The 144,179-nt window shown below is 47.2% G+C and overlaps 1 protein-coding gene and 20 non-coding genes across 27 annotated transcripts in view; 13 read left to right on the plus strand and 8 right to left on the minus strand.

Annotated features, from left to right (window-relative positions):
• Nucleotides 1-15,052: 15,052 nt before the first annotated feature.
• Nucleotides 15,053-15,125, plus strand: trnat-ugu (transfer RNA threonine (anticodon UGU)). Its single transcript has one exon. It is a non-coding gene; the product is annotated as a tRNA-Thr (tRNA).
• An 8,502-nt stretch (nucleotides 15,126-23,627) lies between these two features.
• Nucleotides 23,628-23,700, plus strand: trnat-ugu (transfer RNA threonine (anticodon UGU)). The gene has a single exon. It is a non-coding gene; the product is annotated as a tRNA-Thr (tRNA).
• Nucleotides 23,701-28,957: 5,257 nt separating this feature from the next.
• On the plus strand, nucleotides 28,958-29,030 carry trnat-ugu (transfer RNA threonine (anticodon UGU)). The gene has a single exon. It is a non-coding gene; the product is annotated as a tRNA-Thr (tRNA).
• A 412-nt stretch (nucleotides 29,031-29,442) lies between these two features.
• Nucleotides 29,443-29,515, plus strand: trnat-ugu (transfer RNA threonine (anticodon UGU)). Its single transcript has one exon. It is a non-coding gene; the product is annotated as a tRNA-Thr (tRNA).
• A 5,909-nt stretch (nucleotides 29,516-35,424) lies between these two features.
• Nucleotides 35,425-35,496, plus strand: trnat-ugu (transfer RNA threonine (anticodon UGU)). The gene has a single exon. It is a non-coding gene; the product is annotated as a tRNA-Thr (tRNA).
• Nucleotides 35,497-37,021: 1,525 nt separating this feature from the next.
• On the plus strand, nucleotides 37,022-37,094 carry trnat-ugu (transfer RNA threonine (anticodon UGU)). Its single transcript has one exon. It is a non-coding gene; the product is annotated as a tRNA-Thr (tRNA).
• Nucleotides 37,095-40,978: 3,884 nt separating this feature from the next.
• Nucleotides 40,979-41,051, plus strand: trnat-ugu (transfer RNA threonine (anticodon UGU)). Its single transcript has one exon. It is a non-coding gene; the product is annotated as a tRNA-Thr (tRNA).
• Nucleotides 41,052-46,329: 5,278 nt separating this feature from the next.
• On the plus strand, nucleotides 46,330-46,402 carry trnat-ugu (transfer RNA threonine (anticodon UGU)). Its single transcript has one exon. It is a non-coding gene; the product is annotated as a tRNA-Thr (tRNA).
• Nucleotides 46,403-50,876: 4,474 nt separating this feature from the next.
• On the plus strand, nucleotides 50,877-50,949 carry trnat-ugu (transfer RNA threonine (anticodon UGU)). The gene has a single exon. It is a non-coding gene; the product is annotated as a tRNA-Thr (tRNA).
• A 907-nt stretch (nucleotides 50,950-51,856) lies between these two features.
• On the plus strand, nucleotides 51,857-51,929 carry trnat-ugu (transfer RNA threonine (anticodon UGU)). The gene has a single exon. It is a non-coding gene; the product is annotated as a tRNA-Thr (tRNA).
• Nucleotides 51,930-56,076: 4,147 nt separating this feature from the next.
• Nucleotides 56,077-56,149, minus strand: trnat-ugu (transfer RNA threonine (anticodon UGU)). Its single transcript has one exon. It is a non-coding gene; the product is annotated as a tRNA-Thr (tRNA).
• Nucleotides 56,150-56,476: 327 nt separating this feature from the next.
• trnat-ugu (transfer RNA threonine (anticodon UGU)) lies at nucleotides 56,477-56,549 on the minus strand. The gene has a single exon. It is a non-coding gene; the product is annotated as a tRNA-Thr (tRNA).
• A 5,041-nt stretch (nucleotides 56,550-61,590) lies between these two features.
• On the minus strand, nucleotides 61,591-61,663 carry trnat-ugu (transfer RNA threonine (anticodon UGU)). Its single transcript has one exon. It is a non-coding gene; the product is annotated as a tRNA-Thr (tRNA).
• Nucleotides 61,664-66,223: 4,560 nt separating this feature from the next.
• trnat-ugu (transfer RNA threonine (anticodon UGU)) lies at nucleotides 66,224-66,296 on the minus strand. The gene has a single exon. It is a non-coding gene; the product is annotated as a tRNA-Thr (tRNA).
• An 11,428-nt stretch (nucleotides 66,297-77,724) lies between these two features.
• On the plus strand, nucleotides 77,725-77,797 carry trnat-ugu (transfer RNA threonine (anticodon UGU)). The gene has a single exon. It is a non-coding gene; the product is annotated as a tRNA-Thr (tRNA).
• Nucleotides 77,798-80,204: 2,407 nt separating this feature from the next.
• Nucleotides 80,205-80,277, minus strand: trnat-ugu (transfer RNA threonine (anticodon UGU)). Its single transcript has one exon. It is a non-coding gene; the product is annotated as a tRNA-Thr (tRNA).
• A 4,958-nt stretch (nucleotides 80,278-85,235) lies between these two features.
• trnat-ugu (transfer RNA threonine (anticodon UGU)) lies at nucleotides 85,236-85,308 on the plus strand. The gene has a single exon. It is a non-coding gene; the product is annotated as a tRNA-Thr (tRNA).
• An 8,177-nt stretch (nucleotides 85,309-93,485) lies between these two features.
• trnat-ugu (transfer RNA threonine (anticodon UGU)) lies at nucleotides 93,486-93,558 on the minus strand. The gene has a single exon. It is a non-coding gene; the product is annotated as a tRNA-Thr (tRNA).
• A 5,742-nt stretch (nucleotides 93,559-99,300) lies between these two features.
• Nucleotides 99,301-99,373, plus strand: trnat-ugu (transfer RNA threonine (anticodon UGU)). Its single transcript has one exon. It is a non-coding gene; the product is annotated as a tRNA-Thr (tRNA).
• A 2,406-nt stretch (nucleotides 99,374-101,779) lies between these two features.
• trnat-ugu (transfer RNA threonine (anticodon UGU)) lies at nucleotides 101,780-101,852 on the minus strand. The gene has a single exon. It is a non-coding gene; the product is annotated as a tRNA-Thr (tRNA).
• Nucleotides 101,853-113,874: 12,022 nt separating this feature from the next.
• LOC140207191 (ecto-ADP-ribosyltransferase 5-like) overlaps nucleotides 113,875-144,179 on the minus strand; it is a 38,304-nt gene continuing 7,999 nt past the window's right edge. For 2 of the 7 annotated variants that reach the window (XM_072275547.1, XM_072275543.1), the window contains exons 2-3: nucleotides 118,463-118,600; nucleotides 113,875-114,882 (exon numbers count right to left, since the gene is read on the minus strand). In XM_072275547.1, the coding sequence (XP_072131648.1) occupies nucleotides 114,059-114,882; nucleotides 118,463-118,523 (885 nt within the window). In that variant the 5' untranslated portion in view covers nucleotides 118,524-118,600 and the 3' untranslated portion in view covers nucleotides 113,875-114,058. Of the gene's footprint in view, nucleotides 114,883-118,462; nucleotides 118,601-124,119; nucleotides 124,326-134,677; nucleotides 134,703-135,055; nucleotides 135,196-144,179 lie in introns of those variants that run through there. The other 5 variants (XM_072275544.1, XM_072275545.1, XM_072275546.1 and 2 more) reach the window with 5 other exon arrangements.

Here is a 144,179-nt window from a genome sequence, read left to right on the forward strand (position 1 = left end):
TGGAGAAACTCACGGGTTTTATTACTGGTGGAGTGACTCAATAATGTAGTACTGGTGGAGTGACACCGATTTTGTAGTACTGATGGAGTGACACGGTGTGTGTAGTACCGGTGGACTGACAGCATGTGTGTAGTACTGGTAGAGTGACAGAGTGTGAATAGTACCGGTGCAGTGACAGAGTGGGTGTAGTACTCGCGGAAAAACAGAGTAGGTGTCGTATTGGTGAAGTGATACAATGGGTGTAGTCCTGGTTGTGTGATACAGTGGGTGTAGTACAGGTGGAATGACACATTGGGTGTAGTACTGGTAGAGAGACAAGGTTGTTGTAGTGCTGATGTAGGGACGCTGTGGGTGTAGTATTGTTCGAGTGGTAGAGTGGGGGTAGTACCCGTGCCTGTTGTTCTGGTGTACTAGTGTAGCAACGCAGTGGGTGTAGTACTAGTGTAGTGAATCCGTGTGTGTAGTACTTATGTAGCGACACAGTGTGTGTAGTACTGGAGGAATGACCCGGTGGGTGCAGTACCGGTGGAGTTACACAGTGCGTCTCGTGATGGTGAAGTGATACTCTGGGTCTAGTACTGGTGGAGCGACACGGTGGGTGTCCAAGGACGTACTCGTTGGTAGGTTATTTGGATATTGTAAATTGAACTGTGCTTAGGCTCGAAGTAAGTGGGTAGTGCGCTGGACGGTGCAGCGCATTGGACAGGTAAGGTAGTGCCGACGTAATCATACACTACGTGGTTTAAATAAATTAGCGATGACCTGTGTGATCATCCAGGTGGAATGATCATCGCAGGGTTATACTAACCCAGTGACATACGGAGGAAGACTGAGGCCGCGTGGAAGCAAAGATAGAGTGATACTATGAGGTGCAGCGCTGATGGAGAAAGGTCTTATTGAAAGAAAGACTCGCTGTGAGAGACGGCAGTGGAGTGAAACTCTGAAGGCAGTGCTAATCTCCATCTGGGAACACAGTGGTGCACTTCTGAAGAAATGAATCACGGAACTGCAGCACCTTTGCAATGGCACACTTCAGTGTAGTACTGATGTAGTGAGTTAGAGAGGGGGGCTCTGATGTGGAGCCAGACCGAACTGTTCAGTGTTACATGGCAGGGTACTACTGATGGAGGGATACAGTCGTGCTGTCGATCTGGAGAGAAACTCTGAGTCGTGGTACTGATATAACCACACAGGGTGAAATTGCATTGGTAGGGTTATTCACTGTAGCGATGGGGAGAAAGGTATATAAAAATATTTTTTTAAAAAAACATACCACGTAGAGTATGATTCCGTTGGCACTACCTGACCTGTCCAATGAGCTGCACCATTCAGCGACCTACCCACTTAATTCGAGCCTAAGCACAGTTTAAAGTAGAGTATCCAAATGACCTACCAACAAGTACGTCCTTGGAAAGTTCAATGAATTCAGAGCGCACCCAAGCAATACGCTACTTTCAGGAGCAGAACGCAGGAACCTCTTGCACGGCCACGGAACTATACCGTGGGCTCCGACGCCTATAGCTATAATAGCGTCGCGCTACAACTATGCTCCCATTATTATTACCATCAAGTGTGTCATTTCATCAATACTACCGGGCGTTGATACCGCGATCATTACTACCCACCGGTTTGACACTCTACAGTGATTGGATAACAGCGGAAGGGTGTCAGAGGGTTAGCTTTGATAGAACGAATCTCTGAGGAGCTGCAGTGACGGAGAAAGGCGCTGAAGGATATTGGTGAACTGCAGAAGTAACAGGCAGTAGAAACGGAGTGTAAATTGCACCAGTATACTGATCCAATGGTACGCGTAAGAACAGAGCTGTTGGTGATAGACGGCGGATAGACGGAATGATACTCAGCGGCCTGTCTAAGGCAGAGGCATAGTCCGGGGCACGTCTAATGAAATAATGTGTATGATAGACACAGGCACAGATGGTGGTATTCGTATGTTGACGCTGTGTTGTGCTAATGAACGAGTAAGGCAGAAAGCGTCAATAATCTTACACTGAACATCGGCGGACTAGTAATGATGCAGAAACACAGTAAAGGCTGGTACTGATTGAGTTAGACGGGGCAGTAATGATGGAGAGACTAGGTGAGGATACTACTGATGTAAGTGAACACTAGGGATTAGTACTGAGTGACAGACACGGTGAAGTGCTGCACTGCAAGGCAGTAACGATAGAATATACACTTGCAAGCATAACCGACGGAGTGATACACGGTGGGTTCGTCCAGACGGGGCGACACATAGAGAGGTATAACATGGAGGAACCCATCCAGTAACGTATCGAAGGGAGAGATACCCAGCGGGGAAGAACGGCGGGAGTGTTACAGTGGGACATAGTACCAATGAAGTGAGACAAAATTGGTTTTACTGATGGAGTGACACGCTCCACGGGAGCTGCACTGATAGAGTGGCAAACGTTCGGGACGGGAAGGATGGAGAGAGACACTGAGTGAGAGCTCTGATGCGTGAATCACTGAGGGGCCGTAAGGTTGCATAATACAGTGGGGCGTAGTCCCATGGAGTAACAGTCGGGGTCTGTAATGATGGCGAGAGACCGTGAGGGGTAGCAATAATAGAGTGACCGGCGGATGGTGACACCGATGGACGTCCCGCTGCAGTGACACGCTGGAAGGGAACACCGATGGAGTCACTTAGTGATGGGGAGCGCTGTCGCGTGTCAAACGGCTGGGTAGCAATGATAGGGGAGATTAGTGCTGTGCAGTACTGATGAAATTACACTGTGACTGGACGCCACAGGAGCGTAGCTGTAGCGCCATGATTATTGCAGCTTGGGGGTCTACAGCTCCCAGGTCAGTTCCTAGGTCGTCTGTATGGGGTTTATGCGATCTCCTCGTGAAAAGGGAGAGCATCTTCCGGGTGCTCTGGTTTCCTCCAACAGTTCGAAGACCAGGCAGTTAGTAGATTAATCGGAGTTTGTAAATTGAGCTATGCTGAGACTCGGATTAAATAGGTGGTTTGCTGGACGGTGTGGCTTTTTGGGTAAGACGGGTAAGTGCCAATGGAATTGTACACTCCGGGGTTTCAAATAACAGAGTGATCGTCAGTCTGTTCGTCCAAGTGGATTGATCAACGTAGAGGGTTCGAGTAACCCAGGGTGACGCCTTCAGGGTCAGTAATAATGGAGGGAAGTAGTGAGGGGTAGTAATAATGGTGCTTGAAAGTAGGTGCAGAGGGGATGTCAGGTGTAGGATTTAACCACAGAGAGTGGTGGGTGCGTGGAATGCACTGCCGGCGACGGTAATTAGAACGGATACAATAGGGTCTTTTAAAAGATTCTTAGATAGGTACATGGAGCTCAGAAAAATAGAGGGCTCTGCGCTGGTGAAATTTTAGGCAGTTTCTAGATAGGTTACATGATCGGCACAACATTGTGGGCCGAAGGGTCTATAATGACTGTAGATTTCTATGTTATGTGTTCTATACAATGGTATGATACACCGATGGAACGCAGTAATGCAATTTTACACTTAGAAACCATAGAAACCATAGAAACTGCAGCACAGAAACAGGCCTTCTTAGCTGTGCCGAACCATTTTCTGCCTAGTTCCACTGACCTGCACACGGACCATATCCCTCCATACACCTCCCATCCATGTATCTGTCCAATTTATTCTTAAATGTTAAAAAAGAACCCGCATTTACCACCTCGTCTGGCAGCTCATTCCATACTCCCACCACTCTCTGTGTGAAGAAGCCCCTTCTAATGTTCCCTTTAAACTTTTCCCCCCTCACCCTTAACCCATGTCCTCTGGTTTTTTTTCTCCACTTGCCTCAGTGGAAAAAGCCTGCTTGCATTCACTCTATCTATACCCATCATAATTTTATATACCTCTATCAAATCTCCCCTCATTCTTCTACGCTCCAGGGATTAAAGTCCTAACCTATTCAACCTTTCTCTTTAACTGAGTTTCTCAAGTCCTGGCAACATCCTTGTAAACCTTCTCTGCACTCTTTCAACCTTATTTATATCCTTCCTGTAATTTGGTGACCAAAACTGAACACAATACTCCAGATTCGGCCTCACCAATGCCTTATACAACCTCATCATAACATTCCAGCTCTTCTACTCAATACTTTGATTAATAAAGGCCAATGCCCCAAAAGCTCTCTTTACGACCCTACCTACTTGTGACGCCACGTTTAGGGAATTTTGTATCTGTATTCCCAGATCCCTCTGTTCTACTGCACTCCTCAGTGCCTTACCATTAACCCTGTATGTTCTACCTTGGTTTGTCCTTCCAACGTGCAATACCTCACACTTGTCTGTATTAAACTACATCTGCCATTTTCAGCCCATTTTTCCAGCTGGTCCAAGTCCCTCTGCAGGCTCTGAAAACCTTCCTCACTGTCTACTACACCTCCAATCTTTGAATCATCAGCAAATTTGCTGATCCAATTTACCACATTATCATCCAGATCATTGATATAGATGACAAATAACAATGGACCCAGCACTGATCCCTGTGGCACACCACTAGTCACAGGCCTCCACTCAGAGAAGCAATTCTCTACTACCACTCTCTGGCTTCTTCCATTGAGCCAATGTCTAATCCAATTTACCACCTCTCCATGTATACCTAGCGACTGAATCTTCCTAACTAACCTCCCATGCGGGACCTTGTCAAAGGCCTTACTGAAATCCATGTAGACAATATCCACTGCCTTCCCTTCATCCACTTTCCTGGTAACCTCCTCGAAAAACTCCAAAAGATTGGTCAAACATGACCTACCACGCACAAAGCCATGTTGACTCTCCCTAATAAGTCCCTGTCTATCCAAATGCTTGTAGATTCTATCTCTTAGTGCTCCCTCCAATAACTTACCTACTACCGACGTTAAACTCACGGGCCTATAATTTCCCGGATTACTTTTCGATCCTTTTTTAAACAACGGACCAACATAAGCCACTCTCCAATCCTCCGGCACCTCACTTGTAGACAGCGACATTTTAAATATTTATGCCAGGGCCCCCGCAATTTCAACACTAGTCTCCTTCAAGATCCGAGGGAACACTCTGTCAGGTCCCGGGAATTTATCCACTTTAATTTTCCTCAAGACAGCAAGCACCTCCACCTTTTCAATCTGTACAGTTTCCATGATCTCACTACTTGATTCCTTCAATTCCATAAACTTCATTTCAGTTTCCTTAGTAAATACAGACTCCAAAAACCTATTTAAGATCTCCCCCATTTCCTTTGGTTCCGCACATAGCCGACCACTCTGATCTTCAAGAGGACCAATTTTATCCCTTACACTTCTTTTGCTCTTAATATACTTGTAAAAGCTCTTTGGATTATCCTTCACTTTGACTGTCAAGCAAACTTCATGTCTTCTTTTAGCCCTCCTGATTACTTTCTTAAGTATTTTCTTGCACTTCTTATACTCCTCAAGCACCTGATTTACTCCCTGTTTCCTATACATTTCATACAACTCCCTCTTCTTCTTTATCAGAGTTGCAATATCCCTTGAGAACCAAAGTTCCTTATTCCTATTCAATTTGCCTTTAATCCTGACAGGAACATACAAACTCTGCACTCTCAAAATTTCCCCTTTGAAGGCTTCCCATCTACCAAACACCTCTTTGCCAGAGAACATCCTGTCCCAATCCACGCTTTTTAGATCCTTTCTCATTTCTTCAAATTTGGCCTTCTTCCAGTTCAGAACCTCAACCCTAGAACCAGATCTATCCTTGTCCATGATCAAATTGAAAGTAATGGTGTTATGATCATTGGAACCAAAGTGCTCCCCTACACAGACTTCCATCACTTGTCCTAACTGGTTTCCTAACAGGAGATCCAATATTGCATCACCTCTAGTTGCTCCCTCTATATATTGATTTAGAAAACATTCCTGAACACATTTTACAAACTCTAAACCATCTAGACCCCTAACAATATGGCAGTCCCAATCAATGTATGGAAAATTAAAATTTCCTACCACCACAACTTTATGTTTCCTGCAGTTGCCTGCTATCTCTCTGCAGATTTGCTCTTCCAAGTCTCGTTGACTATTGGGTGGTCTGTAATATAATCCCACTAATGTGGTCATACCTTTCCTGTTTCTCAGCTCCACCCATAAGGACTCAGTAGACAAGCCCTCTAATCTGTCCTGCCTGAGCACTGCTGTAATATTTTCCCCAACAAGCAATGCTACTCCCCCACCTTTCACTCCTCTGCCTCGATCACATCTGAAACATCGGAACCCTAGAATATTAAGCTGCCAGTCCTGCCCCTCCTGTAGCCAAGTTCCACTAATTGCTCTAACGTCATAATTCCATGTGTCAATCCACGCCCTCAACTCATCCGCCTTCCCCGCAATACTCCTAGCATTAAAATATATACACCTCAGAAGATTTTTACCACCACTCACAAACTTTCTATCAGCGGATTTGCTTGAACTTTTAACATCATTTATTTTCACCCCAGCCACATTGTCAGCTCTGGCACTCTGGTTCCCATCCCCCTGCAAATCTAGTTTAAAGCCTCCCTAATAGCACTAACAAACCTCCCTGAAAAGGTATTCGTCTCCCTGTAGTTCAAGTGTAACCCGTCTCTCTTGTACAGGTCCCACCTGCCCCAGAAGAGGTCCCAATGATCCTGAAATCTGAAACCCTGCCCCCTACACCAGTTCCTCACCCACTTGTTCATCCTCCAGAGCATCCTATTCTTACCCTCACTGGCACCTAGCACAGGTAGCAATCCTGAGATTACCACCCTTGAGGTCCTGCTTTTCAACTTCCTACCAAGCTCTCTATACTCACTCTCCAGGACCTCCTCACTCTTCCTTGCTATGTCATTGGTACCGATGTGCACCACGACATCTGGCTGGTCACCCTCCTACTTCAGAATGTCATGCAATCGATCAGAGACATCCTTGACCCTGGCACCCGGGAGGCAACAAACCATCCTGGATTCTCTGTCACGACCACAGAACCTCCTATCTGCACCTCTAACTATCGAGTCCCCTATCACTACCGCTCTCTTCTTTTTCCACCCTCCCTTCTGCACTGCAGAGCCAGACCCAGTGCCAGAGATCCGGCTACTGCAGCTTGTCCCAGGTAAGTCATCCCCCCCAACAGTATCCAATGCGGTATAGTTGTTGTTGCGTGGAATGGCCACAGGGGAACCCTGTCCTGCCTGCCCTTTCCTCTTCCCTCGCCTGACAGTAACCCAATTTCCTGTCCTCTGCTCCTTTGGCGCAACTACCTCCCTGTAGCTACGATCTATAATATCCTCATTCTCCCGAATGATCCGCATGTCATCCAGCTCCTGCTCCAGTTCCCTAACGCGGTTTGTCAGGAGCTGCAGCTGGATGCACTTCTTGCAGGTGTCGTTGTCAGGGACAGCAGAGCGCTCCCTGACTTCCCACATCCTGAAAGAGGAGCATTCCAACATCCTGCCTGGCATTCTCACTGCACTAAACATTCTGAACAAAAAGCTTACCGGAACCTACCCTGGCCTGTGCCTGTTCTCGCCGAAGCCTGTTTGAGCCAAAGCCGTCTCACTCTGACTCAGTCCACTCCGACGATGGCCGCTGTATATGATGGTCTGCTTTTTAAACCTTGGCGCGCTACGTCACGCGCCTGCGCAGTGCAGACCCTTCTCCCCGAGCAGTGTTTAAAAAAAAAATGACTTTTTCCACCCGATTTCTTCACTCCCTTCTTCTCTGCTGCTTACTTCGGGGTAGAATTTACGGAGTGATGACGGCTGGGATTATTTAGGCGGAATAATGCACGGAGGGGGAAATACTAACGGAGGAATTTATTTAGGTGACCCTCTTAAGGGATACAGAGCGGGGAGCACTGACATTGCGAGAGGGAGTGCAAAAATGTGAGACGCAAAGGAGTTAATTTAGTGATTAACTGTGAGGGAATTTTGATCGTGTGGATAGTCATTGGATTTTTTTTCCCCAGGGCTGAAATGGCTAGCACGAGTGGCCACAGTTTTAAGGTAACACACATCAAAGTTGCTGGTGAACGCAGCAGGCCAGGCAGCATCTGTAGGAAGAGGTGCAGTCGACGTTTCAGGCCGAGGCCCTTCGTCAGGACTAACTGAAGGAAGAGTGAGTAAGGGATTTGAAAGTTGGAGGGGGAGGGGGAGATCCAAAATGATAGGAGAAGACAGGAGGGGGAGGGATGGAGCCAAGAGCTGGACAGGTGATTGGCAAAAGGGGATACGAGAGGATCATGGGACAGGAGGTCCGGGAAGAAAGACAAGGGGGGGGGGGGATCCCAGAGGATGGGCAAGAGGTATATTCAGAGGGACAGAGGGAGAAAAAGGAGAGTGAGAGAAAGAATGTGTGCATAAAAATAAGTAACAGATGGAGTACGAGGGGGAGGTGGGGCCTAGCGGAAGTTAGAGAAGTCGATGTTCCTGCCATCAGGTTGGAGGCTACCCAGACAGAATATAAGGTGTTGTTCCTCCAACCTGAGTGTGGCTTCATCTTTACAGTAGAGGAGGCCGTGGATGGACATGTCAGAATGGGAATGGGATGTGGAATTAAAATGTGTGGCCACTGGGAGATCCTGCTTTCTCTGGCGGACAGAGCGTAGATGTTCAGCAAAGCGGTCTCCCAGTCTGCATCGGGTCTCGCGAATATATAAAAGGCCACATCGGGAGCACCGGATGTAGTATATCACCCCAGTCGACTCACACGTGAAGTGTTGCCTCACCTGGAAGGACGGTTTGGGGCCCTGAATGGTGGTAAGGGAGGAAGTGTAAGGGCATGTGTAGCACTTGTTCCGCTTACACGGATAAGTGCCAGGAGGGAGATCAGTGGGGAGGGATGGGGGGGGGGGACGAATGGACAAGGGAGTTGTGTAGGGAGCGATCCCTGCGGAATGCAGAGAGAGGTGGGGAGGGAAAGATGTGCTTCGTGGTGGGATCCCGTTGGAGGTGGCGGAAGTTACGGAGAATAATATGTTGGACCCGGAGGCTGGTGGGGTGGTAGGTGAGGACCAGGGGAACCCTATTCCTAGTGGGGTGGCGGGAGGATGGAGTGAGAGCAGATGTACGTGAAATGGGGGAGATGCGTTTAAGAGCAGAGTTGATAGTGGAGGAAGGGAAGCCCCTTTCTTTGAAAAATGAAGACATCTCCCTCGTCCTAGAATGAAAAGCCTCATCCTGAGAGCAGATGCGGCGGAGACGGAGGAATTGCGCGAAGGGACTGGCGTTTTTGCAAGAGACAGGGTGAGAAGAGGAATAGTCCAGATAGCTGTGAGAGTCAGTAGGCTTATAGTAGACATCAGTGGATAAGCTGTCTCCAGAGACAGAGACAGAAAGATCTAGAAAGGGGAAGGTGCTTGGAGGAAGGTACAGAGAAGATGTCAGGGGTAAGTGCTTTTACACGGAGAGTGATGAGCGTGTGGACTGGGCTGCTGGCAACGATGGTGGAAGCGGAAACGATAGGGTCTTTTAAGAGACTCCGGGATAGGTACATGCTTAGAAAAATAGAAGGCTATGGATAACCCGAGGTAATTTCTAAAGTAAGTACGTGTTCCGCACATCACTGTGGGCCGAAGGGTCTGTATTGTGCTGTAAGGTTTCTATGTTCTAACATTCGGCAGTGAAACACGGAGGGCAGAGCTAATAGAACAACCATCTTTGCTCTAGTACTGATGAGGTTAATCACAGATGGAGAACACCGTTGTATTGACACACTCTGGTGTGGTGCTGACGTAGAAAAACACTGAGGGGCCTGAATGATCTAATGGCACTTTGGAAGTGCAACGCTGATCGGGGGATACTCTGTGTTGTAGTATTGGTATGGGTATGGACTGTCACTTTAATACTGATGAGGCATGCGTTATAACACAACACTGATAGAGTGAGAGAAAGTGTTTGAACCGATAGAGTAACAGACTGAGACGTTGCAGTGAAGGAGAGTCATGTTGAGCGGTATGAGGGCTGGTAACGATGGACTGACACTGTAGGTGATTGGTGGTGCTGATGGTGCGACACACTGAGAGAGAGAGAGAGAGAGAGAGAGAGAGAGAGAGAGAGAGAGAGAGAGAGAGAGAGAGAGAGAGAGAGGGAGGGAGAGAGAGAGCGCGCGTAATGATGAGGTGACAAAGTGAAGGGTGGTTGAGATGGCGTGACAAGCTGCGCGATTTCTATAACTGAATGATGAACTTCAGGATCAAAATATTAGAAGATATACAACGGCTCCGTCCGGAATGAATGCTGCATCTAGAGGCAGTCCTAATGCAGAGGGTAGACTCAGGAGAAGGACTAATACGATAGAGTCACTAATTGCAGGGCATTAATGCTGGAGTGGAATAGTACTGGTCTAGTTTCACACTGATGGGGTAGTAATAGTAGGAAAAACGATGAGGGGTATCACCGATGGCGCGACTCAGGGTAAATAATGACGGAGAGAAACAACGAGTGGGAATACTGACAGAGCCGCACATTGGATGGAACTAAGCAATCATGTATAGTGTAGCTGCGTAAGACACTGAGTGCTGGATTTTAACATCTTGGGGTATAACTTGCAGAGTTATAGACGGTGGATTCATCCAGCCGGAGCCAGACGTAGAGCAGTAGTATAAATGTAGGGGCATACTTAGGAGAACGATTTATGCAGTGAGATGTTTTGCTGATGGACACCGAGACACTGCACGGTTGTACTGATTGAGTCAGGCAGTGAGTGATAGCACTGATAGAGAGGCAAGCTGCAGGGTATTAATATTGAGAGTCACAGCGTTAGGGTAGTATTAAAGGAGTTATGCAAAACGGGGTAGTAATGATGGAATTTGACGCTGATGGCTAGTAATAATTGAGTGACATGCTCAGGGTCAGCAATGCTGGAAAGGAAATCCGTGAGGAATAGGTTTGGTTGTGCTGATGAAATTTTCTGCTTGGTGGCACACGGACTTGTACACCAACTAATCTAGACTGAGAGATGCATAGAGGGGCATTACTAATGCAGGAACATAAATCGCAGAAGGAAGAATGGGTTGGGGCACAGTGGGCAAGAACGGATGGAGTAATAGACTGAGAATTATGACTGGTGGTTTGAGGCACAGATGGTAGTACAGACGGAATGGGGGAATACTGATGGAGTCGCACAATGAGAGGCTAGCACCGTCGGACTGACAAACTGTAGGGTAGTAATGATGGACAGTCAACGTGAGTGGTCGTACTGATAGAGGAACACACTGGGTTGACTTGTGAGTGGCAGGCACCGTGAGGTGTGGTACTGCTGGAGCGACTCGCCGCGGGTAGTAACGATCGAATTGGACACTTAAGGGAATAACTGATTGAGAGATACACGGTGGATTCGTCCAGGAGGAGTGATATGCTGAGGGGTAGAATTAATGCAGGGACATAATCTGGAGAAGGAGTAAGGGATGATACACAGTGGGGAAGAAAAGACCGAGTGATAGAGTGTAACGGGGTGACACAAGAATGATGGCACCGATGGTACTGATGTAGTGAAACGCTACATTTGACACTGCTTGAGTTACTCAGTCAGCTGCATCATTGATAGCAGCAAACGTCGGGTAAGGAATGACGAAGAGGCTCAGTGAAATTTAGTATGAACGAGTGAAACGCTGACCTGTAGCACTGATGGGAACAGATGAAGTAACATACTGAGTTACGGTAAAGGTGGCACCACACAGGAGAGTACCGACGGAGTGAGGCCGTGAATAGTGGCGTGCTTGGAGTGACGAACTACAGGGTGTTGGCGAAGAGGCAGAGGGTGGGGTAGTACTCATGGAACTACATATTTAAGGGTAGTAATGACAGAGTTTCACACCGTGTGTGAGTAACGATGGGAAACAGCAATGAGGAGAGCATTGACAGCGTGCAACGCTCGGACTTACAGACGATGGAAAGCAATCTATGAGGTCTCGTAACATTGCAGTGGCACTGGGGAGATAGAGTGAGGGTTAGTACTGATGGAATAATACTCATAGCTGTACGGACTGTTGCACGGTGGATTTATCCGGACAGAGTGACAGATGGAGGGGTAGTAATAATGCAGGGACATAAGCAACAGGCGGGCTAATGGATTGATGCACAAGAATTGATGGAGTAATATAATGAGCATTACGTCTGCTGGAATAAGATATATATGGTATTACTGATGAAGGGCCACAGTAATCATTGAGAGATTGCACTTAAGGAGTGACAGAGTCGTAATGATGGAGACACACAGTGAGGGGTGGTACTGATGAAGATATGCACTGAGCGGTAGTATTGATGGATTTACAGATGGGTTGCGATGATGGGGAAAAGCAGTGAGGAGAGTGCTGATAGAGTGCACGTTCAGCGTTAGTAATGATAGGGAGGGATAGTACTGATATAGTTGCACGCATCTGTGTGCTATGGTGTAAAACAAATTGAGTGGTATGTGGTAGCTTCCTCAGGACCGAATGACCTACGGAGGGATGGTACTGACGGAGTGACATAATTGGAGGAGATGGAACACTGATGGAATGAGACACGGAGGGTAGTGCCTTGGTTATGGCACTATGTAGGGCACACTGATTGAGTCACGCAGTGAGTGGTAGCGCTGATAGAGTGACACGATGCAGGTTATTAATATTGGGAGACACAGCGTGGGGTGGTGCTGATGAAGTTATACCCTGCAGGGCAGTAATATTGGAGTAACAGGCCGACGGCTAGCAATAATGGTGAAATCTGATATGGGGAGTCCAGATGGAGTGACATGCTCAGGGTAGGTAGCGATGGAGTAAAACCATCATGGATGGTATTGATGGAGTGCACGTTCCCGATCAATAATGGTGGTATGAGGCAGCGAGGGTACCGATGGAATCACGCCGTGAATGTTGGCACGGTTAGAGAGACGAGCATCAGGGTATTGATGCTGGAGTGGCACATTGTATGGTAGTAATGGTGGAGTAACACCCTTAAGGGTAGTAATGATGGAGAAAAGCAAGATGAACAGTACTGATGGCGTGCAGCGCTCTGTGTTAAAAACGATGAAAGGCGACAGTGAGTATTAATACTGTAAGAAGTAGAACGAGTGCAGTTCTTTTGTTCAGGAGCCTGATGGTTGAGTGATAGCAATTGTTCTTGAACCTGGCTGTGCAGGAACTGAGGCATCTGTACCCTAAACCAGATGGGAGCAGCGAGAAAAGAGCCCGGCGTGGGTGGTGAGGATTTCTGATGATGGATGCTGCTTATCTACGGCAACGTTTCATGTAAATGTGCGCGATGGTTCTGAGGGCTTTACCTGCAATGTACTGGGCCAGATCTATTACATTTTGTAGGATTTTCCGCTCAAAGGCATTGGTGCTCCCATTCCTGTCCGTAATGCAACCAGTCAGCGCACTTTGCACCACGCATCTTCCGACGTTTGCTATGGATTTTAACGAGAGTGAGTATATTACTGATGGAGTTACAGCTTTCGGGTTGAAGCATGAAAGAGAGCCACAATGAAGTTCAATACTGATAGAGTGACATAGCGAGTGGTCGTTCCGACGAAGAGACACACTGTAGGGTAGCAACGATGGAATGATACTCTTCAGTGTATAACTGATGTAGTGATACACGGTGGATTCGTCCAGACGGAGTGACACGCTGAGGAGTAGTATTCATACAGGGGCATATTCAAGTGAAGGACTATGGGAATGATGTAATGTGGGGACGAATGGATCATGTGGTACGGTGAGATCTAGTACGGATGGAGTGAGAGACAGAAGCAAGTACCGATGTGTCAATTCACTGCGCGGGAGATTTATCTGGAGTTAGATAGGACTGCGGGATAGGTAGGAGTGATGGAGAGACACAGTGAGGGGTGGTACTTATTGAGTGATACACTGATGGGTAGTACTGATGGAATGATACACTTAGGGGGGAATCTGACGGAATGATGACATGCCGTATACACCCACATACATATACATATGTATACATTTATATAGAAGCCATATCACTTAAACACGATAATCATAAGGAAGCCCTACTCACATAACGAAGGTCACGAAAAACATTGTAATAAACTCAAATGATTGACTTTCAAGTACGTCAAGGCCTCCCACCACCCGGCGACCCTCACTGGTCGAATAGGTTCGTGACGAATAGAGATATAATCAAGCGTAACAATACTGGTCAATGATAGTTAGTGCTCGATCACTGACGAGCTCCAGGTTGGTAAGGACGGACAGAAACGGCGAGTGGTGGTCTGTTGGATCAACCCAGAAAGGAGTAGAAATGATGGAGACACACAGTGAGGAGGAGCGGTGGCGGAGACGCGGAGTGAGATGTATTACTGAATGAGTGATCCATTGAGGGATAGGAATTATATAGAGACACAGAGAAGGGAGTAATGGTGCTCGAGACACTACTGGCAGTACTAACAGTGTGACACTGTGCGGTGGTACTGGTGGAGTCGTGCAGCGAGGGTGGTGCCAATAGTCTGTCAAATTGCGGCGCTGTAACGACGTAGAGACACAGTGACGGGCAGTACCTGTCGAAAGACAGGCTGAGGGGTAGTAATGAAGGGAAAAACAGTGGGTGGAGGTACTGATGAAGTGACGCACTGAGGCTTAATGCTAATGGAAATTATGTATTTCGGAGTGAAGTAGATGCAGTGAGTCTGGCGGAGGTGGGGCAGGGCGGTGGTGCTCGTCAGCTCATAATAATCCAAGGTGGGGTGGTACGAGCGAACGGACATATTTAGGAGGACACACGCAGCGATGCACAGTGTGCAAACACTGGTGGGGTGAGACTGTGAGATTTTTCACGCATTGAATGAGACACTGGAAAGTTGTCCAGCCGGCGTGACTCACTGTGGGAGAGTACTCCAGGTAGTACGAATGGAAGAACAGACTGTTGTGTAGAATTGAGGAGGTGAACCAGAATCGGAATCAGAAAGTCAGTGGCAAATGTTATGACCTTTGTTTTGCGCATCCGTACAATGCAATAAATAATAATAAGCTACAAAATGAAATGCGAAATATGAAACAGGTGGTGAAAACAGCAGAGGAAAATGGCAAGTGAATCTCCATGGGCTCATCATCTGTTCAGGCGGCTGAGAGGAAAAGGAGGCTCCATAGCTCAGGGGTTAGAGCACTGGTCTTGTAAACCAGGAGTCGTGAGTTCGAATCTCACTGGGGCCTTAACGTTTTCGAGGACCTCTTGTTTGCGCAACCGTTTTACAGCTCAGGGATTCGGAGTTCGGAGCACATTTCCGGCGCCGTTTGAACGGTCTCCTCCTGAGCGTGTGGACACCCACGGTCCAAAGACTTGTTTGGCTAGTAGGCTAATTGACATTGTAATTTGTCCTTTAATTAGGCTGGTGTTAGCTCCTTATTGTTGTCAGAGCCAGCGGTGCTAGCGGGGATCAGATCCCACTATTTACTTAATACTCCCAATTTCAATTATGCTCTGACAACCGAGTCCGGCTACTGGCCTTCACGTGCGTCCTAGCAACTAAGCCTAGCGAGACCGTTCCTACTGACGGGAGGACGGGCAAAGACCGATCACTGGCGCCTTATAACAAATTGCTTAGGGCAGATAGGGCCCGTTCTCCGTGGCGGAGTGCTCATCTAAGAGATGGAAAATTGATCACAAGTCTCTGCTGGCCAATCACGGTGACGACTGCGGAGCTGGAACCCCTAACGTGGTTCTGCGTTGAGTTGAAACGCTGAACGGCAAATCCTGCGGCGCCGCTAGAACCAAACCGTACCGATCTCTGCCGTTCCTTTGGATCCATCAGCCATGTGCGTGTAGGCCCCCGCAGCAGATTATGTTGTTGTGTCAGAACCACCACCACCACTCATCAATCCCCGCCGCCAAACCATTGGCTCAGGGTATGTGCCAGCTGGAGTCCAGGATGGGAGGCTTTTTTTTTCCAGGATGCCATCCGCCGGGATCTAAAAGGGCCATAACATTCCCAATCGTCTAGGCAGAGGACATAGAAACATAGAAAACCTACAACACAATACAAGCCCTAAGGCCCACAAAGCTGCGCCGAACATGTCCTTACCTTAGAAATTACCTAGGATTACCCATAGCCCTCTACTTTTCTAAGCTCCATGCAGCCATCCAGGACTCGGTCCAAGTAGAAAAGGCCGAGTTAACTCAACCTATTCTCATAAGGCATGCTCCCCAATCCAGGCAACATCCTTGTAAAATCTCCTCTGCACCCTTTTTATGGTTTCCACGTCCTTCCTTTCGTGAGGCGACCAGAACTGAGCACAGTACTCTAAGTTGGGTCTGACCAGGGTCGTATATAGCGGCAACATTACCTCTCGGCTCTTAAACTCAATCCCACGATTGATGAAGGCCAATGCACCGTATGCCTTCTTAACCGCAGAGTCAACCTGCGCAGCAGCTTTGACTGCCCTGTGGACGCGGACCCCAAGATCCCTCTGATCCTCCCTCTGTTGTGAATCGAAGGAGTTGTCGGCTCACGGCGTCCGAATTCGAAAGCAGCAAAGGGCGCCGGGCGCAAAGGGAGTGCCCGTCTAGTGAAAGCGGAATGGCTTGTTAAAGCCCAGAAACAGCTTCGGGTTTACTTCTGCTTAAAAGTTCAGTGCTCGCGGTTGATGCACCGTACGCCTTCTTAACCACAGAGTCAGCCTGCGTAGCAGCTTTGAGTGTCCTATGGACTCGGACCCCAAGATCCCTCTGATTATCCACACTGCTAAGAGTCTCACCACTAATGCTATATTCTGCCATCATATTTGACCTACCAAAATGAACCACCTCACACCTATCTGGGACAATGCCCTGCACTCGGCGACAAGCCAGGCGGGCGCCGCAGAGTGTAGACCAGCGAACCATCTGCCAAGTGGGGAGGAGGGGAGGTGCAGTGACTGGAGCCATGGCGCTGTAGTAACCGGCTTGTGCTGGGAAGTACGGAGCACTTTGGGTGCACCTGCATTGGTGATGGTCGGTACAACCAAAGCGAGACCTTGTTGATAGCTTATCCTACCTGTTCCCACGTAGCGTGGGGCCGGTTTGCGGCTCTCAAATTGCAGAGGCAGATCCCCTGATGCCAGTCAAGCCCTCTCCCCTTGGTGAGAGGCCTCAGCTATCGGCCTTAACTCTTCTACATGTGCGCTTCTAGCGGTGGATCAGCTGTTCAGTAGCGGAATCTCTCACATCGTCCGGTGAGGTAAAACCGGTGGATGGAATGCAGTACTGGATTCAGCGGGAGGGCGGTGTAGTCGGGAATGACTGAAGGTCAGTGTGGACAATCTCTGCCCGAACCGTATGGGAGCTCCCAGACGTGGGCATGGAAGACGACGACGACGACGACGACGACGACGAAAACAACAACAACAACAACAAATAGTGCTCAGTTGTTTCCAACTCCAAGCTCATTCCCTCAGTCTAACACTTAGACTCGGGGTTGAAACCAGGCGGTAGCCTGGCAGTGGCCCTTACAAGGGAACAAAACGGCCTTCCAATAAGCTCGGTCAGACAGTATGGCCTGAGGGAGGCCGTGCATGTTGTTCAGTGAGGATGGCAGTCAGAAGATCCGACTGGAGCTGAGGGAGGAGGCCGAATCCCAAAATGCTTTTCATCTACCGTTTTTTTTTCCACTGACCAGGAGACACCGGAGTACCTGCTAATGAACAATTGATCCAATGCTGCAAGAGCACATGCAGAGGAGCTGGGACAAGAAGGGAAGTTTTTTTTTTCATTAGACCGCAGCAGACCAGCGATGAATTCCGCCGCGGGGTTGAACCCTGGGCGGAGGGGCACAGGCAGCTGAAACTGCAGACCCGCCGGGCGATGGCGCGAAGTCCTGTTCTGAGCATAGGTGGGACAGGCAGAGACGCAGCCCTGGACACCCTGCGACATAGATGGACACCAAAACCATCTCTTAATCAACTCCCTGTTCAGTTGTGTTCTGTCCCATGTGTTGTGTCTTTGAGCAAGGCACTTAATCACACATTGCTCTGCGACGACACTGGTGCCAAGCTGTATGGGTCCTAATGCCCTTCCCTTGGAGAACATTGGCACCGTGGAGAGGGGAGACTTGCAACATGGGCAACGGTCGGTCTTCCATACAACCTTGCCCAGGCCTGCGCCCTGGAGAGTGAAGACTTTCCAGGCGCGGATCCATGGCCTCGCAAGACTAACGGATGCCTTTAAAGGTCAGTTGAATTCCCGGATGGTCAACCAGACAGGAGGAGTGACATCATTCCTACGCCTTGGAGTGCACCGTAGCAGCGATAAACAGCCGGGTGGGAGATCACCCACCCAGACCTGGATCCGACTGTTGGTTTCAGCCCTCCGCCTCTATTTCTCCGATCACAGGAGCAGCAATGCACGGGCGAGGGGTGATGAGATTTGCATTGACCCGTTCGATTGCCGAGAGTGGGAGTGTCACCCTTCGAGATCTTGCTGCCGGGCGGCAGGCGAGGATGACATTAAACCGACTGAACACGAGAGCGCCAAGGGGCTTGACGGTAGTTGAGTCTGTCAGCGCCTCCAAAGCAAGAGCATTTCCTGTGATCTGTCCAGACGCTCCGCCCCCTCCATCCGGTGTCTCCATTCTTCCAGGTCCTCCTTGAAAGCCAAATATTCTCGGTTGCCCAACGGTGTTGACTATCGGCCGGAGTCAATGGCCGGGAAAGAAAAGCACAAGGGTCCAGCGGGCTAACCACGGAAGATCGCCGAGTGAGTACAGCTCCAATACCGACGTCAGATGCATCCACCTCGGCAATAATTGTCCGTAAAGTCTCTGCTGCTGCAGCACTGGGGGCAGAACTCCAGCTTTGCTTTAGTTCGGAGAATGCTTGGTCTACTTCGACTGTCCTCTAAAATCCTGCAGTGGCCTTCTTGATGAGTGCAATTCTGGAGGCTGGGCCGGGGCTGAAATTTCGAATGCAGCGGTGATAGAATTTCGCAAACCCCAGGGAGACGCCGCACCTGTTGGTTTAGGTCCTCTGCGTAACCGACTGAACTTTATTCCAGTCCACTTGAACTCTGGAAGGGATGAGTATACAGCCCAAAGCCGACGCATGGTCTTGTGGTTAAAGGGATCAGGGGGTATGGAGGGAGGGCTGGTACAGGGTTCTGAGATGGATGATCAACCATGATCGTACTGAATGGCGGTGCGGGCTCGAAGGGTCTAATGGCCTACTCCTGCACCTATTTTCTATGTTTCTATGTTTCTATAGAACTCAAACTTCTCTGGCATTATGTGCAGATTAGTCTCGGACAGCCGTCTGAGAACCCAAACGGCATGCTGGTCGAGATTATGGCGAGAGCGGGCAACGATCAAAATGTAGTCCAAATATACAAAACCGATAATCAGTAGGTTCGATACTCAATAGAAGTACGGAGCTTGCCATACTTCTTGAAGAAAAAAGAAAAATGAAGTGCGCCATTGCTATCGAGGATGACGGATGGATAAGTAATAAGGGGCAATACCTCCCTGATGTACTCTTCAAAGGCTATCATGTCTGGACGAGAAAGGGATAAGAGCCCGCCCCGAGGAGGTCTAGCGCTGGGCAGGTGGTCAAGGAGGCAGTGGTATGGCTGATACGGATGGAGGGGGATGGCCTTCTTTACACTAAATATCACAAGAAGATCAGAAAATTCAGCAGGAATTCCAGACGGGTCCACCTCAATGGCTGACAATGGAAGGGATTCTCGGAGTGGCGTTTGATCCGGACCCAGGCAGGTAGGCAGAAGTGAAGATCCCCACTCGGACTGCTTTAAGGGACCAATCAATCCGTGGGACATGACGAAATACACAGGGGATGTCCAAGCAGCAGTGGCAGTTCAGGCGAATCAGCCAGATAGGAGGAGAGTTGTTCCCTCTGTTCGCCTCCCAGCAGAATGTTGAGGGCTCCCCAGAAAAGGTGGAACTGGCCTGTGCCCAGAGTTCGACCCTTCAGTACTTTGACGTCTATCATGTCCTTCAGTTTCTGAGTCGGTACTCCTCATACTTGGCACAGAGTGAAGTCCATGAGATTCCCGGTTGTCCCGGAGCCGATAAATGCCTGATGTCCCAAGGTCAGAGAACCCCGCGACAAGGAAGCAGGTAGTGGCACACACTTAAGGAAAGCTGATTGCAGGGATTGCAAATAATCGACCTGCCAGGACTCTCCTTCCTGCTGACAGGTGTCCTCTTTTGCTGATAGAACATAGAATAGAACAGCAGTATAGGCCCTTCGGCCCACATTGTTGTCTCGACCCTCAAACCCTGCCTCCCATATAACCCCCCACCTTAAATTACTCCATATCCCTGTCCAGTAGTCTCTTAAATTTCACTAGTGTATCTGCCTCCACCACTGACTCAGGCAGTGCATTCCACGCACCAACCACTCTCTGAGTAAAAACCCTTCCTCTAATATCCCCCTTGAACTTCCCACCCCTTACCTTAAAGCCATGTCCTCTTGTATTGAGCAGTGGTGCCCTGGGGAAGAGGCGCTGGCTATCCACTTAATATTCCTATACTATTTCTCTTAATATCTTGTGTATCTCTATAATGTCTCCTCCCATCCTCCTTCTCTCCAAAGAGTAAAGCCCGAGCTCCCTTAATCTCTGATCATAATCCATACTCTCTAAACCAGGCAGCATCCTGGTAAATCTCCTCTGTACCCTTTCCAATGCTTCTACATCCTTCCTATAGTGAGGAGACCAGAACTGGACACAGTACGCCAAGTGTGGCCTAACTAGAGTTTTATAGAGCTGCAACATTGCCTCGCGACTCTTAAACACTATCCCTCGACTTATGAAAGCTAGCACCCCATAAGCTTTCTGATATTGGGACAGGACGCCAGGGAATATCCTGGATCGCCACAATAAGGGCAGGTCAGTGTTCTCCTGTGCCGACCTCGTACCTCCTGTAATATGTCCCTCACTTCCATAAGTTTCTACGCAGACTGGGTGATGAGGGAGAGGGTGAAGACAGACGGTAATCCGATGTATAGGAGATCGAGACATTGTCTCCCGGCGCCACTCAGGTTATTCAGACCGTGCTGCTCATCACGTGAAGCAATCGCGTGCCACACTCACGCGATCCGTACGCGCAGGAAGGCAGTGATGAGAATCACTCGTTCCATCCTGCTCCCAGCGCAAGTCTGCGGAATTTAACTGCATAGCCTTCACCGTCCCTCTGCGCTAGAGGAGATTCAGGAGTCGGCTTGTAGCCTCCTGACCCCCGTACTGGAAGATCAAAAGCTCTTCTTAACTCCACAACAAAATGTGAAAACCGGAGGGCTGCCACGGCATCTTGCTCCAGTAAAACGTTGAACTTGCTGACTGAAGACCGACCCCAGTGCTCAGCATATACCTGTTTACACGATTCATCACCAAGTTGATCTGGCTGCGCTTAAAAGTCAGCTCACAGGTGGTAATGAAACTCCTGCTGAAATTGGGGTCACCAGAGTATCCGCTCATTGTGGGGATACTCGGCTCTCTACGGACACGTGAATCGGATCTGATCCGGACGCTGGAATCGGGCCATCAGCGCTTGCAGCAGAAAAGGTGGATCATGGAAATTGTGGTAGTGGCACTGATGCACCCAGCGGTTGCTGAAATGCGTTGGCACGAACCATAATGGCTGCTGCCTGTAAGCTCACGGGCGGCAGCTGTAAGAGCGAAAATTACTACAGTTATCGTCTGTATTGATCTGCTGAACTGTTGCTCCGATGGCTAAGATTTGCTCCTCCAGCTAGAATGGGCTTGTCGAAACGAGATTATGTGCCGAATTGCTTCTGTCACTTCTCCAAAAAGTGATTCGATCGACGGCAACTGCTTCCCTACCTGACCAGTAAATCTCAGAGACAAGGTCAACTATCTATGCTGGGTCTATTTTCGGCGGTCGAAACTTGCTGTCAAAAAGTTCGGATATGGCCCAAGTGCGTAGAGATAAACCCTGAAGCGGGCCGGCTGCCTTTAATAGGGACTACTATAGATATAAATAGAAAGAAAAATCATGGATGCTAATTCAACAGAGCCATTGACTATAACTCGCAAACTGAATGTCACATGACAGTTCTTCTGCTGGAACCCTAGACAACACTCTAAATGAATGCCACTCTTTTACAGCATCTCCCGTAACAACAATCTCCTTCCCGAACAAAGATGAGTGGAAGCAGAGAGCGTAAAGTTGCTCTGTTTTGAGTCAACTCTCGACAAGTCTCCAAGGAAAAGAAGGGAGTTAAAAACCGTCATAATGGAGAGTAATTAGTCGGAAATGCGCAACTACTGAACCTATTCCTCAGCCAACCTGCGGGGGCGCGTAGACCCTGCAGCAGAATCGGTGGTTGTGACTGCAGGAAGGTGCAGCACTGGCGGAGTGATTCCCAGAGGAACATTAGTGCCAGACAGATGCAATGAAGAGCTAAAATAATAATATTACACGTCGAAGTCCCGTAATGATGGTAGGATGCAGCATGGTGGAGGAAAATTGGTGTGATACACCAGAATCGGAACGGATGGAGGGCACACCACGGGGAAGACAAATTGCGTAAGAGATGACGATTGGTAACAGTGGAGAAGCATGGCGAGGTATAGTTCTGATGGGGTGACCAACTGAGTGGTGGTGATTAGGCTCAGGGAAGGGTAGTGCCGTTGAACTGATCAACGGCATTGCAGTAATGATGGTGAGAAGCTGTCATGTGGATAGTCAGAGGACTTTTCCCAGGACCAGGGTGGAAATGGCTAACACGAGAAGGCATGGTTTTAAGGTGCTTGGAAGTAGGTACAGAGGAGATGTCTGAGATAAGTTTTATACTTGGAGGGTTGACAGCGACAGTGGTGGAGGCGGATACGATAGGGTCTCTTAAGAGACTCCTGTATAGGCACAGGGAGCTTAGGAAAATAGAGGGTTATGGTTAACTCTATGTAATTTCTAATGTAAGTACATGTTCGGCAGAGCTTCGTGGCGCGATGGGCCTATATTATGCTGTATGTTTTCTGTGTTTCTACGTTTCTATCTATCAAGTGCTCCAAATAACGTGCACTCTAACAGCCTCTGACAACCAAGACCAACCCTAACTCATCCCCTGGGATTGATTGCTGCCTACTACTACTACTACTACTATACATTTAAGATTAAAATTGATGACGTGATTAGCCGTGGCGTCGTCCTTAACGCAGTTATATTGTAAGATAAAGATAAAGGTTACCTCCGTTTGTCACAAGTACTTCAAAACACACTGAGGGTTAGTAATAATGATTAAAAACAGTGTTTGGAGGTAGAGATGACGAGCCACAGTGAGGTGACTTGCTAATAGAATTACACGCTTTGGAGTTAGGCGAGTTGGTACGAACGGAAGGATATGTTTAGGGGCATTAATGCAGTGATAGACGTTCTGGAAGCACCTACAGGATGGTACCGTGCTTTACTGAATGAGCGGTGCACGGAAGGACAGTGCAGCTGGAATGACTCATTTTGCGTGAGTGTTGCAGGTCGTGACACTGAGGATAGCACTCATGGAGTTGCAACCTGTGACGTAGTACTGCTGGTGAATCAGAATCGGAATGGGATGTGATGTCACCGGAACAAGTTACGTAATTTGGTTTGTGGATCGGTACAGTGCAATAAATAACATGCAAAAATTGCTTTAGAACTTTTAAGCAAGTAGGGGAAATAAAGAATTCTTGACGGGTTCATCGTCCTTTCAGATGGCGGAGGAGGCGAAGGAGGCTCCATAGCTCAGGAGTTAGAGCACTGGTCTTGTAAACCAGGGGCCGTGAGTTCGAATCTCACTGGGGCCTCAACATTTTGTGCGGTTAGCATGCCACCATTACCGCTCGGCGCGTCCGAGATCGTAGTTCCAACGTCGTCTGCGGGAAGTCTGCATATATTCCTCCTTAGTGTGGGGGTTTCCGCTGTTTTCGTCAAGCAGTTCAAAGACGTGCGAGCGAGCAGGCAAACTAATCATTGTATATTGTCCTGCGTTAGATTACTTAAGGGTGTCATAGCCGGGGGGTGGTAGTGGGGATAAACACGCACTATGTATTAAGAGCTCCCTGTGTCTTCAAGTACCCTCTGACAACCACGTCCACCTCCTGGCCGTCCCTTGTGGCTTAACAACTAACCTCAGCGGAACTGTTTCTACTGACCGAAGAAGGGGAGAAAACCCGGTTACTGGCGCCTGCTAACGATTCGCTTTGGGCAGATGAGTCTGTTTATTCATCGTTAGCAACTCATCTCGGAGATGGAAAACGGATCTCCGACGCTTTACGACTATACCTACTCATGGGGGAAGGCTTCGGGAGGAAACCGCGAGGAAAAGTACGAAGCTGCCGACCCCAAGGCAGTCCTACGCTGAGTGCACCGCTGAATTGCAACCGCCGCGACGCCGATGGCGCCAAACTCTGTCCGCCTTTATGTTTCTCTTTGGATTCACCAGCTACGTGGAGAAGGAGAGCCTGTTGCATGGGCAAGAACTTTCTCTACATACCATGCTGCCCTGGCTTGGGTATCACGTAGACAGCTAGGACACAACATCCAATGTCGACCCTGAGGAACTGAGGGCCTCAGGTTAGTGTTAAATAGATGCGAAACTCCTTGCTGCGGAGGGACATGTCCCGGGCTTCATCTCCAAATAGGTAAATATAAATAAATAATGAACTGTTCCTAAATCATTGAGAGGGTGTCGGCACAATCACAGAAAGGCTGCAATACTTTGTGTTGTATTACTGATTGGATGACGTAGAAAGGGATAGTTCCGATGTTCGGACACACCGAGGGACTTCCGGCAGCCATAATGGCTCCTAGCTGTAACCTCATGGACATCAGCTGTAAGAGCGAAACTTACCGCTGCCTGATTCTGATCGTCTGTATTGAGCTGTAAAGCTGTTGCGCCGAGGGCTAACATTTGCTCCTCCAGCCGAGAATGGGCTTGTGGAAACGAGATTATGTGCCGCATTGCTTCTGTCACTTCTCCAGAAAATGACTCGATCGACGGTGACTCCTTTTCTAACTTTCCATAAAATCTCAGAGACAAGGTCAATCTTCTATGCTGGGTCTACTTTCGGTCGAGACTTGCAGTCAAAAAGTTCGGATATAGTTCCAGTGCGCAGGGAAAGACCCCGAAGAGTACCGGCTGTCTTTAATGAGGACTACTGTAGAATTTAAATGAAAATAAAAAAAAATATATAGATGCTAATTTAACAGGGCCATTGACCAGAACCCGTAAAATGAATGTCAGATGCCAACCCTGGTGGCAATAACAACATTCAAAATGAATGCTGCTCCCTTACAGCGACTTCCGTAAAAGTAATCTCCTTCCCAGCAAAGATGAGGGGAGGCCGTGAGCATAACGTTGTTCTGCTTTGGGTCAAGTCTCGACCAGACTACAAGTAAAGGAAGAGAGTTAAATACCGGCATAATGGAGAGTAATTAGCTGGAATGTGCGCAACTACTGAACCTATTCTGCAGTCAGACTGCGGGTGGCGCGTAGACCCTGCAGCAGAATCCGTGGTTGTGACAGCAGGAAGGTGCAGCACTGACGGAGTGATTCCCAGAACAACGTTAGATGCGGACATACACGATGGAGGGATAAAATAATGATATCACACATCGAAGGCCCGTAGTGATGGAAGGATGCAGTGTGGTGGAGGAATGTTGGTGTGATACACCAGATTTGGAACGGATATAGGGAGTTGTGACACTCTGATTACTAGTCATGATGAAATGAGGGAGAGAGGCACAACCGATGGAGTGACAAAATTTTTCTTGCGGTACTGTCTGAATGATGCCGCTACGGAAATAAAAATAACTGTTGGACAGATAGCCGCTGGGTTCGTCTTGACGGACGGCTGCACTGAGGTTCATAATGGAGTTATACACTTGGGGTCTGCACAGAGAGAGAGGTTATAACAGTGCAGGACCTGATGGAGTGATACATTAATGTGAAGTATCGATGGAGTGAGACGCAACGAGGTTTAACTGGTGAAGTGACATATGGTGCAGGAGTACGAACAGACGATCGTAGAGATGAAATGCAGAAAATCTGAATAGACTTGCGTGCAGTGGAGGTGCAGTGATGAAAAGAGCTTTCTTACTGATAGGGTGAATCAGAGATGGGTGACGTTAATCGCCAGACACACTAATGGCAGTAATAATCATAAAACTCACTGGGAAGGAGTAACGATTGATGGATATTGCGTTCTGCAGTGTGAAATAAGATTTAGCCACGGTTGGAACCGATGGAGAGACGGACTGTGGAGAACACTGGTGGATTGAGAGACTGGCTGGTAATAATGAGGTGGTGAATAACGAGGGACAGTTCTGACGGAATGGCAAATTGAGGGGAAGCAAGGCCGGGGAGACCCGATGAGGACTCGCACTGACAGACACACTGAGCAGCAATAACGACAACGCCTGTGCACTTTCCACAGCTCCACCTTCTTATTTTGGCTTCTGCCCTTTCCTTTCCAGTCCGGACCAAGCATCTTGGCCTCAAAGGTCGCTGTTTATTGCCCTCCTTCGAGGCTGTCTGAACTGCTGAGTTTCTCCAGCATTTTGGGAGCGCTGCTCTGGATTCCTAGAATATGCATGATCTTTTAGGCACTGGACGGAAAGTCACGCTATGAAGCATTAATGCTGGATATATAGGTTCCTAAGATTGTCAAAGCCTAGAAGTCCCACTAAAACACACTGATGAAGGCAGAGCAGCAAATATAATGAATATGTATTTCAGCAAGGCATCCGATAGGGTACATTCACACACAAGGCTTATTAATGATGTAAGGAGGCATGGGATGCAAGGGGACTTTCATCTGTGGACCCAGAACTGGCTGGCCCACAGAAGGCAAGGAGTGATTGCAGACGGGTCATATTCTGCATGAAGGTCGGTGACCAGTGGTGTGCCTCAGGGATCTGTTCTGGGTCCCTTTCTCTTCGTGATTTTCATAAATGAACTAAATGAGGAAGTGTAGGGATGGGTTAGAAATTTTGCTGATAACACAAATGTTGCGGGTGTTGTGGATAGTGTGGAGTGCTGTCAGAGGTTACAGCGGGACATCGATAGGATGCGAAACTGGAAGGTGAAGTGGCAGTGGAGTTCACCCACATAGGTGTGAGGTGATTCATTTTGATAGGCCAAATATGAAGACAGAATAAAGTATTAATGGTAAGACTCTTGGCTGTGTGGAGGATCAGAACGACCTTGGGGTCAGACTCCGCAGGATACTTAACGCTGTTACGCAGGTCACCTCTCTGGTTAAGAAGTCATACAGTGCACTGGTCTTCATAAATCCTGGGATTACGTTTAAGAGCCGAGAGATAATATTACAGATTTATGGGGCCCTGGTCAGACCCCACTTGGGGCACTGTGCTCCGTGCTGGTCACCTCACTACAGGAAGCATGCGGAAACCATAGAAAGGGTGCAGAGGAGATTTACAAGGATGTTGCCTGGATTGGGGAGCATGCCTTATGAAAATAGGTTGAGTGAACTCGGCCTTTTCGCTTGGAGTGACGGAGGATGGGAGTGACCTGATAGAGGTGAGTGAGATAATGAGAGGCATTGATCGTGTGGATAGTCATATAGTCACCGTGAAATGGCTAATACGAGATGGCAGAGTGTTAAGATGCTTGGAAGTCGGTACAGATGACATGTCAGAGGTAAGTTTTTTACACGGAGGGTTGTGAGTGCGTGTAATGGGCTGCCGGCGACGGTGGTGGAGGCGGATACGATAGTGTCTTTTAAGAGACTCCTGGATAGGTACATGGAGCTTGAAAATAGACGGCTATGGGTAACTCTGGGCAATTTCTAACGTAGGTACATGTTCGTCACAACGTCGTTGTCCGAAGGGCCTCCGTTATGCTGTAAGTTTTCTATGCTTCAATGTTTCTACCATTTAAGTGCTCCAAATAGCATACATATCAAACAGCCTCTGACAACCAAGTCCAACTCTTAGCCTTCACGTGTTACTTAGTTACTGGACATGACGAATTTTTTTCTAATGACAAGAGATGGGGCAAAGGCGGACCACTGGTGTCTCAAACCCAGTTGCTTCGCGACGGTGGGGCTCTTCAGTGCTGGACAGTAGCCCGCCTAGGAGAAGGAAAACTCTGATTTTAGAACTCCGCACGCTTGCGGTCGTAACCACCCATGGGGAAGTCTTCGGGAGTAAATCCCGAGGAAGAAATACGGAGCCGGGGTCCCTCAGGCAGTTTGATGTTGTTTACTACTTACCTCTGGCAACCGCTGTGACGACACTGCTGTATCGGTGCTTGCCCTTCCCTTGGACGACATCAGTGACATGAAGAGTGGTAACCCGCATTGCCAAGAGCCGCTTCTTCAAGTCTTCCCGCTCAGGCCTGCGCCCTGGAGATGCCACAGACCACTAGAGGCGCAAACCTTTAATCCCTTGGGATTGACGGCTGCATGCTCCTCCTTCTCCTACTACTACTACTATACATTTAAGTTTAAAATTGTTGACGTGATATCCCGTGGCGTCGTCCTTAGCGCAGTTATATTGTGAGATAAAGATAAAAGGTTACCTACATTTATCAGAAGTACTTCGAAACACACTGAAGGGTAGTAACAATGAGAAATACACTGAGGGGAGGTAGTGATGGCGAGACATAATGAGTTGTCTTACTAATGGAATCATAGGATTTGGACTAAGGAGAGTTGGTACGAACAGAAGGACATGTTTAGGGGGACTAATGCAGTGATACACAGCGTGGAAGCACCAACAGGGTGGCACCGTGCTGTACTGATTGAGCGGGGTAATGATGGATATTGCAGCTGGAGAGACTCACCGTGGGTGAGTGTTCCAGGTTGAGACAACGAGGACAGCACTCATGGAGTGCCAAGCTGTGACGTAGTACTGCTGGAAAATCACAATAGGTATGAGGTATAATGTGACTGGTATATGTTATTACATTTGTATTGCGCATCAGTATAGTGCAATAAATAATAAGCTAAAATTTCATTAGAACTGTTAAAGAAGTTATACAATGAAAGAAGGCTTCGCGATTTCATCATCCATTCTGACGGGGGAGGGGGCGAGCGAGGCTCCATAGCTCAGGGGTTAGAGCACTGGTCTTGTAAACCAGGGGCCGTGAGTTCGAATCTCACTGGGGCCTCAACATTTTCTGACTTAGCATATTGCTATTACAGTTCGGCGTGTCAGAGATCGCAGTTCAGTTCCAGAGTCGTCTGCAAGGGGGTCTGCATATTTTCCCCGTTAGTGTGTGGGTTTGCGCCGTTTTCGTCAAGCATTACAAAGACGTGCAGCCGTGCAGGCCAACTTTTGTATATTGTTAATTACTTAATGTTGTTATAGCCGGGGTTGGTGGTGGGGACGTAATACTGCTGGTGAATCAGAATCGGAATGGGGTATGATGTCATTGGCACACGTTACGTGAATTGTTTTGCACATCAGTATAGTGTAATAAATAGTAAGCAAAAATTGCTTTAGAACGTTTAAACAAGTCGTGGAAATAAAGATGTCTTGGCGCGTTCATCGTGCATTCAGTTGGCGGAAGCGGCGAAGGAGGCTCCATAGCTCAGGGGTTAGAGCACTGGTCTTGTAAACCAGGGGCCGTGAGTTCGAATCTCACTGGGGCCTCAACATTTTCTGGGGTTTGCATGCCGCATTACAGCTCGGCGCGACTGAGATCGCAGTTCAATTCCAGCGTCGTCTTCAGGGGGTCTGCATACTTTCCCCGTTAGTGTGTGGGTTTCCTCGCGCATTCCAAAGACGTGCAGGCGAGTCGGCCAAATTATCATTGTATTTTGTTCTGCGTTAATTACTTAAGTTGTCATAGCCGGGGATGGTACTGTGGATAAGCTCCTATTATATATTAAATGCTCCCAGTGGCTTCAAGTAGCCTCTGACAACCAATCCACCTGCTGGCTTTCACTTCCGGCTTTGCTACTATGCCCGGCGGAACCTCTTCTGCTGATCGAAGAAGGGGAACATACCGGGTTCCAGGCGCCTGATAACTAGTCACTTTGGGCGGATGCATCTTGTTAGCCACGGTTAACAGCTCTCCTCGGATATGGAAAACTGATCTCCGCTGGTTTGCCACTATACCTACTCATGGCGGAAGGCTTCGGGAGGAAACCCCGAGAACACGCACGGAGCTGCAGTCCCCAGGGCAGTCCTACGCTGAGTGAACTGCTGAATGGCAACTCCTGCGACGACGATGGTGGAAAACGGTATCGGCCTTAGAAGTTCCGCTTTGGATTCACCAGCTGCGTGGAGAGGGAGAGGCTGCTGGATGGGCAAGAACTTGCTCTCCATACCATGTTGCTCTGCCTTGGGTATCACGGAGACAGCTGGGACACAATGTCCATTGTCGACCCTGACTAGCTGAGGGCTTCTGTTTCGTCTTAAATGGATGGGTTGCTGCGTAGCGCGACTCCTTGTTTCCAAGGGACCTGTCCCGGGTTTCATCTTTAAATAAGTAAATAAAAATGAATAAGAAACTGTTCCTGAAACATTCGGAGGGTATCTGTACAATCACAGAACGGCTGCAATACGTTGTGGTGTAGTCCTGATGCGGTGGAGTGGAAAGTGATAGTGCTGATGTTCCGACACACCCAGGGATTTCCGGATCGCATAATGGCTCCCTGGTGTAAGCTCATGGACGGCAGCAGTATGAGCGAAAATTACTGCCGCCTGTTTTCGATTGTTTGTCCTGATCTGTTGATCTTCCAGCTGCGAATGGGCTTGTCGAAGCGAGATTATATGCCGCTTTGCTTCAGTCACTTCCTCAAAAGCTGATTCGATGGACGGTAATTCCTCCCCTACCTGACCAGTACATCTCAGAGACAAGGCCAACCCTCTATGCTGGGTCTACTTTCCGCGGTCGAGACTTGCTGTCAAAAAGTTCGGATATGTCCCAAGTGTGCAGAGACAGACCCTGCAGCGGGCCTGCTGTCTTTAATGAGAATTACTGTACAATTAAAATGAAAAGAAAATTCGTAGATGCTAATTCAACAAGGTCGTTGACTATAATTCGCAAACTGAATGTCACATGGCAACACGGCTGCTGGAGGCAATGACAACATTCTCAATGAATGCCTCTCGTTTACAGACGTCTGCCGTAACAGCAATCTCCTTCCAAACAAACATGAGGGGAAGCCGAGAGCGTAACGTTGTTCTGCTTTGGGTCAAGTCTCGACAAGACTACAAGGAAAAGAAGCAATTTAACTACCGCCATAATGGAGAGTAATTAACTGGAACCTGCGCCATTACTGAACGTATTCCGAAGCCAGCCCGCGGGGGCGCGTAGGAGCTGCAGCAGAATCCGTGCTTCTGACAGCAGGAAGGTGCAGCACTGGCGGAGTGATTCCCAGAGCAACATTAGTGACGGACAGACACAATGAATGGCTAAAGTAATGATATATGTCAAATCGAAGGCCCGTGATGATGGAAGGGTGCAGTGTGGTGGAGGAATATTGGGTTGATACACCAGAATTGGAACGGATGGAGGGCACACCGCGGGGAAGACAAATGGCGAAAGAGATTGACGATTGGTAACAATGGAGAAGCATGGCGAAGAATCGTTCTGATGGGGTGACCGGCTGAGTGTTGGTGATAAGGCTCAGGGAAGGGTAGTGCCGATGAACTGATCAACGGCAATACAGTAATGACAGAGAGAAACTGTGAGAAATCCAACTGGCGTTGTGACAGTCTGATTACTAGTCATGACCATGTGAGGCTGAGAGGGAACAACAGCTGGAGGGAAGAAATGCGCTGCGGTTCTGACTGTATAATGCCACCTCTGAAATAGAAACTGTTGGACAGATTGCCACTGGGTTCGTCCTGACGGACCGCTGCACTGGGTGTTGATAAAGGAGTAATACATTTGGGGTTTGCACAGGTATAACAAAGCAAGACCTGATGGAGTGATCCCTAAGCTGTAGCATCGATAGAGATAGACATTACACGGTAAAACTGGTGGAGTGACACATGGCCCGGGACTACTGATGGAGACACATGATAGGCGATAGTAGAGATAGAGTGCAGAAAGGATGTGAGTAGTGGAGGTGTAGTGATGAAATAAACTTACTTACTGCTGGAGTGAATCAGAGATGGGTGGTGCCAATCGCCAGACGCAGTAATGGCGGTAATAATCATTTCACTCAGTGAGAAGTAGTGTTGATTGAAGTATATTGGGTGGTGCAGTGTGAGATGAGTGCTAGACCATGGCTGGAACCGATGGAGAGACACATTGTGGAGAACACTGGTGGATTGAGAGACAAGCTGGTAATAAAGAGGTGGTAAATAACGAGGGACAGTTCTGACGGAATAGCAAATAGAGGCGAAGCAATGCTGAGGAGACACGATGAGGATTCGCACTGACGGACACATTGAGCTGAAATAACGACAACGTTTGCGCACCTTCCACAGCCCCACTTTCCGATTTTGGCTTCTGTTCGGACAAAGTATCTTGGTCTCAAAGGTCACTGTTTATTGACCTCCTTAGATGCTGTCTAAACTGCTGAGTTTCTCCAGCGTTTTGCGCACACAGCTCTGGATTTCTAGAGTCTGCATGATCTTTTAGACACATGACGAAAGTCACGCTACGAGGCATTAATGCCGGAAATATAGATTCCTCAGATTGTCAGAGCTTCACATCTCCCAGGACAAAATATTGATGAAGGTAGAGCAGAAGATTCGTGTATATGGGTCACAGCAAGGCCTTTGATATGGTACCCCATGCAAAGCTTATTTAGAAAGTAAGGAGGCACGGGACCCAAGGAGACTTTGCTTTGTGTGTCCAGAACTGGCTTGCCCATGGAAGGCAAAGAGTGTTTGCCGTCCGATAATATTCTGCATGGAGGTTGGTGACCAGTGGTGTGCCTCAGGGATGTGTTCTGGGACCCGTGCTCTTCGTGATTTTCATAAATGACCTGGATGAAGAAGTGAAGGGATGAGTTAGAAATGTTGCTGATGACACAAATGTTGGGGATGTTGTGGATAGTGTGCAGGGCTGTGAGAGGATAGAGCAGAAAATCGATAAGATGCAAAACTGGGCTGAGAACTGGGAGACGGAGTTCAACCCAGATGTGTGTGGTGATTCATTTTGGTAGGTCAAATATGAAGACAGAATGACGTATTAATAGTAAGACACTTGGCAGTGTGGGAGATCAGAGGGATCTTGGGTTCCGAGTCCATAGGACACTCAAAGCAGCAGCGCAGCTTGACTCTGTGGTTAAGAAGGCATACGGTGTATCGGCCTTCATCTCTCCTGGGATTGCGTTTAAGAGCCGAGAGGTAATGTTACTGCTTTATAGGGCTCTGGTTAGACCCCACCTGGAGTACTGTGCTTTGTCCTGGTCACTTCACTACAGGAAGCATGTGGAAACTATAGATAGTGTGCAGAGGGTATTTACCAGGATTTTGCCTGGATTGGGGAGCATTCCCATGAGAATAGGGTGAGTGAACTTTGCTTTTTCTCCTTGGAGTGACGCAGGAGGAGAGGTGACTTGGTGGAGGTAGACAAGATGATGAGAGGCATTGAGCGTGTGGATAGTCAGAGGCTTTTCCCCAGGTCCGAAACGGCTAACACGAGAGGGCACAGTTTTAAGGTGCTTGGAAGTAGGTACAGAGGAGATGACAGGGCTGTTTTTTTTATGCAGAGTGCGTTGAGTGCGTGGAATGGGCAGCCGGCGGCGGTGGTGGGGGCGATACAATCGGGTCTTTTAGGAGACTCCAGGATGGGGTACATGGAGCTTAAGAAAACAGACGGCTATGGGAACTCTAGGTAATTCCTAACGTAAGTACATGTTCGGCACAGCATCGTTGTCCGAAGGGTCTGTAGTATACTGTACATTTTCTCTGTTACTATGTTTCTGCCAATTAAGTGTTCCAAATAGCGTGCATATTTAACAGCCTCTGATAACCAAGTCCAGCTCTTGGCCTTCACGTCTGGCTTAGCTAATAGACACGACGAAACTATTTATACTGAGAAGAGAAGGGGTAAAGGCGGACCACTGGCGCCTCAAACCTTATTGCTTCGTGCAGGTGGGCTCGTTAGCGATGGACGGCATTCCGCCTTGGAGAAGGAAAACTTTGAATTTAAACCTCTGCCTGCTTGCTGTCATACCCGGAGGTGGAAAAAACGGAGCCAGGGTCCCCTAGGCAGTTTAATGTTGCTTACAAATTCACTCTGGCAGCCTCTGCGACGACACTGCTATATCAACCCTTCCCCTTCCCTTGGATTACATCAGCGACGTGGAGAGGGGTAACCCGCATGGAGAACCGCCGGTTCTTCACAACTTCCCGCACAGGCTTGCGCCCTGGAGATGCCACAGACCACTTGAGGCGCAAACCCATAATCCCCTGGGATTGATGGCTGCCTACTACTCCTCCGACTGCTACTATACATTTAAGTTGAAAATTGTTGAAGTGATACGCCGAGGCGCCGTCCTTAACGCAGTTATATTGTGAGATAAATATAAAGGTTATCTCCGTTTGTCACAAGTACTTCGAAACACACTGAGGGGTAATAATAATGAGAATAACAGCGAGTGTTGGTAGTCATGGAGAGGCAAAATGAGGTGATGAGGTGTCTTCCTAATGGAATTATACGATTTGGACTAAGGAGAGTTGGTACGAACTATGAGAATAGGTTGAGCGAACTTGGCCTTTTCCCCTTGGAGCGACGGAGTGTGAGACGTGACCTGATAGAGGTGTAGAAGATGATGAGAGGCATTGATGGATAGTCAGAGGCGTGTGGACAGTCAGAGGCATTTCCCAGGGCTGAAATGGCTCACAGGAGAGGACACAGTTTTAAGCTGCTTGTCAGTAAGTTCAGAGGAGATATCAATTGTCATTGTTTTACGCAGAGGATTGTGGGTGCGAGGAATGGGCTGCCGGCGACAGTGTTGGAGGCGGATACGTTAGGGCATTTTAAGAGACGCCTGGATAGGTACATGGAGTTTACGAAAATAGAGGTTATGGGTAACTCTAGGTAATTCCTAAAGTAAGGTCACGTGCAGCACAGCGTTGTGGGCCGAAGGGCCTGTATTATGCTGAAGGATTTATATGTTTTTTTCTATGTTTCTACCTATTAAGTGCTCCAAAGAGCGTGCATGTCTAACAGCCTCTCACAACCAAGTCTAACTCTTGGCCTTCACGCGTGGCTCAGCTTCGACATCCGACGAAACTGTTCCGACTGACAAGAGAGCGAGCAAAGGCGGAACAATGGCGCCTCATACCTCGAGGCTACGGGAGTAAACCCCGAGGAAGAAATACGGAGCGGGGGTCCCTAAGGCAGTTTGATGTTGTTTACAACGTACCTCTTGCAACCTCTGCGATGACACTGCTGTAGTGGCAAGCTGTGACGTAGTACTGCTGGTAAATTACAATAGGTATGTGGTATAATGTGACTGGGATACGTTGTAGAGATTTGTTTTGACATCAATATAGTGCAATATACTTTAGAACTTTTAAACAAGTTGTGCAATGAAAGAAGACTTTGCGGGTTGATCATCCATTCTGGTGGGGGAGTGGGCGAACGAGGCTCCATAGCTCAGGGGTAGAGCACTGGTCTTGTAAACCAGGGGCCGTGAGTTCGAATCTCACTGGGGCCTCAACATTTTTCGGGTTTTGCATGTCGCTATTACAGCTCGGCGCGTCCGAGATCGCAGTTCAGTTCCAGCGTCGTCTGCAGGGGGTTTGCATATTTTCCCCGTTCGTGTGTGGGTTTGCGCCGTTTTCGTCAAGCATTACAAAGACGTGCGGTCGTGTAGGCCAACTTATCATTGTATATTATCCTATGTTAATTACCTAAGGTTGTTATAGCCGGGGTTGGTAGTGGGGACTGGCTCCCACTATGTATTAAATGCTCCCAGTGGCTTCAAGTCTCCTCTGACAACAAAGTCCACCTCCTTGATTTCACTTATGGCTAAACACTGTTGGACAGATCGTTGCTGAGTTCGGCCTGATGGACCGCTACTCTGAGGGTTCATAATGGAATAATACACTTGACTTTTGCACAGAGAGAAAGGAGTTTGCCTGGATTCGGAACATGCCCTCTGAGATTACGTTGAGTGAGTTCGGCCTTTTCTCCTTGGAGCGACGGAGGATGAGAAGTGACCTGATAGAGGTGTATACGATGATGAGAGGCATTGATCGTGCGGATACTCAAAGGTCTTACGCCAGAGTAAGGCTAACACGATAGGGTCCAGTTTTAAGGTGCTTGGAAGCAGGTACAAGGGAGATGTCAGGAGCCGGTTTTTGACACAGAGGATTGAGCCTGCGACGAACGGTCTGCCGGCGACGGTAGTGGAGGCGGAAACGATAGGGTCTTTTAAGAGACTCTTGGGATAAAATAGAGGGTTATGGGTAACTCTCGGTAATTTCTAAAGTAAGTACATGCTCGGCAAACAATTGTGGACCGAAGTGCCGATACTATGCTGTCGGCTTTCTCTGTTTCTCTATGTTTCTCCCTATAAAGTGCTCCAATTTTCGTGCCTCTCGAACAGCCTCCGACAACTAAGTCCAACTGTTGGCCTTCCCGTGTGGCTCAGCTACTAGACCCGACGAAACTGATTCTACAGACAAGGGAGGGAGCAAAGGCGGAGCACTGGCACCCCAAACCTAGTTACTTCGGAGAGGTGGGGCTCGTCAGCGTAGGAACACTTCTAAACACACTGAGGTGTAGTAATAATGAGAAAAACAGATGGCGAACACAGTGAGGTGTTCTTGCTAATGTAATTATACGATTTGGAGTAAGGAGAGCTGGTACGAACGGAAGGACATGTTTAGGGAGACTAATGCAGTGGTAGACAGAGTGTAAGCACCAACAGGGTGGTACCGTGCTGTACTGATTGAGCACAGCACTGAAGGATATTGCTGCTGGAGTGACTTACTGTGGGTGAGTGTTCCAGGGTGACGTACCGATGTTAGCACTCATGTAGTGGCAAGCTCTGAGTAGTACTGCTGGTGAATCCGAATCGGAACGGAGTATAATGTGACCGGGATATGTTATGAAATTTGTTTTGCACATCGGTATACTGCAATAGGTAATAAGCTAAAATTGCATTAGAACCTTTAAACAAGTAGTGGAAATAAAGAAGACCTCGCGTGTTTATCGTCCATTCAGATGGCTGAGCAGGCTCCATAGCTCAGGGGTTAGAGCACTGGTCTTGTAAACCAGGGGTCGTGAGTTCGAATCTCACTGGGGCCTCAGCATTTTCCGGGGTTAGCATCTCGCCATTCCAGCTCGGCGCATCCGAGGTCGCAGTTCAATTGCAGGGTCGTCTGCAGGAAGTCTGCGTATGATCCCCGTTAGTATGTGGCTTTGCGCCGCTTTCCTCCTGCATTCAAAATACCTGCAGGCGATTAGGCCAAATTATCATTCTATATTGTCCAGTCCTAATTACCTAAGATTGGCATAACCAGGCATCGAAGTGTGGATAAGCTCCAAGTATCTACTAAATGCTCCCAGTGGCTTCAGCTAGCATCTGACAACCAAGTCCACCTCCTGTCCTTCACTTCCGGCTGAGCTACAAAGCCTGACGGAACTGTTTATACTGACCGAAGAAGGGGCAGTTATTGGCTGGTGATTACTAGTCGCTTTGGTTAGTTGGGACTCGTTCTCCGTGGCTAACAGCTTATCTCGGAGACGGAAACTGATCTCCGCCCGCCTTGCGACTATAGCTCCTCATGGGGAAAGGCTTCGGGAGGACACCCCGAGGAAAAGTATGGAGCTGCAGACCCCAAGGCAGTCCTAGGCTGAGTGCACCGCTAAACGGCAACTCCTGCAATGCCGATGGTGCGAAACTGCATCGGCCTTAGATGTTCCTCTTTGGATTCACCAACTACGTGGAGAAGGAGAGCTTGCTGCATGGGTAAGAACCTGCTCTCTATAGCATGCTTCCCTGGCTTCGGTATCACGTGGACAGCTAAGACACAACATTCATGGTCGATCCTGACTAGCTGAGGGCTTCCGTTTCGTGATAAACAGATGGGTTGCTGCGTAGCGCGACTCCTTGCTTCCAAGGGACCTGTCCCGGGCTTTATCTTTAAATAAGTAAATGTAAATGAATAAGAAGCAGCTCCTAAAACATTGGGAGGGTGTCTGCACAATCACAGAACGGCTGCAATACTTTGCGGTGTAGTACTGATGGGTTGAGGCAGAAAGGGATAGGACAGATGTTCCGACACACCCAGGGACCTCCGGCACCCATAATGGCTCCTGGCTGGATGCTCATGGGCCGCAGATATAAAAGCGAAACTTACTAGCGCCTGACTCCGTTCATCTGAGCTGCTGAAGTGTTGCTCCGAGGGCTAACATTTGCTCCTCCAGCTGGGAATTGGTTTGCCGAAAGGAGGTTATGTGCCGCGTTGCTTCAGTCACTTCTCCCAAAACGGATTCGATCGACCGTAACTCCCTCCCTAGCTGACCAGCAAATCTCAGAGACAAGGTCAACCCTCTGTGCTGGGTCTACTTTCGGTGTTCGAGACTTGCTGTCAAAAAGTTCGGTTATGGCCCAAGTGCGCAGAAACAGACCCTGAAGCGGGCCGGCTGTCTTTAATGAGGACTGCTGTAGAATTTAAATGAAAAGAAAAATCATAGATGCTAATTCAACAGGGCCTTTGACTATGAATCGCAAGCTGAATGTCACATGGCAACACGGCTGCTGGAAGCAATGACAACACTCTAAATGAATGCCGCTCATTTACAGCGTCTCCCGTAACAGCAATCTCCTTCCCGAAGAAAGATGAGGAGTGGCCGAGAGCGTAACGTTGCTCTGATTTTGGTCAAACCTCGACAAGACTACAAGGGAAAGCAGGGAGTAAAATATCGCCATAATGGAGTGTAATCAGCTGGAACGTGCGCAACTACTGACGGTATTCCGTACCCAGACTGCGCAGGCGCGTAGACCCTGCAGCAGAATCCGTGGTTGTGACAGCAGGAAGGTGCAGCACTGGCGGAGTGATTCCCAGAGAAACATTAATCACGGACCGACACAATGAAGGGCTAAAATAGCGATATAACACAGCGAAGGTCCGTAATGGTGGAAGGATGCAGTGTGGTGGAGGAATATTGGTGTGATACATCAGAACTGGAACGGATGGAGTGTACGCCACGGGAAAGACAAATGGCATAAGAGTCTGACGATTGGTAAGAATGGAGAAGCATGGCGAGGGGTAATTCGGACGGGGTGACAAACTGAGTGATGGTGATGAGGCTCAGGGAAGGGTAGTGCCGATGGACTGATCAACGGCAATACAGTAATGAGAGAGAGAAACTGTGAGAAGTCCAGCTGGCGTTGTGACACTCTGATTGCTAGTCATGATCATGTGAGGCTGAGAGGGCACCACAGATGAAGTGGCAAAATTGGCTGTGTTACTGACTGAATGATGCAACCTTGGAAATAAAAAAAAATAGGACAGATCACCGCTGGGTTTGTCCTGAAATGACCGCTGCACTGAGGGTTCATAATGGAACAATACACTTGGGGTTTGCACAGAGAGGAAGGTGTAACAGAGCAAGTTATGGTGGGGTGATACATATTAAGTGCTCCAAATAGCGGGCATCTCTGACACCGCTGACAAATAAGTCCGACTCTTGGCCTTCATGTGTGGTTTAGCTACTAGGCCCGCCAGAACGGTTTCCACTGACAAGGGAAGGAGAAAAGGTGGACACCTGGCGCCCCAAAATTGGTTTCGTAGGGCAGGTTGGCTCCTCAGCCGTGGACTTCAATCCGTCTAGGAGAAGGAAGCCTCTTATTTTAAACAAAGAAGGGAAGAACGTGTGGAATGGTAGAGTGCTTTGCAGGGCACATGGAAGGAGACACACGTCGGCAGTAATGACGCAGTGACGACGAATGTTAGTACAGGTGGAGCGACGCATTGTGCGGTATTACTGACAGAGTGAGGAACTAATGGTTATTAATAATGGGGAGCATACAGACGTGTAGCAATGATTGACAGACCCCGTGAGGGATACGTCTGTGGAGGCTCACACTGCTGTTCACGTTGAGGAAACACAATGGATGCCGAGCTCATGGAGTGACACACAGAGTGGTAGTAATGACGGAGGTAGACAGTGAGGGATACTATTGACGGGATTGCACACTGAAGTGCAGTACTGATGGAGGAACTGTTTGGCGGAGGAGACGCAATAGGATAACTTTTACTCTCTCTTGCTCTGAGCTTGATATAAGAAATAAAATGAATTTCAATTTTAATTATAATAATGATGCAGAGTGACGATGAGCGGTGGTACTAACCCATTGCGAATCCCCATGCTCGTGATGACGTCGAAACACGGTGAGCACTGGCCGGTTGGAGTGACACAGAAGGGAGAAGTAATGATGGAAAGCCATAGCGGGAGGTATTAGCGAGACAGTGTCACCGAGGGTTAGTAATAATAGACAGCTAGCGTAATGCTGATGGATTGGAACCCAGGTGGAGTGACACACTGTGCTGCGGCCGTACTGTTGGAGTCTCGCAGCAGGGAGACAGCGCCGACAGGCCAGCACATTGTCGGGCGGTAATGATCGCGAGACAAAATGAGGGGTAGTACTGATCGAGTAACAAGCTGAGGAGTGGTAATAATGAGAAAAACAGTGAGTGGAGGTGGTTGACAGACTAAGGCATGGCAATAATAGAATTATACGTTTTGGAGTAAAACCGATGGAGTGAGTCAGCGGCGGGCGGTGGTGGTGTTCGTCAGGTAGTAATTATCCGCGGAGAGGTGGTACAACGGGAGGACATGCCTGGAGCGACCAATGCAGTGATACAGAGTGTGAAAGCACCAACTGTGTGGTACCGTGCTGTACAGATTGAACGGAGCACTGTAGGAGAGTGCAGCTGGAGTGACAGCCAGTGGGTGAGTTTTCCAGGGTGAGACACCGAGGATATCAGTGACATAGTCCTGCTCTGAATCAGAATCGGAATGGGGTATAATGTCACTGGCATATGTTATGAAATTTGTTTTGAGCATCAGTGTAGTGCAATAAATAATAAGCTAAAATTGTATTAGAACTTTTAAACAAGTAGTGCAAATACAGAAGAGCTCGTGGTTTCATCAGCCATTCAGGTGACGGAGGGGGCGAAAGAGGCTCCATAGCTCAGGGGTTAGAGCACTGGTCTTGTTAACCAGTGGCCGTGAGTTCGAATCTCACTGGGGCCTCAACATTTTCCGGGGCTGCGCGCCTACCGCTATAATAGCTCGGCGCGTCCGAGATCGCAGTTGAGTTCCGGAGTCGTCTACAGGATGTCTGCGTTTCCCCCCCCCCCCCCCCCTAGTGTGTGGCTTTGTGCTGTTTTCATCCCGCATTTAAAAGACGTGCAGGCGATTTGGCCAAATTATCATTCTATATTGTCCTGTCTTAATTAATTAAGATTGTCATAGCTGGGTATGGTTGTGTGGATAAGGTCACACTATGTACTAAATGCTCCCAGTGGCTTCAAGTAGGACCAAGTCCACCTCCTGTCCTTCACCTCTGGCTTAGCCACGAAGCCTGGCGGAACTGTTTATACTGACCGAAGAAGGGGCAGTTATTGGCTGCTGATTACTCGGCGCTTTTGTCAGATGGGTCTCGTTCTCCGCGGTTAGCAGCTCATGTCGGAGATGGAAAACTGATCTCCGCTGCTTTGCGACTATACTTAATCATGGTGGAAGGCTTCGGGAGGAAACCCCGAGGAATAGTACGGAGCTGCAGTCCCCAAGGCAGTCCCACGCTGAGTGCACCGCTGAATTCAACTCCTGCGACAGCGATGGTGCAAAACGGTATCGGACTTACATGTTGCTCTTTGGATTCACCAGCTGCGTGGAGAGAGAGATCGTGCTGCATGGGGAAGAACTTGTTCTCCATACCCTGCTGCCCCGGCTCGGGTATCACCTGGCCAGTTAACACACAATGTCTATCGTCGATCCTGACTAGCTGAGAGTCTCAGGTTAGTGTTAAATGGATAGGTTGCTGCACAGCGGGACTGCTTGCTGCGGTGGGACATGTCCCGGGCTTCATCTCTAAATAGGTAAATATAAATAAATAAGGATCTGTTACAAAAACATTGAGAGGGTGTCTACACAATCACAGAACGGCTGCAATACTTTGCGGTGTAGTACTGATGGAATGGGGCAGAAAGGGATAGTACTGATGATCCGATACACCCAGGGACTTCCGGCACCCATAATGGCTTCTGGCTGTAAGCTCTTGGACGGCAGCTGGAAGCGCGAACCTTCCTGCCGCCTGATTCTGATCGTCTGTATTGAGCTGTTGAACTGTTGCTCCCAGGGCTAACATTTGCTCCTCGAGCTGAGAACTGGCTTGGCGAAACGAGATATGTGCCGCTTTGCCTCAATCACTTCACAAAAAAACTGCTTCGATCGACCGTAACACCTTCCCTACCTGACTAGTAAATCTCAGATACAAGGTTAACCCTCTAAGCTGGATCTATTTTCGGTGGTGGAGACTAGCTGTCATAAAGATCGGATATGGCCCGAATGCGCAGACACGGACCCTGAAGCGGTGCGGCTGTCTTTAATGGGGACATTTGTAGAATTGAAATGCGAAGATAAATTCAACAGGGCCATTGACTATAAATCGCAAACTGAATGTCACATGCCAACACTGCTGCTGGAAGCAATTACAACATTCTAAATGAATGCCGCTCCTTTAGAGCATCTGCCGTAACAGTAATCTCCTATCCGGACAAAGATGATGGGAAGCCGAGAGGGTAACGTTGCTCTGCTTTGCGTCAAGTCTCGAGAACACTACAAGGAAAAGACCGGAAGTCAATACCGCTGTAAAGGAACGTGCGGAACTACTGAACGTATTCTGCAGCCAGCCTGCGGAGGCGCGTAGTCTCCTGCAGCAGAATACGTGGTTGTTACAGCAGGCAGCTGCACCACTGACGGAGTGATTCCCAGAGGAACATTAGTAGCGGACATACACAATGAAGGGCTTAAATAATGATATAATACATCGACAGCCCATAATGTTGGAAGGATGCAGTATGGTGGAAGAATAATGGCGGGATACGCCAGAATTGGAACGGATTGAGGGCAAACCACGGGGAAGACGAATGGCATAAGAGATTGACGATTGATACCAATGGAGAAGGATGGCGAGGGATATATCTAATGGGGTGAACAACTGAGTGGTAGTGATTAGGCTCAGGGAAGGGTGGTGCCGATGAATTGATCAACAGCAATGCAGTAATGATGGAGAGAAACTGTTAGATATCCATCTGGTTACAAGTCACGATGAAGTGCGACAGAGAGGGTACAACCGATGGAATGTCAAAATGCGCTGCGGTACCGAATGAATGATGACACTGCGGAAAATAAAAAAAAGCTGTTGGACAGATAGCCGTGGGTTCGTCCCGACGGACCGCTGCACAGAGGGTTCATAACGGAGTAATACTCTTGGGGTTTGCACAGAGAGAAAGGTATAACAGAGCAAGTCCTGATGGAGTGATACATTAAGGTATACTATCGATGAGACGCAACGAGGAAGACAACTGTTGTAGTACTTGCAGCTGGCTCGGGAGTAATGGCCCGGGAGTACTGAAGGAGACACATGATAGGCGAGAGTAGAGATGAAGTGCAGAAAATTTGGATAGACTTATAATGAGCTTTCTTGCCGATGGAGTAAATCAGAGGTGGGTGATGCAAATCGCTAAACATACTAATGGAGGTGATAGCCATATAACTCATTGAGAAGTAGTATCAATTGAAGGATATTGTGTGGTGCTGAATGAAATGAGTGTTAGACCACGGTTGGAACCGATGGAGAGACACACTGTAGAGAACACTGGTGAATTGAGAGACTGGCTGCTAATAATGTGATGGTGAATATTGAGAAACAGCTCTGACTGAACGGCAAATTGAGCGGAAGCAAGGCCGGGGAGACACGATGAGGATTCGCACTGACTGACACATTGAGCAGAAATAACCACAACGCCTGCACACCATCCACGGCCCCACCTTCGAATTTTGGCTTCTGTTCTTTCTCTTCCAGTCCGGACGAAGGGTCCTGTCCTCAAAGGATGCTCTCTGAGCCGCTGAGTATCACCAGCATTCTGCTGCTCTAGATTTCTAGAATCTGCATGATCTTTTTGGCATATGACGGAAAAAACACGTTAGGAGGCATTAATGCTGGAAGTATAGGTTCTTAAGAGCATCATAGACTATAAGTTCCTTCTACAAAACATTGATGAAAGTAAGCAGTAGATGTAGTGTTTCTGGATTTCAGCAAGGCATTTGATACGGTACCCTATGTACGGCTTATTGAGAAAGTAATGAGACATGGGAACCAAGAGGACTTTGCTAGATGGATCCAGAATTGGCTTGTCCACAGAAGGAAAAGATTGGTTGCAGACGGGTCAAATTCTGCGTGGAGGTCGCTGATCCCCCTTCTCTGCATAATATTTATCAATGGCCTGGATCATGAACTGGAGGGATGGGTTAGTAAATTTGCTGATGACACAAAGGTTGGTGGTGTTGTGGATCGTGTGGAGGGATGTTAGATGCTACAGCGGGTCATCGATAGGAGGCAACACTGGGCTGAGAAGTGGCAGATGGAGTTCAACCCAGATAAGTGTGAGGTGGTTCATTTTGGTCGGTCAAATGTGATGGCAGAATGTAGTGTTAATGATAAGGCTCTTGGCAGTGTAGAGCATCAGGGGGATCTTAGGGTCCGAGTCCATAGGACACTCAAAGCTGCTGCGCAGGTTTACTCTGTGGTTAAGAAGGCATACGGTGCATTCATCAATCGTGAGATTGAGTTTAAGAGTCGAGAGGTAATATTGCAGATTTATAGGACCCTGTTCAGAACCCACTTGGAGTACTGTACTCAATTCCGGTCGCCTCACTACAGGAAGGACGTGGAAACCACAGAAAGGATGCAGAGGAGATCCACAAGGACGCCGCCTGGACTGGGGAGCGCGCCCCACGGGAGTTAGTTGAGTGAACTCGGCTTCCCCTCCCCAGAGCGACGACAGGCGTCCCGACAAAGGCGCACAAGACGATGAGAAGCACCGGCCGTGAGGGACACGTCTGCGGAGGTTCACACTGTTTTTCATGTTGAGGTAGTACAATGGGTGCTCACGGAGTGACACACAGAATGGTAGTAATAACAGAGGGACAAAGTGAGGGATATTATTGACGGAGTTGCAGATTTAGTGTAGTTCTGATGGAGGGACTGTATGGCAGAGGAGACGCAACAGGAAGACTTTCACTCCCTTTGCTCAGAGCTTGATGTAAAAAATAAAACAATTTCCAATTTTAATGATAATAATGTGGGCACGTGGCCAAGTGGTTAACGCATTGGACCTGAAGGTCATGAGTTCGAGCCCCGGCCAAGTGAACGTGCTGTGTCCTTGGGCAAGGCACTTAATCACACATTGCTTGCGACGACACTGGTGCCAAGCTGTATGGGTCCTAATGCCCTTCCCTTGGACAACATTGGTGCCGTGGAGAGGGAGACTTGCAGCATGGGCAACTGCTGGTCTTCCATACAACCCTGCCCAGGCCTGTGCCCTGGAGAGTGAAGACTTTCCAGGCGCAGGTCCGTGGTCTCGCAAGACTAACGGATGCTTTAAAATAAAATGATGCAGAGGGACGATGAGCGGTCGTACTAACCCATTGCGAAGCTCCAGGTTCGAGATGACGTCGAGACACGGTGAGTAGTGTTCAGTTGGAGTGACACAGGAAGGAGAAGTAATGATGACAACACTTAGCAGGAGGTATTAGCGAAGCAGTGACACTGAGGGGTAGTAATAATAGACAGCGAGCTGATGGATTGGAACACAGATGGAGTGACACACTGTGCTGTGGTTGTACTCGCAGCGAGAGGCAGCGCCGACAGACCGGCACATTGCCGGGCCGGATTGATGGCGAGACACAATGTGGGGTAGTACTGATCGAGTAACAAACTGAGGGCTAGTAATAATGAGAAAAATAGTGAGTGGAGGTAATGATGGCGAGACGCACTAAAGCGTAGTATGAATAGAATTATACGTTTTGGAGTAAAACCGATGGAGTGAGTCGGCGGCGGGCGGTGGTGCTGTTCGTCAGGTAGTAATTATCGCAGGAGAGTTGGTACAACGGGAGGACATGTTTGGGGTGATTAACACAGTGATACAGAGTGTGGAAGCACCAACTGGGCGGTACTGCGCTGTACAGATTGAACGGGGTACTGAAGGATCGTGCAGCTGGAGTGACAGCCAGTGGGGGAATTTTCCACGGTGAGACACCGAGGATAGCTGGGACATAGTACTGCTGGTGAATCAGAATCGGAATGGGGTGTAATGTGATCGGGATATGTTATGAAATTAGTTTTGCGCATCAGTATAGTGCAATAAACAAAAAGGTAAAATTGCATTAGAACATTCAAACAAGTAGTGCAAATAAGGAAGTCTTCGCGGATTCATCGTCCGTTCAGATGGTGGAAGGGGCGAAGAGCTCCATAGCTCAGGGGTTAGAGCACTGGTCTTGTAAACCAGGGACCGTGAGTTCGAATCTCGCTGGGGCCTCAAAATTTTCCGGGTTAGCATGTCGCCATTACAGCCCGGAGCGTCCGCGCCCTCAGTTCAATTCCAGGGTCGCCTGCAGGGAGTCTGCATATTTTCCCCGTTAGTGCGTTGCTTTCCGTTGTTTTCCTCCCGCATTCAAAAGACGTGCATGCGATTAGGCCAAATCATCATGCTATATTATCTTGTCTTAATTACTTAAGATTGTCATAGCCGGGATGGAAGTGTGGATAAGCTCCCACTATCTACCAAATGCTCCCAGTGGCTTCAGGTAGCCTCTGACAACCAAGTCCACCTCCTGTCCTTCGCTTCTGGCTGAGCTACAAAGCCCGGCGGTACTGTTTATACTGACAGAAGAAGGGGCAGTTATTGGCTGCTGACAACTAGTCGCTTTGGTCAGATGGGTCTCGTTATCCATGGTTAACAGCTCAGCTCGGAGCTGGAAAACTGATTTCCGCTGTTTTACGACTATGCCTACTCATGGGGAAGGTTTCAGAAGGAAACGCCGAGGAAAAGTACGGAGCTGCAGTCCCCAAGGCAGTCCTACGCTGAGTGAACGCTGAATGGCAACTCTTGCCACGCCGGTGGTATCGGCATTGGCTGTTCCTCTTTGGATTCACCAACTGCGTGAAGAGAGTGAGCCTGCTGCATGGGCAAGAACTTGCTATCCATACCATGCTGCCCTGGCTTGGATATCACGTAGACAGCTAGGACACAATGTCCATGGTCGACGCTGACTAGCTGAGGGCCGCAGTTTAGCGTTAAATAGATGGATTGCTGCGCAGCGCGACATTGCTGCGGAGAGACCTGTCCCGGGCTTCATCTCGCATTAGGTAAATATAAATAAATAAGATGCTCTTCCTAAAACATGAGAAGGTGTCTACACAATCACAGAACGGCTGTAATACTTTGCGGTGTAGTACTGATAGGGTGAGGCAGAAAAGGATAGGGATAGTACAGATGTTGCGAGACACCCAGGGACTTCTGGCACCCATAATGGCTCCTGGCTGTAACTATAAGAGCGAAACCTACTGACGCCTGATTCCGATTGTCTGTATTGAGCTGCTGAACTGTTGCTTCAAGGGCTAACATTTGCTTCTCCAGCTGAGAATTGGCTTGTCGAAACGAGATTATGTGCCGAATTGCTTCAGTCACTTCCCCAAAAACTAATTCAATCAACGGGAACTCCTTCCCTATCTGATCAGTAAATCCCAGAGACAAGGTCAACTCTCAATGCTGGTTTTATTTTCGGTGGACGAGATTTGCTGTCAAAACGTTCGGATATAGCCCAAATCCGCAGACACTGACCGTGAAGCGGGCCCGCTGTCTTTAGTGAGGACTACAGGAGAATTTAAATGAAAAGAAAAATCGTCGATGCTAATTCAGTGGGGTCATGGACTATAAATCGTCATCTGAATGTCAAATGCCAACATTGCTGCTGGAAGCAATGACAATATTCGAAATAATTGCCGCTTCTTTACAACGACTTCCGTAAAAGTAATCTCCTTCCCAGCAAAGATGAGGAGAGGCCGACAGCGTAACGTTGCTCTGCTTTGGGTTAAGTCTCGACAAGACTACAAGTAAAGGAAGAGAGTTAAATACCGGCATAATAGAGAGTAATTAGCTGGAACGTGCGCAATTGCTCAACCTCTTCCGCAGCCAGACTGCGGGTGGCGCGTAGACCCTGCAGCAGAATCCGTGGTTGTGACAGCAGGAAGGTGCAGCACTGACGGAGTGATCGCTAGAACAACGTTAGATGCGGACATACAGAATGGAGGGATAAAATAATGATATCACCCAACGAAGGCCCGTAGTGATGGAAGGATGCAGTGTTGTGGAGCAATATTGGTGTGATACACCAGATTTGGAACGGATGAGGGGCGTTGTGGCACTCTGATTACCAGTCATGATGAAATGATGGAGAGAGGGCACCACCAATGGAGTGACAAAATTTGTTGTTACTGACTAATGATGTCACTACGGAAATAAAAAAAAAAACTGTTGCACAGATCACCGCTGGGTTCGTACTGACGGACCGCTGCACTGAAGGTTCACAATGGAGTAATACACTTGGTATTTGCACAGAGTGGAAGATATAACGGAGCAAGACCTGATGGAGTGATACATTAAGGTATAGTATCGTTGCAGTGAGACGCAACGCAGTAGAACTGATGGAGTGATTCATGGCCCGGGAGTGCTGATGGAGGCACATGATAGGAGAGAGTAGAGATGAAGTGCAGAAAAGTTGGATAGACCTGCGTGTAGTGGAGGTGTAGTGATGAAAAGCGCTTTCTTACTGATGAAGAGAACCAGAGATGGGTCGTGCTAATCGCCAGACACAGGAATGGCGGTATTAATCATGTAACTCATTGAGAGGTAGCACCGATTGAAGGGTATTTTGTGGTGCAGTTTGAAATAAGTGTTAGACCACGGTTAGAACCGATGGAGATGCACACTGTGGAGAACACTGGTGGATTGATGGACTGGCTGGTAATAGTGACATGGTGAATAACGAGGGACAGTTCTGACGGAATGGCAAATTGTGGGGAGGCAATGCTGGGGAGACACGATGAGGATTCGCACTGACAGACACATTGAGCAGAAATAACGACAACGCCTGTGCACCTTCCACGGCCCCAGCTTCTCAGTTTGGCTTCTCCCCTTTCACTTCGCGTCCTGACGAAAGATATTGGCTATGAAGCTCGCTGTGTACTGTCTTCCTGAGATGCTGTCTGAACTGCTTCTTTTCTCCAGCATTTTGCGGGGCCTGAATTTCTAGAATCTGCGTGATATTTTAGGCATATCGCGGAACGTCATGCTCTAAGGCATTAATGCTGGTACTATAGATTGTCATAGCCTTTTGATTCCCATTACCTATTACGTGCTCGAAGTAGCGGGCATCTCTAACAGCCTCAGACAACTAAGTTCAACTCTTGGCCTTCATGTGTCCCTGTGCTCCTCGGCCCGCCAGAACTGTTTCTACTGACATGAGAAGGGAAAAAGGTGGACCACTGGCGCCTCAAAATTAGTTGCTTTGGGCAGATGGTGTCGGCGGCCGACCAGGAGAAGGGTAACTCTGATTTTAAACCGCCGCTGATATACTGTGAAGAAGAACGAGCGGACTGAAACAAAGCAGGGAAAACGTGTGGAGTGATAGAGTGCTGTGCAGGACACCTGGAAGGAGACACACGTAGGCAGTAATGAGGTAGTGACGATGAATGTTAGTACAGGTGGAGTGACGCATTGTGCGGGAATACTGACAGAGTGAGGAACTGGTGGTTATTAATAGTAGGGGAAGACACTGACGAGTAGTAATGATTGACAGACCCGGTGAACCATACGTCTGAGACGGCTCACACTGCTGTTCATGTTAAGGAAACACAATGGGTGCCGTGCTCGTGGAGTGACACACAGAATGATAGTAATAACGGAGGGACACTGTGGAGGATACTATTGACAGAGTTGCACACTGGGGTGTAGTACTGATGGAGGGAATTTTTGGCGGGGAGGAGCGACATGAAGACTGTTATTCCTTTTTGCTCTGAGCTTGATGTGAGAAATAAAATTATTTCCAACTCTAAGTATAATAACGATGCAGAGTGACGATGAGCGGTATTACTGACCGATTGAGTATCTCCAGGATAGTGATGACTTCGAGACACGGCGAGAAGTGGTCGGTTGGAGTGACACGCAAAGGAGAAGTAATGACGGAAACACATATCAGGAGGTATTAGTGAAGCAGTGACACTGAGGGGTAGCAGTGATTGACAGTGAACGTAGTACTGATGGATTGGAACACAGACGGTGTGAAACACTGTGCGGTCGTACTGATGGAGTCTCGCAGCGAGAGGCAGCGTCGACAGGCCGACACATTGCCGGGCGGTAATGATGCGGAGACACAATGAGGTGTGGTACTGATTGAGTAACACACTGAGGGGTAGTAATAATGAGAAAAACAGTGCGTGGAAGTGGTGCTGGAGAGACACACTCAGGTGTAGTAGTAATACAGTAATCAGTTTTAGAGTAAAACCGACTGAGTGAGTCGGCGGCGGGGCGGTGGTGGTGTTCGTAAGGTAGTAATTATCTAAGGAGAGGTGGTACAACAAGAGGACATGTCTAGGGGGAGTAATACAGTGATAGACATTGTGGAAGCACCAACAGGGTGGTACCGTGTTGTACTGATTGAGTGGGTCACTGAACGATAGTGCAGCTGGAGTGACTCACTGTGAGTGAGTGTTCCAAGGTGAGATACCGAGGATAGCACTCATTGTTGCTAACCTGTGACGTAGTACTGCTGGTGAACCAGAGTCGGAATGGGGTAACATGTGACTTGCGTATCATATGAAATTTGTTTTGCGCATCAGTACAGTGCAATAGGCAATATGCTAAAATTGCATTAGAACTTTTAAACAAGTAGTGCAAATAAAGAAATCTTCGCGGGTTCATCGTCCATTCAGATGGCGGAGGAGGCGAAGGAGGCTCCATAGCTCAGGGGTTAGAGCACTGGTCTTGTAAACCAGGGGCCGTGAGTTCGAATCTCACTGGGGCCTCAACACTTTCTGGGGTTAGCATGTCACTCGGCGCGTCCGAGATCACAGTTCAGTTCCAGCGCCGTCTGCTGGAAGACTGCATATTTTCCCCGTTAGTGTGTGGGTTTCCGCCTCTTCCGTTCCGCATTCCAAAGACGTGCAGGTGAGTAGGCGAAATTGTCATTGTATATTGTCCTGCGTTATATTACTTAAGGTTGTCATTGCCGGGGGTGGTAGTGAGGATAAGATCCCACTATGTATTACATGCTCAAAGTGGCTTCCAGTAGTCCCCGACAATCAAATCCGCCTCCGGGGTTTCACTTGTGTCTCAGCTACTCAGCCCGGGGAATCTTTTTATACCGACTGAAGAAGGGGAAAACCGGGTTACTGGCGCCTGATAACTACTCGCTTTGGGCAGATGTGTCTCGTTATCCGTGGTTAACAGCTCAACTCGGAGGTGGAAAACGGATCTCCGCCGTTTCGCGATTATACCTACGGATGGGGAAGACTTCGGGAGGAAACCCCGAGGAAAAGTACGGAGCGGCAGGTCCCAAGGCAGTCCTACGCTGAGTGCACCGCTGAATTGCAACTCCTGCGAAGGCGATGGTGCAAAACGGCATCGGCCTTAGCTGTTCCTCTTTGGATTCGCCAGCTGCGTGGAGCGGGAGAGCATGCTGGGGAGACACGATGAGGATTCGCTCTGCCCGACACACTGAGCAGAACTAACGAAAACGCTTGGGCACCTTCCACGGGCCCACATTCTTATCTTGACTTCTGCCCTTTCACTTCCTGTCCCGACGAAAGGTCGCTGTTCGTTGTGTTGCTTTGATGCTGTCTGAACTGTCTTTTAAAGTTTTAAACACGTAGTGCAAATAAATAAATCTTCTCAGGTTCATCATCCGTTCAGATGGTGGAGGGGGCTGAAGAAGGCTCCATAGCTCAGGAGTTAGAGCACTGGTCTTGTAATCCAGGGGCCGTGAGTTCGAATCTCACTGGGGCCTCAAAGTTTTCCGGGATTAGCGTGTCGCCATTACAGCTCGGCGCGCCCGAGATCGCCGTTCAATTCCAGCGTCGTCTGCAGGGATTCTGCATACTTTCCCCGTTAGTGTGCGGCTTTGCGCCGTTTTCCTCCCGCATGCCAAAGAACTGCAGGCGAGTAGGCCAAATTGTCATTCTATATTGTCCCGTCTATATTGTGCTGTGTTAATTACTTAAGATCGTATAGCCGTGGGTGTTAGTGTTCATAAGCCATCACCATGTATTAAATACACCCACTGGCTTCAGGTAGCCTCTGACAAGCAAGTCCACCTCTTGTCCCTCATTTCTGGCTTAGCTGCTAAGCCCGGTGGAACTGTTTCTACTGACCGAAAAGGGGGAAAACCGGGTTACTGGAATCCGAGAACTAGTCGCTATGGGCGGATGTGTCCCGTTATCCGTGGTTAACAGCTCATCCCGCAGATGCAAAACTGATCTCCGCTGCTTTGCGACTGTGCCTACTCATGGGGAAGGCTTCGGGAGGAATCCCCGAGAAAGCGCGACTCGTTGCTGCGGAGGGACCTGTCCCGGGTTTCATCTCTAAATAAGTAAATGTAAATCAATAAGAAACTGTTCCTAAAACATTGAGAGGCTGCCTACACAATCACAGAACGGCTGCAATACATTGTGTTGTAGGACTGACGGGGTGAGGCTGAAAGGGATAGTACTGATGTTCCGACACACCAGAGACTTCCGGCACCCTTAATGGTACTGGCTGCAAGCTCATGGACTGCAACTGATTCCGATTGTCTGAATCGAACTGTTGATCTTTTGTTCAGAGGGCTAACATTTGGTCCTTCAGCTAAGAATGGGCTTGCCGAAACGAGATTATGTGCCACATTGCTGCAGTCACTTCCCCAAATACTAATTCGATCGACTGCAACTGCTTCCCTACCTGACTGGTCAATCTCGGAGACAAGATCAACCCTCTATGCTGGGGAAACAACAGGAATTCGGCAGATGCCGTAAATTTAAGCAACACACATCAAAGTTGGTGGTGAACGCAGCAGGCCAGGCAGCATCTCTAGGAAGAGGTGCAGTCGACGTTTCAGGCCGAGACCCTTCGTCCACATCCTTCCTGTAGTGATGTGACCAGAACGGAACACAGTACTCTAAGTGCAGTCTGAACAGGGCCCTATAAATCTGCAACATTACCTCTCGGTTCTTAAAATCAATCGCAGGGTTGATGAAGACCAATGAACTGTATGCCTTCTTAACCTCAGAGTCAACCTGCGCAGCAGCTTTTAGTATATTATGGAGTCGGACCCCAAGGTCACTCTGAAACTCCACACTGCTAAGAGTCGGCTATTAATACTTTATTCTGTCCTCATACTTGACCTATCAAAATGAACCACCTCACACTTATCTGTGTCGAAATCCATCTGCGATTTCGCCTCCCTGTGTTGCATCCTATCGATGTCCCGCTGTAACCTCTGACAGCCCTCACACTATCCACAACAACACCAACCTTTGTGTTATCAGCAAAGTTACTAACCCATCCCTCCACTTCCTCATCCAGCTCAATTATAAAAATCACGAAGAGGAGTAGACCCAGAACAGATCTCTGAGACTCTCCTCTGGTCACCGAATTTAATACAGAATATGACCGTTCAGTAACTTCACTTTACCTTCTGCGGGCAAGCCAATTCTGGATCCCCAAAGCAAAGTCCCCTTGGATCCCAGGCCTCTTTACTTCCTCAATAAGCCTGGCACGGGGTAACTTATCGAATGCTTTGCTGAAATCGATATATTTTACATTTACTGCTCTACGTCCATCAATGTTTTGTAGTGGGTGCTTATAGGCTATGACAATCTTAGGGACCTATGTTTCCTGCATTAGTGCCTCACAGCGTGACTTTCCGTCCAGTGCCTAAAGGATCATGCAGATTCTAGAAATCCAGAGCAGAGCTCCCAAAATGCTGGAGAAACTCAACAGTTCAGACAGCATCTAAGGAGGTCAACAAACAGCGACTTTTGAGGCCAAGATACTTTGTCCGGATTGGAAAGGAAAGGGCAGAAGCCAAAATAAGAAGGTGGGGCTGTGGAAGGTTCGCAAGCGTTGTCGTTATTTCTGCTCAATGTGTCTGTCAGTGCGAATACTCATACTGTCTCCCCAGCATTGCTTCCATCTCAAATTGCCATTCTGTCAGAACTGTCTCTCGTTATTCACCATCTCGTTATTACCAGGTAGTCCCTCAATCCAACAGTGTTCTCCATAGTGTGTCTGTCCGTCGGTTCCAACCATGGTTTAACACTCATTTCACACTGCACCACCCAATATCCTTCAATGGATACTAGTTCGCAATGAGTTCTATGATTATACCCGCTATTAGTGTGTCTGGCGGTTAGCACCCACCATCGCTGGTTGACACCATCAGTAAGAATGTTCTTTTCATTACTGCCCCTGCACTACACACATGTCTATCCAGCTTTTCTGAATTTCATCTCTGCTATCGTCTATCATGTGTCTTACGGTAATCATCTTCCCCGCAGTGTGCCCTCCTCCATCCCAATTCTGGTCTATCACACAAATATTCCTCCACCACATTGCATCCTTTCACCATTACGGATCTTCGATGTGACATATATATCATTATTTTAGCCCATCATTGTGTCTCTCCGTCGTTAATGTTGCTCTGGGCGTCACTCCGTCGGTGGCGCACTTCCCTGCTGTAGCAACCACGGATTCTGCTGCAGGGTCGACGCTACACCGCTGGCTGTCTGCGCAATCGGTTCAGTAGTTGCGCACGTCCCAGCTAATTACTATGTATTATGGCGGTATTTAACTTCCTTCTTTTCCTTGCATTCTTGTCTAGACTTGAACCAAAGCAGAGTGACTTTACGCTCTCGGCCACTCCTCATCTTTGCTCGGGAAGAAGATTAATCTTAATGAGACGCTGGAAGGAGCGGCATTCATTTAGACTGTTGTCATTGGTTCCGGTAGCCGTATTGCCACTTGACGTTCAGTTTGCGAATTATAGGCAACGGCCTTGCTGAATTAGCATCTGTGAGTTTTTTGTTTTCATTTAAATTCTGCAGTAGTCCTCATTAAAGACAGCAGGCCCGTTTCAAGGTCTGTCTCTACGCACTTGGGTCAGAAACGAACTTCTTAACAGCAGGGCTACACCACCGAAAATAGACCCAGCATAGAGGGTTGACCTTGTCTCCGAGATTTACCAGTCAGGTAGGGAAGCAGTTACCGTCGATCGAATTAGTATTTGGGGAAGTGACTGAAGCAATGTGGCACATAATCTCGTTTCGGCAAGCCCATTCTTACCTGAAGGACCAAACGTTAGCCCTCTGAGCAACAGATCAACAGCTCAATACAGACGATCGGAATCAGCTGCAGTCCATGAGCTTACAGCCAGTACCATTAAGGGTGCCGGAAGTCTCTGGTGTGTCGGAACATCAGTACTATCCCTTTCGGCCTCACCCCGTCAGTCCTACAACACAATGTATTGCAGCCGTTCTGTGATTGTGTAGGCAGCCTCTCAATGTTTTAGGGACAGCTTCTTATTGATTTACATTTACTTATTTAGAGATGAAACCCGGGACAGGTCCCTCCGCAGCAAGGAGTCGCGCTTTCTCGGGGATTCCTCCCGAAGCCTTCCCCATGAGTAGGCACAGTCGCAAAGCAGCGGAGATCAGTTTTCCATCTGCGGGATGAGCTGTTAACCACGGATAACGGGACACATCCGCCCATAGCGACTAGTTCTCGGATTCCAGTAACCCGGTTTTCCCCCTTTTCGGTCAGTAGAAACAGTTCCACCGGGCTTAGCAGCTGAGCCAGAAGTGAAGGACAAGAGGTGGACATGGTTGTCAGAGGCTACCTGAAGCCAGTGGGAGCACTTAATACATGGTGGGAGCTTATGAACACTAACACCCCCGGCTATACGATCTTAAGTAATTAACACAGGACAATATAGACAGGACAATAAAGAATGACAATTTGGCCTACTCACCTGCAGTTCTTTGGCATGCGGGAGGAAAACGGCGCAAAGCCACACACTAACGGGGAAAGTATGCAGAATCCCTGAAGAGGACGCTGGAATTGAACGGCGATCTCGGACGCGCCGAGCTGTAATGGCGATCTGCTAATCCCGGAAAATGTTGAGGCCCCAGTGAGATTCGAACTCACGGCCCCTGGTTTACAAGACCAGTGCTCTAACCCCTGAGCTATGGAGCCTTCTTCAGCCCCCTCCACCATCTGAACGGATGATGAACCTGAGAAGATTTATTTATTTGCACTACGTGTTTAAAACTTTAAAAGACAGTTCAGACAGCATCTAAGCGAGACACCGAACAGCGACCTTTGATGCCAAGGCATCAAAGTACAATATAGAATGATAATTTGGCCTACTCCCCTGCACGTCGTTGGATTGCGGAGGAACACGGCAAAACCCACACACTAACAGGGAAAATATGCAGACTCCTTGCAGACGGCTCGGGAATTGAACTGCGATCTCGGTCGCGGCGAGCTGTGATGGCGGCATGCTAACCCCAGGAAGCGTTAAGGCCCCAGTGAGATTCGAACTCACGGCCCCTGGTTTACAAGACCAGTGCTCTAACCCCTGAGCTATGGAGCCTTCTTCGCCGTCTCCGCCATCTAAATGGACGATGAACCCGCGAAGACTTCTTTATTTGCACAACTTGTTTGGAATTTCTAATGCAGTTTTAGCTTATTATTTATTGCACTATATTGATGCGCAAAGCAAATTTCTATAAGGTATCCCAGTCACATTATACCCCGTTCCGATTCTGATTCACCAGCAATACTATGTCACAGCTTGCCACCACAGGAGGGCTATCCTCAGTATCTCACTGAAGAACACTCACTCACAGTGAGTCAGTCCAGCTGCAAATACCCTTCGTTGCCCCGCTGATCGGCACAACACGGTAGCACCCTATTAGTGCTGCCACACTGTGTATCACTCTTCCATCCCCTTCAACTTGTCCTCCCGTTCATACCAACTCTCCTTGATCCAAATCATATAATTCCATTAGCAAGACAACTCATTGTCTCTCGCTATCACCACCTCCACTCACTGTTTTTCTCATTATTACTACCCCTCAGTGTGTTTCGAAGTCTTTGCCACAAATGTGGTTTTTATTTTATCTTTATCACACAATTTATCTGCGCTAAGGACGACGCCACGGCGTATCACGTCAACGATCTTAAACTTAAATATAGTAGTAGTGGTGGAGGTAGTAGTAGTAGGAGGAGGAGGCAGCTGTCAATCCCAGGGGATTATGGGATTGGGCCTCTGGTGGTCTGTGGGATCTCCGGGGCGCCGGCCTGGGCAGGAAGATTTGAAGAATCGGCTGCTGTCAATGCGGGTTACCACTCTCCACGTCACTGATATAATCCAACGGAAAGGCAAGCGCCGATACAGCAGTGTCGTCGCAGAGGTTGTCAGAGTTAAGTTGTAAACAACATCAAACTGCCTTAGGGATCCCGGCTCCGAATTTCATCCTCGGGGTTTTCTCATGAAGCCTCTCCCATGGCGCGGGGGGGGGGGGGGGTCGTTGGTGGGCACGACTGGAAGCGTGCAGAGGTTGGAAATAAGAGTTTCCCTTCTCCTGGGCAGGATGCTGTCCAACGCTGACGATCCCCACCGGCCCAAAACAAGGAGGTTTGAGGCGCCAGTGTTCCGCCTTTGCTCCCTAACTTGTCAGTGCAAAGAGTTTCCTCGGGTCTAGAAGCTGAGCCACAAGTGAAGGCCATGAGTTGGACTTGGTTGTCAGAGGCTGTTAGACATGCACGCTCTTTGGAGCACTTAATAGGTGGAAACATAGAAAAAATATAAAAAACCTTTAGCATAATACAGGCCCTTCGGCCCACTATGCTGTGACGTGTCTGTACTTACCTTAGAAATTACTTCGAGTTACCCTTGGCCCTCTATTTTCAAGGTATCATCAAGGAGCCTCTTAAATATACCGTATTGTATCCGCCTCCCTCACCGTCGCCGGCACGCCATTCCTCGCACCCACAACCCTCTGGGTAAAAAACAATTACCACTAATATCTCCTCTGAACCTACTTACAAACATGTTAAACTGTGCCTTCTCCTGTGAGCTATTTCAGACCTGGGAAAAAGCCCCTGCCTATCCGCACGATCACTGCCCCTCATCATCTTATAGACCTCTATCTGGTCACCTCTCATCCTCCGTCGCTCCAAGGAGAAAAGGCCAAGTTCACTCAACCTGTTCTCATCGGGCATGCTCCCCAATCCATGCAAAACCCTTCTAAGTCTCCTCTGCGTACCTTCTATAGATTCCATGTCCTTTCTGTAGTGAGGTGACCAGAACGTAGCACAGTACTCCAAGTGGAGACGGGACTGCGCCCTATAAATGTGAAAATTACCTCTCGCCTCTTAAAATCAATCCCACGGTTGATGAAGACCAATGCACCGTATGCTTTCTTAACCACAGAGTCAACCTGAGCAGCAACCTTTAGTATATTATGGAGTCGGAGCCCATGATCAATCTGATCCTGCAGACTACCAAGAGTTTTACCATTAATATTTCATTCAGTCCTCATATTTGACCTACCGAAATGAACTACCTCACACTTATCTGTTTAGAAATCGATCTGCCACTTCAGCTCCCAGTTTTGTAACCTATCGATGTCCCGCTGTAGCTTCTGACAGCTCTCCGCACTATCCACAACAACCCCAACTTTTGTGTCATCAGCAAAATTACTAACCCATCCCTCCCGTTCCTCACGCCGTTCATTTATAAAAATCACGAAAAATAGTGGTCTCAGAACAGATCTCTGAGGCACCGACCTCCATGCAGAATATGACTCGTCAACAACCACTCTTTCCGCCTGTGGGCAAGTCAATTCTGGATCCACAAAGCAAAGTCGCCTAGGATCCCATGCCTCCTGACTTTCTCAATAAGCCTTGCATGGTGTATCTTACTGAATCCCTTGCTGAAATCCATATACATTACATTTACTGCTCTACCATCATCGATGTTTTGTAGTAGGAGCTTATAGGCTATGATAATCTTAGGAACCTCTACTTACAGCTTTAATGCCTCATAGCGTGACTTTCTGGTATGTGCTTAAAAGATCATGCAGATTCTAGAAATCCAGAGCAGTGCGCCCAAAATGCTGAAGAAACTCAGTGGGATATATCACAGTTTCTCTCCATCATTACTGCATTGCCGTTGATCAGTTCATCGGTCTACCCTTCCCTGAGTCTCATCACCAGCAATCAGTTATTAACCCCATCCGAACTGACCCTCGTCATGCTCCTCCATTCTTAGCAATCGTCAATCTCTTACGTCATTTGTCTTCCCCGCGGCGTGCCCTCCATCGGTTCCAAATCTGGTGTATCACACCAATATTCCTCGACCACACTGCATCCTTCCATCACTACGCGACTTCGATGTGATTTATATCAGTATTTTAGCCCTTCATTGTGTCGGCACGTCATTAATGTTTCTCTGGGAATCACTCCGTCAGTGGTGCTGTCACACCCACAGATTCTGCTGCAGGGTCTACGCGCTTCCGCAGGCTGACAGTGGAATAGGTTCCGTAGTTGTGGACGTTGGAGCTAATTACTGTCCATTATGGCGGTATTCAACTCCATTCTTTTCCTTGTAGTCTTGTCCAGACTTGATCCAAAGCAGAGCAACGTTACGCTCTGGGCTTCCCTTAGTCTTTGCTCGGGAAGGAGATTACTGTTACGGGCGACCCTGTAAAGGACCGCCGTTCACTTACAATGTTGCCATTACTTCCAGCAGCAGTGTGGGCATGTAACATTCAGTTTGCGAGTTATAGTCCATTGTCCTGTTGAATTAGCATCTCAGATTTTTCTTATCAATTAAATTCTACAGTAGTGCTCATTAAAGGCAGCAGACCCGTTCCAGGTCTGTCTCTACGTATTTGGGCCATATCAGAACTTTTTGACATTAAGTATTGACCACAGAAAGTAGACCCAGCATAGAGGGTTGAGCTTGTCTCTGGGATTTACTGATCAGATAGGGAAGGAGTTCCCGTCGATCGAATCAGTTTTGGGGGAAGTGACTGAAGCAATGCGGCACACTATCTCGTTACGACAAAGTCATTCTCAGATGGAGGAGCAAATGTTAGCCGTCGGAGAAACAGTTCAACAGCTCAATACTGACGATCGGAATCAGGCGGCAGTAATTTCCGCTGTCACAGCTGCCGTTCATGAGCTTACAGCTACGAGCCATTCCTGCCGGAAATCCCTGGGTGTGTCGGAACATCAGTACTATCACTTTCTGCCTCACCCTATCAGTACTACATACACGGTACTGCAGCCGTTCTGTGATTGAGTAGACACCCTCTCAATGTTTCAGGAACAGCTTCTTATTCATTTAAATTTACTTATTTAAAGATTAAGCCCGGGGCAGTTCCCTCCGCAGCAAGGAGTCGCGCTACGCAACCAGTAATCTATTTAACACTAACCTGAGGCCCTCAACTAGTCAGGATCGACCGTGGACATTGTGTCCTATCTGTCTACGGGATACCTAAACCAGAGTAGCATGGTACGGAGAGCGGGTTCTTGTCTATGTACCAGGATCTCCCTCTCCACGCAGCCGGTGATTCCAAAGAGGAACAGCTAAGGCAGATACAGTTTACCACCAGCGTCTTTGCAGGAGTTGCATTCAGTGGTTCACTCAGCGGAGGATTGCCTTGGAGACTGCCGCTCCGTACTCTTCCTCTGCGTTACCTCCCGAAACATTCCCCAATGTGTAGGTACTGTCGCAAAGCGGTGGAGATCAGTTTTCCATATCCGAGATGAGCTGTTAACCACGGATAATATGACCCATCTGCCCAAAACGATGAGTTACCAGGTTCCAGTAACCTGTTTTTCCAACTTCTTCAGTCAGTAGAAACCGTTCCGACGGGCTCAGCACTTAGCCATATGTGAATTCCAAGAAGTGGACTTGGTTGTAAGAGGCTACTTGAAGCCATTGGGAACATTTAATGCATGGTGGGAGCTTATCCCCAATACCACTTCCGGCCATGACAACCTTATGACAATCAGAGATTAAGGGAGCTAAGGCTTTACTCTTTGGAGAGAAGGAGGATGAGAGGGGACATGATAGAGGTGTACAAGATAATAAGAGGAATAGATAGAGTGGATAGCCAGCGCCTCTTCCCCAGGGCACCACTGCTCAGTACAAAAGGGCATAGCTCAAGGTAAGGGGTGGGAAGTTCAAGGGGGATATTAGAGGAAGGTTTTTTACTCAGAGAGTGGTTGGTGCGTGGAATGCACTGCCTGAGTCAGTGGTGGAGGCAGATACACTAGTGAATTTCAAGCGACTACTAGACAGGTATATGGAGGAATTTAAGGTGGGGACTTATATGACATGCAGGGTTTGAGGGTCGGCACAACGCTGTGGGCCGAAGGGCCTGCACTGTGCTGTACTATGCTGTATCTATCTCATTATTAAGTAATTAACACAGGAAAATATAGATTGATAACTTGGCCTACTTCCCTGCACGTCTTTGGAATGCGGGAGGGAAACGGCGCAATCCCACACACTAACGGGGAAAATATGCAGATTCCCTGCAGACGACACTGGAAATGAACTGCGAACTCGGACGCGCCGAGCGGTCATGGCGACGTGCTAACCCCAGAAAATGTTGTGGCCCCAGTGAGATTCGAACTCACGGCCTCTGGTTTACAAGACCAGTGCTCTAAACCCTCAGCAATGGAGCCTCCTTCGCCCCCTTCGCCACTGAATGGACGATGAACCCACCAAGACTTCTTTATTTGCACTACTTGTTTCTAATGCAATGTAAGTTCTAATGCAGTTTTAGCTTATTGTTTATTGCACTATAGTGATGCGCAAAACAAATTTCAAAACATATCCCAGTCACATTATACCTCATACATATTCTGATTTACCAGCAGTACTACGTCACAGCTTGCCACAACATGAGTGCTGTCCTTGGTATCTCACTGAAGAACCGTTATCCACAGTGAGTCAGTCCAGCTGCAAATATCCTTCAGTGCCTCGCTCAAGGAGCACAGCACGGTACCACCTTATTGGTACTTCCACACTGGGTATCACTGCATTCATCCCCTTCAACTTGTCTTTCCGTTCATGCCAACTCTCCTTACTCCAAAGCATATAATTGCATGAGCAAGACAACTCATTCTGTGTCGCCAACACTGTTTCTCTCATTATTACTACCACTCAGTGTGTTTCGAAGTATTTGTAGCAAATGTAGGCAATATTTATCTTTACCTCACACTTTAACTGCGCTAAGGACGACGCCACGGCGGATCACATGAACAATTTTAAACTTAAATGTATAATAGTAGTAGTAGGAGTGGAGGCAGCCGTCAATCACAGGGGATGAAACGTTTGCGCCGCTGGTGGTCCGTGGCATCTGAGGAATCGACTGATGTCAAAGCGAGTTACCACTCTCCACGTCACTGATGTAGTCCAAGGGAAGGGCAAGCGCCGATACAGCAGTGTCGTCGCAGAGGTTGTCAGAGTTAAGTTGCAAACAACATCAAACTGCCTGAGGGACACCGGCTCCGGGTTTCTTCCTCGAGGATTACTGCCGAAGCCTTTCCCGTGCGTGGGTACGAACGCAAGGCGGCGGAGGTTTAAGATCAGAGTTTTCCTTTTCCTAGGCGGGCTGCTGTGCAGCACTGTAGAGCCCCACAGGCGCGAAGCAACTAGGTTTGAGGCGCCAGGATTCCGGATTTGCTCCATCTCTTGTCTGTACAAACAGTTTCGTCGAGTCTAGAAGCTGAGCCACACATGAAGGCCAAGAGTTGGACTTGGTTGTCAGAGGCTGTTAGACATGCACGCTCTTTGGAGCACTTAGTAGGTAGAAACATAGAAAATACATAGAAAACCTTCAAACAACAGGAATTCTGCAGATGCTGTGAATTCAAGCAACACACGTCAAAGTTGCTGCTGAACGCAGCAGGCCAGGCAGCATCTCTAGGAAGAGGTGCAGTCGACGTATCAGACCGAGACCCTTCGCCAGGACTAACTGAAGGAAGAGCTAATAAGAGATTTGAAAGTTGGAGGGGGAGGGGGAGATCTAAAATGATAGGGGAAGACAGGAGGGGAAGGGATGGAGCCAGGAGCTGGACAGGTGATTGGCAAAAGGGATACGAGAGGATCATGGGACAGGAGGTCCGGGAAGAAAGACGGGGGGGGGGGCGGAACCCAGAGGATGGGCAAGGGATATATTCAGAGGGACAGAGGGAGAAAAAGGAGAGTGAGAGAAAAAATGTGTGTATAAAAATAAGTAACAGATGGGGTACGGGGGGAGGTGGGGCATTAGCGGAATTTAGAGAAGTCGATGTTCATGCCATCAGGTTGGAGGCTACCCAGACGGAATATAAGGTGTTGTTCCTCCAACCTGAGTGTGGCTTCATCTTTACAGTAGAGGAGGCTGTGGATAGACATGTCAGAATGGGAATGGGATGTGGAAATATAAATCCTTCTGCATAACACAGGTCCTTCGGCCCACAACGCTGTGCCGAACATGAACTTACTTTAGAAGTTACCTAGAGCTACCCATAGCCCTCCATTTTCCTAAGCTCCGTGTACCTATCCAGGAGTTTCTTAAAATGCCCTATCGTATCCGCCTCCAACACTGTCGCCGGCAGCCCATTCCTCGCACCAACAATCTTCTGCGTAAAAAAATTACAACTGACATCTCCTCTGAACCTACTTACAAGCACCTTAAAACTGTGCCCTCTCCTGTGAGCCATTTCAGCCCTGGGAAATGCCTCTGAATATCCGCACGCCTCTGACAAGACATCAATGCCTCTCATCATCTTATACACCTCTATCAGGTCACATCTCACCTTCCGTCGCTCCAAGGAGAAAAGGCCAAGTTCACTCAACCTATTCTCATAGAGAATGCTCCCCAATCCAGGCAACATCCTTGTAAATCTCTAAGCGTACTTTTTATAGTTTCCACATGCTTCCTGTAGTGAGGTGACCAGAACGGAACGCAGTACTCCAAGTGGGGTCTGAACAGGGCCCTATAAAGGTGAAACATTACCTCTTGTCTCTGAAAATCAATCCCAGGATTGATGAAGATCAATGCACCTTCTGCCTTCTTAACCTCAGAGACAACCTGCGCAGCAGGTTTGGGTATCCTTTGGAGTCGGACCCCAAGATCCCTCTGATCCTTCACACTATCAAGAATCTTATTAATAGTACTACATTCTGTCATCATATTTGACCTACCAAACTGCACCACATTTACATTTATCTGGGTTGACCTCTGTCTGCCACCTCCTAGTATAGTTTTACATCTTATCGATGTCCCGCTGTAACTTCTGACAGCCCTCCACACTATCCACAACACCCACATCATCAGCAAATGCACTAACCCAACCCTCCATTTCCTCATCCTGGTCATTTATAAAAATCACGAAGAGAAGGGGACCCAGAATAGATCCCTGAGGCAGAGCACTGGTCACCGACTTTAATGGAGAATATGACCCGTCTGCAACTATTCTTTGCCTTCTGTGGCCAAACCAATTGCAGATCCACAAAGAAATGTCCCCTTGGATCCCATACCTCCTTACTTTCGCAATAAGCCTTGCATGGGGTACCTTCTCAAATGTCTTGCTAAATCCGATATAGACTGCATCTACTGCTCCCCCTTCATCAAAGTTTTGCAGTGGGAACTTATAGGCTACGACAATTTTAGGAACCTATATTTCCAAAGTTAATGCCTCATAGAGTGACTTTCCGTCAAGTGCCTAAAATATCATGCAGTTTCTCGAAATCCCGAGGAGAGCGCCCAAAATGCTGGAGAAACTCAGCAGATCAGAAAACATCTCAGGAGCACAATAAACAGCGACCTTCGAGGCCAATATGCTTGGTCCGGATTGGAAATGAAAGGGCAGAATCCAAAGTAAGAAGGTGGGGCTGTGTATGATGCACAAGCGTTGACATTAGTTCTGCTCAATGTGTCAGGCAGTGCGAATTCACATCGGGTCTCGTCAGCATTGCTTCCCCTCAATTTGACATTCCGTCAGGACTGTCTCTCGTTATTCACCATCTCATTATTACCAGCCAGTCTCTCAGTCCACCACTGTTCTCCACAATGTGTTTCTCCATCGGTTCCAAAGGTGGCGTAACACACATTTCATTCCGCACCAAACAATATCGTTTAATTCATACTACTTCTCAAGGAATTATATATTTATTACCGCCATTAGTGTGTCTGGTGAATAGCATCGCCCATCTCTGATTGACTCCATCATTTCATCATTACACATAAATTACGCACTAATCTACCCATCTTTTATGCACTTCATGTCTGTTATCGCCTATCATGTGTCTCCATCAGTACTCCCGGGTTATGTGTCCCTCCACTAGTTCTATCTCATTAATTCTCACTCCATCTATGGACACCATAATGTATCACTCCATCACGTCTTGTTCTGTTATACCACTTCTCAGACTTCCGGTAATGCCCCACCTCCCCCTCGTACTCCATCCGTTATTTATTTATATGACATTCTTCTTCTATTTCTCCTTTTTCTCCCTCTGTCCCTCTCACTATAGCCCTTGCCCATCCTCTGGACTCCCCCCCCCCACCTTTTCTATCTCCCTGGACCTCCTGTCCCATGATCCTCTCATATCCATTTTTCCAATCCTCTGTCCAGCTCTTGGCTCCATCCCTCCCCCTCCTGTCTTCTCCTATCATTTTGGATCTCCCCCTCCTCCTTCCACTTTCAATTCTCTTACTAACTCTTCTTTCAGTTAGTCCTGACGAAGGGTCGCGGCCCGAAACTTCGACTGTACCTCTTCCAATAGATACTGCCTGGCCTGCTGCGTTCACCGGTAACTTTTGCGTGTGTTTCTTGAAATTCCAGCATCTGCAGATTTCCTCGTGTTTGTATTATTCCATTATGAACCCTCAGTGCAGCGGTCCGTCAGGACGAACTCAGTGGCTATCTGTCCAACAGGTTTTAGCAGCAACTGAAGGCCAGGAGGGGGACTTGTTTGTCAGAGGCTACTTGAAGCCACTCGGAGCATTTAATACATTTAATAGTCGGCGCCTGTCCATACCACCAACCCCGGCTATAACAACATTAAGTAAATAACAATATACAAAAGTTGGCCTGCACGGCTGCACGTCTTTGTAATGCTTGACGAAAACGGCGCAAACCCACACACTAACGGGGAAAATATGCAGACCCCCTTGCAGACGACGCTGGAACTGAACTGCGATCTCGGACGCGCCGAGCTGTAATAGCGATGTGCTAAGTCAGAAAATGTTGAGGCCCCAGTGAGATTCGAACTCACGGCCCCTGGTTTACAAGACCAGTGCTCTAACCCCTGAGCTATGGAGCCTCATTCTCCCCTCCCCCCATCAGAATGCATGATGAACCCGCGAAGCCTTCTTTCATTACACAACTTGTTTAAAAGTTCTAATGAAATTTTAGCTTATTATTTATTGCACTATACTGATGCGCAAAAGAAATGTAATAACATATCCAGTCACATTATACCTCATACCTATTGTGATTTTCCAGCAGTACTACGTCACAGGTTAGCAACAGTGAGTGCTATCCTCGGTAACTCACCTTGGAACACTCACTCACAGTGAGTCACTCCAGCTGCACTATTCTTCAGTGCCCCGCTCAATCAGTACAGCACGGTACCACCCTGTTGGTGCTTCCACGCTGTGTATCACTGTATTGGTCCCCGTGAACATGTCCTTCCGTTCGTACCAACTCTCCTTACTCCAAATCGTATAATTCCATTAGCAAGACAACTGATTGTGTCTCGCCGTCACTACCTCCACTCAATGTTTTTCTCATTGTTATTGCTCTTCAGTGTGTTTCGAAGTACTCATGACAAATGTAGGTAATTTATTTATCTTTATCTCACAATATAACTGCGCTAAGGACGACTCCACGGCGTATCACGTAAACAATTTTAAACTTAAATATATAGTAGTACTAGTAGTAGTAGTAGTAGGAGGAGGAGGAGAAGGAGGAGGAGGCAGCCGTCAATCCCAGGGGATTAAACGTTTGCGCCGCTGGTGGTCTGTGGCATCTGAGGAATCGGCTGCTGTCAATGCGAGTTACCACTCCCCACGTCACTGATGCAGCCCAAGGGAAGGGCAAGCGCCGATACAGCAGTGTCGTCACAGAGGTTGTCAGAGTTAAGTTGCAAACAACATCAAACTGCCTGAGGGACACCGGCTCCGGGTTTCTTCCTCGAGGATTACTCCCGAAGCCTTTCCCGTGGGTGGGTACGACCGCAGGAGTGCGGAGGTTTAAAATCAGAGTTTTCTTTCCCCCAGGCAGGCTGCTGTCCAACACTGACGAGCCCCAACTGTGCGAAGGAGCTAGGTTTGAGGCGCCAGTGGTCCGCATTTGCTCGCTCTCTTGTCAGTACAAACAGTTTCGTCGGGTCTAGAAGTTCAGCCACACGTGAAGGCCATGAGTGGAACCTGGTTGTCAGAGGCTGTTAGAAATGCACGCTATTTGGAGCACTTAATAGGTTGAAACATAGAAAAGGCATAGAAAACTTTCAGCATAATACAGGCCGTTCGGCTCACTATGCTGTGCCCAATATGTACTTACCTTAGAAATTACCTAGAGTTACCCATAGCCCTCTATTTACAATGTACCATCCAGGGGTCTCTTAAATATACCCTATCGTATCCGCTTCCATCACCGTCGCCGGCAGTCCATTCCTCAGACCCACAGCCCTCCGCGTAAAAAAAAATACGACTGAAATCTCGTCTGAATCTACTTACAAGCACCTTAAAACTATTCCCTCTCCTGTCAGCCATTTCTGCCCTGGGAAAAAACCTTTGATTATCCACACGATCAATGCCTCTCATTATCTTATACGTTCTATCAGGTCACCTCTCATCCTCCATCGCTCCAAAGCGAAGGGGCCAAGTTCACTCAAGCTATTCTCATAGGGCATGCTCCCCAATCCAGGCAAAATCCATGTACCTCTCCTCTGTGTACTTTCTATAATTTCCACATCCTTCCTGTAGGGAGGTGAGCAGAACGGAGCACAGTACTCCAAGTGGAGTCTGAACAGGGCCCTATAAATCTTAAACATTTCCTCTCGGCTTTAAAATCAATCCCAGGGTTGATGAAGACAAGTGCACTGTATGCCTTCTTAACCACAGAGTAAACCTGCGCAGCAGCTTTAGTATATTATGAAGTCAGACACTAAGTTCCCTCTGAAACTCCACACTGCCAAGAGTCTTACCATTAATACTTCATTCTGTCCTCATATTTGTCCTAGCAATCTGAACCGCCTCACACGTATCTGTGTTGAACTCCATCTGCTACTTCATCTCCCAGATTTGCCTCCTATCGATGTCCCGCTGTAACCTCTGACAGCAGTCCGCACTATCCAGAGCAGCCACAACCTTTGTGTCATCAGCAAAATTACTAACCCATCCCTCCACTTCATCATCCAGCTCATTTATAAAAATCACGAAGCGAAGGGGACACAGAGCAAATCCCTGAGGCACACAACCGGTCACCGACTTTAATGCAACCACTACAACCACTCATTGCCTTCTGTAGACAAACCAATTCCAGATCCACAAAGCAAAGGCCCCTTGGATCCCATGTCTCCTTACTTCCTCAATAAGCCTTGCATGGGGTACCTTATCGAACGCCTTGCTGAAATAGATGTACATTATACCATCATCAATGTTTTGCTGTGTGACTTTATAGGCTATGACAATCTTAGGAACCTATATTTCCAGCATTAATGTCTCATAGCGTGACTTTCCCTCATGTGCCTAAAAGATCATGCAGATTCTAGAAATGCAAAGCAGCGCGAGCAAAATGCTGGAGAAACTCAGCAGTTCAGACAGCATCTAAGGAGCACAATAAACTGCGAACTTTGAGACCAAGACCCTTCGTCCTGTCTGGAAAGGAAAGAGCAGAAGCCAAAATCAGAAAGTGGGGCTGTGTAAGGTGCACAAGAGTTGTCGTTAGTTCTAGTCAATGTGTCTGTCAGTGCGAATCCTCATCTTGTCTCCCCAGCATTGCTTCCACTCCAATTGCCCTTCAGTCAGAACTGTCTTTCGTTATTCACCATCTCATTATTACCAGGCAGTTTCAGTCCACCAGTGCTCTCCACAGTGTGTCGCTCCATCGGTTCCAACGGTGGTCTAACACCCATTTCATACTGTACCACAGAATATTCGTTAATCGGTGCTACTTCTCAATGAGTCTTATGATTATTACTGCCATTAGTGTGTCTGGCGATTAGCATCACCCATCTCTGTTTCACCCGATCAGTAAGAAAGCTCTTTTCATCACTGCACCTCCACTACAAACAAGTCTATCCATCTTTTCTGCGCTCCATCTCTACTATCGTCTATGATTTGTCTCCATCAGTACTCCGGGTCCATGTGACCGGAGAAGTGGAAAAAGCTGGTTATCGGCTGCTGATAACTAGTCGCCTTAGACAGAAGGGTCTATTTATCCGTGGGTAACAGCTCATCTGGGAGATGGAAAACTGATCTCCTCTCCTTTGCGACTATACCTACAGATGGGGGAATGTTGTGGGAGGAAGCCCCGAGGAAAAGTACGGAGCTGCAGTCCCGAAGGCAGTCCTACGTTGAGTGCACCGCTGAATGGCAACTCCCGCGACGCCGATCGTGCAAAACGGCATCGGCCTTAGCTGTTCCTCTTTGGATTCACCAGCTGCGTGGAGAAGCAGAGCCTGCAGCATGGGGAAGAACCTGCTCTCCATACCATATTGCCCTGGCTCGGGTATCTCATAGACAGCTAGGACACAATGTCCATGGTCGACCCTGACTATCTGAGAGCTTCAGGTTAGTGTTAAATAGATGGCTGGCTGCGCAGAGCGACTCCTTGTTGCGGCGGGACCTGTCCCGAGCTTCATCTTTAAATAAGTAAATATAAATGAATAAGAAGCTGTTCCTGAAACATTCAGAGGGTGTCTACTCAATCACAGAACGGCTGCAATACTTTCTGTTGTAGTACTGATGGGGTGCGGCAGAAAGGGATAGTACTAATGTTCCGACACAACCAGAGAATTCGGATACCCAATAGAACACTGTTCGTATGTTACGGACGGAGGAATTGCGGAGTGAGGCTCCGAGCCGTGCCAATAAAAGATGATACATTGTGGTGTGGTGTTGAGAGGCTTATAAACCGCAGTTCTGGTACCGATGGGGTGGAAATCCATGGGGGAATAACGGGCGAACTGTGAAGCCAAGGTGTAGTACTGACAGAATAACGCACTGAGGTCTAGCAGTGACGGAAAGGCAAGCTGAACGGCAGTACTGGTGGAGTGACAGGCAGTGCAGTAATGTCGGAAGCACCCAGTGAGGGATCGTGTTGAGAGTGTATCCCACAGAGGGAAATTAATGGTGAGGTGCAGGAGTATCGTGTAGTACAGATGGAATGACATAATTCCATAATACCAAAGGTATAGGAGCATTAGTAGGCCATTTGGACCACCCAACTTGCCCCACCATTCAATCACGGGGTTGATCCTATTCTTCCAGTTATCCCCACTCCCCCGCCTTCTCCCCACACCATTTGATGCCCTGGCTAATCAAGAATCTATCTATCTCTGCCTTAAATGCACCCAATGACTTGGCCTCCACAGCCAGTCGTGGCACCAAATTCCACAGATTTAGCACCCTCTGACGAAAGTAATATCTCCACATCTGTGTTCTGAATGGACGTCCTTCAATACTGAAGTCGTGCCTCTTGTCCTAGAATCCCCTACCATAGGAAATAACGTTGCCGTATCTAATCTGTTCAGGCCTTTTAGCATTCTGAATGTGTCTCTGAGATTCCGCCCCCCCCCCATTCTCCCGAACTCCAGGGAATATAGCCCAAGAGTTGCCAGACGTTCCTTATGCGGTAACCCTTTCATTCCTGGAATCATTCTCGGAGGCTTTGACTGATACACCGGAGGGAGTAATTGACGGGGTGACAGAGCGTGATGTAGTACTGGTGCTGTGATACTCAGAAAGTAGTCCGGATGGAGTGACACGGCGTGTGGTAACGCCAATGGAGTTACGCAGGCAGGGGAGGTACTGGTAGCGCGACAAACTGCAGGACAGGCAAGGCGCGGTGTAACAGTAACGGAGGGACAGCCTAAGTGGTAGAATGGATGGAGAAATCAGTCGAAGAGATTCGGCTGGAGTGATAATCTTAGGGTCAGTAAAGACAGAGAGAGGTAGTGAGGGGTAATGCTGATGGCGTGGGATACCTGTGGGCAGTGCGAATGTAATTACACACAGCGCAGGGGTTCACAGCTTTTCTTATGCCATAGAACAAGACTATTAAGGGTCCGTCGACTCCAGGGTGACGTAAGGGTGAAACTGATGGAATGATAGCCGGTCTCGTCGTGAAACGTTTGCAGCGACGGAAGAATGACACTAACCTGGTCTCGCCAATTCCATCGGGGCTACACAGCAACGGAGTGATGCAGTGTGGTGTAGACTTGGAGGGGCAGAACTGAGGAATATCAATGATGGAGCGAAGGTCTGTAGGGTAACGGTGATGGAGTGAAATGAACATGGTCCGTATTGCCGGTGAGAGGCAAGGGGGGGGGGGGGTGCTGATGTAATGACACGGGGGGTAGTCATAGAATTCGACACTTAGGGCTGAAACCGATGGACTGAAGCTCCAAGGGTGCGTCCAGACCTAATGGTTGACCGAGTGATGATACTATGGGAGGGTCAAACCGTACTTAGGTGCACTGATGCAGTAATGCACAAAGGGAAACTCTGATCGAGTGATACTCTGAGAGGTAGCGCTGTTGGAGTGAGACACTGAAGTGTGGTATTAATGGAGCGACTCGCTACGGGGGAGTATTGGCACTGAGTGTAATGGCATTGGAGCTGCAGACTGTGGCATAGTAACAATGATGAGAATCGCACATGGGCAGCGCCGTGTGATGCAGCAGTGCTGGACAGCGCCGCTGGTGTGATGTGGTGCGGTGCAGTCGTGCTGAGGTTGGGAAGAGAGGGGTAGTATTAATGTAGAGAAACACGGAGAACAGCTGATAGGCCAGTGGGTACATCGAACGGCAGTGCGGATGGAGGTATACTGTCGTACAGTTCTCCTCTCTTCCCCCAGCCGTATCCTGGATAGACTATATCCTCTCTTTCCCCCAGTCCGTGACCCGGATAGTATTGTGTGCAGTCTTGGTCCCCTAATCTGAGGAAAGACATCCTTGCCATAGAGGGAGTACAGAGAAGGTTCACCAGATTGATTCCTGGGATGGCAGGACTTTCATATGAAGGAAGACTGGATGAACTGGGCTTGTACTCGTTGGAATTTAGAAGATTGAGGGGGGATCTGATTGAAACGTATAAGATCCTAAGGGGATTGGACAGGCTAGATGCAGGAAAATTGTTCCCGATGTTGGGGAAGTCCAGAACGAGGGGCCACAGTTTGAGGATAGAGGGGAAGCCTTTTAGGACCGAGATTAGGAAAAACTTCTTCACACAGAGAGTGGTGAATCTGTGGAATTCTCTGCCACAGGAAACAGTTGAGGCCAGTTCATTGGCTATATTTAAGAGGGAGTTAGATATGGCCCTTGTGGCTACAGGGGTCAGGGGGTATGGAGGGAAGGCTGGGGCGGTGTTCTGAGTTGGATGATCAGCCATGATCATAATAAATGGCGGTGCAGGCTCGAAGGGCCGAATAGCCTACTCCTGCACCTATTTTCTATGTTTCTATATCCTGTCTCCCCCCCAGACCGTACCCTGGATAGACCATATCCTCTCTCCCCCAAGACCGTATCCCGGATAGACCATGTCCTCTGATCCCGGATAGACCATGTCCTCTGATCCCGGATAGACCATGTCCTCTCTCCCTCTCAGACCGTATCGCAGATAGACCATATCCTCTCTCCCCCACTGTTGTTGCTGGTACTGTGACGCGGTGTGGTGTAGCATTGATAGAGCTACAAACTCATAGGGGAAACATAATGGGGGGAAACTGATAGTGCGACAGGTCGAGGCGTGGTTTCCAAAGAATAACGCACTGACGTGTAGCTGTGACGGAGACACGCGCCGAGCAGTAGTATTGATGGGATGACGCACGGAAAGTCATTAATGATGGATGGACGCCGTCAGATGTGCTATTGACGGTGTGACGCACTAATGGGTAGTAACGGTGATGTGACACCGTAACGGGTAGTATAGATGGAACTGAAAAAGAACACGCTGCGGAACTGATTGAACGATACTTTTGGGGATAAAAACAAACTGTCGGAGTAATACCCGGTGGATTTGTCCTGATGTAGGGATACACTGAGGGTTAGTACTGAGTGGAAGACGTAATGAATTGATGAACAGTGGGCAGGGCCTGATGGAGCGGTACACTGTGATATAAACCGGTGGAGAGTAATAGATGTGTAGTAAAGCTGCGGTGACGTGTGGAGGTGCAATGGCGATGGAGTAATTCCGACAGTGGCAGGCACAATCGAATACTAGTACATCGCAGGTTAGCAATAATGGAAGGGCGCTGTGTGGTGTCGCAATGCTGGTGCGATACACTCGGATTACCACGGAAGAAGGGCACACTGCTGCAGTAAGGAAAGGGGGTCACTGCTCTGGCTGCTCGTACAGCACTCTCACCACACTCAATATGAAGTTTCCCCTCAATTTGCCCGTCCCTCAATACGCCAGTTTTCTCCTCAGTGTGTCTGTCCATCGGTTCCAACCGTGGTATAACACTTATTTCACACTGTACCACACAATATCCTTCAATCGTTACTGCTTCTCAATGAGTTATGCGATTATTACCGCTATCAGTGTGTCTGGCGAATAGCACCACCCATCTCTGGTTCACCCCATCAGGAAGAAAACTCTTTTGATCACTGAATCCACTACATGAAAGTCTATCCAACTTTTCTGCATTTCATCTCTGCTGTCGTCTATCATGTGTCGCATCAGTACTCCCAAGACATGTGACCAAAGAAGTGGAAAAAGCAGGTTACTGGCTGCTGATAACTAGTCGCTTTCGGCAAGACGGCTAACGTTATCCGTGATAGCTTATCTCGGAGATGGAGAACTGATCTCTGCTACTTTCCGATTATATGTACTCATGGGGTAAAGTTCCGGGCGGAAGCCCCGAGGTAAAGCATGGACCTGCAGTTCCCAAGGCAGTCCTACGTTAAGTGCACCGCTGAATTGCAATTCCTGCGACGCCAACGGCATCGTCCTTAGCTGTTCCTCTTTGGTTTCACCAGCTGCGTGGAGAGGGAGAGACTGCTGCATGGGCAAGAGCATGCTCTGCATATCATGCTGCCCTGGCTCGGGTATCACATAGACAGCTAGGACACAATGTTCATGGTCGACCCTGACTAGCTGACGGCCTCAGTTTAGTGCTAAATAGATGTTCTAATGCGCAGCGCGAACCCTTGCTGCGGAAAGACCTGTCCCGCGGTTCTTCTCTAAATAGGTAAATATAAGTAAATGAATTTTATATATAAAGTAAATGGTAGGACACTGAGGAGTGAGGAGGAACAATGGGATCTGGGAGTTCAGATACATAATTCCCTGAAAGTGCTGTCACAGGTAGACAGGGTTGTAAAGAAGCCTTTTAGCATCCTGACATTCATAAACCAAAGTACTGAGTATAGGAGTTGGGATGTTATGGTGAGGTTGTGTAAGACATAGGTGAGTCCAAATTTGAAATATTGTGTGCAGTTCTGGTCACCTAATTACAGGAACGATATCGGTAAGATTGAAAGAGTGCAAAGGAGATTTACTAGGATGTTGCCGGGTCTCCAGGAGTTCAGTTACAGAGAAATATTAAACAGGTTAGGACTTTATTCCTTGGAGCGTAGAAGAATGAGGGGAGATTTGATAGAGGTTTACAAAATGATGAAGGGTATGGACAGATTAAATATGAGTAGGATCATTCCACTTGGATTAGGAAAGGTAAATACGAGAGGACATGGCTTTGGGGTGACATGGGAAATATTTTGGTTGGAACATTAGCGGGGGATGCATGGGAAAGAAATTGCTCTCTATCCCATGCTGCCCTGGCTTGGCTATCACGTAGACAGCCAGGACACAATGTCCACGGTCGACCCTGACTAGCTAAGGGCCTCAGGTTAGTGTTAAATAGCTGGGTTGCTGCGCAGCCCGACTCCTTGCTGCCGAAAGACTGTCCCGTTCATCGGTACTAGAACTGCAGTTAATAAGCCTCTCAACACCACACGAAAATGTATCATCCCTTTAGTGCCACGGCTTAGACTTTTATTTCGGGTGTACTTCAAGACGGAATCCCTCAGTTCGTATATTGGGCACGCTGCTCTGGATTTCTAGAATCTGCATGATCTTTAGGCACTTGACGGAAAGTCAGGCTATGAGGCATTGATGTTGGAAAGATAGGTTCCTAAGATTGTCATAGCCTCTGAAGTCCCACAACAACTCATTGATGAAGGTACAGCAGTAAATGTAGGGTATATGGATTTCAGCAAGGCATTTGATAAGGTACTCCATGCAAGACGTATTGAGAAAGTAAGGAGGTATGGGATCCAAGCGGACTTTGCTTTGTGGATCCAGAATTGGCTTGCCCACTGAAGTGGTTGGAGACGGATCATATTCTGTATGGAGGTCGATGACCAGTGGTGTGCCTCAAGGATCTGTTCTGGGTCCCCTTCTCTTCGTGATTTTCATAAATGACCTGTATGAGGAAGTGGAGGGATGGATTAGTAACTTTGCTGATGGCACAAATGTTGGGTGTGCTGTGTATAGTGTGAAATGCTGTCAAAGTTTACAGCGGGACATCGACAGGATGCGAAACTGGGCGGTGAAGTGGCAGATGGATTTCAAGCGGCTCATTTTGGTAGGTCAAATATGAAGTCAGAATATAGTATTAATAGTAAGACTGTCGGCAGTGTGGAGGATGAGAGGAATCTTCGGTTCCGACTCCATAGTATACGAAAAGCTGCTGCACAGGTTGACTCTGAGGTTAAGAAGGCATACGGTGCATTGGCTTCAGCAACCCTGGATTGATTTTAAGAGCAGAGAAGCAATGTTACAGTTTTATAGGGCTCTGGTCAGACCCCACTTGGAGTACTATGCTCCGTTCTGGTCACCTCGCTAGAGGAAGGATGTGGAAGCTATAGAAAGTGCGCAGAGGAGATTTACAAGTATTTTGCCTGGACTGGGCAGCATGCCCTATGAGAGTAGGTTGAATGAACTTGGCCTTTTCTCCTTGAAGGGACGGAGAAGGTGACCCGATAGAGGTGTATAAGATGAGATGATGAAATGTATTTACTGTGTGGATAGTCAGAGGCCTTTTCCCAGGGCTAAAATGACTAACAGGAGAGGGAGCAGTTTTAAGGTGCTTGGAAGTAAATTCAGAGGAGAAGCCAGAGGTAATTTTTTTACACACAGTGCTCCGAGTGCGAAGCGTGGGCTGTCGGCGATGGTAATGGAGCCGGATACGATAGGCTATTTTAAGAGACTCCTGGATAGGTACATGGAGCTTAGGCAAATAGAGGGCTATGTTCAACTCTGTGTCATTTCAAAAATAAGTATATATTGGCCCCAGTATTGTTGGCCGAAGGGCCAGTATTATGCTGAAGGTTTTCTATATCTTTTCTATGTTTCAACCTACTAAGTGCTCCAAAGAACTAACAGCCTCTGACAACCAAGTCCAACTCTAGGCCTTTACATGTAGCTCAGCTTCTGGACCCGACGAAACTGTTTCTACTGACAAGAGAGGGAGCAAATCCAGAATGTTGGCCCCTCAAACCTAATTGCTTCGCACCGTTGGGGCTCGTCAGTGTTGGACAGCAGCCTGCCTGGGAGAAAGAAAACTCTGATATTAAACTTCCGCACGCCTCCGGTCGTACCCACCCATAGGAAAGGGCTCGGGAGCAAATCCCTAGTAAGGAATCCGGAGCCGGTGTTCCTAAGGCAGTTTGATGTCGTTTGCAACTTAACTCTGACAACCGCTGTGACGACACTACTGTATCAGCGCTTGCCCTTCCCTTGGACTACATCAGTGACGTGGAGAGTAGTAACTCGCATGGGAAACAGCCGATTCTTCAAATCTTCCTGCCCTGGAGATGCAACCGACCATCAGCGGCGCAAACGTTTAATCCCCTGGGATTGACGGCTGCCTCCTCCTCCTCTTCCTCCTTCTACTACTACTAATACTACTACTACTACTATATTTAAGTTTAAAATTGTTTACGTGATACGCCGTGGAGTCGTCCATAGCGCAGTTATATTGTGAGATAAAGATAAATAAATTACCTACATTTTTCATGAGTACTTCGAAACACACTGAAGAGCAATAACAATGAGAAATACAGTGAGTGGAGGTAGTGACGGCGAGACACAATGAGTTGTCTTGCTAATGGAGTTATACGATTTGGAGTAAGGGTAGTTGTTTCGGACGGAAGGACATGTTTAGGGGGACGAATGCAGTGATACACAGTGTGGAAGCACCAATAAGGTGATACCGTACTGTACTGATTGCGCGGGGCACTGAAGGATATTGCGACTGGAGTGATTCACTGCGAGTGAGTGTTCCAAGGTGAGATACCGAGGATAGCACTCCGTCGTGGCAAGCTGTGACGTAGTACTGCTGGTACATCAGAATATGCATGAGGTAAATGTGACTGGGATATGTTCTGAAACTTGTTTTGCGCATCAATATAGTGCAATAAATAATTAAATAAAACTGCATTAGAACTTTTAAACAAGTTGTGCAATGAAAGAAGGCTTGGCGGGTTGACCATCCATTCTGATGGGGGGAGGGAAGAATGAGGCTCCATAGCTCAGGGGTTAGAGCACTGGTCTTGTAAACCAGGGGCCGTGAGTTCGAATCTCACTGGGGCCTTAACATTTTCCGGGCTTAGAATGCCGCTGTTACAGTTCGGCGCGTCTGACATCGCAGTTCAGTTCCAGCGTCATCTGCAAGGGTGTCTACATATTTTCCCCGTTAGCGTGTGGGTTTGCGCCGTTTTCGTCAAGCATTACAAAGACGCGCAGCCGTGTAGGTCAACTTTGTATATTGTTAATTAATTAATGTTGTTACAGCCGGGGTTAAACGCATTAGATACTCCGAGTGGCCTCCAGTAGCTTCTGACAAACAAGTCAACCTCCTGGCCTTCACTTGCTGCTAAAAACTGTTGGACAGATAGCCGCTGAGTTCGTCCTGACGGACCGCTGCACTGAGGGTTCATAATGGAATAATACAAACACGAAGAAATCTGCAGATGCTGGAATTTCAAGAAACACGCACAAAAGTTGCCGGTGAACGCAACATGCCAGGCAGCATCTATTGGAAGAGGTACGGTCGACGCTTCGGGCCGAGACCCTTCTTCAGGTCTAACTGAAAGAAGAGCTAGTAAGAGATTTGAAAGTGGGAGGGTGAGGGGGAGATCCGAAATGATAGGAGAAGACAGGAGCAAGAGGGATGGAGCCAAGAGCTGGACAGGTGATTGGCAAAAGGGATATGAGAGGATCATGGGACAGGAGGCCTAAGGAGAAAGAAAAGTGGGAGGGGGGAAGCCCAGACTATGGGTAAGAGGTATAATGAGAGGGACAGAGGGAGAAAAAGAAGCAAGAGAAAAAGAATGTGTATATAAATAAATAATAAATGGGGTAGGAGGGGGAGGTGGGGCATAAGCCGAAGTTTGAGAAGTGGTATAACAGAACAAGATGAGATGGATTCATGCATTATGGCGTCTATCGGTGGAGTGAGAGGCAACAAGGTCGAACTAGTGGAGGGACACGTAGCCCGGGAGTACTGATAAAGACACATGATAGGCGAGAATAGAGATGAAGTGCAGAATAGGTGGACAGATATGTGTGTAATTTATGTGTAGTGATGAAATGATGGAACTTACAGGCTATGACAATCTTAGGAACCTATACTTCCAGCATGAATGCCTCATATCGTGACTTTCCGTCAAGTGCCTAAAAAATCATGCAGATTCTCGAAATCCCGAGGAGCGTGCGCAAAATGCTGGAGAAAACTCAGCAGATCAGATAACATCTAAGTAGAACAATAACCAGCGACCTTTGAGGCCAAGATGCTTGGTCCGGATTGGAAATGATAGGGCAGAAGCCAAAAGGAGAAGCTGGGGCTGTGTGAGATGCACAAGCTTTGTCGTTATTTCAGCTCAATGTGTCAGTCAGTGCGAATCCTCATCGTGTCTCCCCGGCATTGCTTCCCCTCAATATGCCATTCCGTCAGAACTGTCTCTCGTTATTCACCATCTCATTATTACCAGTCAGTCTCTCAATCCACAGGTGTTCTCCACAGTGTGTCTCTCCATCGGTTCCAAAGGTGGTATAGCACTCATTTCATTCTGCACCAAACAATAACATTCAATTCATACTACTTCTCAATGAATTATATGGTTATTACCGCCATTACTGTGTCCGGCGATTAGCATCACCCATCTCTGATTGACTCCATCATTTTATCACTGCACATATATTACACACATATCTGTCCACCTATTCTGCACTTCATCTCTATTCTCGCCTATCATGTGTCTCTATCAGTACTCCCGGGCTATTTGTCACTCCGCTAGTTCTACCTTGTTGCCTCTCACTCCATCGATAGACATCATAATGTATCACTCCACCAGGTCCTGTTCTGTTATACCACTTCTCAAACTTCGGCTAATGTCCCACCTCCCCGTCGTACCCCATTCGTTATTTCTTTATATACTCACATTCTTTTTCTGTCTCTTTTCTCCCTCTGTCCCTCTCACTATAGCCCTTACCCATCCTCTGGGCTCCCCCCCCCCTCCCGCACCTCCTTTTCTTTCTCCCTAGGCCTCCTGACCTATGATCCTCTCATATCGCATTTGCCAATCAACTGTCCAGCACTTGGCTCCATCCCTCCCCCTACTGTCTTCTCCTATCATTTCGGCTCTCCCCCTCCCCCTCCCACTTTCAAATCTCTTAACAGCTCTTCTTTCAGTTAGTGCTGAACAAGGGTCTCAGCCCGAAACTTCCTAGAGCTGCTGCCTGGCCTGCTGCGTTCACCGGCAACTGTTGTTTGTGTTGCTTGAATTTCCAGCATCTGCAGAATTCCTGTTGTTTGCGTTTAAATAATATACAAGGTCGACCTACACGGCTGCGCGTCTTTGTAAGGCTTGACGGAAACGGCGCAAACCCACACACTAACGGGGAAAATATACAGACGCCCTGCAGATGACGCTGGAACTGAACTGCGATCTCGGACGCGCCGAGCTGTAATGGCGACATGATAAGCCCGGAAAATTTTGAGGCTCCAGTGAGATTCGAACTCCTGGCCCCTGGTTTACAAGACCAGTGCTCTAACCCCTGAGCTATGGAGCCTCGTCCGCCGTCTTCGCAACAGAATGGATGTATCACCCCGCGAAGCCTTCTTTCATTGCACAACTTGCTTAAAAGTTCTAATGCAATTTTAGTTAATTAATTATTGCACTATATTGATGCGCAAAACAATTTTCATAACAAATCCCAGTCACATTACACCTCATACATATTCTGATGTATCAGCAGTACTACGCCACAGCTTGGCACTACAGGAATGCTATCCTCGGTATCTCGCTGTAGAACACTAACTCGCAGTGAGTCACTCCAGTTGCAAATATCTTTCAGTCCCCCTCTCAATCAGTACAGCACGGTGCCACCCTGTTGGTGCTTCCACACTGTGTATCACTGCTTTAGTCCCCCTAAACATGTCCTTCCGTTCGTACCAACTTTCCTTACTCCAAATGGTATAACTCCATTAGCAAGACAACTCATTGTATCTCGCCATCACTACCTCCACTCAGTGTATTTCTCATTGTTATTGCTCGTCAGTGTGTTTCGAAGTACTTGTGACAAATGTAGGTAATTTGTTTATCTTTATCTCATACTGTAACTGCGCTTAGGACTACGCCACGGCGCATCACGTAAACAATTTTAAACTTAAATATATTAGTAGTAGTATTAGTAGTAGTAGGAGTAGGAGGAGGAGGAGGAGTAGGCAGCCGTCAATCCCAGGGGATTAAAGGTTTGCGCCGCTGATGGACTGTGACTTCTCCAGGGCAGGAAGATTTGAAGAATCGGCTGTTTCCCATGCGAGTTACTACTCTCCACGTCACTGATGTAGTCCAAGGGAAGGGCAAGCGCCGATACAGTAGTGTCGTCACAGCGGTTGTCGGAGTTAAGTTGTAAACGACATCAAACTGCCTTAGGAACACCGGCTCCGCATTCCTTCCTAGGGATTTGCTCCCGAACCCTTTCCTATGCGTGGGTACGACCGGAGGCGTGCGGAAGTTTAAAATCAGAGTTTTCTTTCTCCCAGGCAGGCTGCTGTCCAACACTGACGAGCCCCAACGGTGTGAAGCAATTAGGTTTTAGGCGCCAGCATTCCGGATTTGCTCCCTCTCTTGTCAGTAGAAATTGTTTCGTCGGGTCTGGAAGCTGTGTCACACGTGGAACAAGGCCATGAGTGGAACTTGGTTGTCAGAGGTTGTTAGAAATGCACGCTATTTGGAGAACTTAATAGTTTGAAACATAGAAAACCATCAGCATAATACAGGCCCTTTGGCCCACAATACTGTGCCGAAAATGTACTTATTTTTGAAATGACTCAGAGTTGAACATAGCCCTCTATTTGCCTATGCTCCATGTACCTATCCAGGAGTCTCTTATCGTGTCCATCTCCATCACCGTCGCTGGCAGCCCGTTTCACGCACCCACAACCCGTTGCGTAAAAAAAATTACATCTCTCAGCTCCTCTAAACCTGCTTACCAGCTCCTTAAAACTGTGCCCTCTCCTGGGAGCGATTTCAGCCCTGGGAAAAGCCTCTGCCTATTCACACGATCAATGCCACTCATCATCATCTGCACCGCTATCAGATCACCTCTTATCCTCGTCGCTCCAAAGAGAAAGGGCCGGGTTCACTCAACCCATTCTCATAGGGCATGCTCCCCAATCCAGGTAAAATCCTCGTAAATCTCCTCTGCATACTTTCTGTAGGTTCCTCATCCTTCCTGTGATGAGGTGACCAGAACGGAGCACAGTACTCCAAGTGGAGTCTGAACAGGGCCCTATAAATCTGAAACATTACCTCTCGGTTCTTAAAATCAATCGCAGAGTTGATGAAGATCAATGCACCGTATGCCTTCTTAACCTCAGAGTCAACCTGCATAGCAGCTTTTAGTATATTATGAAGTCGGACCCCATGATCACTCTGATCCTCCACACTACCAAGAGTCTTACCATTAATACGTCATTCTGTCCTCATATTTGACCTATCGAAATCAACCACCTCACACTTATCGGTTTAGAAATCGATCCGCCACTTCACCGCCCAGTTCTGCATCGTATCAATGTCCCGCTGGAACCTCTGACAGCAGTCCACACTATCCACAACAACCACAACCTTTGTGTCATCAGCTAAATTACCAACCGATTCCTCCACTTCCTCATTCAGCTCATTTATGAAAATCACGAAGAAAAGGGGAAACAGAACAGATCCCTGAGGCACATCACTGGTCATCGACTTTAAGCCAGAATATGACCCGTCTGCAACCACTCTTAGCCATCTGTGGGCAAGCCAATTCTGCATCCACAAAGCAATGTCCCCTTGGATCCCATGCCTCCCTCTTTCCTCAATAAGCCTTGCATCAGGTAACTCATCGAATGCCTTACTGAAATCTATATACATTACATTTACTCTTTACCTCCATCTGTGTTTTGCTGTGTGAGTTTATAGGCTATGACAATCTTAGGAACCTATATTAATGCCTCACAGCGTGACTTTTTATCCAGTGCCTGAAAGATCATGCAGATTCTAGAAATCCAGAGCAGCGCGCGCAAAATGTTGGAGAAACTCAGCAGTTCAGACAGCATCTAAGGACAACAGTCAACAGCGACCTTTGAGGCCAAGAGCCTTTGCCCGGACTGGTAAAGAAAGAGTAGAAGCCAAAATAAGAAGGCGGGGCTGTGGATGATGCACAAGCGTTGTCGTTATTTCTGCTCCATGTGTCTGTCAGGTCGAGTCCTCATCGCCTCTCCCCAGCATTTCTTCCACCTCAATTTGGCATTCTGTCAGAACTGTCCCTCGTTCTTCACCATCTCATTATTACCAGCCAGTCCCTCAGTCCAGCAGAGATCTCCACAGTGTGTCTGTCCATCGGTTCCAACCGTGGTCGAACACTGATTTCACACTGCACCACGCAATATCGATCAATAGTTATTACTTCTCTCAATGAGTTATATGATTATTACCGCCATTAGTGTGTCTGGCGATTAGCGTCACCCATCACTGGTTCACCCCATCAGTAAGAAAACTCTTTTCATCACTGCACCTCCACTGCACACACGTCTAACCAGCTTTTCTACATTTCATCTCTACTATCGTCTATCATGTGTCTCCATCAGTACTGCCGGGCCATGTGACCGAAAAAGTGGAAAAAGCGGGTTACTGGCTGCTGATAACCAGTCACTTGGGGCAGACGGCTCACGTTATCCGTCGTTAACAGCTCATCTCGGAGATGATCTCCGTTCATGGGGGAATGCTTCATGAGGAAGCCAGGAGGAAAAGTACGGAGCTGCAGTCCCCAAGGCACAGAATTCAACTCCTGCGACGGCGATGGTGCGAAACGGGATCGGCCTTAGCTGTTCCTCTTTGGATTCACCAACTGCGTGGAGAGAGAGAGACTGCCGCATGGGAAAGAAATTGCTCTCCATACCATGCTGCCCTGTCTTGGGTATCACATAGACAGCCAGGACACAATGTCCACGGTCGACCCTGACTAGCTAAGGGCCTCAGGTTAGTGTTAAATAGCTGGGTTGCTGCGCAGCCCGACTCCTTGCTGCCGAAAGACCTGTCCCGCGCGTCGGTACTAGAACTGCAGTTAATAAGCCTCTCAACACCACACGAGAATGTATCACCTCTTTAGTGCCACAGCTGAGAGTTTTACTTCGGGTGTACGTTAAGACGGAATCCCTCAGTTCGTATTTTGGGCACGTTGCTCTGGATTTCTAGAATCTGCATGATCTTTAGGCAATTGACGGAAAGTCACGCTATGAGGCATTAATGTTGGAAAGATAGCTTCCTATGTTTGTCACAGACATATTGAGAAAGTAAGGAGGCATGGGATCCAAGGGGACTTTGCTTTGTGGATCCAGAGTTGGCTTGCCCACTGAAGGCAAGGAGTGGTTGGAGACGGATCATATTCTGTATGGAGGTCGGTGACCAATGGTGTTCCTCAGGGATCTGTTCTGGGTCCCCTCCTCTTCGTAATTTTCATAAATGTGCTGTATGATGTTCTGGGTCCCCTCCTCTTCGTAATTTTCATAAATGACCTGTATGATGAAGTGGAGGGATGGGTTAGTAACTTTGCTGATGGCACAAATGTTGGGTGTACTGTGTATAGTGTGAAAGGCTGTCAAAGTTTAGAGCGGGACATCGATAGGATGCAAAACTGGGCGGTGAATTGGCAGATGGATTTCAAGCCTGATGAGTGTGAGGTTGTTCATTTTGGTATGTCAAATATGAAGTCAGAATATAGCATTAATGGTAAGATTGCTGGCAGCGTGGAGGAGGAGAGGAATCTTCGGTTCCGACTCCATAGTATACTAAAAGCTGCTGCACAGGTTGACTCTGTGGTTAAGAAGGCATATGGTGCATTGGTCTTCAGCAACCCTGGATTGATTTAAAGAGCAGAGAAGCAATGTTACAGTTTCATAGGGCTCTGGTCAAACCCCACTTGGAGTACTGTGCTCCGTTCTGGTCACCTCGCTAGAGAAAGGATGTGGAAACTATAGAAAGTGCGCAGAGGAGATTTACAAGTATTTTGCCTGGACTGGGCAGCATGCCCTATGAGAGTGAGTGGAGGTAGTGATGGCGAGTCACATTGAAGTGTCTTGCTGATGGAATGATACGTTTTGGAGTAAGGAGAGTTGGTACGAATGGAAGGACATGTTTAGCGGTACTAATACAGTAATCGACAGTGTGGGGGCACCAATATGGTGGTGCTGTGCTTTACTGATTGAGATGGGGCACTGAAGGACAGTGCAGCTGGACTGACTCACCATGGGTGAGTGTTCCAGGGTGACATACCGAGGATAGCACGCAGGGTGTGCAAGCTATGACGTAGTAATGCTGGTGAATCAGAGCAGGAATGGCGTACAATGTGACTGGCGCATGTTATGAAATTTGTTTTGCGCATCAGTATAGTGCAATAAATAATAAGCTAAAACTGCATTAGAACTTTTAAACAAGTAATGCAACTAAAGAAATCTCCCCGGTTTCATCGTCCATTCAGATGGAGGAGGCTCCATAGCTCAGGGGTTAGAGCACTGGTCTTGTAAACCAGGGGCCGTGAGTTCGAATCTCACTGGGGCTTCAACATTTTCAGGGGTTCGCATGCCGCCATTACAGCTGGGCGTGTCCGAGATGGCAGTTCAATTCCAGCGACGTGTGCGTGGAGTCTGTATATTTTCCTCGTTAGTGTCAGGGTTTCCTCCCGCAATCCCAAGACGTGCAGGCGAATAGGGCAACATCATTGATTATTGTCCTGTGTTAAGTACTTAAAGTCGTCATACCCGGCGGTGGTTTTGGGGATAAGCTTCTGCAATGCATTAAATGTTCCCAGTGGCCTCAGCTTGTCAGGGTAGACAATGAACTTTGTGTCCCAGCTGTCCACGTGATACCCAAACCGGGGGCAACATGGTATGGAGTGCAATTTCTTGGCCATACAGCAGTCTCTCCCACTCCACGCAGCTGGTGAACCCAAAGAGGAGCAGTTAAGGCCGATACCGTTTTGCACCAGCGTCGTCGCGGGAGCTGCCATTCAGCGGTGCAGTCAGTGTAGGACTGCCTTATGGGAATGCAGCTCCGTACTATTCTCAGGGTTCCCTCCCGAAGCCTTCCCCATGAGTAGGTATAGTCGCAAAGCAGCCGATTGTATTACTGCCACTGTACTTCCAGTACCGTAACTCTCCATCATTAGTACCATTCAGTGTGTGCACTTTGTCAGTAGCAGCTCTCGACGTGTCTCCACAGCACTGGTACACCTGAATGGGTATCTCCATCAGTACCAACCCTCCCTCACTCCACCCATACCATCCCTGTTTGTCACTCCAACACTGCTACCCCTCTCTGTTTCTCAAGTAGTTCTACCGGTCAGTGTCAGATTGTGCGCTAGCAGTGTCCGAACCAAAGTGCGGAGGAACAGACAGACTCCAATGCCGAGAGACCGACTCGCGTTCATTCATAAGAATTCCAACAGAACAACAGTGACTCTGCCGAGGGAGTGACACCGCGAGACGAAACATTGTCAAAACCAGGACCCGGCGATTCGAGCTAATCGGACGTCTGCTTCAATGCTGCAAGTGACACGAAATCCCGCAGCCTATCAAAATAAACTAACTAGTTTAAACAGAAAGCACCAGAGACCACTTTACAAAAAATCGAGACCCTCGAGAGAAAAAAATACACACACACACACAAACAAGGGTCTCTAAATAATTACGGTCTCTCGTTAAACAAGAATTAACCAATTGAAGAGCACTAAAATCCTTAAAGCCAAACGCTCCACGTACAAGCTCGAAGGGCTCATTACACGTTAGTGTGTTCTACAACGGCACTCTCTTTCAGTCCCTTGAAGCATCGGTATTCCATCACAGAGAGTCACCTGTTCCATTCCAAACCTACGGTGTATCACCCAATTCACAGCTACAACAGAAATTATCCGTCCAACCATATTGAATGCGTCATTTGATCATTACTGTCCGTCAACATGTCGCTTCACTATTACTAACTCTCTGTGTCTGTTACTATTTCACCAGCCCTGCATTTCACTGTTTCATCCCGGTTCCAACAGCCATCTGTGATTATCTCATTTTGCACCAGGGTGCAACACTGCATGTCTACCACACCACGGCGTGTCGCTTCAACAGTTCTCTCGCACGGTTAGCCAATCCATCAAGTCTATTCGCTGTCTCTCACTCTACCAGTACTAATTCTCATTATATCATTCCATGTACATCACTGCATTCGGTCCCACCTCCGCATTTCACACCGCCAGGATGAGCTGCGGGTGTATCACTCTGTTATTTCCAACGCTGTGTATAATTCCATCAGTTCTAAACCTAAATGCGGCACTCGAACGGGATGACCACTCTCCGTGTCTCCTTATTATTCCTACCATCGGTCTATCAGTAATACCCCTCGTGGCGTTTGTTCATTATCACTATCCCACAGAATGACACTTTATCAATACTCTCTCTCTCTCTCTCTCTCTCTCTTTCTCTCTCTCTCGCCCTCTCTCTCTCTCTCTCTCTCTCTCTCTTTCTCTCTCTCTCCATCTTTACCGACCCTACAAATGTCACTCCAGCAGACCACCACTCACAGTTTCTCTTCATCATTGCTGCTCCTCAATGCGCTACCCTTCATCGTGACTCGGCATTATTACCTCCCGTCACTGTCTCACTCCAGTAGTATCACCCCTCACTCCCCCTCCATTATTAGCCCGCAGGTTCTCAGTCCATGATAGCTATTCTCCACTTTGCCTCCCGGTTATTATTGTCCGTCGGTGTCTTCTCCATTAGCTGTGCACATTAGTCTATCATTCAATCACTATCCACCACGATAATATCACTCCGTCTATACCAGCGCGCATTCAAATAGACTATTGTTGAGGTCATTCGTCAATTAAATCATCCAATTGTGACTGACTTCAGTAGCGCTACTGCACGGTGTATAACGCCATTTCACTACCGCTCGGTGTTTCAGTCTATCAAGAGGACATTTAGAGTCTGATACTCCATCACTGCAAACAAATACTATCACCCGCATCCACCGTTTCCGCCGGCAGCTCGTACAGCACTCGCATCACCCTCCGAATGAAGTTCCCCCTCATTTCCCTCTTGAACCTTTCAACCGTTACCCTTAACCCACGGTCTGCATCACCGGGAGTACCTTCGTCAGTACTAAAACTCTCCGACTAGCTCTAACAGAACTATACCCCACTGTATCATCACAAATGTATTATGCATCTGCGACTCGCTCCATTATTATTACATCGCCTGTGTTACATATGACACGTGCGTCACGCCATCAGTACCACTACAACTGTGTCACTCATCAGAACGAGCTCACTTTGTTTCACACCACAAGGTGTCGCTGCATTAATTTTTCTGCATTGTATTAGAACTCAGATATCATTCTCGCAAGAGGAAACAAGGCGTGGCGCTCCATTATTTCTAACCTTAAGTGCATAATTCTCTCACTACCACCCCGCGGCGTTTCATCACTCATTGACAGTACCACTCACCGTGATACTCCACCATCAATACGGTTCATTGCGGCACTCCATCAGGACCAGTCCCCAGAGCGTCTCGTTAGAACTACTAGCCCCTCAGTCTGTCACTCCGTCAGAATTGTCCCTCTCTCTGTCTTCGATCATTCCTACCCGTTCGTGTGTACTCCATTAATATTACCCAGCATTCTCTAGCCGCATTCGTGTTACCCCTGGTGTTAGACACCATCAGAATCAGAATCAGGTTTATTATCACCGATATATGTCGTGAAATTTGTTAGCTTAGCAGCAGCAGTGCAATTCAGTGCATAAATTAGAGGAAGAAAAAGAAACATAAAATATTAAATAAGTAAGTAAATAAATAAGATTACAGTATACATATATGTGATAGATTAAAATCGTCTGAAAGAAAAAACAAAATAATTGCATATTAAAAAAAGTGAGGTGGTGTTCATGTGTTCAATGTCCATTCAGGAATCGAATGGCAGAGGGGAAGAAGCTGTTCCTGAATCGCTGAGTGTGTGCCTTCAGGCTTCTGTACCTCCTACCTGATGGTAACAGTGAGAAAAGGGCATTCCTGAGTGCTGGAGGGCCTTAATAACAGATGCTGCCTTTCTGAGACACTGCTCCTTGAAGATGTCCTGAGTAGTTTATAGGCTAGTACCCAAGATGGAGCTGACTAAATTCACAGCCCTCTGTCATGTGGTCGAACGTTACAATTTATCACCCTATCGTCCATCTACAGGGCACCCCTCCATCAGTATTATCCTCTGATGTGTCATGTGATCAATCATGCTCCTCAATTTCCCTCTACATCGTTATTATCGGCCCCTGATTCACACCATCCGTCGTACACCTCGCTTTATCACTTCAGTTGTACCGCTCACTTGTGCTTTCCCCCACTTGTACAACAGCACAGAATATAAAACTCAGCCACAACTACGCCACGGTGCGTCACTCCATCAGTACTCCGGAAATTTCTTTTCACTCCACCAATACCACCAAGTTGTGTCTCACAACTACAGAAGTACATCTCAAGTATCGCTTCAATCGTGTTGTCCCACTGAGTATTAATCGTTCTCCTCGGTCCATGGCTTAAAAAAAGGTCGAGAGCCTCTGTTGTAGGAAAATGCCAATTACTTCATTGCTGCTGACTGACTGTGCGTGTCACGTAATCTTTACGACCTCTCAGTGTGTCATTCCATAAGTACCACTCTTTACTGTGCCCCTTCAGTATTATTAACCTTTAGGGTGCTAATCTATCAGTACTAACGCTCATTCCTTCACATTAACAGTATTCCTCCACAGGTGGCACTTCATCAGAGCTACTCTATCCTACTACATCGAATCGAATCACTCAATTTCTGCGTTGCCACCGTGTGATGCTGCATTATACACTCCCGTCTACGGGTGACTCCACTGGAGCTCCTCGCAGAACAGCACCGCACCTTACAGTGTCGATCCATCGTTACTAACTTTCACTGTGAGTGCAACTGGAAGAATACACAAGTAAGCGGTACAACTGAAGTGATACAGGGAGGTGTACTACGGATGGCCTGAGCCACGGGCCGATAGTTATGATGTAGAGGCAAATTGAGGAGTATTATTGATCACATGACACATCAGAGGATAATACTGACGGAAAGATGCACTATGGTGCTGTAGATGGACGATGGGGTGATAAATTGCAAAGTTAAACCACATTCCAGCGGGATGTAAATTTAGTCAGCTCCTTCTTGAGTACTAATCTACAAAGTACCCAGGACATCTTCAGGGAGCGGTGTCATAGAAAGGCAGCGTCCATTATTAAGGACCTCCAGCACCAAGGGCATGTCCTTTTCTCACTGTTACCATCAGGCAGTAGATATAGAACCCTGAAGGCTCACACTCAGCGATTCAGGAACATCTTCTTGCACTCTGCCATTTGTTTCCTGAATGGACATTGACACCCGTGAACGCTATCTTAATGCTTTAATATGCAATTATTTTGGGTTTTTTTTGCACGATTTTAATCTGTTCAATATACGTATTCCGTAAATTTATTTATTTATGTATTTATTATTTTATGTTCCTTTTTTTCTTCTAAATTATGCATTGAATCGTACTGCTGCTGCTAAGCTAACACATTTCACGACACATACCGGTGATAATAAACCTGATTCTGATTCTGATGGTGTTTAACACCAGGGGTAACACGAATGCGGCGAGAGAATGCTGGGTAATATTAATGGAGTACACACGAACGGGTAGGAATGATCGAAGACAGAGAGAGGGACAATTCTGACGGAGTGACAGACTGAGGGGCTAGTAGTTCTAACGAGACGCTCTGGGGACTGGTCCTGATGGAGCGCCACAATGAACCGTATTGATGGTGGAGTATCACGGTGAGTGGTACTGTCGATACGTGAAGAAACGCCGCGGGGTGGTATTGAGAGAATTATGCACTTAAGGTTAGAAGTAATGGAGCGCCACGCTTTGTTTCCTCCTGCGAGCATGATATGCGAGTTTTGATACTAAGTTGAAAATTAATGCAGCGACACCTTGTGACGTGAAACAAAGTGAGCTCGTTCTGATGAGTGACACAGTTGTAGTGGTACTGATGGCGTGACGCACATGTGTCATATGTAACACAGGCGATGTAATAATAATGGAGCGAGTCGCAGATGCATAATACATTTGTGATGATACAGTGAGGTATAGTTCTGTTAGAGCTAGTCGGAGAGTTTTAGTACTGACGAAGGTACTCCCGGTGATGTAGACCGTGGGTTAAGGGTAACGGTTGAAAGGTTCAAGAAGGAAATGAAGGGGAACTTCATTCAGAGGGTGATGCGAGTGCTGTACGAGCTGCCGGCGGAAACGGTGGATGCGGGTGATAGTATTTGTTTGCAGTGATGGAGTATCAGACTCTAAATGTCCTCTTGATAGACTGAAACACCGAGCGGTAGTGAAATGGCGTTATACACCGTGCCGTAGCGCTACTGAAGTCAGTCACAATTGGATGATTTAATTGACGAATGACCTCAACAATAGTCTATTTGAATGCGCGCTGGTATAGATGGAGTGATATTATCGTGGGGATAGTGATTGAATGATAGACTAATGTGCACAGCTAATGGAGAAGACACCGACGGACAATAATAACCGGGAGGCAAAGTGGAGAATAACTATCATGGACTGAGAACCTGCGGGCTAATAATGGACGGGGAGTGAGGGGTGATACTATTGCAGTGAGACAGTGACGGGAGGTAATAATGAACAGTCACGATGAAGGGCAGCGCATTGAGGAGCAGCAATGATGAAGAGAAACTGTGAGTGGTGGTCTGCTGGAGTGACATTTGTAGGGTCGGTAAAGATGGAGAGACAGAAAGAGAGAGAGAGAGAGAGAGAATATTGGTAAAGTGTCATTCTGTGGGGTAGTGATAATGAACAAACGCCACGAGGGGTATTACTGATAGACCGATGGTAGGAATAATAAGGAGACACGGAGAGTGGTCATCCCGTTCGAGTGCCGCATTTAGGTTTAGAACTGATGGAATTATACACAGCGTTAGAAATAACAGAGTGATACACCCGCAGCTCATCCTGGCGGTGTGAAATGCGGAGGTGGGACAGATGCAGTGATGTACATGGAATGATATAATGAGAATTAGTACTGGTAGAGTGAGAGACAGCGAATAGACTTGATGGATTGGCTAACCGTGCGAGAGAACTGTTGAAGCGACACGCCGTGGTGTGGTAGACATGCAGTGTTGCACCCTGGTGCAAAATGAGATAATCACAGATGGCTGTTGGAACCGGGATGAAACAGTGAAATGCAGGGCTGGTGAAATAGTAACAGACACAGAGAGTTAGTAATAGTGAAGCGACATGTTGACGGACAGTAATGATCAAATGACGCATTCAATATGGTTGGACGGATAATTTCTGTTGTAGCTGTGAATTGGGTGATACACCGTAGGTTTGGAATGGAACAGGTGACTCTCTGTGATGGAATACCGATGCTTCAAGGGACTGAAAGAGAGTGCCGTTGTAGAACACACTAACGTGTAATGAGCCCTTCGAGCTTGTACGTGGAGCGTTGGGCTTTAAGGATTTTAGTGCTCTTCAATTGGTTAATTCTTCTTTAATGAGAGACCGTAATTATTCAGAGACCCTTGTTTGTGTGTGTGTGTTTTTTTTTCTCTCGAGGGTCTCGATTTTTTGTAAAGTGGTCTCTGGTGCTTTCTGTTTAAACTAGTTAGTTTATTTTGATAGGCTGCGGGATTTCGTGTCACTTGCAGCATTGAAGCAGACGTCCGATTAGCTCGAATCGCCGGGTCCTGGTTTTGACAATGTTTCGTCTCGCGGTGTCACTCCCTCGGCGGAGTCACTGTTGTTCTGTTGGAATTCTTATGAATGAACACGAGTCGGTCTCTCGGCATTGGAGTCTGTCTGTTCCTCCGCACTTTGGTTCGGACACTGCTAGCGCACAATCTGACACTAACGGATAGAACTACTTGAGAAACAGAGAGGGATAGCAGTGTTGGAGTGACAAACAGGGATGGTATGGGTGGAGTGAGGGAGGGTTGGTACTGATGGAGATACCCACTCAGGTGTACCAGTGCTGTAGAGACACGTGGAGAGCTGCTACTGACAAAGTGTACACACTGAATGGTACTAATGATGGAGAGTTACGGTACTGGAAGTACAGTGGCAGTAATACAATCGGCTGCTTTGCGACTATACCTACTCATGGGGAAGGCTTCGGGAGGGAACCCCGAGAATAGTACGGAGCTGCATTCCCGAAGGCAGTCCTACACTGAGTGCACCGCTGAATGGCAATTCCCGCGACGACGCTGGTGCAAAACGGTATCGGCCTTAACTGTTCCTCTTTGGGTTCACCAGCTGCGTGGAGTGGGAGAGACTGCTGTATGGCCAAGAAATTGCACTCCATACCATGTTGCCCCCGGTTTGGGTATCACGTGGACAGCTAGGACACAAAGTTCATTGTCTACCCTGACAAGCTGAGGCCACTGGGAACATTTAATGCATTGCGGAAGCTTATCCCCAAAACCACCGCCGGGTATGACAACTTTAAGTACTTAACACAGGACAATAATCAATGATGTTGCCCTATTCGCCTGCACGTCTTGGGATTGCGGGAGGAAACCCTGACACTAACGAGGAAAATATACAGACTCCACGCACACGCCGCTGGAATTGAACTGCCATCTCGGACACGCCCAGCTGTAATGGCGACATGCGAACCCCTGAAAATGTTGAGGCCCCAGTGAGATTCGAACTCACGGCCCCTGGTTTACAAAACCAGTGCTCTAACCCCTGAGCTATGGAGCCTCCTCCATCTGAATGGACGATGAAACCGGGGAGATTTCTTTAGTTGCATTACTTTTTTAAAAGTTCTAATGCAGTTTTAGCTTATTATTTATTGCACTATACTGATGCGCAAAACAAATTTCATAACATGCGCCAGTCACATTGTACACCATTCCTGCTCTGATTCACCAGCATTACTACGTCATAGCTTGCACACCCTGCGTGCTATCCTCGGTATGTCACCCTGGAACACTCACCCATGGTGAGTCAGTCCAGCTGCACTGTCCTTCAGTGCCCCATCTCAATCAGTAAAGCACAGCACCACCATATTGGTGCCCCCACACTGTCGATTACTGTATTAGTACCGCTAAACATGTCCTTCCATTCGTACCAACTCTCCTTACTCCAAAACGTATCATTCCATCAGCAAGACACCTCAATGTGACTCGCCATCACTACCTCCACTCACTCTCATAGGGCATGCTGCCCAGTCCAGGCAAAATACTTGTAAATCTCCTCTGCGCACTTTCTATAGTTTCCACATCCTTTCTCTAGCGAGGTGACCAGAACGGAGCACAGTACTCCAAGTGGCGTCTGACCAGAGCCCTATGAAACTGTAACATTGCTTCTCTGCTCTTTAAATCAATCCAGGGTTGCTGAAGACCAATGCACCGTATGCCTTCTTAACCACAGAGTCAACCTGTGCAGCAGCTTTTAGTATACTATGGAGTCGGAACCGAAGATTCCTCTCCTCCTCCACACTGCCGACAGTCTTACCATTAATGCTATATTCTGACTTCATATTTGACATACCAAAATGAACAACCTCACACTCATCAGGTTTGAAATCCATCTGCCAATTCACCGCCCAGTTTTGCATCCTATCGATGTCCCGCTCTAAACTTTGACAGCCTTTCACACTATACACAGCACAACCAACATTTGGGTCATCAGCAAAGTTACTAACCCATCCCTGCACTTCCTGATCCAGGTGATTTATAAAAATCACTAAGAGCAAGGATCCCAGAATAGATCCCTGAGGCACCTCAGTTGTCATCGACCTCCATGCAGAATATGACCCGTTGAAACCACTCTTTGCCTTCTGTAGGCAAGTCAATTCTGGATCCAAAAAGCAAAGTCCGCTTGGATCCCATGCCTCCTTACTTTCTCAATACGTCTTGCATGGGGTACCTTATCAAATGCCTTGCTGAAATCCATATACCCTACATTTACTGCTGTACCTTCATCAATGAGTTGTTGTGGGACTTTAGAGGCTATGACAATCTTAGGAACCTATTTTTCCAACATCAATGCCTCATAGCCTGACTTTCCGTCATGTGCCTAAAGATCATGCAGATTCTAGAAATCCAGAGCAGCGTGCCCAAAGTACGAACTGAGGGATTCCGTCTTGAAGTACACCCGAAATGAAAGTCTAAGCCGTGGCACTAAAGGGAGGATACATTTTCGTGTGGTGTTGAGAGGCTTATTAACTGCAGTTCTAGTACCGATGAACGGGACAGTCTTTCGGCAGCAAGGAGTCGGGCTGCGCAGCAACCCAGCTATTTAACACTAACCTGAGGCCCTTAGCTAGTCAGGGTCGACCGTGGACATTGTGTCCTATCTGTCTACGTGATAGCCAAGCCAGGGCAGCATGGGATAGAGAGCAATTTCTTTCCCATGCATCCCCCGCTAATGTTCCAACCAAAATATTTCCCATGTCACCCCAAAGCCATGTCCTCTCGTATTTACCTTTCCTAGTCCAAGTGGAATGATCCTACTCATATTTAATCTGTCCATACCCTTCATCATTTTGTAAACCTCTATCAAATCTCCCCTCATTCTTCTACGCTCCAAGGAATAAAGTCCTAACCTGTTCAATCTTTCCTTGTAACTCAACTCCTGAAGACCGGACAACATCCTAGTAAATCTTTTCTGCACTCTTTCAATCTTACCGATATCCTTCCTATAGTTAGGTGACCAGAACTGCACACAGTATTCCAAATTTGGTCTTACAATTGTCTTATACAACCTCACCATAACATCACAACTCCTATATTAAATACTTTGATTTATGAATGCTCGGATGCCAAAATCCCTTTTACAATCCTGTCTACCTGTGACGCCACTTTCAGGGAATTATGTATCTGAACTTCCAGATCCCTTTGTTGCTCCGCACTCCTCAGTGTCCTACCATGTACTTTATAAATAAACATTCATTTATATTTAGAGAAGAAGCGCGGGACAGGTCTTTCGGCAGGAAGGAGTCGCGTTGCGCAGCAGAACATCTATTTAACACTAACCTGAGGCCCTAAGCTAGTCAGGGTCGACCATGAACATTGTGTCCAAGCTGTCTACGTGATACCCAAGACAGGGCAGCATGGTATGGAGAGCAATTTCTTTCCCATGCGGCAGTCTCTCTCTCTCCACGCAGTTGGTGAATCCAAAGAGGAACAGCTAAGGCCGATCCCGTTTCGCACCAACGCCGTCGCAGGAGTTGAATTCAGTGCCTTGGGGACTGCAGCTCCGTACTTTTCCTCCTGGCTTCCTCATGAAGCATTCCCTCATGAACGGAGATCATCTCCGAGATGAGCTGTTAATCACGGATAACGTGAGCCGTCTGCCCAAAGTGACTGGTTATCAGCAGGCAGTAACCCGCTTTTTCCACTTTTTCGGTCACATGGCCCGGCAGTCCTGATGGAGACACATGATAGACGATAGTAGAGATGAAATGCAGAAAAGCTGGTTAGACTTGTGTGCAGTGGAGGTGCAGTGATGAAAAGAGCTTTCTTACTGATGGGGTGAACCAGTGATGGGTGACGCTAATCGCCAGACACACTAATGGCGGTAATAATCATATAACTCATTGAGAGAAGTAATAACTATTGATCGATATTGCGTGGTGCAGTGTGAAATCAGTGTTCGACCACGGTTGGAACCGATGGACAGACAAACTGTGGAGATCTCTGCTGGACTGAGGGACTGGCTGGTAATAATGAGATGGTGAAGAACGAGGGACAGTTCTGACAGAATGCCAAATTGAGGTGGAAGAAATGCTGGGGAGAGGCGATGAGGACTCGACCTGACAGACACATGGAGCAGAAATAACGACAAAGCTTGTGCATCATCCACAGCCCCGCCTTCTTATTTTGGCTTCTACTCTTTCTTTACCAGTCCGGGCAAAGGCTCTTGGCCTCAAAGGTCGCTGTTGACTGTTGTCCTTAGATGCTGTCTGAACTGCTGAGTTTCTCCAACATTTTGCGCGCGCTGCTCTGGATTTCTAGAATCTGCATGATCTTTCAGGCACTGGATAAAAAGTCACGCTATGAGGCATTAATATAGGTTCCTAAGATTGTCATAGCCTATAAACTCACACAGCAAAACACAGATGGAGGTAAAGAGTAAATGTAATGTATATAGATTTCAGTTAGGCATTCGATAAGTTACCTGATGCAAGGCTTATTGAGGAAAGAGGGAGACATGGGATCCAAGGGGACATTGCTTTGTGGATGCAGAATTGGCTTGCCCACAGATGGCTAAGAGTGGTTGCAGACGGGTCATATTCTGGCTTAAAGTCGATGACCAGTGATGTGCCTCAGGGATCTGTTCTGTTTCCCCTTTTCTTCGTGATTTTCATAAATGAGCTGAATGAGGAAGTGGAGGAATCGGTTGGTAATTTAGCTGATGACACAAAGGTTGTGGTTGTTGTGGATAGTGTGGAGTGCTGTCAGAGGTTCCAGCGGGACATTGATACGATGCAGAACTGGGCGGTGAAGTGGCGGATCGATTTCTAAACCGATAAGTGTGAGGTGGTTGATTTCGATAGGTCAAATATGAGGACAGAATGACGTATTAATGGTAAGACTCTTGGTAGTGTGGAGGATCAGAGTGATCATGGGGTCCGACTTCATAATATACTAAAAGCTGCTATGCAGGTTGACTCTGAGGTTAATAAGGCATACGGTGCATTGATCTTCATCAACTCTGCGATTGATTTTAAGAACCGAGAGGTAATGTTTCAGATTTATAGGGCCCTGTTCAGACTCCACTTGGAGTACTGTGCTCCGTTCTGGTCACCTCATCACAGGAAGGATGAGGAAACTACAGAAAGTATGCAGAGGAGATTTACGAGGATTTTACCTGGATTGGGGAGCATGCCCTATGAGAATGGGTTGAGTGAACCCGGCCCTTTCTCTTTGGAGCGACGAGTATAAGAGGTGATCTGATAGCGGTGCAGAAGATGATGAGTGGCATTGATCGTGTGAATAGGCAGAGGCTTTTCCCAGGGCTGAAATCGCTCCCAGGAGAGGGCACAGATTTAAGGAGCTGGTAAGCAGGTTTAGAGGAGCTGAGAGATGTAATTTTTTTTACGCAACGGGTTGTGGGTGCGTGAAACGGGCTGCCAGCGACGGTGATGGAGATGGATACGATAAGGTACTTTAAGAGACTCCTGGATAGGTACATGGAGCATAGGCAAATAGAGGGCTATGTTCAACTCTGAGTCATTTCAAAAATAAGTACATTTTCGGCACAGTATTGTGGGCCAAAGGGCCTGTATTATGCTGATGGTTTTCTATGTTTCAACCTATTAAGTGCTCCAAATAGCGTGCATTTCTAACAACCTCTGACAACCAAGTTCCACTCATGGCCTTGTTCCACGTGGCACAGCTTCTAGACCCGACGAAACAATTTCTACTGACAAGAGAGGGAGCAAATCCGGAATGCTGGCGCCTAAAACCTAATTGCTTCACACCGTTGGGGCTCGTCAGTGTTGGACAGCAGCCTGCCTGGGAGAAAGAAAACTCTGATTTTAAACTTCCGCACGCCTCCGGTCGTACCCACGCATAGGAAAGGGTTCGGGAGCAAATCCCTAGGAAGGAATGCGGAGCCGGTGTTCCTAAGGCAGTTTGATGTCGTTTACAACTTAACTCCGACAACCGCTGTGACGACACTACTGTATCGGCGCTTGCCCTTCCCTTGGACTACATCAGTGACGTGGAGAGTAGTAACTCGCATGGGAAACAGCCGATTCTTCAAATCTTCCTGCCCTGGAGAAGTCACAGATCATCAGCGGCGCAAACCTTTAATCCCCTGGGATTGACGGCTGCCTCCTCCTCCTCCTCCTCCTACTCCTACTACTACTAATACTACTACTACTACTATATTTAAGTTTAAAATTGTTTACGTGATGCGCCGTGGCGTAGTCCTAAGCGCAGTTACAGTATGAGATAAAGATAAACAAATTACCTACATTTGTCACAAGTACTTCGAAACACACTGACGATCAATAACAATGAGAAATACACTGAGTGGAGGGAGTGATGGCGAGATACAATGAGTTGTCTTGCTAATGGAGTTATACGATTTGGAGTAAGGAAAGTTGGTACGAACGGAAGGACATGTTTAGGGGGACTAAAGCAGTGATACACAGTGTGGAAGCACCAACAGGGTGGCACCGTGCTGTACTGATTGAGAGGGGGACTGAAGGATATTTGCAACTGGAGTGACTCACTGCGAGTTAGTGTTCTACAGCGAGATACCGAGGATAGCATTCCTGTAGTGCCAAGCTGTGGCGTAGTACTGCTGATACATCAGAATATGTATGAGGTGTAATGTGACTGGGATTTGTTATGAAACTTGTTTTGCGCATCAGTATAGTGCAATAATAAATTAACTAAAATTGCATTAGAACTTTTAAACAAGTTGTGCAATGAAAGAAGGCTTCGCGGGGTGATACATCCATTCTGATGGGAAGACGGCGGACGAGGCTCCATAGCTCAGGGGTTAGAGCACTGGTCTTGTAAACCAGGGGCCGTGAGTTCGAATCTCACTGGAGCCTCAAAATTTTCCGGGCTTATCATGTCGCCATTACAGCTCGGCGCGTCCGAGATCGCAGTTGAGTTCCAGCGTCATCTGCAGGGTGTCTGTATATTTTCTCCGTTAGTGTGTGGGTTTGCGCCGTTTCCGTCAAGCATTACAAAGACGCGCAGCCGTGTAGGTCGACCTTGTATATTATTTAAACGCAAACAACAGGAATTCTGCAGATGCTGGAAATTCAAGCAACACACACAACAGTTGCCGGTGAACGCAGCAGGCCAGGCAGCATCTCTAGGAAGTTTCGGGCTGAGACTCTTCTTCAGGACTAACTGAAAGAAGAGCTGTTAAGAGATTTGAAAGTGGGAGGGGGAGGGGGAGAGCCGAAATGATAGGAGAAGACAGTAGGGGGAGGGATGGAGCCAAGTGCTGGACAGTTGATTGGCAAATGCGATATGAGAGGATCATGGGTCAGGAGGCCTAGGGAGAAAGAAAAGGAGGTGCGGGGGGGGGGGAAGCCCAGAGGATGGGTAAGGGCTATAGTGAGAGGGACAGAGGGAGAAAAGAGACAGAAAAAGAGTGTGAGTATATAAAGAAATAACGAATGGGGTACGACGGGGAGGTGGGACATTAGCCGAAGTTTGAGAAGTGGTATAACAGAACAGGACCTGATGGAGTGATACATTATGGTGTCTATCGATGGAGTGAGAGGCAACAAGGTAGAACTAGCGGAGTGAGAAATAGCCCGGGAGTACTGATAGAGACACATGATAGGCGAGAATAGAGATGAAGTGCAGAATAGGTGGACAGATATGTGTGTAATATATGTGCAGTGATGAAATGATGGAGTCAATCAGAGATGGGTGATGCTAATCGCCGGACACACTAATGGCGGTAATAACCATATAATTCATTGAGAAGTAGTATGAATTGAATGTTATTGTTTGGTGCAGAATGAAATGAGTGCTATACCACCTTTGGAACCGATGGAGAGACACACTGTGGAGAACACTTGTGGATTGAGAGACTGACTGGTAATAATGAGATGGTGAATAACGAGAGACAGTTCTGACGGAATGGCATATTGAGGGGAAGCAATGCCGGGGAGACACGATGAGGATTCGCACTGCCTGACACTTTGAGCTGAAATAACGACAAAGCTTGTGCATCTTACACAGCCCCAGCTTCTCCTTTTGGCTTCTGCCCTTTCATTTCCAATCCGGACCAAGCATCTTGGCCTCAAAGGTCGCTGGTTATTGTTCTACTTAGATGTTATCTGATCTGCTGAGTTTTCTCCAGCATTTTGCGCGCGCTCCTCGGGATTTCGAGAATCTGCATGATTTTTTAGGCACTTGACGGAAAGTCACGATATGAGGCATTCATGCTGGAAGTATAGGTTCCTAAGATTGTCATAGCCTGTAAGTTCCATCATTTCATCACTACACATAAATTACACACATATCTGTCCACCTATTCTGCACTTCATCTCTATTCTCGCCTATCATGTGTCTCTATCAGTACTCCCGGGCTATGTGTCCCTCCACTAGTTCGACCTTGTTGCCTCTCACTCCACCGATAGACGCCATAATGCATGAATCCATCTCATCTTGTTCTGTTATACCACTTCTCAAACTTCGGCTTATGCCCCACCTCTCCCTCTTACCCCATTTATTATTTATTTATATACACATTCTTTTTCTCTTGCTTCTTTTTCTCCCTCTGTCCCTCTCATTATACCTCTTACCCATAGTCTGGGCTTCCCCCCCTCCCACTTTTCTTTCTCCTTAGGTCTCCTGTCCCATGATCCTCTCATATCCCTTTTGCCAATCACCTGTCCAGCTCTTGGCTCCATCCCTCCCGCTCCTGTCTTCTCCTATCATTTCGGATCTCCCCCTCACCCTCCCACTTTCAAATCTCTTACTAGCTCTTCTTTCAGTTAGACCTGAAGAAGGGTCTCGGCCCGAAACGTCGACCGTACCTCTTCCAATAGATGCTGCCTGGTCTGTTGCGTTCACCGGCAACTTTTGCGTGTGTTTTTTGAAATTCCAGCATCTGCAGATTTCTTCGTGTTTGTATTATTCCATTATGAACCCTCAGTGCAGCGGTCCGTCAGGACGAACTCAGTGGCTATCTGTCCAACAGTTCTTAGCAGCAAGTGAAGGCCAGGAGGTTGACTTGTTTGTCAGAAGCTACTGGAGGCCACTCGGAGTATCTAATGCGTTTAACCCCGGCTGTAACAACATTAATTAATTAACAATATACAAAGTTGACCTACACGGCTGCACTTCTTTGTAATGCTTGACGAAAACGGCGCAAACCCACACGCTAACGGGGAAAATATGTAGACACCCTTGCAGACGACGCTGGAACTGAACTGCGATGTCAGACGCGCCGAACTGTAACAGCGGCATTCTAAGCCCGGAAAATGTTAAGGCCCCAGTGAGATTCGAACTCACGGCCCCTGGTTTACAAGACCAGTGCTCTAACCCCTGAGCTATGGAGCCTCATTCTCCCCTCTCCCCATCAGAATGGATGATCAACCCGCCAAGCCTTCTTTCATTGCACAAGTTGTTTAAAAGTTCTAATGCAGTTTTATTTAATTATTTATTGCACTATATTGATGCGCAAAACAAGTTTCACAACATATCCCAGTCACATTATACCTCATGCATATTCTGATGTACCAGAAGTACTACGTCACAGCTTGCCACGACGGAGTGCTATCCTCGGTATCTCAGCTTGGAACACTCACTCACAGTGAGTCATTCCAGTCGCAATATCCTTCAGTGCCCCGCTCAATCAGTACAGCACGGTATCACCCTATTGGTGCGTCCACACTGTGTATCACTGCTTTCGTCCCCCTAAACATGTCCTTCCGTCCGAAACAACTAGCCTTACTCCAAATCGTATAACTCCATTAGCAAGACAACTCATTGTGTCTCGCCGTCACTACCTCCACTCACTGTATTTCTCATTGTTATTGCTCTTCAGTGTGTTTCGAAGTAATTGTGACAAATGTAGGTAATTTGTTTATCTTTATCTCACAATATAAATGCGCTAAGGACGACGCCACGGCGTATCATGTCAACAATTTTAAACTTAAATGTTAAATAGTAGTAGTAGTAGTAGGAGGAGGAGGAGGAGGCAGCCGTCAATCCCAGGGGATTAAAGGCTTGCGCCGCTGATGGTCTGTGACTTCTCCAGGGCAGGAAGATTTGAAGAATCGGCTGTTTCCCATGCGAGTTACTGCTCTCCACGTCACTGATATAGTCCAAGGGAAGGGCAAGCGCCGATACAGTAGTGTCGTCACAGCGGTTGTCGGAGTTAAGTTGTAAACGACATCAAACTGCCTTAGGAACACCGGCTCCGGATTCCTTCCTAGGGATTTGCTCCCGAGCCCTTTCCTGTGGGTGGGTACGACCGGAGGCGTGCGGAAGTTTAAAATCAGAGTTTTCTTTCTCCCAGGCAGGCTGCTGTCCAACACTGACGAGACCCAACGGTGCGAAGCAATTAGGTTTGAGGGGCCAGCATTCTGGATTTGCTCCCTCTCTTGTCAGTAGAAACAGTTTCGTCGGGTCCAGAAGCTGAGCTACATGTAAAGGCCTAGAGTTGGACTTGGTTGTCAGAGGCTGTTAGTTCTTTGGAGCACTTAGTAGGTTGAAACATGGAAAAGATATAGAAAACCTTCAGCATAATACTGGCCCTTCGGCCAACAATACTGTGGGCAATATATGCTTATTTTTGAAATGACACAGAGTTGAACATAGCCCTCTATTTGCCTAAGCTCCATGTACCTATCCAGGAGTCTCTAAAAATACCCTGTCGTATCCACGTCCATCACCGTCGCCGGCAGCCCGTTCCATGCACCTACAACCCGCTGCGTAAAAACATTACATCTCTCATCTCCTGTAAACCTACTTACAAGCTCCTTAAAACTGTGCCCTCTCCTGTGAGCGATTTCAGCCCTGGGAAAGCCTCTGTCTATTCGCATGATCAATGCCACTCATCATCTTCTGCACCGCTATCAGATCACCTCTTATCCTCGTCGCTCCAAAGAGAAAGGGCCAAGTTCACTCAACCAATTGTCACCAACCCCCAATCCAGGCAAAATCCTCGTAAATCTCCTCTGCATTCTTTGTGTAGTTTCCTCATCCTTCCTGTGGTGAGTTGAACAGAACGGAGCACAGTACTCCAAGTGGAGTCATAACAGGGGCCTATGAAGCTGAAAAATTACCTCTCGGCTCTTAAAATCAATCCCAGAGTTGATGAAGGCCAATGCACCTTATGCCTTTTTAACCACAGAATCAATCTGCACAGCCGGTTTGAGTATCCTTTGGAGTCGGACCCCAAGATCCCTCTGATCCTTCACACTGCCAAGAGTCTTATTATTAATGCTATATTCCGTCAAGATATTTGACCTACCAAACTGAACCATATTTACACTTCTCTGGATTGAACTCCATCTGCCACCTCCTAGCGTAGTTTTGCATCCTATCGATGTCCCGCTGTACCCTCTGACAGCAAACCACACTATCCAAAACACCCACATCATCAGCAAATGCACTAACCCATCCCTCCATTTCGTCATCCAGGTCATTTGTAAAATTCACGAAGAGAAGGGGACCCAGAACAGATCCCCGAGGCACATCACTTGTCACCGACTTTAATGCAGAATACGACCTGTCTGCAAACACTTTTTGACTTCTGTGGCAAACCAAGGTTTATTGCTAAAGTAAGGAGGCATGGGATCCAAGGGGACTTTTCTTTGTGGATCTGGAACTGATTTGCCCACTGAAAGAAGAGCTAGTAAGAGATTTGAAAGTGGGAGGGTGAGGGGAGATCCGAAATGATAGGAGAAGACAGGAGGGGGAGGGATGGAGCCACGAGCTGGACAGGTGATTGGCAAAAGGGATATGAGAGGATCATGGGACAGGAGGCCCAGGGAGAAAGAAAAGTGGGAGGGGGGAAGCCCAGACTATGGGTAAGAGGTATAATGAGAGGGACAGAGGGAGAAAAAGAAGCAAGAGAAAAAGAATGTGTATATAAATAAATAATAAATGGGGTAGGAGGGGGAGGTGGGGCATAAGCCGAAGTTTGAGAAGTGGTATAACAGAACAAGATGAGATGGATTCATACATTATGGCGTCTATCGGTGGAGTGAGAGGCAACAAGGTAGAACTAGCGGAGTGACAAATAGCCCGGGAGTACTGATAGAGACACATGATAGGCGAGAATAGAGATGAAGTGCAGAATAGGTGGACAGATATGTGTGTAATTTATGTGTAGTGATGAAATGATGGAGTCAATCAGAGATGGGCAATGCTAATCGCCAGACACACTAATGGCGGTAATAACCATATAATTCATTGAGAAATAGTATGAATTGAATGATATTGTTTGGATCAGAATGAAATGAGTGTTATACCACCTTCGGAACCGATGGAGAGACACACTGTGGAGAACACTTGTGGATTGAGAGACTGACTGGTATTAATGAGATGGTGAATAACGAGAGACAGTTCTGACGGAATGTCAAATTGAGGAGAAGCAATGCCGGGGAGACACGATGATGATTCGCACTGCCTGACACATGAGCAGAATTAACGACAACGCTTGTGCATCTTACACAGCCCCACCTTCTCCTTTTGGCTTCTGCCCTTTCATTTCCAATCCGGGCCAAGCACCTTTACCTCAAAGGTCGCTGTTTATTGTGCTCCTTAGATGTTGTCTGATCTGTTGAGTTTCTCCAGCATTTTGCCCGCGCACCTCGGGATTTCGAGAACCTGCATGATATTTTATGCACATGACGGAAGGCCACGATAAGAGGCATTAATGCTGGAAATATAGGTTACTGAGATTGTCAGTAGACAATAGGTGCAGAAGTAGACCATTCGACCCTTCGAGCCTACACCGCCATTCTGAGATCATGGCTGATCATCTACTATCAATACCCGGTTGCTGCCTTGTCCCCATAACCCTTGATTCCCCTATCCATAAGATACCTATCTAGCTCCTTCTTGAAAGCATCCAGAGAATTGGCCTCCGCTGCCTTCTGAGGCAGTGCGTTCCACACCTCCACAACTCTCTGGGAGAAGAAGTTCCTCCTCAACTCTGTCCTAGATGACCTACCCCTTATTCTTAAACCATGCCCTCTGGTACTGGACTCTCCCAGCATCTGGAACATATTTCCTGCCTCTATCTTGACCAATCCCCTAATAATCTTATATGTTTCAATCAGATCCCCCTTCAATCTCCTTAATTCCAGTGTGTACAAGCCCAGTCTGTCTAACCTCTCTGCGTAAGACAGTCCGGACATCCCAGGAATTAACCTAGTGAACCTACGCTGCACCTCCTCCACAGCCAGGATGTCCTTCCTTAACCCTGGAGACCAAAACTGCACACAATACTCCATGTGTGGTCTCCCAGGGCTCTGTACAAATGCAAAAGGATTTCCTTGCTCTTGTACTCAATTCCCTTTGTAATAAAGGCCAACATTCCATTAGCCTTCTTCACAGACTGCTGCACTTGCTCATTCACCTTCAGAGACTGATGAACAAGTACTCCTAGATCTCTTTGTATTTCTCCCTTACCTAACTCCACACCGTTCAGATAATAATCTGCCTTCTTGTTCTTGCTCCCAAAGTGAATAACCTCACACATATTCACATTAAACGCCATCTGCCAAGTTTCTTCCCACTCACCCAGCCTATCCAAGTCACCTTGAATTCTCCTAACATCCTCATCACACGTCACATTGCCACCCAGCTTAGTATCATCAGCAAACTTGCTGATGTTATTCGTAATGCCTTCCTCTAAATCATTAACGTAAACAGTAAACAACTGTGGTCCCAATACCGAGCCCTGTGGCACCCCACTAGTCACCACCTGCCATTCCGAGAAACACCCATTCACTGCTACCCTTTGCTTTCTATCTGTCACCCAGTTTTCTATCCTCCCCCCAATGCCATGAGCTCTGATTTTACCCACCAATCTCCTATGTGGTACCTTATCAAATGCCTTCTGAAAGTCAAGGTACACCACATCCACTGGATCTCCCGCGTCTATCTTCCTGGTTACATCCTCGAAAAACTCCATTAGATTAGTCAAGCATGATTTGCCCTTGGTAAATCCATGGTGGCTCGGCCCAATCTTATCACTGCTATGAAGATATGCCGCTATTTCATCTTTAATAATGGACTCTAGCATCTTCCCCACTACTGCTGTTAGGCTAAAAGGGCGATTGTTGTCTGCTTTCTCCCTCCCTCCTTTCTTAAAAAGTGGGATAACATTAGACATTCGCCGATCCTCAGGAACTGATCCTGAATCTAAGGAACATTGGAAAAAGATCACCAATGCATCCGCAATCTCCACAGCCACCTCCTTTAGTACCCTAGGATGCAGATCATCTGTACCTGGGGATTTGTTAGCCTTCAGTCCCATCAGTCTACTGATCACCGTTTCCTTCCTAATGTCAATCTGTTTCAGTTCCTCTGTTACCCTATGTCCTTGGCCCATCCATACATCTGGCAGATTGCTTGCGTCTTCCCCAGTGAAGACAGATCCAAAGTACTTATTAAATTCGTCTGCCATTTCTCTTTTTCCCATAACAATTTCTCCCAATTCATTCTTCAAGGGCCCAACATTGTTCTGAACTATCTTCCTTCTCTTCACATACCTAAAAAAAACTTTCGTTATCCTCCTTCATATTCCTAGATAGCTTGCGTTCATACCTCATTTTTTTCTCCCCGTATTGCCTTTTAAGTTAAGTTCTGTTGCTCCTTAAAAATTTCCCAATCATCCGTCTTCCCACTCACCTTAGCTCTGTTATACTTCTTTTTTAATGCTCTGCTATCTCTGACTTCCTTTGTCAACCACTGTGGCCACTTTCCCCCCTTTGAATCCTTCCTTCTCCGGGGGATGAACTGATTTTGCACCTTGTGCATTATTCCCAAGCATACCTGCCATTGCTGTTCCACTGTCTTTTCTGCTAGGATATCCGACCAGTCAACTTTGTCCAGATCCTCCCTCAAGGCTTCATAGTCTCCTTTGTTCAACTGCAATACTGACACTTCTGATCTGCCCTTATCCCTCTCAACTTGCAGATAAAAACTTATCATATTATGGTCACTACCTCCGAATGGCTCCTTTACTTCAAGATCACTTATCAAATTCCGTTCATTGCACAACACTAAATCCAGATTAGCCTTATCCCTGGTCGGCTCTGGTACAAGCTGCTCCAAAAATGCATCCCGTAGGCACTCTACAAACTCCCTAGCCTGGGGTCCAGTACCAACCTGATTTTCCCAGTTCACCTGCATGTTGAAATCCCCCATAACTACTGCAACATTTCCTTTGCCACATGCCATTGTTAACCCCCTATTCAACTTGCACCCAATATCCTTGTCATAGCCTATAAGCTCCACTGCAAAACATTGATGAAAAGGGAGCAGTAGATGCAGTCTATATGGATGTCAGCAAGGCATTTGAGAAGTTAGCCCATCCAAGGTTTATTGTGAAAGTAAGGAGACATGGGATCCAAGAAGACTTTGCTTTGTGGGTCTAGAATTGGTTAGTCCACAGAAGACAAAGAGTGGTTGCAGACGGGTCATATTCTGCATGGATGCCGGTGACCAGTGGTGTGCCTCAGGGATCTGTTCTGGGTCCCCTTGTATTCATGTTTTTTTCATAAATGACCTGGATGAGGAAGTAGAGGGATAGGTTAGTACATTTGCTGATGATGTAGGTATTGTGGATAGCGTGGTTGTCTGTCAGCGGTTACAGCGGGACATCGATAGGATGCAAAACTAGGCTAAGAGGTGGCAGGTCGAGTGCAGTTCAGATAAGTGTAAATGTGATTCAGCTTGGTAGGTCAAATATGATGGCAGAATATAGTATTAATAGTAAGACTCTTGACAGTGTGTTGGATCAGCGGGATCTTGGGATCCGGCTCTATAATATGCTAATAGCTGCTGCGCAGGTTTACTCTGTGGTTAAGAAGGCATACGGTGCATTGTTCTTCATCAACCGTGGGATTGATTTTAAGAGCCGAAATGTAATGTTTCACCTTTATAGGGCCCTGTTCAGAACCCACTTGGACACTGTGTTCCGTTCTGGTCACCCCACTACAGGAAGAATGGGGAAACTACCGAAAGTACGCAATGGAGATTTACAAGGATATTGCCTGGATTGGGGAGCCTGCTCTATGAGAGTAAATCGAATGAACTTGGCCTTTTCTCTTTGGAGCGACGGCGGATGAGAGCTGACCTGATAGAGTTGTATTAGATGATGAGAGGAATTGATCATGCGGATAGTCAGAGGCTTTTTCCCAGGGGTGAAATGGCTCACAGGAGAGGGCACAGTGTTAGGGTGCTTGTAAGTAGGTTCAGAGGAGATGTCAGTTGTAATTTCTTTTTCGCAGAGGGTTATGTTTGCGAGGAATGGCGTGCCGGCGACGGCGATGGAGGTGGATACGATAGGGCATTTTAAGACACTCCTGGATATGTACATGAAGTTTAGGAAACTAGAGGGCTATGGATAACTCTAGGTAATTTCTGAAGTAAGTTCATGTTCCGCACAGCATTGTGGGCCAAAGGGCCTGTATTATGCTGAAGGTTTTCTCTTTTTTTCTGTGTTTCTACCTATTAAGCGCTCCAAATAGCGTGCAGTTCTAACAGCCTCTGACAACCAAGTCCAACTCACGGCCTCCACGTGTGGCCCAGCTTCCAGACGCGACGAAACTGTTAAGAGAGGGAGCAAATGCGGGACACTGGCGCCTCAAACCTCGAGGCTTCGGGATTAAACCCCGAGGAAGAAATCCGGAGTCGGGATCCCTAAGATTTAGTCCCGGAGGAACGCTGACGGAATGAGACACTGAGGGGTATTAATGACCGGGAGGGGCGGTGAGGGTAATCACTCATATAACGATGCGGTAGCGATGGAGAGAGTGAAGAATGATATGGATGGAGTGACCGACCGAATAGCAGTACTGACGGAATGACAGAGTGAGAAATGGTCCTGATTGCGTGCTGCAATGCGGGGAAGTGATGATGGAGGGATGGTAATACTGAGGGCGTGATACGTTGAGGGGTCGTAATGACGGAGAACCACGTTGTGTGTTTTTTTTATAAAGAGAGGACGCATTGTGGAGCAGTGGCAAAGTAGAAAGACGGTGAACGATGGTAGAATGGAGCGACGCACTTCGGGTAGCACCGATGGAATTATACTCTTCGGGTAAAGAACTGCGAGAGGGTTATACCCTGCTTTCTTCCTGACTAAATTACACCCGGAGATTCAGTGAGAACCGAACCACAAACTGGGGTGAACGATTAATGCGGTGATATACAGAAGCGCAGTGACACAGAGGGGTAGTGATGCAGTGACACAACATGAAGTTGTACTGAACCAGTGATATAGCGGTTTGATTGTGGGACTCTATTGGTGGAGTTATACGCCAGGATTACCACTCGTGGAGAGACTCTCTGTGACGTCGCACTGAAGGAGCGATACGCGCTGACGTTGTGACGCAGAGTTAGTTGGGACTGATGGGATGATATACTGGAGAGGCACACTTCAGGGTCGCACCCAGGTTCAGAACACATGGGTAAATATGATGAGCAGAAATAATGACGGATGTGCCCAGAGGCTTAATACAGGTAGATGAAACATCTCTTCATGTGTTCTGATGGAGTGACATATGGAACGGCATTGCTGTGTAGAAGAAATTACAGGCTGAGCAGCGCGCCAATGGAGTGAAAACTGTTGAGCAGTTCTACTGGAGTTTACACTGATGCAAGTATGTGATGAACGGCAGTGCTGACTGAACGAGAAACTGTAGGGCGGTACTAAAGGTGTGAAACAATTCTCGATAATCCTGATGGTCTGATGTCCTGGTGCAGTATTGACCGATACACTGAGCGATAGTACTGATGGGGGAATAGAGTCAGAGGAAAGAGAAGGGTTAATTGTTTGACTCACAGCGGGTTTGAACAAATCGCTTGATGCTGTGAGGTGCCGTACTGGTAGAGCGACTCTGAGTGGCGATGAACAGATCGCGTGACGCAGCGACGGTGGCGCTGCATAGGCGTGATGATGTGGGTTCGTACATTAAACGCCCTGGTAAAGGTCCCATTGCTAACTTGATGGTCTTTCCGTGGAAGCAGTATTTGGGATATGGTTAGAGATAGCGGGTGCTTTGGAATGTGAGCCAATCGGTGGAGTGGGGTTTTTGTGTGCTTGACACCAGTGTGAGTTGGGGTCTTTGTTTGGCGGGAGATGAAGAGAGACGTCGCTGGAGAGTATCTGACCTGGCGGGTGATCGCGATTCGATGGAGCAGGGTGCCGAGGTCGACAGAGGACAGGTGAATATGCATGACTTTTGGAAGAGCTGAGCTCCAAGTTGCGCATTTTTGAATGTTTAATTATGATGGGCCTTTTTTTTCGTATTTTTCCCTTTCTTTACTAACCCTTTAGTTAAGTCATCGCGTGTAACTATAATTCACTTAATCGTAAGCTATGTGTGCTGTCTGTTATTTCGGAGCACCATATTTTGGCAGGCTTACAAATTGCACGGCATCCACACAAACCCAGATTTGGGGCGGAAGGAACGTCTTAATCTCATGAATCTGGCCGGACCAGAATGTGCATTCCCGAGACACATGCAGCCGCGAGGAAACCAGTGTCTCATACAGATGGTGTGACACAATTGTAGTGAGAGTTTGAAGGGAAGTAGTGATGCAGTGGCAAGCTGGGCGATAATAATTACGGAGTGACACAGTGAAAGGTAGCAGAGAGGGAATACAGATCAACCTGGCAACATGAAGGGTGGTATAGACAGCGCTACACACTGCGGGGATTTGCTGACGGAATTTTACACTTAGGGTAACTTTATGGGAGTAATACAATGAGGGTAGGGACTAACGATGGGACATCATGTGAATAATGATTGATGGAGCGAAAACAAACATTTAGTAAGGCAAATCGCCGGCAGGGTGTGACAGTGAGGCGTTGTGATATACGGAGGATGAGTACTGCTAGTCTGACACACTGAGAGGTTATAATAAGGACTCGAAAAAGGATGTGCCACTTCTCGGCGTAAATGAGGAATAAACTCGACTCTAGCTTCCAGCTGGGTACAGGTATCGATTTTGGCCGACGTTACGCCAGCAAACTTTACCATCTTAATCAGGGATGGTGCCTGAGCATGTCTCGCCAGGTGGTATTTACTTCTCCGTCATACATGACCCCTGAGTGGCTAGACCTCGGCCAACCAGGTTTCCCCTGCCCCACATTGTTTACATTCCAGTTCCGGTTCCTACCTGGAGCGGGCCTTCGTCTTTGTTAAATTTGTTTCCCTCGAGTTTTATTTCAATGGCTTCCTTCTCCAATAAAAGCCACTGGTGTCGCACAGTAGTCTTGTGCGTAGAGGGTACATCGAGCGTTTTAGTGATATAGTGACACAATACGGGACATTATTCTCGAGTGATTAAATAATACACTTTGTTGTTGAACTGATGCATTAAAATACAGAGAGGAAGTAGCTATGGAGTGATACAGTCTGATTAAATAACTTTGGGTGACACGTGGTAGTGTAGCAGTGCAGAGACTGGGATACTCCAGATTATTTGAGAATGGTACTCATGCGGATAGTTCGGATGGAAAGTCACCGTCAGGTGTAGGGACACCGCGCAGGGTCGAAACAATGAAGTTGCATACTGACGTTCTGTACTCATCCAGCAACACAGAACGGAACTGATGGACTGATGTATCTTTGGTCCTCCCTAATGGGTGAAACACTAATGGGTAGTATTGATGAAGAGACACAGTTGGGGCCATACGCAGCGAGGAGGTGCGATACACTGAGCAGCAAAACTGAGGAAGTGGAATATCTTCAGGCAGTGCCGAAGGCATGACAAAATTGGAGTGATACCCAGCGAAGAGATGGTGATGGCGCCCAGCAGAGAGCTGTAGAACTGAGGGAGTAGAATATAGCCAAGTAGTACTGGATGCCTGACACACTGCCAGGCAGCGCTGACTGAGTACGTAAGGACTGGTGGGCAGTGAGTTACCACTAATCAGTCGATTGGAAGTTATGACTCATGTACTAACTGAGGGTCAGTATAAGCAGATAGCAAATTTTGTAAATGTTCTCAGAGAATGACGCACAGAAGGGCAGTACGGATGCCGTGACACAGTGTCGGCCGGAAGTGAGGCAATAACAGACTAAGGTGTGTGCTGACGGAGTGATACCTCTGTGTACCGCTGATGGAAGGGTACACGGATGCAGAAGCGCTGGCGGACACACTAGAGTGGAGTGACGCCGGAGTAAAAGACTGTCGGTAAATGCTGATGAAAGTACACACTGTGCCGCTGAACCTATTGAGAGATGTTCCGTGGATAGACAGTGGCGTTGCTGAAGAGGGACACATGGAGTCTTGCTCGTGTGATGCTTTGATGGTGTGATAGTACTGAAGAGAGACGGACACTGGCACCAGTAATGATTTATTACAACGCGGCGTAGCGCTGACGGCGTTATCCATTGGGTGATATAATAGGTGGGGTGACATACACAGGGCTAAAACACTGGCGGGTAGCATTAGAGAAGAGAGGGATTTTGGGCCATCATCGACGGGGTGTCACACAGTGGGATATTACTGCTGGAGTGACACTGGGGAAGTACAGGATACGTGAATCATTCTGCTGGACTGATACCCTGTGGGTTCCTCGCCGTGGAGTCGTACACTGAGGGGAATAGCTGATGGAGAGAAATAAAGAGGGGTCATCTGCTAGAGTGGAAAAGGACTAATGGCTTGATTTACATTGGGCAAAGCAGATTAATTAAATGTGGCGAAGCGTCGAGTAAGTACAACTTAGGCGGCTACCGCAGGTCGAGTGACGTTGTGGGTTGTTTCGGATGAAGTGACTCGCCGTGAGGTAATGCAGATGTGGAGGGAGAGACTGAGGGTCATGAACCATGGAGTTACACACAGACATGTGGTAACGATGGCGAGACACAGCGAGAGGTAGCATGGCTGGAGTGACCCGTTGCGAGATGGTGTGCAACAGACTGGTAAAACATCTGGAGTGGTGGATTGTGATCTAGAACAGATGGAATCAGCCACAGACTGATCGATAGGCGCTGTGAGGTGTGTAGCTAACGATTCTCAAATAGTTATTTCAGTAGATGTGTCGGACATTTGTTCATGTCTTACATACATTGGCGATTTATCAACAGAGTTGTCAATTTTGGCGTCAATTTTGAGAGTAGTCAATTAAAATCGATTATATTCTGATAGTGCGATTGTCACTAGACCTTTACGATTTTATCTTTTATTATTTTGTTGCACTTCAGAGGCATTTAGACCCATACGGAAATAGACAGGGTGCATAAACTGACGCTCTTAATGTGCCTTAATGGATTAGCGTTGAAGACCGTCATTGATGCATTGTTTCCAAGCGCTGAATCTGTACAACTGACAATTCCGCAACGGCGTAAAATCTTGTACAAAGCGCAATGAGACCATTTGACTATTTATTTTAAAATGTTCCTTTAATTCAGTTGTTAATGTCCTCTCCGCTGACTTTCTTTACTCCCAAGTCCTTTCATATATCGCTCGGCAGTTCTCTTACATGTAGGGAAGCATTTATACCACCTCTGATACATTGAAAACCCCTGAGGTTCAGCATATGTACACAGTAAGTAGGCAACCAACATTTAGGCGAAAATATAAACCAGCAGCGCCAGGATGCACAACCTGCTGGAAAAGGTGACCCCTGAACTACGAACTACTCGCATCTCGCCGCCCTTCCCCCGCTCAACTTTCACCGGGATCCCTTCACTCCCCACCCCCTCGAGGGAAACAGTGACTATTCCGTTGCTGGTGGAGACGCTGGTGACATTAAACACTTCAAAGGGCGGGATCAGCACCTCCATTTCTTCGGGTATACGCGAGTGCTTGTAGATTGCGACACCGAACTGAGATTTAATCTCGAAGAGGGTCTTCCCGGCGTATTTCATAGCGATACTTTTGTTGAGAGACGAAGACGCGAAGTAGCCGAATCTCATTTTGTTGTTCTTCGGACGTAGTATCTGTTTCGCCATTCCCCTATAAATCCTGCCTGGTGCACTGCCCGCGATCTCCCTCAGTCTATCGAGGGCAACAGAAAGGAGATAATGGACACTCTTGAATGGGAAATTACCTGCGTAGACTGAATCGCTAGTTCCATACATCCGCACCGCATTGTTGAACTCCCTGTAGAATTGATTGCACTTGCTATCAGTATAGGCGTACACGACTAACAGGTGTTCCCTCCGGAGCCCGTCGGGCGGGGGTTTATCGCCCATTCCTTTGACTGCGCAGTCCCACACTTCGTTAAGTGTTGGATTCCTTTTTCTCTCCTCCTTGAGGTAGTCAATGGCCAACTGGTCGGAGGTTTCGTTGTGTGTGAAAAAGTAGGAGGCGCTGTTTTCCACCATTCCCAGTTGAATGACGTCCTTAATTCGATCCGTGTTGGCGCCCACAGCGCGGGCCTCGCTGCCTAGGAGTGGGGACAAGCAATAATGGAATCAGTGTTTAGTTGGATTGTAAGATAAAGGGTGGTACAGTGATACATGTAGTAATGTACGGAGCCCCGGGAAAAGGGTGTGGTCCTTTATAAATTATTCTTATTATTGTGGAGACGGAGGTAAAGTCTTTTGAACGATGCAGTTTATGGGGGGGGGGGAGTCGGAGATAGTACAGTAGAGAAGTTACTAAGTGTCTTAATACGTCAGAATATGATTAAGTCTCCTTGTACATTCATAAAACTGTGGAAGTGAGAAAAGAAATGCTTCAGAGAGCCGGAAACCGGGCTGGAATCCAACCTCAGCCACTGCCTCTGCGTAATATTCACCTTGGCATAGCTCCCGGTGCCTTGTATTCCACCGTCGGGCACTCCTCCTCAATAACAGAGCAGTGTCGGTGAGTTAATTGGCAGGTATGTATCTGGCCTCGTGGGGGGACCAGTGATAGAATCCTGATGGATTTGTCGGAAATGTGAAGAAGGCTGCATAAAGAATCAGTGTCAATGTATTGTTGCGGACCGCTGGAGGGTTATATTTCTGAAGTTCTTCCGCTGTGTAGTTGGAGATATGGGGAGGAGGGGTCCCCATTGGTAGCAGTCAAAGGTCCCCTGGCACATTACCTTCCGAAGACTTAGAGTGAACGTCAAACCGCTGGACTCCGGCCGCTGGCTGGATTGTCCAGTCAGTGTCCCGGAGCATCGCACCTCCGCGTTTCCTCTTCCGGCGATGCGTTGCGAGGGACAGCAGCGCTCCCTCCCTGCTCCAGTGAGATGAGTGCGGTTGGGTGGCTAAACAGTTGCGATGGTTGGTTCCGTGTAGAGTTTATACATGCTCGCATTACCTCGGTGGGGAACGGTTACTCTGACCGCAGTTCATTTGACAGGCTATGTCGATTTTAATGACGTACTTAATCGGGCTCTACATCTTCTCCTTTAGCAAAAGAGTGGCGTGCAAGTCATTGCCACAGACACTTGTGCAGGTTAAATATATGGAGGGAGAATGGGTTTGAGACGGACACGAAATCAGCCATAATGGATTGCCGGAGCAAGCTCGTTAGACTGAATGGCCTAATTCTGTTCCGATGTCTTATGGTTAGTGCGCAATGAAGAGGGATGAGATTAATTGGAATGGGCGCCAGGGATTGTTAGGAAACTGGGGTAGGTTGGTGTACAGGTCCTGAATCTGGCAGAATTTCCAGAGAAGGGTGTGTGGAAGGGTGACGGTCTACAGACGGGTAATGTAATTTCTAAAGCAGGGACAGTATTGTGGAATTGTACAGCAAAGCTGGGGTGGTTTTCCCGTTTTCTCCGCTACATCGTGGGACCGCACTGCAGTGAATGCAGAGGAGTCCCGCTCTGATTCCACTGGGACGAGATCTGATCACCTCTGATCAGAGATTCGACGCGCTTGACTTTGAATTCCTCGCAGCGCAGCGGAGGAGGTGTGGGGCTGTGGGTGAGGCCGTCAGCTGTTTACAAAATGACAGGAGGTAAAGGTAGAGTAGATGCAGAAAACATTTGCTGTTGTGCATAAACCGACCACTCTCTGTGTAAGAAAAGAAAAGTCCCCCCTCAGGTCGGACACTGCCCAGCATCTCTCAATAACTCAGCCCATCGGGCATTGGTAGAACCTGCGTTTATCGCGACATCTGTATACCAGTTTTCTTCCTAAATCTCCCCAGTACTCCTCTACGTTTACTATCTTTTGTCCTGTAGTAGGGGAGCCGAAGTTGTATACAGTATGCCAACTGAAAAATCACAAGTGACTTCTAAAGTTGCTATATAACAGCCAAACTTAGATACTCAGCCCCTTGTCTCGTAGCCAGCATGGGAAATGCCGTCTTCATTAGCCTCTATACCCGTCCTTTTGTCTCTTTTGAAATTCAGGTCTCTCTGCCCTTCCGAAGCCACCAGGAACCTGCCATTCATACTGAAAGTCCTCGCGTCGTTTGGTTCCCCCCATATATCAGACCTTGCGCTTATCTTCCACATGGTAGGCCTATTCAGAAAGTCAGAAGGCATGGGATCCAAGGAAGTTTGGCCAGGTGGATTCAGAATTGGCTGGCCTGCAGAAAGCAGAGGGTCGTGGTGCAGGGAGTACTTTCAGATTGGAGGATTGTGACTAGTGGTGTCCCACAAGGGTCTGTTCTGGGACCTCTACTTTTCGTGACATTTATTAACGACCTGGATGTGGAGGTAGAAAGGTGAATTGGCAAGTTTGTAGACGACACAAAGGTTGGTGGTGTTTTAGATAGTGTAGAGGATTGTCAAAGATTGCAGAGAGACATTGATAGGATGCAGAAGTGGGCTGAGAAGTGTCATATGGAGTTCAACCCGGAGAAGTGTGAGGTGGTACCCTTTGGAAGGACAAACTCCAAGGCAGAGTACAAAGTAAATGGCAAGATACTTGGTAGTGTGGAGGAGCAGAAGGATCTGGGGGTACATGTCCAGAAATCCCTGAAAGTTGTTCACAGTTGTATAGGGTAGCTAAGAAAGCTTATGTGGTGTTAGCTTTCATAAGCCGAGGGATGGAGTTTAGGAGTCGGGATGTAATGATGCAGCTCTATAAAACTCTGGTTCGGCCACACTTGGAGTACTGTGTCCAGTTCTGGTCGCTTCACTATAGGAAGGATGTGGAAGCATTGGAAAGGGTACAGAGGAGATTTACCAGAATGCCGCCTGGTTTAGAGAGTATGCCTCATGATCACAGATTAAGGGAGCTAGGGCTTTACTCTTTGGAGAGAAGGAGGATGAGAGGAGACACAATAGATGTGTACAAGATAATAAGAGGAATAGGTATAGAGTGGATAGGCAGCGCCTCTTTCCCAGGGCACCACTGCTCAATACAAGAGGACATGGCTTTAAGGTAAGGGGTGGGAAGTTCAAGGGGGATATTAGAGGAAGATTTTTTACTCAGAGAGTGGTTGGTGCGTGGAATGCACTGCCTGAGTCAGTGGTGGAGGCAGATACACTAGTGAAGTTTAAGAGGCTACTAGACAGGTATATGGAGGAATTTAAGGTGGGGGCTTATATGGGAAGCAGGGTTTGAGTGTCGGCACAACATTGTGGGCCGAAGGGCCTGTATTATGCTGTACTATTCTATGTTCTATGTTCTATCTGAATGAAACCCGAACATCGGGAGGCTGTAGCGCATGTACGCAACTGACGATGACTGTAAATCCTAGCAGAACAGCCCTGCCCGCAACAGCTCCCACCCCCATTGCCCACCACGTTGTGCCGATATAACTAAGAGAGTAATTGAATAGCTAAATAAAACTAATCCTTATGCCTGCGCACCATACCTAACCTCCATTCCCTGAACATCCATCTGCCTTTGAAGGAGACTCTGAAACGCTTCTATCGTTTTTGCCTCGACTGCCATGAAAGGCAGCGCGTTCAAGTCACTGGTCACTCTCAGCGTGGAATGGAATGACCAGATCTAAAGGCGATAACACAGACGCGGCCTAACACCTGTTTTGTCACGCTCTATGAAAAGAATTGAACAACCTTCCCAGTTTCTGTCTTAACGAGTCGAAGGCAAAACGCAGATACTTACAGGACGGACCGAGAGTGATCCCAAGAATCAGAAACCAGAAACACAGGTGTTTTGTTTCCATTCTCGCTGGAATACGAAATCGCCCCAACGACTGATGAGGTTGTACAGAGTCTTCAGTTCACTTCTCTCAGAAACCGTCTGCGGAAGGGAAGAAAGCGCCACATTAGCCATCACTGTACTCCCTTCATTTCCAATTTTATCGCGAGGTTTGTGGATGGTACCCGCACGGAAGATGCGTTTTGCTTCACTTCCTTCCAAGTATATCAAGCAAAACTTATTTTGTACAATCAAGAACCCACAGATGAATTGACATCCCGGAAGGAGACCTCTTTGGAAGAGCGAGCCAGTTGAATCCGCTCAAAACTCAACTCTCTGCTTCCTGCCCATATCCTAATGTTGAATGTTCATGCCGTTTTTCTTGAACCTCGAATGCCGAACCTGGCAAATTACATCTATCAAAATGAATCCACATTTTATTTTTTCCCGATATCCTCATTTTCTGTCCTGTCCTAGATGGAACGCGTTTATACTATAGCACAGTGTGTCACTCAATGAGTGGTAAAGGACCGTGTTCCCGGCAACATTTCTCTACGGTTCATCATTCCATCAGTACCGCTCCACAGGGTGTCACTCCATCATAGTACCGTGTAGAGTGCCACTCCATCACCCCTACCGCACAGCCGGTCGCTCCATCAGGACAAGCCATCAATGCAACAACAGATCAGGTTATACTATGAGAATAGGTTGAGTGAACTCGGCCTTCTCCCCTTGGAGCGACGGAGGATGAGAGGTGACCTGATAGAGATGTATAAGATGATGAGAGGCATTGATCTGGTAGATAGTCAGAGGCTTTTTCCCAGCGCTGAAACGGCTAGCATGAGAGGGCACAGTTTTAAGGCGCTTGGGAGTAGGTGCAGAGGAGATGTCAGAGGTAAGTTTTTTTTTACGCAGAGAGTGCTGAGTGCGTCGAATGGGTTGCCAGAGGCGGTGGTGGAGGCGGATACGATAGAGTCTTTTAACAGACTCCCGGATAGGTACATTGAGTTTAGAAAATTAGAGAGCTATAACAACCTTAGGTAATTTCTAAGGTAAGGCCATGATCGGCACAACTTTGAGGGCCGAAGGGCCTGTATTGTGCTGTAGGTTTTCTATGCTTCTATGTTTATTCACGGTATTGCACTCCATAGCTACTAGCCCACAGTTTGTCACTCAACTGGTATCATCCCAAAATGCGTCACTGCATCGGCCCTTTGCTCCTTTGTCTCGTGACAATAAGAATTATGGACGTGAGAGGTTTTCTATATTTACAATTTACCCGTATTGAGAAATAAACAAAGTCCCACTAGGGTCAGTCAACGTTATTTTGCACGGGTTATATGCTGTCTCACGAATTTGATTTCATTGAAGAGGTAAGGGCAATATTTAATGAGCGCAGTGGATATTGTAAAGCATTCCATCATTTCTTTTAATGGCGCAATTTACAATTACTTTACGACCTGGTTTCACATTTGGCTTGAACGTAGGAGACAAAAAGTAATGTTGAAAATTTGTTAATCTGACTGGATGTCTTGGGCAAGGTTCACCATAAGCACATAAGACCATAAGACAGAGGAGCAGAAGTCGGCCCATCGAGTCTGCTCCGCCATTTAATCATGGTCTGATCCATTTCATCACCACTCCCCTGCTTTTAGCACATACCCTTTATAGCCCTGATTAATTAAGAACCTACCTAAGTCTTAAATACACCCAGTGAATTGGCCTCCACAGCCGCTCGTGGCAACAAATTCCACAGATTTTCCACCCTCTGAATAAAGTAATTTCTCCGCATCTCAGTTCTAGAAGGACGTCTTTCAATCCTGACGTCGTTCCCTTCTGTCCTACAATCCCCTACCATGGGAAATAACTTTCCCATATGTAATCTGTTCAGGCCTTTCAACATATGGAATGTTTCTGTAAAATCCTCCCTTATTCTCCTGAACTCCAGGGAATACAGCCCAAGTGCTGCCAGACGTCCCTCATCCGTTACCCTTTCATTCCTGGAATCATTCTCGTGAATGTTCTGTGAACCATCTACAATGTCAGTATGTCTGTTCTGTGGAGTTCATGATAGTAATTAGTACGGAACTATGTGTTAGTTGTTTCATAAGGTTATAGATCGGTAAATTGGCTCCGGAGAGAACGAAGACAGGAAAATGATTCATTATTTATTTAAAGGTTCCTTCCGGCCCAACGAGTTGCCTCGCTCAGCAACCCAACTATTCGACCTAGCCTAATCGAGAGACAGTCTGCTAACCGATACATCTTGGACAGTAGGAGGAAACCGGAGGACCCGAAGAAAACCAGCGCCCTCACGGGAAGGACTTACAAACTTCTTAAAATTCGAACTGCTACACTCCGAGAGTCGCTCTGACCGCAATGCTAATGTAGCGGCCTGCAGTTTAAACCTGCAAAGGGTGAGGTGGTACATTTTATAAGATTAAGGTAAAGGAGTGCTGTGCCCAGTGAATAACAGGCGCGCAATTAGGTTGATTGAGAGGGTGTGCAGCCAGTGCCAGGGCAGGTATATAGGCTGATATGGATGCTGTATGGCATACCTACTTTCAGCGGTCGGTTTATTCAGGAAGGGATGTTACATCTGGATAAGACTATGGATCAGCCACATTTGGAGAATAACTGTATGCGTTTGTGCTTGTGGCGTTACAGGAAGTGTGTGCCGGAATTGGTGAGGGTGCAGAGGAGGATTTTCAGCGTGTTGCATAAATTAGAGAGCATTAGTCATAAAGCGGTTTTGGAAAAAAATCTGGGGTAATTTTCTTTCTTAGGAATCCGAAGACCCACTGGCGTCCAAACAGATGTGCATAAGTAGATAACGATTGGGCGTGGCATAGACCAACAGTCTTCTTCCCACTGCGGAAATACTGAACAGCATTTTCAATGAGTGTGTTTAGTTCTTAGATTAGACTGTTTAATTGCTACTTTCATTGCAGTTTAACAATTAGTTTACTACATCTATTTGAAATAGTTCATATATGCCAGTAGCAATTTATAATGCTTGATGCTGGCGACAGTATGGAAATGCAAAATCAATGCGCCCCCTAGTGTTCATACAAATTACGTTCCTGGGAGCTTCAATTGGTACCCAGTGATTTTGAATGAGACCCATCTCATTGGTACACTTCTATCTACAAATTTGTATGGAGTTTTCACTCTCAATAGCGGATCATAGCGTTTGGAAATTAGGATTGAGACTACTGCTTGGATATTTTTTTTAAAAAATTGTAAAATTATCAGTTGCAAGTCATTTCGGAACAACCTATTTCGGTTGCAGATCAGCCCATTCCCATAGCAGGACAATATATTTCCTTAGCACGGCAAATCATTCCATACCCCGTAAAAATATTGGTCGCGCCATCCATCAATTGGAGCCCGGTAATTCAGTTGTAAGGCCTCTGTCCACGTTGGCTGGACCTTTGGTTCTGGAACTGCAGTGCCGCTGTTAGGGAGCCCCTGACCCCTCTGCACAGCGGGCAAAACTGAAAGCCATGGCTGAAGTCTGCAATTTGACAGAAGGAGGATCAGCCGGTTTCAACACTAATTCACGGTATGGCTTCGGAGCTGCTCGTGTTGTTGGAAACTTATGGCGGCAAAGAAAATTCCTTACGGCTGTAGGAACTCCAACCCTGAATGTAGCGACTAATCAGCGTACAGGAGGGAGATTGAAAAGTAGGCTGGCTGATGTCACAGCAACAACTTCTCACTCAGTCAGCAAGACGAGGAGCTGATTATTGACAACAGAAAGATGAAACCCCGGGTCCATGAACAAGTCCTTATCGGAGGAGGGGGTGGAACAGCGGTGCAGAGTGTCAGCATCTTCAAATTCCTACGTTTTGTCACTTCAGAGGACTTGTCCTAGGTCCAGCACGTAAACACCTGGTATGGAAACCCCAATATGCCAAACTACGGAACAGCCCACAAAAGGTACGTTTCCCGCTGCTGCCATCAGGACTCAGGACACACAGCACCGGGTTGTGGAATGGTTGCCATCTATCAGGCTCTTGAACAGTGGGGATAATTTCACTCAGCTTCACTCACTCCAGCACTAGACCGTCCCCACAACCTATGGACTCACTTTCAAATATTCATCATTTGATGCTCTTGATATCACTGCACAATAGTGAATTTACCTCCGGAATACCTTCGGCTGCATCTGCCGGATTTTGGGCTGCTGATCATGAAATCTTCCTGTCACGCACCACTCCTTTGAAATCTCCGATATTTGTCATTTAAATTCATATTTCAAGTCAACTAAAGTGTTTCTCCACAAAGGTTATCCAAAATGTTTTCTGTCACTTGCGGGCATGCCTGGGCATGCTTAGGCAGGGCGGGCGCTGCACGGAAGAACAGGACACGGAGTCTATAGGAGCCAAACAGAAATGCCATAGTGCACAAGCCAGGAGTGGATGGTGTCCTGCCACGAGCGCCACCTAGAATTGCATGTCTCGGCAACTCTGTATTATCACCGAGTAAGGAAACTCCTAGTATATCACTGTTTTAAAACAATCTTTCCGTCAATTACTCGATCAGTCGTATCTCAGCAGTGTGTGACTCTGTGTTGGTGCTATTCCACACTATCTCACTGTATAACTCCAACCTCATGTTATAACACCGCATGAGAAGATAGAATGTACAGATCTACAGCCCATTGCAGACTTTTCGTCCCACAATTTTGTGATGACTATGTAACCTACTCTGGAAGCTGCCTAGAATTACCCTACCGTATAGCCCTCTGTTTTACTGAGATCCATGTACCTATCTAAGAGTCTCTTAAAAGACCCTATTGCATCCGCCTCTACCACCGTCGATGACCATGAATTCCAGGCACTCACCTCTCTCATGGCGTATCAAATCATCACTATCATCTCGGAGTGCATCACTGTCTCAGTACTAATCAATAGTTCATCACCCAGCACAATTAACCCTCATTATATAACTCCATCGATATTATTCTATAAAGTATCACTCCTTCAGAACTACTTTTAGTGTACTGCCAAATCACAGCCCTGTCAAAGGGATTCACCCTGTGCAGCAGAATCTCTATGGGTGCACACTATCCGCATGGGTGTGACGTCATCGGTACCATGACCCCCATCAGTCTACACTTTGGTATCCCGCCGTGCGCCATCCATCAGTGTTCGCCGATAGCTCTTCACTCCACCTGCACTGCCACAGAGTATTCATTCCGGAATTGTTACTCCAGGGTCAAACTCACCAGCAGTACTACCCAAACCGGATCATTCTGTCAGATGTAATGCACCATGTGTCAGTCCAGCCTTGTCATCTTTCCAGGAGTCGCTCACCACAGTGCGTCACTTCATCAGCACGGCCCATAGTGTTTTACTCAGTTATCGCGACCCATAGTGTGCTTCCTTCATGAGTACTGTCCAAGAGTAGATCTCTCCACCAGATCCATCTCACGTTGTACCGCTGAGCACAATATTTCAGTTCACCAGTGCCACCATGTGCACTATTCCAAAAGTGAGTGACTCCACCATTCCTATCGCACCATTAGTACCACCACGTAGCATGTCACTCATCAGTATGACACGATCAGTACTGCACCACAACGTGACTTCATCAGCACTCACTCAGTTTCTTACCGCAAGGTTACGAGCAAACGGCTTAGTCCTATCCTTGAGGGTTTCACTCCGTCAGTACCATCGCAAAACGCATCACTGCATGAGTATTGAAAGTTCGAAGAGCATTTATGATCAAAGTGCCGAAATGTTACCATAGAGTATCCTGAGTTTTACTTTCTTGCAGACGTCACAGTACAACAAGGAAGTGCAATAGAACCATCGAAAACCTACAAAAAAAAAGTCAGACAGTGGAAATGGAAAAAGATTCAATTATTAATGTCATATAATAAAAACAATTACACTTGATACCTGAAAGATAATGAAAGAAAACATGCATGAAGAGATTATTAAAAGTAAATACGTTCAGCACGCGTGTATATTACCGAAAAAAGAGCTTGAGACTGACATGACAGCACAGAGGGACACACTTCATCAACAGCTTATCCATTCAGGCAGGTAAATACACAACAAATAGCATAAATAAATCCCTACAGCTATGTTAAGCCACACAAACTACGAAGTTGCACAAGAGCTAGAAGGAAGCAACCTCAAGTCAACAACAAGGATATACAAGAAAATAATGGGGATACCAACACGCCCTCCCCCCGCCCGAGGCGCTGATGAAAGTAAGATTACAGCAACAACCGCTCAAAACTGATGGTTATAGCTATATAACACAGAATTCGTGCCTCCACAGAATCTGAAAGAGGTTCTCTAAAGTAATTACAAATATAAAGAAAAAATATAATTGTTTACGTAAACACAAAATAATCTGCAGGTGCTGGGGTCAAAGCAACACTCACAACACGCTGGAGGAACTCAGCAGATCGGGCAGCATTCGTGGAAAAGATCGGTCGACGTTTCGGGCCGGAACCCTTCGTCAGGACGAAGGTTACGGCCCGAAACGTCGACCGATCTTTTCCACGGATGCTGCCCGACCTGCTAAATTGATTATGTAAGTACTCACCCCTTTCAATTCGGTATTTATTTGCTGCACCTATGGCAGAAATTGCAGCCTTGAATCTGGTTGGTGAGGTCTCTGCCAGGTTTGCTTATCTGGACACTGCTTTTTTCCCCCTCTCTTCTTTACAAAACCGCCAAAGCTCTGTCGGACTGCAAGGCCATTCTGAGTGAACGGCCCTTTTCAAGTCCAGCCACAAATTTTCAATTGGATTGAGGTCTGGGCTCTGACTTGGCCACTCCAAGACATTATCCTCGTTCTTTCTCAGCCATTCCCGTGCAGCTTTGGCGTTATGCTTGGAGTCATTGTTTTGCCGGAATACAAATCCTGTCCCAAGTGTAACGCTCAGCTATATCGGTTCGTAATTATCTAGGGGAAACCCCGTCCGCCGCTGAACCGGTTGCATCGGTTGCTGTGTAATGCCACCTGATTCGACCTCAAACATCATCATCAGGTAGCAGATAATTGCATTTTACAGATTACACTTTCTAAATCTTATTAGGACTATGAGATTAATAGAGATGCAATATAAAAGAAAAATATAAAGACGCCAGACTTATCAAAGTTCAATTTCTTCGTGCACACAGTTGGAGCTCAAATGCCCGGGGTCTTCTCTCTTCACCCTGCGATCCACTCCGACCCCCTCGACTCGAAGCTCGGGACCACCCAATGTGATCGAACAGAGCGCTTCCCAGCACGTCTGTCTTACCCCCGGTCTCTCCTCCAAAAGCCCGCCAAAACACCGTTTCCCAGCCATGTGAGACAGAATTTAACCCCCAGTAAGAACAGCATGGATACTCATTTGTTCATTGCTCCTCTTATCAATAATATAACCCAGACAATCTGCAGCGAGAGAACTTTCCCAGCATTTCAGATAATAAAAAAAACAATTTATTTATAACATAACAAAGAACCCAGTTTGACTAACCTAAGCAGTAACATAAAAGCAGAAACCCCTCACACAAGCCTCTTGCAGACTGCATCGGGTTTTCCTCCAAGATTTCCCTGTATTAACAGCACTGAGGTGGGATGACAACAAAACAGAGGCACTCGTTAATAGAAACCAAAAACAGTGTGATGAAATAGGAACACCGAATTGTCAGAAGTGATCAAGAAACGCAATGGAAACCTTAAGAACAGTTATAATCTGCCCAGCCGAGTCACAAGAATGGATAACTCGAGCAGGAGAATTAAAAGAAAAGCTACCGAAATACTGAGGAAATATAAGGCCCGTGTGGCAATTTGACTCAACCTGATTACATTCGCGGGCAATAATCAAGTAGAGACACCATCGACCAAAATCATGCTTCAAAATGCAAATTCAGAAAAAAAAACATAATACCTTGCTATAAATACACACCTAACTTAGTTTTAGAGTCGAGTCCTACGAACTATAATACGACTGATCCATTATTAAAATTAGGAGAATCCATAATAACTTTTCTGGTATATTATTACAGTATAAACCAGCAAGAACAACTTACTGAATCGATATAGCCATTCCAAGCACACTCAATTTAAAAAGAGTCAATAAGTGAAACAACGCCAGAAAAATACTGAATTAAAAGAGGAAATTGAAAGAGAATGGGACTTGAAAAAGGTATATATTGTCCCGATGGTATTACAACTGGTATCATTCAAAACTCACTACGCAATAGTATTAAACACTTCGGCTTAGACGGCAATATTTATGTCACTTTTCAGAGCACCATGAAAGGAAATACCGCAAGAGTAATCCTAATCTTTCTAGCAAATGAGTAATGATCGTGCTCGGCTACGCCTGCACCTCCAGTTTTATAAGGTTGAATGAAGGAAAAAATAAGGATGCAATTATTAATAAGTACGCAAATAAAACAGAGAACTGGAGTCCCTGAACGTGAGTCCAGAAGTTGTGTTCAGTGACTAGTGCAGCCTTGTGCGTGTTTAATAACCTGATGGTTGAAGGGTATGAACTGCTCTTGAATATTTTGGTGCAGGACCTTCTTCCTCTCTGTGTTTAACTCCGTGGGTAATAGCAGGCGCTCTATCTTAAGGGGAATGCAGCATCGCATGAATTAGTGTTGAAAAAAAAATCACCGCCGTTTCCGATCTACAGGAATTTATCTCTGTTGCAATTGTCTGTCTTTGAGATTGTGTGATTATTATTTCTTGTTGTTTTAAGTTAAGCTCTGCCTGGCTTGCCTTATCTGTTACAGAAATGTCTACAGTGCCTTGTAAAAACATTCCGCCCCAATGTTTATCACATAAATGATAAGCAGAACCCGTGATTGTCATTAAGAAAGGCAGGAGATGGGTTTGCTCGGGCGAGGGCCTTTTTGACCTCAGTTTCCACATGCGAGTATACACTGGACTGCAAGCTAGTTAGGGGTGTCCTGTTATTCAAGAAGGGATAATCTCACGACGTGGTAGAGAAGCTGTGGAAAGGACGAATAGGGAGAAGGTACTTAAGCATTCGGTTCATGGTGGCCCAATTATGGACTTTGTGCAGGGTAGGTCATGTCTCGCTGACTTCAATGATTTTTTTTTTAAGGAGGCAGCGGAAATGATCGATGATGGACGATCTGTGGATGTTGTATGCATGGAATTTAGTAAGACATTGATGAGATCACAGAACAGTGCATAGAACACAGAATATCAAACAAAATGTCAGAGAAGTAGTCCCTTCATCGCAATATGTTGTGTCGAAATCATGAAAACAGTTATCAAAATCCTAATAAGCTACTCCTTTCTCACCACACAATTAAATATCCCTCCAGATGTTAGATTGGAAATTAGAGACACCTGGGTCCAACGAAGGAACATTGATAATCTGTCAAAATGCATCGTCTCTCAGTTCATGGGGCGAGCATTCAACTCCAATGGCTGAATTTCCAAACTTTCTATATCCTGTTGTCACTTATGTGGTTATTAACTTCGCTTTCTACCTTGTATTTTCTTGTATGCGTCTTTCTCGTTCTCGGTTTTTACTTTCCCCTTTCAGCTATCTCAACTTGTTGTTTACCTCTGTCTGTAGGTATTGATTCACCAAGAAGCCCCCTTTTACTCAGATCCAATTCCATATTCAGGCTTGCTGAAGACTCACGTTTGAGAGCCGATGGCAATGTATCTGGTATACAGGAGAGAGATTGAAATCTGGAGTCATAACAACAACCTGTCACTCAATGCAAGTAAGACCAAGGAACTGATTGTAGACTACTGGATAGGGTACCCAGAAGTCCACGAGCCCGTCCTCATCGGAAGATCAGAGGAGGAGAAAGTTATCAACTTTAAATGCCTGGCTGTTACTATTTCAGTGGGCCTGACCTGGACTTAGAACGCTTGCAATTGCGAACAAATGACAACAATTTTACTACGTCTTTAGGAGACAGCATAGATTCATAATAACATCTAAAGCTTTGACAAAATTCAATAAATGTGCTGTGCTGTGCAAATTATATTGATTGGCTCAATCGCGGCCTAGCTTTGAAACAACAACGACTCTGAACGGAAAATCCTACAAAAGGCAGAGGATTAGGCGTAGTGTAACCCTACAAATGATTGAGCAAATCTAAAGGAAACACTATTGCAGGATAGCAGCCTCCATCATCAAAGATCCTCACGACCTAGGCCATGCTCTTTTCTCGTTGATACGATCCTCAGGACTCGTATCAGCATGTTCAAGAATAGTTTCTACCCGGCAAACTTGAACAAAGCGGTTAGCTGCCCTCAATTGCCCAACCACTGAGTTATTCTTACAGCCAATAATCTCACTTCAAGAATCCGTCATCTTTTTATTTCACGTGGGCGTTATTTATTATTCTTTATTCATATTTGAATTTGCATAGTTTGTTGCCTTCTGCATAGTTAATAAGGGTAAAGCCATTATTGTAATGGGGACTTCAATATGCAAGAGGGTTGGGAAGATCAAATTGGCGTCTGATCGCAAGAGAGGAAATCTGTTGAATGCCTACGAGGTGGTTTTTAAAGCAGCTTGTGCTTGACCCTACTGAGCGAAAGGTTCTTAGATTAGTTATTGTGTATTGACCCAGATCTTATTAGTGAGCTTAACGTAAAGGAGCCCTTTGAAGGCAATGATGAGAATATGATTGAACTCATAATGCAGTTTAAGTGGGAGAAGCATACAATGGCATGTATCAGCATCGCAATAGAGAAGGTGACAGAGAAGGGACGCACTCAGACCGCTGGTTTGAGATGTGTCTTATTTTAATGCGAGGAGTATTATGAATAAAGTGGATGAGCTTAGTGCATGGATCAACACTTGGAGCTGTGGTGTTGTGGCCCTTACAGATGGTGCAGGGGCAGGAATGGTTGCATCAAGTGTCAGGCTTTAGATGTTTCAGAAAGGAAAAGGAAAGAGGCAAAAGAGATGGGGGCTTGGTACTGTTGATCAGAGATAGTGTCACGGCTGCAGAAAAGGAGGAAATCATTGAGGGGTCGTCTACGGAGTCTCCCTGGGTAGAAGAGTGGAAGGGGTACATAACTCTACTGGGTATTTTTTTTAGACCACCCAACAGTAACAGGGACATCGAGGACGAGATAGGGAGACGGATTCTGGAATGGAGTAATAATAACAGAGTTGCTCTGGTGGGAGATTTTAATTTTCCAAATATTGATTGGCATTTCCCTAGAGTGAGGGGTTTAGATGGGGTAGAGTTTGTTAGGTGTGTTCAGGAAGGTTTCCTGACACAATATGTAGATAAACCTACAAGAGGAGAGGTTGTACTTGATCTGGTATTGGGAAATGAACCTGGGCAGGTATTAGGTCTCTCAGTGGGAGAGCGTTTCGCAGATACTGATCACAATTCTATCTCCTTTACCATATCATTGGAGAGGGATAGGAGCAGACCAGTTAGGGAAACGTTTAATTGGAGTAAGGGGAAATGTGAGGCTATCAGGCAGGAAACATAAATTGGAAACAGATGTTCTCAGGGAATCATACGGAAGAAATGTGGCAAATGTTCAGGGGATATTTGCGTGAGGTTCTCCTGGAGATACGTTCCAATAAGACAGTGAAAGGATGGTAGCGTACAGGACCTGTGGTGTATAAAGGCTGTTGTAACTCTAGCTAAGAAGAAAGGAGGAGCTTACGAAACATCAAAAAACTAGTTAATGATAGAGATCTAGAAGATTATAAGGCCAGCAGGAAGAAGCTTAAGAACGAAATTAGTAGGGCCAGAAGGGGCCATGAGAAGGCCTTGGCCGACAGGATAAAGGAAAACCCCAAAGCATTCTGCAAGCAAGAGGATAAAACGTGAGAGATAAGGACCAATCGAGTGTGACAGTGGAATAGTGTGATGGAACCAGAGGAGATGACAGTGCTAATTAATGAATACTTTGCTTCAGTATTCACTATGGAAAAGGATCCTGACGATTGTAGGGATGACTTGCAGCAGACTGAAAAGCTTGAGCATGTATATATTAAGGGAAAGGATGTGCTGGAACTTTTGGAAAGCATCAAGTTGGATAAGTCACCAGGACAGGACGAGATGTACCCCAGATTACCGTGGGAAGAGAGGGGGGAAATTGCTGAGCATCAGGCGATGATCTTTGCATCTTCACTGAGGACAGGAGAAGTTCCGGAGGATCAGAAGTTTGCGGATGTTGTTCCCTCATTCAAGAAAAGGAGTAGGGATAGCCCAGGAAATTATAGACCAGTGATTCTTACTTCAGTGGCTGGTATGTTGATGGAGAAGATCCTGAGAGGCAGAATTTATGAACATTTGGAGAGGCATAATGTGATTAGAAATAGTCAGCATGGCTTTGTCAAAGGCAAGTTGTGCCTTACGAGCCTGACTGAATATCTTGAGGATGTGACTGAACACATTGATGAAGGTAGAGCAATAGATGTAGTGTATACGGATTTTAGCAAGGCATTTGATAAGGTACCCCATGCAAGGCTTATTGAGAAAGTTAGGAGGCATGGGATCCAAGAGGACATTGCTTTGTGGATGTAGAATTGGCTTGCCCACAGAAGACAAAGAGCGGTTGTAGACGGGTCACATTCTGCATGGAGGCCGGTGACCAGTGGTGTACCTTAGGGATCTGCTCTGGGACCCCTACTCTTTGTGATTTTTATAAATGACCTGGGCGAAGAAGTGGAGGGACGGGTTAGTAAATTTGCCGATGACACAAAATTTGAGTTTGATGTGTATAGTATGGAACAATGTCAGAAATTACAGCGGGACATTTATAGGAGGCAAAACTGAGCTGAGAAGTGGCAGATGGAGTTCAGCCCAGATAAGTATAAGGTGGCTCATTCTGGTAGGTCCAATATGATGGCAGAATATAGCATTAATGGTAAGACTCTTGGCAGTGTGAAGGATCAGAGCGGGCTTGGGGTCCGTGTCTATAGGACACTCAAAGCTGCTGCGCAGTTTGACTCTGTGGTTAAGAAGGCTTACGGTGCATTCATCAATCGTGGGATTGAGTTTAAGAGCCGAGAGATAATGTTCCAGTTATATAGGACCCTGGTCAGACCCCACTTGGAGTACTGTGCACAGTTCTGGTCACGTCACTACAGGAAGGACGTGGAAACCATAGAAAGGGTGCAGAGGAGATTTACAAGGATGTTGCCTGGATTGGCGAGCGTGCCTTATGAGAATAGGTTGAGTGAACTCGGCCTTTTCTCCTTGGAGCGACGGAGGATGAGAGTTGACCTGATAGATGTGCACAGGACAATGAGGAGCATTTATCTTATGTATAGTCAGCGGCTTTTTCCCAAGTCTGAAATGGCCAGCACGATAGGGCAGAGTTTTAAGGTGCTTGGAAATATGTACAGAGGAGATGCCATGGGTAAGTTTTTTACGGAGAGAATGGTGAGTGCGTGGAATGGGTTGCCAGCGGCGGCAGTGGAAGCATCACGATAGGGTCTTTTAAGAGACTCCTGGATGAATTCCTGGAGCTTAGAAAAATAGAGAGCTATGGGTAAGCGTTGGTAGTTCTAAAGTAATGACATGTTCGGCACAGCTTTGTGGGCCGAACGGCCTGTATTGTGCTGCACGTTTTCTATATTTCTATGTTTCTATGCAGTAGTCTAAAGGGAATTACGAAGGCACGAGAGAGGAGCTTGCCCGGGCGGACTGGCGGGGGATACTGACGGGGATGATGGCAGAATCGAGATAGCTGAAGTATCTGGGAATAGTTTACAAGGGTCGGGATAGATATCTCCTCCAGAAGAAGAAGTTCTCAGATGGCAAGGGTAGGCAACCGTAGCTTGCAAAAGAACGTAAGGGCTGGATAAAAGCCAAGAAAAGGGCACATAAGGGTGCAAAAGGGAGTGCGAAGTTGGATGATTGAGAAATTTTTAAAATCCAACAAAAGGCCACTGAAAAGCTAAAGCAAAGGACAAGTTGAAATGTGTGGACAGTGTAGTCAATTCAAAAGCAGGATACCAAAAGGGTAAATCAAGAGTAAAAATGACGTAGTAGTTAATATTGGACCATTGGAAAATGATGCTGACGAGGTAGCAGTAGGAGGGGGCGGGGGGCGGGAAGACAAACTTAATAGGTACTTTGCATCTGTACTCACTGTGGAAGACACGAGTAGGGTGCCAGAGGTTTCTGAGCGAGTACCATTTCTATTACAAAGGCAAAAGCGCTTTGCAAACTTTTAAGGTGCATATTTCACCTGAGCGAGATTGTCTACATCCAGAGTCCTGAGAGAGGATGCTGAAGAGATAACGGCTGCATTGGTCATGATCTTTCAAGAATGCCTTGAATCTGGCATGTTTCCGGAGGACTAGAAGATTGCAAAATTCACACCACTCTTTAAGGAGGGAGGAAAGCAAAATAAAAGAAATTATAGTCCAGTTAGTCCAACCTCAGTCGTTGGGAAAGTGTTGGAGACTATTATTAAGGAGGAGGTTTTGAGGTACCTGGGGACAAATGATAAAATAAGTCAAAATCAGCATGGTTTGTGTAAAGGGAAATCTTGCCTGACAAATCTGTTAGAATTCTTGGAGGAACTAACAAGCCGGGTAGACAACGGAGAGGCAGTGAATTTCATTAACTTTGATTTTCAGAAGGCGTTTAATTAATTGCCACAGATGAGGCTGCTTAACAACATACAGCTATGTGTCGTCACAGGATAGGTAATGCCATGGATAAGAGAATGGCTAACCGGCAGGAGGCAGCGAGTGGGAGTAAAACGGGCCTTTACTAGTTGGCTGCCGGTGACTAGTGGTGTTCGTCAATGGTCAGCATTGGAACCGCGGCTTTTCACATTGTTCCTCAGTGATTTCGCTAATGGAATTGATAGTCTTGTGGCAAGATTTGTGGATGATATGAAGGTAGACGGAGGGGTAGGTAGTGTTGTGGATAAGTGGCAGATGGAATACAGCATTGGGAAATGTTTGATCATGCATTTTTATAGAAGGAACAACAGTACGGACTATTACCTAAATGGGGATAAGATTCAAACAACAGAGGTGCAGAGGGATTTCAGAGTCGTCGTGTAAGACCCCCAGCATTTACGTGTTGAGTCTATGGTAAACAAGGCAGATGAAATGTTGGGATTTATTTCACAGGGCGTAGCAGATGAAAACAAAGAGATAATGTTAAAGATTTATAACACTCTAGTCAAGCAGTATATGGAGTACTACCAGCAGTTTTAAACATAGAAACATAGAAAAAAGGTGCAGGAGTAGGCCATTCGGCCCTTCGAGCCTGTACCGCCATTCAGTATGATTACAGCTGATCATCCAATTCAGAACCCTGTACCTGGCTTCTCTCCATACCCCCTGACCCCTTTAGCCACAAGGGTCATATGGGTTCATGTCTCAGAAAGGATGTGCTGACATTGGAGAAAATCCAAAGGAGTTTTCCCAGGTTGATTCCAGGAATGAAGAGGGACGTTTGGATAGATATATGGACATGAAAGAAATGGAGGGTTATCGGCTGCGTGCAGGTCGGTGGGAAGAGGTGAGAGTAAGAGTTCGGCACGGACGAGAAGGGCCGAGATGGCCTGTTTCCGTGCTGTAATTGTTATATGGTTATATGGTTATGTGGTTTGGGAGCTTGGGCCTGTAGTCACTGGAATTTAGAAAAATGTGCGGCGATCTCATTGAAACCTACCGACTATCCAAAGGACTAGATAGACTGGATGTGGAGTGGGTGTTTCCTGTGGTGGGGGCAATTAGAACTCGAGGGCACAGCCTCAGAACTGAGGGGAGACGCTTTAGAACAAGGACAATGATGGATAGTTTTAGTCAGAGAGTAGTAAATGTGTGGACTGCTCCGCTACAGACTGCGGTGGTTATATTTAAGGCGCAAGTTCATTGTTTCCTGATCGGTCAGGATCACAAAGGATATGGCGAGAAGGCCGGTGTACGGGATTGAGTGGGATCGGGGATCAGCAATGATAGAATAGCGGAGTAGACTCGCCGGGTTGAATGGCTTAATTCTACTCCTATATCTTATGGCATAAAGCACTCCAGTTGATCTTTCATTGATTCTGATATAGTACTAATTGTATGAACTTGATAAATATGCTGGCAGGGGAATGACTCTATATATGACAATAGTATTTACTTTTCTTCACATTAACTGCTGTGCGGTCGGGTGAACAGTCATAACTGACCTTACTGTGCAGAAGTAGTGTTTATGACCACAATCAACTTACTTGCAAATTACAGCGCTAGCAGATTCGCCCTTCCTGCAACTGTCAGTGCATCGATCACATGACAAGCCTGAGCCGAAACAGGAAACTACTTCCTCCGGGAGTCTGATTGGATAATGATAGATGTGGTTTGCCTGAGTCTGTCAGGAGGGACAACGGGGTCAGGCGGCAGCACATCCGGGCTTCAGTTCCAAGTACTCGTATTTTTGGAAAGAGTTGTGTTTACCGACACCGCTGCTATTTACTCTGCTATTGGTTGATCAGTATTAACACTAAATCTCTCAGTTCTGAAGTTGTCACCGTCCACTCCCTGTGCTTATAAATTTAATCTCACCGCGCATGCATCGAATATAAATCCGTGGCACGTTTACTGTCACTCACCTTGTGTTTATTTTTCAATGAATTCGAGTCACACATTTCTACATCCTGTTCAGTTTCAAATTCCCCCTCAAAACTCTCGGGAGGAAACGCTCACTGCAACAGTTGGCAGGCGTTTCCAAATCGTGTTGAACTTCCACAGTACCAGTACGCTTCTGAGCATGCGCGAGCATTTAATCACGTGATAATACCCCTCGACTGTTGTTTACAACTTGCACCGTGCTGAGTCCACCCTGTTTTGCACAGGCGGTTCACTTTCAGCCGTCATTTTGGCACATATCTCCCTCATTCGCCTACGTTGCATATTATGGGCCTGCACTCTCGCTTTCTCTTCTATGCACAGAGGCTCAAACATACGCACACAAACACATGTACAAGTACACAATTTTACTGAGCACGCATGGATAGACACAAATGCACACACACACACACACACACACACACACACACACATCCTTCGCATAAATGCATACAGAAAAATATACATTGTGGACACACTCCACACGTACAAACACAGGCACGCAGGCGTATTATTATAACACCCCCTCCCCCACAGAAACTTAGACTCGCACACAAAATGCACATACGCACATACACAAAGACTCACACACATACACACAAACACACACACACACACACACACATACACACACACACATACACACACACATACACACACATACACACATACACACACACACACAAACACACATACACACACACACACATACACACAAACACACACACACACACACACACACATACACACACATACACACACACACACACACACACAAACGACTCTTCCTCTGCTAACGAACCTTGCTTAAGCAGCAGATCTCACACTAGACCCAACCACAAACCTCCATGTCCCAACCAGCATCTCCTGATTATGCTACAGAACCCCATTTCTATCCTCACTCTCAGGAATCGCACACATCACCTCTACCTCAGCTAACGGTGCTCTGGACCCACCTTCGAGAACTCCATTTTCAGCCTCTACTACGTCAAGCATGATAGGAGACATGATAGAGCTGTACAAGATAATAAGAGGATTAGATAGAGTGGACAGCCAGCGCCTCTTCCCCCGGGCACCACTGCTCAATACAGGAGGACATGGCTTTACGGTAAGGGATGGGAAGTTCAAGGAGGATATTAGAGGAAGGTTTTTCACTCAGTGAGTGGTTGGTGCGTGGAATGCACTGCCTGAGTCAGTGGTGGAGGCAGATACACTAGTGAAGTTTAAGAGACTACTAGACAGGTATATGGAGGAATCTAAGATGGGGGCTTATATGGGAGGCAGGGTTTGAGGGTCGGCACAATATTGTGGGCCGAAGGGCCTGTACTGTGCTGTACTATTCTATCTTCTATGTTCTAAAGTCTCCAGACCATCACTTCCCTTTACTGGCTTACACCCTCATCGCTCAACATCTCCTTTCACCGTATCTCTCCCCGCAACTACCACCTAACTCCTCACCAACCATTTCCAATTCAATCCACCGAATCCAATGGTCAGAATACATCTCTTGAGCCAACTATAACAAAACTTCCCCTTGCACACCAACCAATTGCGTTTTACTCTGAAGAGCCCAACACACGGCACACCATGACCACCTCGCTCTTTCAAACATCTAATGCACCAAGACCGTATCCAAACGCCGTACTACTCACTAGGCGCCAGACAATCCTATAATCGCCATCCACTTCCCCAGAGCAGGCTCACCTACCAGACACATCCAGGCGCCCCTTGCTCCTCACGACACCGCTTGAAAATGTCGTCACGTCAACTTTAACCACCGCATCCCGATAAGTAGGAATAAGTAGGTGCGGGGAAGGGACGGAGATCCAGCGACAATAATGTGCGAGTTGAAATGAGGTGGGCGGTGTAGAGGGATCAAATAAGAAGCTGGGGGCTGATTGGTGGAAACAGTGAAAGGCTGAAGAAGAAGGGATCTGATAGGAGGGGATGGCGCACCATGGGATAAAAGGGATGAAATTGGGGCATCAGGTGGAGAGGACAGGTGTGTAATGGATTATGAGGGGAGCTAGAATCAGCAATGGAAGGAGGGGGAATTGGGAAGGACAAAATTACCGAACGTCGGAGAAATCGATGATCATGTCATCAGTTTGGAGGCTGCCCAAACGGAATATGGGGTGTTGCTATTCCAACCTGAGGCTGGCCTCATCCTGGCAGTAGAGAAGGCCATGAACCAACATGGCGGAGTGAGAGTTGATTTAAAATAGCTGCTCACCGTGAAATCCTACTTGTTAAAGATGGAGTGAACTACCTCGATAACGTGATACTCCTATCAATGACAGGTTTGACTAATGCAGGGAAGGGGGCTTCCGAGATACAGAAGACTCCAACAGAAGCGCAGGTGAAGTGTTGCCTCACCAGGTATGACTGCATCTGGCACTGAATGGCGTTGAGGGAGAAGGTGAATGGGCAGGTTCAGTGTTTCTTCCGCTTAGGATTCACAGCACTATACAGGTCATTCGGCCCACAATGTTGTGCCGACAATGTAACCTACTCTGGAGACTGCCGAGAATTTCTCTAGGGATTGGTCCTCTATTGTTCTAAACTCCAGGTTGCTACCTAAGAGGCTTTTAAAATATCCTATTTTATCCGCTTTCACAATCGCCGCCGGCAGTGCATTCCACGCACCCACCACTCTTTGTGTGAAAAACTTATCCCTGGTATTCTCTCGGTCCCTATTTGCAAGCACCTTAAAACTATGCCCCCTTGTATCAGTCATTTCAACCCTGGGAATAAAAGCCTTTGGCTATCCACACGGTCAATGCCTCTCATAATCCTATACACCTCTATCATGTCACCTCTCATCCCCCGTCGCTCCAAGGAGAAACGGCCAAGTACACTCAACCTATTCTCATAAGGTACACCCTCCAATCCAGACGACATCTTTTTAAACCTTCTCAGCACACTTTCTATAGTATCCACATCTTTCCTGTAGTGAGGTGACCAGAACTGAACACAGTACTCCACGTGGGGTCTAACAAAGGTCTTGTATAGCTGTAACATTAGCTCACGGCTCTTAAACTCAATCCCAAGGTTGATAAATGCCAACACACCATACGCCTTCTTAGCAACACTGTTAACCTGCGCAGCTGCTTTGAGTGTCATATCTACAAGAACCTCAAAATCCCTTTGATCCTCCAGGCGGCCAGGAGTCTTGCAATTGATAATAAATTCTGTCTTCAAATCGACCTATCAAAATCAACCACCACACTTATATAGGTTGGAGTCCCTTTACCACTTCTCAGATCGATTCTGCATCCTATCTGTGTCCCGCTGCAATTTTTGACCACCGTCAAGACTATCCACAACACCCCCAACTTTGTGTCATCAGCAAACTTACTAACCCATCCCTCCACTTCCTCATCCAGGAATTTATAAGAATCACGAAAAGAAGGGGTCACAGAACAGACCCCAGAGGCACACTACTAGTCACCGAACTCCATGCAGAATATGACCCCTCTACATCCACCCTTTCTCTTCTGTGAGCAAGCCAATTCTGGATCTGAAAGCAAGTTCGACTTGGATTCACAAAGCAAGTTCTCCTTGGATCCCATGGCTCCTTTTTTCCTAAAGTCGCCTTGCATAGGGAACCTTTTCAAATATCTTACTGAAACCCATTTACATTGCACCCACAGCTCTGTCTTCATCAATGTGTTTTGTTACGTTCTCAGAGAAAATCGCTGGGAGAAATACGGCAGCTGAAAAGCATATCCTCTTAACAGGTGTCACCACTGTCATTATCTCACTAACCACACACCTATATTATCAATTTGAATACATAACCAACATTCCTCTCCATCCGCAAATACCTTCTCTCTTACCCGCCCAAACAGACTTAAAAACGTACGGCCCTTACCTTACACTACTCATCCATACAAACACTGGGAGACGACTCCATACATTTTACACACCTCCCCCGCTCACCCCATCCACCCGAAAGCCTATCACAAATTACCACCGATGGGTCACCATCTTCCCTTATCCCCAAGCTGACTGCCGCAGCCCAACGTCCTACTCACCACCCGCGTCACAATTTCCCACCTGTGCACACACCCAACACTCAACAGCCACACACCCCACATCCGGAGCATCTCAAACTTTCCCCCTACCAATAACCCAAAACCTGTGCAAACCAGCAGCTCCCTTGACTTCACCCATAAAAGAACACACATTTCATACGCTCATCTCGTCCACGCAGATTTATGAAGGTATCCTTCATACACCGCCTATCACCACTATTCCCCTTACCCTACCAATCCCAACATATATTACTCTTGTGACAACGGCACTCCCCCATGTCGTTCCCTCGAACGACCATACGAGTGCCAGACAAACTCACGCTTACCCTAACTATTCGCATATGTAACAGCAAACCATGCTAACCAGCACTTTGAATCCTTTCGAGATGTATTCAGTGGTGAATTCATCGGAGTCTTCACTCTGGTTGAAGACGTATGATGCAGAGTTCACATTCATACCCTGTTTGATAATGGTATCTCACCTAGTGACCTTGGGAGATCATGTCCCAAGGTAATGGTGACCAGTGCGATCATGTTTGCTGTTGTGTGCTGGGGCAGCGGGCTGGGGGTAGCAGACGCCAACAGAATCAACAAACTCATTCGTAAGACCAGTGATGTTGTGGGGATGGAACTGGACTCTCTCACTGTGGTGTCTGAAAAGAGGATGCTGTGTACGTTGCATGCCATCTTGGACAATGTCTCCCATCCACTACGTCATGTACTGGGTGGGCACAGGAGTACATTCAGCCAGAGACTCATTCCATCGAGATGCAACACAGAGCGTCATAGGAAGTCATTCTTGTCGTGGTCATCAAACTTTATAACTCCTCCCTTGGAGGGTCAGAAACCCTGAGCCAATAGGCTGGTTCTGGACTTATTTCCTGGCATAATTTACATATTACTAGTTAACTATTTATAGTTTTATTACTATTTAATTATTTATGGTGCAACTGTAACGAAACCAATTTCCCCCGAGATCAATAAAGTATGACTATGACTATGACTATGACTAGAACCACCGCCTTGGGGAGAAACAAAATGACTGCATGGTCGCATTGCTATATGTGGTTCTAAACAAATTAACCAGTTCATTGATGACTCAACTTTCACTGCAACAACACAATGGAGTTCCTAAGGCGGCGCCTTACTGGGCTACGACCACTACCATCTAAATGGACGAGAGCAGCAGATACTTGGGGACACCACCACTAGGGAATCCCCCTCCAAGTCACTCACTTGGAAACGTATCGCCGTCCCCCTTATTGGCGCAAGGTCAAAATCATGTAATTCCTTCCGTAACAGCACTGTGGATGTAGCTACACCTCAGGGATTGCATCGCTTCAAGACAGCAGCCCAACACCATCTTCTCAAGGGCAACTAGGGATGGGCGACTAATGCTGGCTTACCTGGCGACGCCTACATCACATAAGTGAACACATTAAGAAAAAAAAACATCAACAAGGTTGGCCTCATCAATAGCCACGCCGTACCAAGAGAAGACAGATAGGCTAGAAGAATGGTGCGAGCCCGACAGCCTGAATCTCAACGTGGGCAAGCCCAAAGAGGAGATTGCGGACTTTAGCTAGCCGCAGGCTGATCACCCCTCTCTGTACACTCACGGTTTCACCATGGAGTGAATTAGGAAGACCAAGCTTCCGGGAATGCACGTAACGGACGAACTCACCTGCTCTCTCAACACCGCCTCTTTGGTCGGGAAAGCACAGCAGCGCCTCCCTCAGCATTTTACGGTAGCACGTTCGAGAGTGTTCGGACCACCTCCAACACCGTTCGGTACGGAAGTAGCAAGGCATCTGACCAAATATTGAAGGGAAGTATTGCGACAACTGCTCAGGGCATTATCGGTACCTTTCCAACCCCTCTGCCTTCCTGCCCATCCTTTCGATACAATGTGTATCCTTGGACATTAATCTCCCAGCGATAATCTTCTTTCACGCATGAGTCAGTGATGCCTAGATAGTCATATCTGCCCAACTGTAACTGTGCAGCAAGTTCATCGGCCGTATTCCGTGTGTTCCACTCATTCAAATGCAACACCTTTTTTTCTGGAATCACCATTTCGATTTTTTGCACCCTTTCCTGTTGACTCCAATTCTGCCCGATCATCATCCTCTCCTTGCTCGGAGGCTCACTATACTTTGCGGTAAACCAACTGCCTCATTTCAGCACTATCGTGGATATTCCCCGCCCCATTAGTTTAAACCCAACCTAACAACTCTAGCCAATCTGCCCTCAAGAATATTGGACCCCGTAGGGTTCAGGTGTAACCTGTCCCGTCCGCCTATCGATTTATTTATATACCATTCTCTCAGGAGTCATATACGGACACACAGGTTGTCTCCTTTGCCTCTTATCTCAACATCTGTATCTTTTTTTTTCTCACAGGAGAATGCGGAAATCATTGATCGGAGTTACAGGAATTTGATCACCCTTAAACTGCAAGAAGGCAGGTAGCTTGGTGACGGTCAGGAGAAGGAATGAGAAGGCGAATAGGCAGTTGGCTCAGAGCACTCCAGTGACCTTTGTCCTGAATAGTAAGTATACCGTTTTGGATATTTTTCTAGGGTACGACCCCCCAGCGGAATGCCAGGGAAATCAGGTTACTGGCACTGAGCGTGGGCCAGTGGACCGGAAGGGAAAGGGGGAGAAGAGGGGAGCGGTAGTTTTAGTGGACTTAATAGTCAGAGGAACAAACGGGAAAGCCGGATGGTAGTTTTCTTCCCAGGTGCCAGGATCACAGACGTCTGGGATCCTGTCCACAGCATTTTGGAGAGGGAGGGAGAGCATTCCGGTGTCTCGGCACATGTTGGTACCAACGGCATAGGAAGGAAAAGCAATGAGGTCCTGAAGAGGGAATTTAGAGGGCTAGGCAGAAAGCTCAGAAGCAGGCCCTCCAAGGTAAGAAGTTCTGGATTCCTACGTGCCACGCGCCAGTGAGGATAGAAACAGCAGAATTTGGCAGATAAATGCGTGGCTGATAACCCGGTGCGGGAAGCCGGAATTCAGATTCGTGGATGCTTGTGATCTCTTAAGGGGAAGATTACCATCTACAAAAGTGACTGGTTGCAGCTGAGAACGAGGGGTCGAATGTTCTCGAAAGCGGGTTTGTTAGAGCTGCTGGGGAGGGTTTAAATTAATCTGGCGTGCTGGGGTGGGGGAGTGGGTGGGAACTGGACTGAAGGGAGTGACGGTAGGACGGATGGTTAAAAATCAAACACAGTGTGCAGTCAGACTGTCAGGAATGGCAGGTATATGCTGACAGATTATGACAGTGCATAATTGCAGCCAGCAGGGCAGCAGGTGAGTATTAGTTAGTATTAGGGATGCAGAGTATAAAAGGGTAGCAAATACAGTACTCAAAGTGTTATATCTCAATGCACAGAGTATAAGAAGTAAGGTGAATGATCTTGTTGTAATTTTACAATCTGTTGGATATGGTATTATCACCATCTTTGAAGTGTATCTGAAGGATGGCTGTAGCTGAGAGCTGAATGCCCAAGGTTACAAGTCGTATCGGAGGGAAAGGATGGCACGTAGAGGGGGTGACGTTGCTCTGCTGGTAAGGAATGGCATCGAATCATTAGAAAAGCGTGCCACGGTATCGTAAGATTTTGAAACCTCGTGGGTTAAGAAACTGCAAGGTAAGATTAACCTGATGGCAGTTATGTACAGGCCTCCAAGCAATAGCTGCGATATGGACTACAGCTTACAACTGGAAATCAAGCCGACGTGAAAATCTTCTGATAGACACGGGCGATTTTAACCTGCCGGTGAATCGGGAGACTCAGTTTGGTAATAGACCCAAGAGAGCGAATTTGTTGAATGCTTATGAGATGGTTTGTAGAGCAGCATGTCGTTGAGCCTATTAGCGGATCATTTCTATACTGGCAAGGGAGTGGGGCTGAGGAGTTAACAAAATAAAAAGTATCGGCCATGATTGAATTGCGAAGCACACTCAATAGGCCACATGGCCCAATTCTGCTCCTGGGTCTTATGGGTCTCTTTGTATCGATGTCATTCGTTTGCAACTCACAGCTTCAGATTTATTTTCTTCTCTATCTCCGGTTGTCGAAAGCACTTTTTTATATCTAGCTATTTACTCACATGATGTCCCCCACAGTGTTGCTCTTCAGCAGTACGCAGAGTGCTCGCCACTGTTAACACTTATATTTAGACCCTAAGACATACCAGCGATCTTGCCCACCGAGTCTGCACTGCCATTCAATCGTGGCCGATCGCTTTCTTCCCCCCTCCTCAGTCCCACCCCTCGGCCTGCCCCACGTAACCTTTGATGCCGTGTCCAATCAACAACCTATTAGGTTCTGCCTAAATATACTCAAAAACCCGGCCCCAACAGCTGCCTGTGGTAACAAATTCCACAAATTCACCACCTTACGGCTAAAGAAATTTCTCTGCATCAATGTTCTAAGTGGACTCTTTTCTATCCTGAGGCTGTGCCCTCTTGTCCTAGACTCCCCCACCATGGGAAAATCCTTTCTACACTTACCATATCGAGGCCTTTAAGCGTTCGAAAGGTTTCAATGAGATTCCCCCTCAGCCTTCTGAATTCCAGCTAGTACAGACTCAGATCCATCAAGCATTCCTCGTATGATAACCCTTTCATTCCTGGAAACATCATTGTGATCCTCCTCTGGACCCTCTCCAATGCCGGCAAAACTTTTCTTAGATGAGGAGCCCAAAACCGTTCAAAAACTCAACGTCAGACGTCACCAGTGCAACAACGCTATCTACTTTATCATCCGAATCATTGACACGCAGCGTAAAAGAAGCGGTCCCAACACTGACCCCTGTGAAACCCCACCTGTCAGTGGCAGCCAACCAGAAAAAAGGATCATTTTATTCAAAGTCGTTGCCTGCTACCAATCAACTACTTCTCTAACAATGCCAGTAACTTTCCTGTAATATGATGGCCTCTTAACTTGGTAAGCACCCTCAAGTGTGACAGCCTGAAAGTCCAAATATACAACATCCGCAACCTCCGTTTTAACTATCCTATTTGCAATCTCCTCAAATATGGGGCAGCACAACATCG

The sequence above is a fragment of the Mobula birostris genome, chromosome 13 (genome assembly GCF_030028105.1).
Source record: "Mobula birostris isolate sMobBir1 chromosome 13, sMobBir1.hap1, whole genome shotgun sequence".
In the NCBI taxonomy this organism is placed as follows: Eukaryota; Metazoa; Chordata; class Chondrichthyes; order Myliobatiformes; family Myliobatidae; genus Mobula; species Mobula birostris.